Below are 144,179 nucleotides of genomic sequence, written 5' to 3'. Positions count from 1 at the left end.
TTGGATCCATGGTTTGAGAGGTACATTCATTTAAAGTGGGCACCATGACTTGATTTTCTAGGCAGATTTTGGGTCTGGCTGGCCCAATCAGATTTTCTAAGCATGTTGCAAAAACCAGTCACGTTTTTTTACCTCTTTTGGCCATGCATTGGACATCCATTCACTTAAGTTTGGCCTAAAATAACAACATTTTACACCTCACTTCACACTTTTATTCTTATGGATAAATCACTTATTAAAAAGCCCATGAGAACACCTAATCCACCCTATTTAAGAAGCTGAAACGCTAACCCTAAAGGAGCATTGGAATTTCATGGAAAGGAGGAAAAGCTTCATCACATATCAGATTCCATTCATCTTCCATTCCACTTCTATTTTCCATTAGGTAATCATCCCTTCCATGGCCATGTTTTGATATATCTACGCTTGCTTACCATGTTCATCACCATTAATCCTTCCATTTTCATATATCTTTTTCTTATTTAAAATATTTTCTTCGTCCATAAAATTATCCAAAAATATTTTTCACTTTTCTTAACGTTTTATTTAATTTTATATAATTTTATTTTCGTATTTTTTTAATATTAATATTTTATTTTAATTATTTATTCTAACTGGTCCATTTTAACACACATTTTTTATTGATTTTATTTGTATGACTTCAAATTATTGTTAGCATTTGATTTTTGGGATGAAGGTTGACCACTGTCTCATAGTAAACCTGACCTTTTCTTGGAATTTTATTTCACATTTTCAATTTATTTTGGATTTATTTTTGACCTAGTTTGGTTGGTTGACTTTTAATTTGACTTCTGTTTTATTTTAATTAATTCAGGTACCAATTTTCATTATTTTTAAAATATTTTTAGGGAAGGATGACGTCCTGACCCCACCTTATTTATTTTAATTTGTCATAATTTTCTTGATTAATTTACTATTTATTCTTGATTTATTTCAAACCTAGTCTTATTAATTGACTTTTGGTTTGACCTATGTTTTGTTTTAATTAACTCACGTGCCAATTTTCATTATTTTTAAAATATTTTTGGGATATGATGATGTCCTGACCCCACCTTATTTAGTTTAATTTTTCATAATTTTCTTGATTAATTTTCTATTTATTTGTTATTTTTTAAGTTGACTTGAATTTTCAGTTGACTTCTTTATGATCGATGTTTGACTTAGGGATTGCTTATGGAAATTGAAGAGATCTTTTGATCCTCCCTTTTCATCTCATATGCCATGTATTAGAGGCCTTTTACCTTGATTTTATTTGGACCTTACCTCATTTCCTGATTAAATTATTCAGTGGACCCTTGTGTGTTTATTTTCATCTGTTTGATTCATCTGTTATCTTTTATACTTGTTTCTCTCATTCATAGTTTCTATTGCTTGATTATTTAACATGTTCATACTCCCATGCATTGTTTAAATTCTCCATTATTTGAATCTTTGGTTTGATTATATATTGTTTATTTATCCGATTTGATTGATAATTGTTGCCTACTTGTATGATGTATGAGGCATATATTCTTATTTATTTCTTTATTTCTTTAGTCACATGTTAATACAAGAATTAAAACGAACATCTGATAACCATTTCAAAATAAGATCAAAAGCTCGATCCAACATCGAGTAATCATTTTCAAAACTTAACAGAACCAGTACACATTCATCCATCCTCTTGTAAGTCGATTGCCTCAGGCATCGCCATTTACCTGTAAGTCGATTACCTCCGACATCGCCATCTACCCTTATCCTTAACTCCTCTTTGCGCTCCATCCGTCGACTCTTGTTCTGTTTAGGTAACACCCATTAGGTAGAACCCTTTGTATGATAACATAGGTAGAATTCCCTTATTCTTTGCATGCTGACATTAGGTAGATGTTCCCCTTTGTAAATCCTAACACATAGGTCCATATTGCATGAGAATTCTAGAGCAGAGCTTCCCCACTTTAGACCTTCCGTGCATCTCCGATCTTGTGGCATGTCAGTCCATTCTATTGCAAAGAGTTAACGGCCTAAGACTCGATTCAGCGAGCTGCGACACCTACTGCTAGGACGTTGAACACACTGCCCACCCTCCTTTGACACAGCTGGTGTCCTTTTTTGTAAGTCCATGTTCAGATGGCAACCCTTAACCCCTAGTTAGCCGAACTACGACAACTTTGATTCTCATGTTCAGATGAGATACGTAGGCACGAGATGCGATGTCTTGCCGAGTTTGACTAACGACTAACAACGAATCCTTGCTTGTTTTCGCCCTTGTTGCGATTCTTTTCTCTCGCCCTCGTTGCGATCGAGACCTTCCCTTTCCCTTGCCTTAGTTGCAATCAAGACCCTTGTTCCCGTAGTTAGCCGAACTACGTTTTGCTCTGATTCTCATTCCAGATGAGATACGTAGGCATAAGACGCGATGTCTTACCGAGCACACTTCTCTTTAACCCATATGTAGCCGAGCTACGAAGACTCTGATTCTCATACTCAGATGAGATACGTAGGTAGTGGATGTGACATCCTTGCGAGTCATTTTGTTTTAACCTTCTTTTTAGTAAATAGTACTTTAGATATACCTACAACCTTTAGACTAGAACAACACTTATGAAAAAGGCTCCCTAGGAGTACCTAGGATGTTTTGGGGTGCTTAAAACCTTCCCATTGCATAGCCAACCCCCTTACCCAGATCTCTGACATTTTTACTAGTTTTTGACTCGATAAAACTTTTAGGTTTTTGCTCGCTTTCTAACCATTCCTTTGGATAAATAGAAGTGCGGTGGCGACTCGACTTGTATGGTTTATCATGGATTTAGTCAATATCTCTAATGGTAACGAATACCCCGCTACAAAATAGAAGTGTGGTGGCGACTCGAATTGTATGATTTACTTTTGATTTAGTCAATAAATCTAAAGGTAACGAATACCCCGCTACAAAAATATGCGAGAGAAAATTATTTAAATATTTTTGGTGAAAGACCCATATTTTTTGGATTAAAAAATAATTTAATATGAATTAATAAAAAAAATGGATTAAACAGAAAATCAGAAAATAAAATAAACTAGAAAAAACAAGGGCCATCAGATCTCCCTCATTAATTTAGGTGGCAGATATGATGGCCAACACGCTATATCCATCAAACTCCTCAATCAACGCACGTGTAGGGATGATAATCAGAAGCAACGAATGAGATTAAAACCAGGAGAGATGATCTGATGGGTATGACCTTGCCACCACACCACCGGAGCTAGGGATCTGATCATCTTCTCTAGTGGACCTCAACGGACTAGTCCACCATCAACTTCCATAAAATTAAAAGTGAGTACACTATTTAGAAGATAAAATTTCCAGGAATATAAATCTGAGCTCAAAATTCTCCAATTCCAAGTATATTAAAAGATACATGGAATTGAAAATTGAGGAGTATCAACTGAGTTTCTTCGATTTGACCTCAAAGCAACTCAATCTTAGTGTCTACATTGGTATGACTTCAGCCAACCAAAAACCAAGTGAAATGATGGAGAATGGAAGGATAATCGAAGAAGAGAAGTTTCACAAAATTCACCTTCTGTTTGCAGTTAGGAAGCTCGATTTTGATCTTAATTTGCTTAGGCTTGCTTCTACCAACTTCCACAAAGTGATATTGATGATCAAAAGGCTTGAATTCTTGGAGTTTCAATTCTAAAACAGAATGAAAATTGAAACTCGACTTCAAGAAGAAATCCTCAAGATCATCCTTTAATGGAGGTTAGGAAAGAAGCAGGTCAAAGCTTGGGCAAGAAGGATCCATTTCTGAGCTCAAGGGACATGTATTTATAGCATTAGGATTGCTTTCCACACCTTTTGAATTTTTTACAAAAATAGCAATGGGAAGTTTCATTCTTGCATGGGCGTGTGCTAGGCCCAATGAATGATTGGAATTGGTCCAAAATTATGCACATGTGATGGTGAAAGCAATTCAAGAAGCAATGTAATATGGAATGCAAATTGGTCATGCAAATCTTCCAAATGGGTCCACACATTGCACCCATGCGCAAGTCACTCAAAAATTACCCAAATGCCATGATCTTGGACTCTACGGAAAGGTAACATGAAGGGGACCAACTTTTCTATTGAAACATTTTCCATTTGGAGTTTGGATCATGATGAATTTTGAGGTGAAAGTTGGAGAAATCAAACATAGTTAAAACATTTCTAACTATAAAGTCAAATGATCACTTTTTCCACTTTGAATAGTTTTTTCTATGAGCTTCAAATGAAAATGGTTCCTTCTTTAAAGTTGTAGCTCTTTAATTCCTATGCAATTTGGTAAACAACGTGACACCATTTGAATCCTGCATGAGGGAGTTATGTATTTTAGAAATTGTGGAAAGTTGCTTGTTCAATGGTAATGACCCAAAATGACCTATAATGTTTCCTCTTGGCACATGACCATGAAAGTAGATTTTTACATTTCTCAAAGAAGAAACGTTATAAAAGACATCTTGAAATTGATCATGAAACTTGTATGGTATCTATATCAAAACAAATGAGAAAGTTATGATCCTTAGAAGTTGACCTTCTATCTAGGGCACACAAAAAATGACCTATAATCGTTCACCATAAAAAATGACTTTCCAAGAACAATTAGCTCTTTATGACAACATGAAAGTTGTTTGGAATCTACTAAAGAGTAACGTTTCTATTGGAATCATTTTCATATATCCAGTTGACTTTTCTTGTCAACCTCCTTGAACCAACTCGCAAACTTGAAGTTCTTTTGATATTTGGGGCTCATCAAGAATTATATATGCCTGAGATTATGTATAATGGACTATCCCTTGATATATTTTACTAATTGATGAAGAAACATGCAGAGGAAGTCACACAAGATATCCAGATGAATTAGGGCTTCAAAGGCAAGAAAGCTTCAAACTCTTGATGAATTCTTGTACAAAATGAAAATTGAAGAACATGGGGATCCATATATGATACTTAGAACCATTGTGAACCTTTTCTTTATTGATCTCTTCCGTTGAGGGTCTCAAATTGTTTGTTCCCTAGCTAGTGATATATTTTTCCTTCTGCCAATCAAAACTTAACCGTAGGTTCCATATAAAACATTTTTAGGATGACCTAATGAATGTCCACCTCTGTATCAAGAGTTCTTTGGATTATTTCTAGACAATTAATTCTCTTTGTTTCCATTAATTCCAATACAATGATACCATGCCTCGGGGCCCTCACTTGTTGGTTTGTCTCTTTACTCTTTGGTTCAAAGCCAATTTGCCTTTGTGGATTTCCAATGTTACCATTCTGTTGGTACAAGTTACATTGTTCATCACATCATTCATACCTTTTTAGTTGTGTTCATCACGTCATTCCGCTCTAGCCTAATACATCCTTACTTTCCTCTGATTCTCACAAAAACGTCTAAACTGAGGCAAAAGGATTATGAACCCTAAATCTAAATTCTACAGTTAAATGAATATGAATAAAAATTTGGAGCCCAAACCATAGGGTCTTGGATCCCTAAACCAACAACTACATTGCAGTGAGAAGATTTATGCTGAGAAACGAATTTTAACCAACCTTCGAGGATGAGGAATTCCTCAATTAGAGTTAAATTTGGAGAAGATGAATATGAAGGCGAAAAATGCTTCTCATAAGCTTCAACTCCGTTATTCCCTCCCTTTAGATCCTCTACTCTTCTTCTTCTACACCTTGATCTCTTCTTCTTTGATTGTGCTCTAATGTTGTGATTGTTGTTGTTGATGATTCAATGTGTATGAGTGAAATTGATTGTAGTCGAGAGTGATAGAACTTGAGAGTGAAAAAATGATTGTGAGGATTGAGAGTATGATGAAGATTTTGATCTAATGATCGTGTGAGTTGAATTGAGCTTAACTCAAATTGTGTTGAGAGAGGGTATTTTTCAGGAGGGCTCAAATGATTGGATATTGATGGTTTTATAGAGGGATTTGGGATAAGGTAGATTAGGAAATTGGATTTGAGTTTGTTATATTCTAACATGATTTAGCCAGCTGGAAATTATTTTGATTTAATTGAATACAATGCAGATTTTATGAGTTTTAATCAATCATCTCAAAGTCACGTGAAAACAAGTTGATAACTGGGATATTTATTTAGTGGTTATGGCATTGTATTTTCTGCTATAGTTCAATTTTTTGGGTCAATTTCAAATTGGTTTGGATATGTTATTGGTTCGGTTTACACTCCTACTAATTTTGGACTTGTTATGAACTACTTTACTGCTACCTGAACTAATTAAATAAAGTGGTTATGATGATGCTATAGTATGTCCATTGGATGAGTACCAAAGGAACCTTAATGGAGTTCAGTCATCAACTGGTGTGCCTCATGTCTATCCACGCATCTGAGCAAAACCATAACGAAATTTCTCTTATAAAGCACATCACCATTCAGGTAGAAGTTGCAAGCCAATCTTCTTAAAGTCTTCTTATCTTTCAAAGATTCCCCAAATGGGTAAATCTGACTTTGGAGGAAACATTTGATATCAGAATACCATGGCTTATCATCCTTGATCTCTTCAAGAACAAACACATGAGTTGGCCTATCAAGACGCATCACAAGCAGGTTGGGAACTTCATTCCAAAATTTCACCATGATCATGGAAGCCTACGTTGCGGGAGCATCTTCCATCCGGTTTTCATCTCGAGGAATTTGATGAAACTTAACATTTGTAAAGAAAGTTGAGATCATTCTTGCATAATCTCTATAAGGTATCAAACTGGGTTGATTCGTCTCCCATTCACCTTTGATCTAATTCACAACCAAAGTTGAATATCCATAGACGTCAAGATTTTTAATTCTATGATCAATGGCTTCTTCGAGCCCCGTAATGCAATCTTCATACTCATGCATATTATTTGAATATTTCAAGGTTAATCTAGTTGAAAATAGAAAATAAATGCCTTGAGGAGTAATAATCACTACCCCAATGCCATTACCGTATAAATTAACAGCTCCATCAAATACCATGCCCCAACGTGAACCAGGTTTTGGCCCTTCTTCAAGCAATGGTTCATCACAATATTTCATCTTTAAATATAGAATCTCGTCAACAGGAAAATCAAATTGCACTGAATGATAATCTTCAATAGGTTGGTTAGCCAAATGGTCAACCAAGATACTACCTTTAATAACTTTTTGAGCTCGGTATTCAATATCATACTCAGATAACAACTTCTATCAACGGGCAATCCTCCCCGTTAAAGCAGGCTTCTCAAAAATGTACTTGATTGGATTCATTTTGGATATCAACCAAGTAATGTGATTTAACATTATTGTCGCAAACGCTTAGCAACCCAAGCCAAAGCACAACATGTCTTCTCAAGCATAGAATACTGAGACTCACAATCGGTGAACTTCTTATTGAGGTAGTAAATTGCATATTCTTTCTTCCCAGATTCATCTTGTTGACCAAGAACACAACCCCTACTCTCTTCAAACACATGATCAAAGGTTTTCCTTCAACAGGCGGAGATAGAATCGAGGCTCAAGCAAATATTCTTTGATACTGTCAAAAAAATTCTGGAAATCTTTGGCCCAATCACAAGACTGATCTTTCCGAATGAGCTTAAATATAGGTGCATATGTGGCAGTCCTATGCGATATAAATCTTGAGATATAGTTCAAGTAGACGAGAAAAACTCTGACTTACTTCTTAGTTTTGGGCATATGCATATCTTGTATTGCTTTGACCTTGGCAGGATCAACTTTAATACCCTTCTCGTTGACAATAAAGCGCAACAACTTAACAAAGCGTACACCAAAATTACACTTATTGGGATTCAAGCGGAGTTTATACTTCCTCAAATGCTGGAATAGCTTCAACAAATGCTCAACTTGTTCTTCTTCGATCCTTGATTTAGCAATTATATCATAAACATAAACCTCAATTTATTTGAGCATCGTATCATGGAAAAGAGTTATCATATCTCTCTGATATGTTGCATCAGCATTCTTTAAACCAAAGGGCATCACTCGATAACAAAATGTTCCCTAAGGTGTAACGAATGTGGTCTTTTCCATATCTTTGGGTGCCATCTTAATCTGATTATAACCGGAAAATTCGTCCATAAACGAAAAGACTTTGAATTTAGATGTATTGTCTACCAACATATCACTGTGCGGCAGAGGAAAATCATATTTCTGATTGGCTTTGTTCAAATCTCTATAATCAACCCACATGCAGACATTTCCGTCTTTCTTTGGAATAGGATGTAGCGGTAAATTCAGAGTCGCCACCGCGCTTTTATTATTTCCAAAAGAAAAGGGAAAAAGTACGAACAAAACCCAAAGATAATAAGTTTTCAAATCAAAACTAATAAAATGCCAGAGATTACAGGTAAGTGGGTTGGTTACATAGAGGGAAGGTATTAACACCCAAAGTGTCCTAGGTACTCCTAGGGAGCCCCTTTTTGTGTGCAAGTGTTTGGGTCAAAATGTTGTTCGATAAAAATATAAAATGAGGGGATGACAAAAGAGTTCATTATTTATATTTGTGTTTGACAAGACCTTTGAACTTATGCCTACGTACCGACATAAAAATGAGGGATCAAAACCTCATAGTTCATGGTAAAAATTTCAAAGAAGTTGGTGAATTGGTTTTAACAAAAGTTTAATAGGAAAAGGCACCAAAAGGCCAAAGACTTGAATGAAGTTGTTAGTTCTTTTTGTATTTTGAAATTAAAGCCAATATGGTTAAGTTTATTTACAATTTTGAGTATGAAAAATAGTTAAAAATTCGTTGGCATAAGACCAAAGTTTCTACTCATTTAAAACATGTCTGAGTTTGAAATCACAAATAAAGAAGGTTTTGAAAAAGAGGGAGAGATTTGAAATTAAATAAGTAAGAGGACATGAAGAGACTATCCTAGACAAAAATTAAAAGTTAAGAGTTGAAAAGATCTGACCAATGGGATGCAATCCACAAACAAGAATTTTAGACAGAAACCCATTTTCCTTTGAATTTTGAGAAAGCAATAAGCATCAGAAAACATCCAAGAAAATCACATGAAGACCAAGGCATCAAATAAAGATAGCCATAATATCCAAGCAAGCACTCCAATAGCTAGCAGTTTTCAATGTCTTCCTATGTATAAGATGAAAATATTCCTTGGAGAATTCTCAGAAACAATCATCAGACATAAACAATAATAAGAATATAACAATCAACCATAGAGACAAGGTGACAAATGAACCAGGAGAACTCAAGGTTTGCATCAAATGAAAGGCACAGTCAAGGATAGCTCAGTCTCAAATAGTGGTATTGGTCAAGTCCTCAAAGCATAGGAACATTGCCTATCATAAGTCCAAAAGTTTAGATCAAATCCAGCAGTCCATCAAGATATTTTTTAAGGTTGTTTATTGTTATTAGGTATTTTAAGGTCTTAAGTCCACAAAAAGGACAAAATCACAAACACATAATATATACAATCACAAGATATGGCTCAAGTGAGCAAAGTGAAAAGGACTGAAACATAAGCATCTTGCATGAAATGTATATGCGAATGAATAATAAAGGTACTGAAATTTAAATTGCATTAAGTAAATGACTTAAAAATAAAGCAATATTTATAAGGAGGTAGTCAAATGTTAGTGAAAAGTTCAATTTATTTAAGTCATTCCTTGGAGAACACTCAACCATCAATTCACAAATATTTATACATGAACTAATACACCATCCATGAGAAGGGCTCCAACTTGGATAAATCAACAAGTATGCCACTAACTCTCATGAATGGAAAAAAGGTCATGTTTTCACATAATGCCATGAGGAATGGGAGACTTACGATCTCACTTACAAGAATGTTATGCCTTTTGGGATAAATTTATATCTATGTTAAGAAATCGTAATTAGACATATGTTGAAGTCACGACTATCTAAGGTCGGGCAATGAAGATATTGGTGTTAATGCAAGTTAGAGACTTGGTACAAAGAACCAAGCTCCTAAAACATACCACATACAAAAATAAAGTGGGAAGGACCTATCTCAGTCAGGCTCATGTTGATTTATCTGACATCAAGTCATTTATGGATAAACTAGCATTTGACTTGAAGAGAATTCATTGGTCAATGGTGGATTGGGAAGAATAGGGACGAATATTAAGAGGGGAGGGGAAATAGAAACCCAAATTGATCATAGGAGGAATTTCATCTGATCAATACTATCCATTCATTTTGAGGGATGAAATGTACATTTCCCCAAACCCCTAAATCCAATAGTATTGATCAAATGGAAGTTTAAATCAACCATGATCAAGGCCAAACAGAAAGTCAAACATCACCAAGTCAATAAAATGACTCAACAGTATTTTTTAAACAACCAATCAATTAAAAATCAAATAAAAAATGAATCAAAATGCATTTTTGAATGGACAAAACCTCAAATCCCTTCAAATCACCAAATAAAAGGCCAAAGGATTTATCCTAGGTCAAACAAGATCAAATGACCGTAGACAAAAAAAGTCATAATTTTTGGAAAGTCATAAGTAGTTTAAAATATTTAAAAACAAGTCCCAAATTAATTAATTCACAAAAAATATCAAAACTAATCCAAAAAATGATTTTAACTCAAAATATGAAAGAGGAAAATAAAAAAAATTAATCAAAATAAATAGATTAAACATTAAACCAGAAAATAGAATAAAATAAGAAAAAATAAGGACCATCAGATTTGCCTCATTAATTGAGGTGGCAGATTTGATGGCCCATGCACTCTATCCACCACACGCCCTAGTCAACGCACGTGTATGGATGATAATCAGAAGCAACAAATGAGATTAGAACTTGGAGAGATGATCTGATGGATAGGACATTGCCACCATACAACCGGAGCTAGGGCTCCGGTCATCTTCTCTAGAAGACCTCACCGGACTGGTCCACCATCAACTTCCATAAAAATTAAAAATGAGTAGCCTATTTTGAAGATAAAATTTCCAGGAATCGTAATCTGACGTCAAAATTCTCCAATTCCAAGTATATTGAATGATACATGGAATTGAAATTTGAGGAGTATGAACTGAGTTGCTTCGATTTGACCTCAAAGCAACTCAATCTTGTTGCCTACATTGGTATGACTTCAGCCAACCAAAAACAAAGAGAAATGATGGAGAATTGAAGCAGAATAGAAGAAGAGAAGTCTCACAAAATTCACCTTATGTTTGCAATGAGGAAGCTCGATTTTGATCTCAATTTGCTTGGGCTTGCTTCTACCAACTTACACGAAGTGATATTGCTGATTAAAAGGCTTGGTTTCTTGGAGTTTCAATTCCAAAACAGAATGAAATTGAAACTCGATATCAAGAAGAAATCCTCAAGATCATCCTTTAATGGAGGTTAGGGAAGAAGTAGGTCAAAGCTTCGGCAAGAAGGATCCATTTTTGAGCGCAAGGGATATGTATTTATAGCATGAGGATTGCTTTCCACACCTTTTGAATTTTTGCCATAAATAGCAATGGGAAGTTGCATTCTTGCATGGGAGTATGCTAGGCCCAAAGAATGATTGGAATTGGTCCAAAAGTGTGCATATGTGATGCTGAAAGCAATTCATCAAGCCATGAAATATGGAATGCAAACGGGTCATGAAATTATTTCAAATGGGGCCATGCATTGTACCCATGCGCAAGTCACTCAAAAATGATCCAAATGCCATGATTCTGGACTATTTGGAAAGGAAACATGAAGGGAAGCAACTTTGTTGTTGAAACATTCTCCATTTGGAGTTTGGATCATGATGAATTTTGAAGTGGAAGTTGGATAATACATAGTTGAAAAATTTCTAAGTATAAAGTCAAATGATCACCTTTTCCACTTTGAATAATTTATCCTATGAGCTTCAAATAAAAATGGTTCCTTCTTGAAAGTTGTAGCTATTTAATTCCTATCCAATTTGGTCACAAAATGACCTATAATCTTTCACCATAAAAAATTACTTTCCAATAACAATTAGATCTTTATGACAACATTAAAGTTGTTTGGAATGCCATAAAGAGTAAAGTTTATCTTGGAATCATTTTCATATGACAAATATTATAGGAGATAGGGTCTAGAGAACCCCATATTTGACTAGTTGACTTTACTAGTCAACCTCCTTGAACCAACTTGCAAACTTGAAGTTCTTTTGATATCTGCGGCTCATGGAGAATTATATATGCTTGAGTTATGTATAATGGAGTATCCCTTGATATATTTTAGCAATTGATGAAGAAACTTGTTGAGGAATTCACACAAGATATCCAGATGAATTAGGCCTTCCAAGGCAAGCAAGCTTCAAACTCTTGATAAATTCTTGTACAAAATGACAATTAATGAACATGGGGATCCATATATGATATTTAGAACCATTGTGAATCTTTTCTTGATTGACCTCTTGCCTTGAGGGTGTCAAACCCTAGATATGAGCTTGGTAGGGCATAGATGAACACACACATACCTACAAAAGAAACAAAGCTACATATAGACATATTACTGGTTAGTAAACAAATAAAAAACAAAGTATGATACAATCAAATATGCTTAGTGATCTCTCTGAATTCAAACCCAAATGAATAAGGGGGGAGCATGATACCAAGGTGTCATCCCAACGCCAATGCAAATGATGAGAAAGCATGAGCGATCTTAGGGTCAAAATTGGGGTCTTACAGCTGCCCCTATTTAAGGATATTTTAGCTGAGGATATGAAGGTTAACATCTTCATATCAACTCAGCAGAATGGACTTAAATAACAAGATCTAGAAAAAAATTTGGTCATTAAGAGACCCCACGATGCATATGATATGAATGCAAAAATAATATTTACGGGGAATATGTTTACACAAAGGAAAATAATCCGGAGAGACTGAAAGTCCACAAGAGCATAATCCATTCCATACGGAAAACCCACTAGGGAGACAGAGAATCTGGGATAAAAATTATATGTAGGCCAGGCTACGACTTGAAAACTACTAGAGACATGAGGGGATTTCCATGAAAATAAATCAATTGAAAACTCGGACTAGAGGGAAAAGGAATCTACTAGGGACAAGAGTAGATAAAAACAAAGCCAAAATACTCAAGCCAAAAGCAAATTCGATATCACATAGAAATACGAACCCAAACCTAACCGGGGAAGAAAAACTTCAACACATGAGTAAAAGAGATATATTATCTACCAAATGTTACTAGGTAAGAAGATAATATACTCAGACATAGGGACATCTGTTACCGATTAGGGTAAACATATCAAGGATGAATCGCTGAGGAAAATGAGGAATATTCGCTACCGGTTACTGGGTAAGAATAACCTATAGGGAAAAAGAAACCAAATAGGATTTACAACCACCTTTTACTAGGTAGAATACCAAAGAGAGAGTATTTGTCACCGGTTAAAGTCAACATGTCAAGGACAAAGTCAAAGGAAGAATATCCGTCATCAGTTAAGATGAACATATCAAGGATAAACTTCAGGGGAAAAATAGGAACTACAACTACCGGTTACTGGGTAGATTACCAGGGAGAGAATATTCATCACCGGTTAAGATGAACATATCAGGATAAACTCAAATAGACGAATAGGATTTATATCTACCATTTAATGGGCATAATACCGCAAATAGGAATTACAACTATTGGTTACTGGGTAGAATACCACAAAAAAGAGAAAATCTGGCACCGGTTAAAGTGAACATATCAAGGATAAACTCTCTAGGGGAAGAAGGAATTACAACTACCATTTTACTGGGTAGAATACAAAACAGGAAGAATATCCTTTATTAATTAAGATGAACATATCAAGGATAAACTTGCTAGGGAAACGAAAAAATGAATCCATTGGAGAAAATCAAAGAAGTAAATTACCTTTTACCATTTACTGGGTAAATTATCATAGGTAAGGTACTCAATCATCAAGAAGGATATTACCGGTTATTTGTAATAAACTCTTGGGGACCAAAAGATCTATTTAGGTAAGAACTCGAAAGAGACAGTCAAACAAGACTTAACCCAATGAGGATATAGCTCAAGGGGACTGGTTCCATCTAGATAATGAAATGGGGAGGAGACTAAAATAACAATCATCTACGAGGGTATAACTCAGTGGGGAAGAAGAAAGGATAAACTATTTCTCCTTAAGGGGATGACACTCTACACTAAAGGAGGACAGACACACCAAATTTGCATGGGGAAATAACATCACCAAAGTAAGGGATCAGAAAAGGGTCAATGTAATAGCAATGTATAATGTAATGAAGATTTGAATCATCACAACTAGATAATCGACTAATCTCAACAAGATGGGAACACCAACTGGAGAACCTACTAGGGATGTGAATAAATCATCGAGGATATAAATCCTACCTCAAAATAAATTCAATTCCTGGGGGTGGAACATAGCCATATCCCAAGGGAGGCATGAGGATATATCAATCCAAATCAAAGTTCAACTCCGACTGCGGAGAGGCATGGAGAACATGCATCCAAACCAAAATGCTGAGGATAAAGAGGGATCTCCTAAGGACCCACATTAGAGTAACAAGTCATCACTTTGGGGAATTTTAAGTCAACACCATATCAAAATGGGAGACAACCGTAGAGGGGACATTATCAATACTGCTCAGAACCAAATACTGCCTGAAGGAAGAAATCTTCTATCATAAAAGGGAATTCCGCTGGGGGGTTTTGAGTCACAACAAGAGGTAAAAAACTATGAGTGGGGGAGAATCAAACGACGTACTGGAGATCCCATCCATAAACATCTCTATGGGGTTTTACTGGGGATTCAACAATCTGTCAGGACAAATCAAAGGCCACACGAGGATACAAAGATCAACAACAACTTCCTTAAGAGGAAAATAATAGTCATCACACTCTTCTTGGAGATAGAGAAATAAACCAATTCCAAGGTACAAAATATATCAACCGAATCTACAAACTCACACAGGGGAGAAACTGTCACGACTATGCAACAACCAAATAAAGGTATTGGGGATCTGAAAACCAAATAAAGGTTTCACGGAGATCCATAGCTCATGCAAAGGCACAAAATTCAGACTGAGACTGAAAATCATAAAGTCTCAGCTGGGGACATATGATGAACTACAAAGAGAACAACACATCAGCATTACTAGAGAGATCAAAATGATCTTTTTGGGGATTAACCTATCAACTCTATTGGGGATGATATATTACTTGGGGAGCCATTTATCAACCATGTTGGGGATGAATGACGAACTGTTCTTTAGATTGTTTTTGACATTCCTTTTTGAAATTGATTGTTCTTAAAGTAAATGCCTTACTATTTAAGAAAAATTATTGTTCATTGATTTATTTATTTCAAAAATTATCATCTTAAATATTCAATTTTAAAGCAAAAACAATAAGAATAAGAAACAATTGGATAAAAGCTCAATTTTATTTAATAGAATGGTAGTCCGCAAATGGAGGGACTCCATGGATTTTTACAAGGTTTGAAAAATGGTAATTTACATGGAAAAGGGCTACATTGAATACAATGACCACTACTCTACCTATCAACTTTGAAATCTAGTGTGTGCTTGTCTTTAGGTTAGAATGATCAATCAAAGCCAAATGACAGTTCAAAACTGCTTCAAGGGTCAGGATTGGCCGAATGCAGTTGCCATAATCCATAATTTTTGCCTAGATTGCCCCGAGGTGGGGTACTTAATCTACCAAGATAATTTTTTCTATTTTATGTTTCTAACGTTTTCCTAGGTCGCCCTTTCGGATTTTCAATTCACCGAGACACTCATTTTTGCCTAAGCCACCCTTTCGGGTTTTCAACTTACCGAGTTGTTCTTTTCTTTATCTAGGTGAAGTGTTTCTTGACTTCATCGACATTTACAGGATGAGAGAACTCTTCACCATCCATAGTCATAAGAACCAATGCACCGCCTGAAAAGGCTCTCTTAACAACATATGGGCCTTCATAATTAGGAGTCCATTTGCCCCTAGAATCAGGTTTGAAAGACAAAATTTTCTTGAGCACGAAGTCACCCTCTCGGAACACATGAGGCTTGACCTTCATATCAAAAGCTTTCTTCATTCTCTATTAATACAATTGACCAAGACACATGGAAGTCAATCTCTTCTCTTCAATAAAATATAACTGATCAAGCTTGGTCTGACACCATTCAGCTTCTATCAACTTGGCTTCCATTAGCACATGCAATGATGGGATCTCAACCTTTAAAGGGAGTACAACTTCCATGTCATAGACAAGAGAGAAAGGGGTAGCCCCTATTAAAGTGTGGACGAATGTACGGTGCCCATGCAAAGAAAATGGGAGCACCTTTTGCCAATCTATGTATGTCACAACCATCTTCTAGATAATCTTCTTGATATTCTTGTTCGCAGCATAACGACATATAATATGATTCTTGATAAACCTTACAACAACTTGCTTGGTCACATTTGCATACGATGTTCCTGCAACCTATTTTGTGAAGCAATCAATAGCCACCAAAATGAAACGATGTTCATTCGAAGCTTTGGACTCAATCATACCAATCATATCAGTTCCCCACACGGAGAAAGGCCATAGAGAGGAAATGACATTCAATAGTGTCGAAGGTACATGAATCTTATCTGCATAAATTTGACACTTATGGCATTTCTTCACGAACTTGCAACAATCAGATTCCTTTGTCTGCAAATAGTAACCTGCTCTCAACATTTTCTTCACAATAACATGTCCATTGGAATGAGTACCAAAGGAACCTTCATGGACTTCAGTCATTAATAGGTCTACTTCGTGTCTATCCAAGTATCTGAGGAAAACCATATCGAAATTTCTCTTATAAAGCACATCACCATTCAAGTAGAAGTTGCAAGCTAATCTCCTCAAAGTCTTCTTATCTTTCAAAGATGGCCCAGATGGGTAAATATGACTTTGAAGGAAACACTTGATATCATAATACCATGGATTTTCATCTTTGACTTCTTCAACAGCAAATACATGAGTTGGCCTATCAAGACGCATCATAGTTAAATTGGGAACTTCATTCCAAATTTTCACCATAATCATGGAAGCCAACATTGCAAGAGCATCTGCCATCGGCTTTTCATCTCCAGGGATATGATGAAACTCAACCATTATAAAGAAAGTTGAAATTCACCTCTCATAATATCTACATGGTATCAAACCGGGTTGATTCGTCTCCCATTCACCTTTGATTTGATTCACAACCAAAGTTGAATCTCCATAGACGTCAAGATATTTAATTCTGAGATCAATGGCCTCTTTAAGCCCCATAATGCAAGCTTCATACTCAGCCATATTGTTCTTACATTCGATGGTTAATCTAGTTGTAAATGCTTAGCATCCCAAGCCACTGTGTATCATGTCTTCTCAAGCATAGAATACTGAGTCTCACAATTGGTGAACTTCTTACTGAGGTAGTAAATTTCATATTCTTTCTTCCCAGATTTATCTTGCTGACCAAGAACACAACCCATATTCTCTTCAAGCACAATCATATATAATGATCAAAGGTCTTCCTTCAACAGGCGGAGACAAAATTGGAGGCTCAAGAAGATATTCTTTGATACTGATGAAAGCTTTTTGGGAATCCTCAGTCCAATTAGAAGACTAATCTTTCCGAAGAAGCTTGAATATAAGCGCACATGTGGCAGTCATATGCGATATAAATCTTGGGATATAGTTCAAGCGGCCAAGAAAACATCTGACTTGCTTCTCAGTGTTGGGCGCAAGCATCTCTTGTAATGCTTTGACCTTGGAAGGATCAACTTTAATACCCTTCTCACTGATAATAAAGACTAACAACTTACCAAAGCGAACACCAAAAGTGCACTTATTGGGATTTAAGCGGAGTTTATACTTATCATGGCCTTCTTTAGTCTTTGATTTGGCAATCATATCATCAACATAGACTTCAATCTCGTTATGTGTCATATCATGGAAAAGAGTGGACATATATCTATGGTACGTTGCACCAATATTATTTAAACCGAAAGTCATCACTCTATAACAGAATGTTCCTCAGGGTGTAATTAATATGGTCTTCTCCATATCTTCGGGTGCCATCTTAATATGATTATAACTGGAAAATCCATCCATAAATGAAAAGACTTTGAATTTAGCTGTATTGTCTACCAACATATCAATGTGTGGTAGAGGGAAATCATCTTTCAGACTGGCCTTATAATCGGGATGAGTTCTTCTCAACTTCTACTTGACCGGCGGGCATTCAGGCTTCAAAGGCAATCTATGATCCACAATCTCAAAATCCCAACCAGGCATTCTTGATAGGACCAAGCAAACACATCAGAATATTCTCGAAGAAGTTCAACCAACCCCTTATTAGCTTCTGGGCAAAGTTGAGACCCAATCCTGACTTCCTTCAAATCATCATCAGAACCGAAGTTGACTAATTTAATATGCTTTTCAAACAGTTGAATGGATTTTTCCTCCTTCTCAAGCAAACATGATAACTCATCATACACTTCTTCATCATCATTCTCTTCCTCAGCTTCAAACACAGGGAAATCAAAGTTTGGAGAGGGAGTAGGATCATTATGTTCAATTGGTTTAGGTATCAACCTGCATAATGATTTGATATTTTAATTTTAGAGAAGTCGAGAGCAAACAAACATTATGCAGATAGAAAGATTATTATTTATTTATGTTTTTTTTTATTACCATTTTCATAAAAAGCAAAAAGTAAAAACAAACATCGAAGATATGTTGTATTTTTATTGATGATAATATTGAAAATTCCCAACAATGTTTCATTTCTCCCTTAGGCATAGGAGAAGGATTTTTCTTAAACAATAAAACAAATTACTTTGAACGGTGCATAAGAACAAGAACGTCTACAACAATCCAATTGTTAGAAGTCTAGCCACGTGTCACAAAGTTGACACAAGCTTCGTCTTCATCATTAACTTCAATAATTGCAGTTGAGTGTTGATCATCCATGTGAATGAACCCCCCATTACATAAAACTTCTTTCATAGCTTTGACGTTTCCGTTGAACGGCCCTTGCTGAAATCCCAGCCCTGCTCTATTCTTGTTCTCAATAACTTCTATAATGCAACCCCATTTGTCGGTGCTACCATCCTGAATAACGTTTTTGGCCTCCATCAGAGAAGACAAGGGTGCCCTAGTCTTCTACAACTCATCAGCAACAGTCAAGGCTTGGAATGGAATTCCAATTTCTTCTTCGGGTTGCACATAGGTGAAGGATGACAAATGGCTCACTAGAAATGCTTTCTCTCCAACAACAATGACAAGCTTACCGTTCTTAAAAAAATTCAATTTCTGATGCCGAGTAGATGCCACAGCGCCAGCTTCATGGATCCATGGCCTTCCCAACAAACAGGTGTAGGCCGGGTGAATATCCATTACTTGAAAAGTAATTTTAAAATCACTCAAACCTATCTTAACCAGAAGGCCCACCTCTCGAATGACAGTTTTTCGGGAACCGTCAAATGCTTTAACAACCATGCCACTGTACCTCATCGGAGCGCCTTGACGTGGGCAATACATCCAATGATGAACCAATATCAACCAATATGTTATACAAAGCATCCTCTTTGTATTTAATTGAAATATGGAGCGCCTAGTTATGATTTCTACCTTCCTCAGGAAGTTCCTCATCACAAAAGCTAAAATTATTAAATGAAGTGATGTTGGCAACAATATGGTCAAACTGATCCAGAGTAACTTCATGTTCCTCGTAGGCTTGCTCCAACACTTTCTGCAAAGCTTCTCTATCTGCTTCAGAGTTCATCAATAATGACAATACAAAAATCTTGGACGATGTCTGAAGCAACTGCCCACAACATTGAACTCTCTTCCCTTGATCAAATGAAGTACCTCATCATGATCATCATCATTAGCCTTACACCTGCTAGATTAACCAGACAGACAAGTTGGAGCACTAACCGAATCAATTGTAGGAACTTCTGCTTTCTTACCCACAGAAACATCATCCACAACCGAATCAAACACTCGACCACTATGGTCACCTTTACGACATCTGCAATGCTCACAATTGAATTTGCAGTGGGAAGATGAACCACTTGCCCATTCTCAATCATGGTGGCATTTGTACTTATAAGGCACTACTTTATCATATGAATAGGGGATGGGGCCCGCTAACCGTATAACCAATGACGATACCAATCTGTTGACATTTCTGATGCTGCTATCAAATTGAATAACTACCCGCTTGAGGGTCTTGAACACTAGCATAATGACAAATAAATCATTCCTCATATACCTGGATTGTTGAATTTGAATAACATTTTCATCCATCAGTTTTTGAATATCCATCTTAACAATTACACATCCTCGAGGGTTGACGCTACAAATAACACAACCACCATGGTCATGTTCACAAATTCTTCCATGTTTGGAAACAGTACGATCCCAAAGATAAGTAGAGCTAGAATGGCGTTGAAAGTCGTCCAACTCTCACCTTTGGTGAACGTAGTAGCTTTATTAACAAGAAACTTTAAGGTAAACCCATGACATCCACCCTTAGGTTTTAGGTTCAACTCAACTTCCTTCTTCCTTATGTGGAGGGCTTCAACAAGGACTTGGTATTTGGGGAGTTCCTTAGTGCAGACATAAGGCACTCGGTTCTTGATCCCAATACCTGGAATATGTGAATACTCTTCCAATATGGGTGCCAAATGATAATCTCGGAACGTAAAGCATCTCAACGGAGGGTCATAGAATTGCACTAGAGTGTGCACAACAACGGTATTGATTTCAGTGTTCAACATTCATAGGAGATTTCCATAAGCCTTCTTGAATTCATCTCTGCTTCCAAGAACGAGACGTGCCCCTAATCCTCTCAAAACAATCAACTGAGGCTCTACAAACTTGTAAATGTGAGTGCTCTTTCTCTCAGAAGTCATGATTCGTCTTAGATGCTTAGTCAACAAACTAGGCTCTTGGATTCTTGGAAAGAAATGTATATGCAAAAAGATTTGTCATGATGACTGATAATGCATGATGGAATGATATAGATAATGCATATTCAAAACTCTAATACATTTAGAATAATCTGTATATGCCATTTGCTGTAAGTTCAAAAGTTCGACGTAATATGAGTATCAAGGTAGGTGGAGTTTATGGTTTCCTGCAAGAAAAACTCATATCCCCCTCACAGGTATGGACTATGCTTCAAGGTGGTCCCTAGAAGGTCTCCCAGAGTCATCGACTCGAAATAAAAATACCTTGCCGTAGTCAATGCTCATAGGAGAAAAATACTTCCAAGTGAATCTAGTATGGGTGTGGTTCTCGTGACAACCCAATGCGTGAAACGTAGGTGTACATGATTATCCATGAGTCTATCCTATGTGTATACTAAGCTCAGGTATAGAGCTTCACTCATATAGTATCAACCCCATCCCAACAATAACATATACAAATATCCAATGTAACAGGAAATGCAAAAACGTAAAGCAGTAAATGATGAATAATATAAAGAGAGTAAGGTATAAAGAGAAACACCTAAAACTAGAGAGGAAACATCCTAAACTAGGTTCGACTCCTTTTAGCGACTAGAAAGTACTCCAAGCAATGAAGCATCCCAAACTGAAGCTAGTCGAAATATACCCGAACATATTGTACGCTCGAACATACAACATTGTCACCATCGATAAAACCTGAGGGAAAGAGATATGCTGGGTAAGGAAGTCGGTTATGCAAGGCAAATGTATTAGCACCCCAAACATCCATGGTACTCCATAGGCTCCATTTTGATTATTCTCTCTCGAAAAGGTGTGATCTAAAGGATACTCACAAAATAATGAGGGAAAAAGAAAAGAAATAGATAAAATGCTCGGTGAGGATTAGGGCTCTCATGCCTACTTATCCTCATAGTGCAACGAGGAATTCAGAGCCCCGTACTTCAAACAACTAGTTGTAGGAAATGAAAAGAAGTTGTGATCAAAGTATGGTCTAAACCAAAGGATAGTGTTTTGAACTCCAACAAGGGTGAAAACATGAACCCAAGAGTAAGGTGGCTCTTACCAGTATGTGGGATAGCATGGCTGCCGCTATAGGGTAATGCCGAAAATATGAAGAAATAAGTGTTTGGGGGTATGACCCAAACATCTCTTGGGTCACAAGATGACGCAAGATGGAGCACAGAGAGGTAGTGTATTTGGCTCAAATAATACTGGTATATCACACGGAGTGAATGAAGGCAGAGTATGAATACATCATGGAGATGAATGGAATGAAGTGACCAAAGTCACAGAATCGAAGGATTTGGTAATAAGTGACTGAAGAAGTATAGTTTGAAATTGAAAGTGAAATTCTATTGGAATCCATACGAGAAATGGGATTTGTACCATAAAGGGAAACGACGTTAAATGATACGTGGAACAACACGGTTGCCACTATCTGATATTTGGCCAAAAAAGAAGGAATTAAATGTCTGAGTATTAGCCAAAAAACTCTAGGGACAAATACGGACTGCCACTATTGAAGGAGAATTGCCATCCAAGGCGCAGCGGAATTTAAAAATTTCTCCATTTAGTGATCCTTACGAATGGGCATGATCAGTGATAGAATCGTTACCTCTTGTGGAGATCACGAACGTCGAACGATGACAACGTCTCTACTCAGTCCACACGAACGGATTCCTTCAAACGCAGTGCTAACTGTTTTGAATGAAGGCTTTGAGTGAGAGAGAGAGGGAAACGAAATTCCATTTAGAGTTCACTTGAGTTGAGTGACAATGCTTCTACCCAAGGGGTTCTATTTATAAAACCACTTGTGTGGGCTTCAAGCTAAAAAGCCCACTTAAGTGTATTTTGGCCCATATCTCATAATATGCCAAAATCACTTAAGTATTTGGTACCTTACCATATTTCGTATTCTACTTAAGTATACCGTACCTTACGGTGTTCCTTAGTTACTCTATCTCTCATCAATCCGTCTTTTGTGTGTGACCCTAAAGGTTTTCGCGGCGTTGGCAATTATATTAAATCACGCATTTAACATAATAAACAGTGAGCGGTATCTAGCAACACATCACTACTACCCAAGTCATGAAAATGTCATGCGATCTGACAAGTCCTTCTGTGATAATAATTATGTGTATAATTACCCCTTTGCCCTTATGTCTATATGGAACACAAGGTATAGACCGTGTCATCCTTGTCCAGTTCAATATTGGGCCCATAGACATTTATCCTGTTACGCAGGATGGGCAAATTCCATCTAGGTCACTCATGTCCCTCAGCATGCTTCGTGGATTACCCATCAACTGTCTTCATGGTTATCCAGTTACGGACAATGTTGGATCAGCAACAAAGCACTCGACTCTACATCTAGGGTCCATAGTGGTTTCAGGTCGAAGAGTGGTATACACCATTATCACCATGAGAATAACTTATGACACTTTGCATAACTTTCTATATAGTATTTTCGTAGTGGGTCAATCCGGTATAAATATTACTCTTAATATTCATACCTATGTTTAAGACTTGATAACTCTTTATCCATGATCCATGAGATGTGATCATCAGTCTACAAACATAATAGTCTTAATGCTTTAATGTTATCCCACTTCACAATAAAGCTCGACTATGGATACTTTAAGAATAGTGTCCTTATTTTTAATGTCATCTCATGATTAAGTCATACTTGATACATTAAACGGACTAGCTATTCTAGGGACTTTATTAATCAAATATAATAAAGAAAATGCCTTTTATTATTAATAAATAATTCGATACAAGTACCAAAAGTATTGGCCTCTAGGGCTTACACTAACAATCTCCCACTAGCACTAGAGCCAATCAGGCATACCCCTAATGCACATTGATCTAGTATGGCCATCATGCTTCTGCTGTGCAAGAGGCTTTGTTAGTGGGTCAACAATATTGTCAAGTGTTGGTACTCTACATATTTTCACATCTCCTCTATCTCGAATGAGGTGATAACGCCTAAGTTTGTAATTGGATCGTTGATGAGATCTAGGCTCCTTAGCTTATTCGATAGCACCATTGTTATCACAATAGAGACCAATGGGATCCACAATGCTAGGGACTATGCCAAGTTCACTAATGAACCTTTTTGATCCAAACAGCTTCCTTTGCTGCACTTGAGGCAGCAATATACTCAGCCTCGGTTGTAGAATCAACAACTATATCTTGCTTTGAACTTTTCTAGCTCACAGCGCCACCATTTAAGCAAAACACATAACCATTGGAACCATTCATATTAAAGCGTTTCGACACTTTGTCTATGTACTCTGACTTAGGCCAAGCATTTTGTGATCTATCTCTATAGATTCTGATTCCTAATTTATAGGCTGCTTCACCTAGGTCCTTCATAGAAAAGCATTTCCCCAACCAAGGTGATCAAAGTATAGGATATCGTTTCCAATGAGTAATATGTCATCTACATATAATACCAGGAACACGATCATGCTCCCATTAACCTTCTTGTAGACACAAGGCTCATCTTCGTTTTTGATGAATCCATGAGTAATACATCACCTTGATCAGATATCGATATATCTCAGGTAGGTGACGTATCCTGCCTGACCTACGCTGGTCTTGTTCTACTTGAGCAGGTTGCTCTTACACAACTATTTGTGTTTCCTGCTCTTATTCATCCATAGGTGTATCAATGCCTTTTGATTCTTGAATTTCTTCAAGCTCTACTTTCCTCCCACTGATTCCTTTGGAAATAAAATCCTTTTCTAGGAAAACTCCAATTCGAGCGACAAACACTTTGCCCTCAGAAGGATTGTAGAAGTGATACCCTCTTGTTTCTTTAGGATACCTCACAAATAAGCATTTGTCAGATTTTGGCTCAAGCTTAGTTGAAATTTGTCGTTTCACATAAACTTCGCAACCCCAAATCTTCATGTAAGACATATGTGGTTCCTTACCACTCCATATCTCATATGGTGTCTTTTCAACCCTTTTGGATGGAACATGGTTAAGTGTGTAAGCTGATGTCAATAGTGCATGTCCTCAAAAGGAGTTTGGAAGATCGGCGTGACTCATCATGGATCGGACCATGTCCAACAGGGTTCGATTTCTTCTCTCAGATACACCATTCCATTGGGGTGTTCCAGGAGGAGTAAGTTAGGATAGGATCCCACACTCTTTCAGATGGTCATTAAACTCTAGGCTTAAATACTCACCACCTCGATCTGATCGAAGAGTTTTAATATTCTTACCTAGTTGGTTTTGTACTTCATTCTTGAATTCCTTGAACTCTTCAAAGGACTATGATTTGTGTTTCATTAAATACACATAACCATATCTACTGAAATCATCAGTAAATGTGATGAAGTACTGAAAACCTCCTCTGGCTGGCATGTTCAGTGGTCCACATACATCAGTATGTATGAGGGCCAAAAGATCATTATCTCTTTCACCTTTTCCTGTGAATGGAGACTTTGTCATCTTTCCAATTAAACAAGATATGCATGTCTCATATGATTCATAATCAAAAGAGTCCAACAATCCATCTTTATGGAGTTTGGAAATGCGTTTCTCATTTATGTGGCCTAATCGACAATGCCAAAGGTGAGTTGGATTTAACTCATTAGGTTTCATCCTTTTAGTATTAATGTAAAACCAATTAAACAATTGTTCTTTATTATAAATGAAAAACCAAACTTGTCCAAACAAGAAATGGAAATAATATTCCTGCTAATTGCAGGTACATAATAACAGTTCTCTAACTGAATTATTAAACCATTAGGTAAAGTCAATACATAAGTTCCTACGGCTAAAGCAGTAACCTTTGCTCCATAGCCAACTCGTAGGTCGACTTCACCTTTTTCCAAATCTCTACTCCTTTTTAGTCCCTGCACATTGGTACAAATGTGAGAACCGCATCCAGTATCTAATACCCATGATGCAGAAGTAGATAAATTAATTTCAATAACAAAAATACCTGAAGTTGAAGTCTCTACTCCATTCTTCTTATCTTCCAGGTACTTTGGGAAGTTTCTCTTCCAGTGTCCGGTCTTAACGCAATGGAAGCAAGTGCCTTCTTTTTCTATGGCTCCACTAGGCTTTAATGCAGCAACAGTGGGTTTGGGTTTGGAAACTTCCTTGCCTTTCCCTTTATCACCCTGCTTAGTGGGCCTTTTGTTCTGTCTCTTTCCATTTCCGATCATCAGAATTGACTTCCCTTTTGACTTCAGATTCTGCTCGGCAGTTCTTAACATGGCGAGCAGTTCAGGAAGCGATTTGTCCATATCATTCATATTGAAATTTAGGACAAATTGACTGAACCCATCTGGCAATGATTGCAAGATCAAATCAGTCGCAAGTTCCTTTCCGATGGGAAAACCCAATCTCTCAAGGTTTTCCACATACCCAATCATCTTGAGTACATAGGGACCTACAGGGGCTCCCTCAGCTAACTTGCCTTGAAAAAGGGCTTTTGAAAATTCAAACCTCTCATGCCTTGCTTGCTCTTGATAGAGCATCTTCTGGTGTTCGATCATATCGAACGCTGCCATGTTCTCATGTTGCTTTTGCAATTCTGAGTTCATGGTAGCTAGCATGAGACAAGCAGTTTCATTGGCATCATCGACATGCTTCTTATAAGCATCTCTTTCTGCCTTAGGTGCAGAACTAGGAGGTTCCTCTTCAGCAACAGGTTTCTCCAAGACATACAGCTTTTTATCATGTTTGAGGACAATCCTCAGGTTTCAGTGCCAATCCAGAAAATTTGTCCCAGACAATTTTTCTTTGTCAAGGATTGATCCCAAGATGTTGTTAGAGGTGTTTGCTTTCATGATAATCTACATAAGGATTAATGAAAATATAAATATCATTGACATATTTAATTAGGCCTTTAATCAAATATGCTCCCACTATTTTACTCAAAACAAATGACCCTCATCATTTGATTCAGAAAATATCGTTGGAAGATTTTCTAGTGGGTCGAGATCGATATTTCACTTCGTTCTAAGTCCGCGTAGGTGGATTACACAAAACTAGGTTATTTAGGTAGGAACTCTTTCTAGTTGTATCTCATACAACTCTTGAAAATTCCAGTTGGGTGAATAACTCCTTATTCCAATCCATCATATGGATCATTCCTAACTCTTGCTTCCAGACATATATAATATTATTATAATTAAGTTTGACCCATCGTTTTAGCAGTTGGATATTACAATTATCCCATCTCACCTTACTAATATAGAACATGCACCTCGCGTAGGCGAAACCTACATTATCCGATACTAGTCTTGATGAGTGTTAAAACTTGGAAAGCATAAACTTAATATTTAATTTGAGAGAATTGCAATTTTTCTGATCTCACCGGCTTATTTATCATATAAATCGCCTCTCACATGCATCAACATACATTCACAAGCATCAACATACATACATACATAATGAAACAGTTATGGCCCCTAGCGCAATTGTTCTCCCAAGCCAATGAGAGAACCTAAGCTAACCTAAGAACGATCTAAGCTTCTCCAAGAAATATCTTCAAGGTTGTCCTCCTTTGGCACTGACTTCTTTGCTTTCTTCATAACATTACATCACATAAAAGAAACTCGTTTTACATACGAGGGAGTGAGATGAGAAAAGAAGTTACATTGAGAGATTAAAAGAGAGGCACGACACGCAGGTCGTATTTTAAAAAACCAAAACAAAATAAAGGAAAACTAAGGCCATAACCGATCACCACAAGACAATAATAAACACATTATTATTATTATCAATTTTAATTCTTTTAATTAATTAAAACCAAATTAAATTTCGACAACCGATCACACTACGCAGAGTTAGCCAAGGGTCCGCTGGCCGGTCAGCGGACGGGGGTCAAGGGGGCAGCGCCCCTGGCCGAAATTTTTATTGAACAATTCATTTAAAATCGACGTCACTTTTCGCATCAACACTTGATACTTTAAAGCACTGAGTTAGCCGAACGGGTGAATTTTGCCTTGCGTTAACCGGTTAACCATATGCGTTAACCGGTTAACACTGTTTGAAATCTGTTCAAAAATTGTTTTCTGCCTTGCGTTAACCGGTTAACCAAATGCGTTAACCGGTTAACACTGTTTGAAAATCTCTTGGAAAACTGTTTTTCGTCTTGCGTTAACCGGTTAACCAAATGCGTTAACCGGTTAACCATATGCATTAATCGGTTAACACTGTTCCAAAAAGTGTTTAGAAAGCACAACTCTTGTGCAGTCACAACCCCAATCGCATAACTCTCTGACAACACAACCCTTGTGCCGTCACTAACCCTGATGCACCAATTTCAGACCGTCAAACACATCTCGATTATTTATTCAGTATGATTGATCAATATGTCATTGCTTCACCATACTAACATCGGATCAAAAAGTAAACGACCATTGATCGCTCAAAGGAAAACAACCATTGAGTGTTTGAATGAACGAAACGAGAACATTATATCATATATAATGTATTTTCCATCAGGATTATATATATCACATATATAACTTAATTGATCTCAATTTAATCTTTGATTCACTCTGTCTTTAATCGTATTAATACAGAAAATAAATAGTTATCAGATTCATGGTTTCGTAAGTGGCTCTGATACCATTGAAGGAGAATTGCCATCCAAGGCGCAGCAGAATTTAATAATTTCTCCATTTAGTGATCCTTACGAATGGGCATGATCAGTGATTGAATCGTTACCTCTTGTGGCGATCACAAACGTTGAACGATGACAACGTCTCTACTCAGTCCATACGAACGGATTCCTTCAATCACAGTGCTAGCTGTTATGAATGAAGCCTTTGAGTGAGAGAGAGAGGGAAACAAAATTCCAATTAGAGTTCACTTGAGTTGAGTGACAACGCTTCTACCCAAGGGATTCTATTTATAGAACCACTTGTGTGGGCTTCAAGCTAAAAAGCCCACTTAAGTGTATTTTGGCCCATATCTCATAATATGCCAAAATCACTTAAGTATTTGGTACCTTACCATATTTCGTATTCTACATAAGTACACCATACCTTACGGTGTTCCTTAGTTACTCTATCTCTCATCAATCCGTCCTTTGTGTGTGACCCTATAGGTTTTCGCGGCGTTGGCAATTATATTAAATCACGCATTTAACATAATAAACAGTGAGTGGTATCTAGCAACACATCACTGCTACCCAAGTCACGAAAATGTCATGTGATATGACAAGTCCTTCTGTGATAATAATTATGTGTATAATTACCCCTTTGCCCTTATGTCTATATTGAACACAAGGTATAGACCGTGTCATCCTTGTCCAGTTCAATATTGGGCCCATAGACATTTATCCTGTTACGCAGGATGGGCAAATTCCATCTAGGTCACTCATGTCCCTCAGCATGCTTCGTGGATTACCCATCAACTGTCTTCATGGTTATCCAGTTACGGACAATGTTGGATCAGCAACAAAGCACTCGACTCTACATCTAGGGTCCATAGTGGTTTCAGGTCGAAGAGTGGTATACACCATTATCACCATGAGCGTAACTTATGACACTTTGCATAACTTTCTATATAGTATTCTCATAGCGGGTCAATCCGGTATTAATATTACTCTTAATATTCATACCTATGTTTAAGACTTGATAACTCTTTATCCATGATCCATGAGATATGATCATCAGTCTACAAACATAATAGTCTTAATGCTTTAATGTTATCCCACTTCACAATAAAGCTCGACTATGGATACTTTAAGAATAATGTCATTATGTTTAATGTGATCTCATGATTAAGTCATACCTCATACATTAAACGGACTAGCTATTCTAGGGACATTATTAATCAAACATAATAAAGAAAATGCCTTTTATTATTAATAAATAATTCGATACAAGTACCAAAAGTATTGGCCTCTAGGGCTTACACCAACGGGTGTATATGGAATTCCAAAGAAAACTGTATTTCGATGTCAAAGGAATAGTATGTCACTAGGGTGAGCGATTTGTGATCGAGGGTAGATAATTGATAGTGAAAGTTATGAATGGTTCCCTAAGTTGATAGAAGGAATAATTAAGGGTATGCTTGATAACACGAAAAAGTATCGTATTTTTGGCTCCATATGCATTGCTTTTTACTTGATTAACACTTATTATTACACAATATTTTTATGTTTATTGCAGGTATTTATCGATTATAAGGTTTATAGAAAACAAAATGAAAAATAGCAAAAAGGAAAGAAAAAGCGAAGAAAATGGAGTTTTATAAGAGAGAATGGGCCACCAAAGCAAATGGGCATGTGGCGCCCATTATTTAGGGTGTGTGGCGCCCGCCACATTGACCTAAGGAGGAGGTGGCGCCAACCAAGCCTTAAGAGGTGGCGCCCAATCCTAAAAGGGTGCCGCTCGTTTCTCATTCAAAGGCTAGGGTTGTGGCAACTGCCACAATCTAGTCTTCCACCTTTTTCTCCACTTTTGTAGCCACGAATCCACCCACCTTAACTACAAATTAGGGATTGTGTAAAATATATAAACGATCTCTCAGACACGCTCAGGACACGCTCTTCTTCGAGTTTTCAAGCAACGATTAATTCTAGTCAGAATTTATTTAGGCAGTTTTCTTACTTTGTAAAAGTGATAGTTTCTCCACATCGGGGACTATTCCGCTTTATTATTTACGGTTTTGGGATTCAATTGTAATGGTTATTCATTGCCAAAGCGTACCGACATTATTTTAATTGAATAATCAAGATTCAGTTCCAGTTCTTAATTCGCAATCCAGGTCTTATTTTGATTTGTGTTTTATTTATTTATGTTTAATCGCATGTTTGATTCCCTAATTACCATGTATGTTACCGTATCCATGTCAAGCTAAACCCTTAGGTATCAGTATGTAAAGATCGTCGAAATGACGTGATTCATAAATAATTGGTGTTAGTTTTTATAAAACTTATTTTTTCGGTTTTAGTTTCTTAATTTAATCAAACTTTTTTCGTACGAGAGTACAAAACAAACTAAGGTTACGGTCAACAAGAACGAGAGTTGGGATTTTAACAAGATGGCTGAAACTAGGCATTAATCCTAAACATAACGAGAATGCTTTAGGATTAATTAGACTTTATTTATATTCAAAAATTACATTTAAATTCATAGTGAGACCGCGAGAGCCAAGCATTCTGGTTTAGGAGTATGGTCAAACTCAATAAAAACGAATGGTTTCAAACCAAAAGCTATAAGACTCTGTCTTTTCCCATTTTTATTAATAGATAGAGCTAGAGCTTGGCTCTAGTCTCTACCATCCAAATTTGTCACTACGTGGAACGAGTTGAAGAAAGTCTTCTTAGCCCGATATTTCCCACCTAATAAGACAGCTATGCTAAGAGCCCAAATAAACGTGTTTAAACAAAAGGATAATGAATCACTTTTTGAAGCTTGGGAGAGATACAAAGACATGATGAGGATTTGTCCATATCACAGTCTAGAAGAATGGTTGATCATTCACACCTTTTATAACGGTCTCTTATACAATACAAGATTGACAATAGACGCCGCCGCAGGTAGCGCACTGATAGATAAACCATACAATGAGGTCTATCAACTGGTCGAATGTATGGCCCATAATCATTACCAATGGGGAAGTGAAAGAACCTCTGTAGAGAATCCTCACCCGAAGGGCGGCATGTACGAATTAAGCAGACTTGACCATGTCAACACCAAGGTAGATGCTCTGACTTAGGAGATAGATAGCTTGACCATAACACCAGCAGCCACCGTGGTTGCCGTTGCACCAAACTGTGAGATATGCGGAGTTCAAGGGTATACATCCTCAGAATGTCAACTCTTGACAAGAACCTCCACAGCCCAGGTGAACTATGCTCAAGGAAACCCTTACTCAAACACTTATAACCCAGGTTGGAAGAACCATCCTAACTTTTCATACAAAAACAATAATGCATCGTATGCACCTAACTAAACACCAACTGTACCACCAGGATATCACAAAGCTGCCTCAAATACTCAAAATGCTCTTAGGAAATCAAACATAGAAATAATGATGGAAAACTTAATATCTACCCAAGCCCAAACAAATAAGGATTTCCTAAATCATAACATACACACTAGTGAGCAAATCAAGCAGTTAGCAAACAAGGTAGACGCAGTAGCCACCCACAACAAAATGTTGGAAACACAAATCTCGCAAGTGGCTCAACAACAAACACCTACTGCTTCTCCTGCAGGCACATTTCTTGGACAGCCGCAACCAAATCCTAAAGGCCATTCAAATGCTATTATACTACAAAGTGGGACAGAACTAGACGAACCGACCAACCCTAGAACTCAAAACCCATCCATGCATCAAGACCCAGGTAAGGTAACTGAGAAGGAAGAAAGAAGAACCTTATGTTCCTCCACCACCATATAAACCCCCTATCCCTTATCCTCAAAGACTTGTTAAATCTAAAAGTGTAGGACAATTTAAACATATCGTAGAGCTTCTAAAACAATTGAATATTACAATACCCTTTACATAAGCCATAACTCAAATGTCCTAATATGCTAAGTTCCTCAAAGAAATCTTATCTAACAAGAAGAAGATATAGTATAACGAAACCGTCACACTTACTGCTGAGTGTAGCGCCATAATACAAAACAATATGCCTCCTAAGCTGAAAGACCCAAGTAGTTTCTCCATACCCTGTGTAATCGGAAAGTTTGTCATCGACAAAGCACTATGCGACTTAGGAGCCAGTATTAGTTTAATGCCCTTGTCCATATGCGAAAGGCTAAAAATGGGAGAACTAACACCTACGAGAATGTTCGTACAACTTGCATATCATTTTGTTAAATTTCCCGTAGGTATGCTAGAAAACGTTCTGGTGTGCATAGGACAATTCTATATTCCTACTGATTTTATAATCATGGATATAAAAGGGGATTCTAACATCCCTATCATATTAGGAAGACCACTCATAGCTACAACCGGAGCTATCATAGATGTTAAGAAAGGCAAGCTAACCTTCGAAGTTGGTGAGGAAAAAGTCGAATTCATTTTGACGCATTTCCTAAAGGCACCAGCTATACACCATATCTATTGTATACTAGATGTCATCAACGAATACATAAGAGAGATGGAGAATGAAATAAGTGTTTGGGGGTATGACCCAAACATCTCTTCGTTCACAAGATGACGCAAGACGGAGCACAAAGAGGTAGTGTGTTTGGCTCAAATAATACTGATTTATCACATGGAGTGAATGAAGGCAGAGTATGAATACATCATGGAGATGAATGGAATGAAGTGACCAAAGTCACAGAATCGAAGGATTTGGTAATAAGTGACTGAAGAAGTATAGTTTGAAATCGAAAGTAAAATTCTATTGGAATCCATACGAGAAATGGGATTTGTACCATAAAGGGAAACGACGTTAAATGATACGTGGAACAACATGGTTGCCACTATTTTATATTTGGCCAAAAAAGAAGGAATTGAATGTCTGGGTATTAGCCAAACAACTCTAGGGACAAATACGGACTGCCACTATATCGTCCTTAAAGGGTGTATATGGAATTCCAAAGAAAACTGTATTTCGATGTCAAAGGAATACTATGTCACTAGGGTGAGCAACTTGTGATTGAGGGTAGATAATTGATAGTGAAACTTATGAATGGTTCCCTGAGGTGATAGAAGGAATAATTAAGGGTATACTTGATAACGCGAAAAAGTATCGTATTTTTGGCTCCATATGCCTTGCTTTTTACTTGATTAACACTTATTATTACGCAGTATTTTATGTTTATTGCAGGTATTTATCGATTAAAAGGTTTATAGAAAACTAAATGGAAAATAGCAAAAAGGAAAGAAAAAGCGAAGAAAATGGAGTTTTATAAGAGATAATGGGCCACCAAAGCAAATGGGCTTGTGGCGCCCATTATCTAAGGTGTGTGGCGCCCTCCACATTGACCCAAGGAGGAGGTGGCACCCACCACCAAGCCTTAAGAGGTGGCGCCCAATTCTAAAAAGGTGGCGCTCGTTTATCATTCAAAGGCTAGGGTTGTGGCAACCGCCACAACCTAGTCTTCCACCTTTTTCTCCACTTTTGTAGCCACGAATCAACCCACCTTTGCTACAAATTAGGGATTGTGTAAAATATATAAACGATCTCTCAGACACGCTTAGGACACGCTCTTCTTCCAGTTTTCAAGCGACGATTAATTTTAGTCAGAATTTATTTAGGCAGTTTTCTTACTTTGTAAAAGTGATAGTTTCTCCACATCCGGGACTATTCCGCTTTATTATTTACGCTTTTGGGATTCAATTGTAATGGTTATTCATTGCCAAAGCGTACCGACATTATTTTAATTGAATAATCAAGATTCAATGCCAGTTCTTAATTCGCAATCCAGGTCTTATTTTGATTTGTGTTTTATTTATTTATGTCTAATCACATGTTTGATTCCCCAATTACCATGTATGTTAGCGTATCCATGTCAAGCTAATCCCTTAGGTATCTGTATGTAAGGATCATCGAAATGACGTGATTCATAAATAATTGGTGTTAGTTTTTATAAAACTTATTTTTCCGGGTTTAGTTTCTTAATTTAATCAAACTTTTTTCGCACGAGAGTACAAAACAAACTAAGGTTACGGTCAACAAGAACGAGAGTTGGGATTTTAACAAGATGGCTGAAACTAGCATTAATCCTAAACATAATGAGAATGCTTTAGGATTAGTTAGACTTTATTTATATTCAAAAATTACATTTAAATTCATAGTGACACCGCGAGAGCCAAGCATTCTGGTTTAGGAGTATGGTCAAAGTCAATAAAAACGAGAGTGTGAGACTAGGTCCTTTCTATAAATAATTTCTACTGAAGAATATTTTGACAAATAAGATTATGCCAACTATCTATCGAATCCCCAAAGTTTGATGTGTTACATACCAATATCCCCTATATCTCATATCTTTATCAATATTCTATTTACGTTATAGTTATTTCTCTTCATCCCTCCAATCATAGAACGATCATCAACCTTAGATTTACATAGCAACATTAGACCCTGATACGTTCGGTTATTAGTCCTTGTGGGTTCGATAATCTTTAAAACTACGCGATACGACTGTGCACTTGCAGTCACGATTCACATAGACTTAACAAGTCGCGATCATGTTTTTGGCGCCGTTGTCGGGAATGATTTAGTCGATATCGTAACTCCACTGTTTCCTAGTATAGACTAAGGCAAACAATTATTTTTCCCTTTCTGTATTTGTCGAGTGTATGCCACGTACTCGCTCTCAAGGCGAGAAATTAAAGTTACAATTCGACGAACCCCAGCGTTATCTTATATTAGAACCCCAGATACGAAACTTGATACAGGAACATCGTATCAAGCTAAATCTTCCTGACCTTAACATCCCTACTTCTGAATTAGTTATTCAACCAGAGATGGCCGAAGAAGTGCAAAACTGTCCTCTTAAGTATTATGCAATACCTTCGCAGGATGAACCACATAACAGCATCGCTGCCCCTGCCATCGAGGCCAATAATTTTGAGCTAAAACCCTCATTGTTGTCAGCCGTACAACAAAACTAGTTTTCAGGTAGTCCCGCGGAGGACCCGAACCTACACTTGTCAGTATTTTTCCAATACGCAGACACAGTGAAAGCGAATGGTTTCAACCCAAAAGCTATAAGACTCCGTCTTTTCCCATTTTTATTAAGAGATAGAGCTAGAGCTTGGCTCTAGTCTCTACCATCCATCTTTGTGACTACGTGGAACGAGTTGAAGAAAGTCTTCTTAGCCTGATATTTCCCACCTAATAAGACAGTTATGCTAAGATCCCAAATAAACGGGTTTAAACAAAAGGATAATGAATCACTTTTTGAAGCTTGGGAGAGACACAAAGACATGATGAAGATTTGTCCATATCACGGTCTAGAAGAATGGTTGATCATTCACACCTTTTATAACGGTCTCTTATACAATACAAGATTGACAATAGACACCGCCGCAGGTGGCGCACTGATAGATAAACCATACAATGAGGTCTATCAACTCGTCGAATGTATGGCCCATAATCATTACCAATGGGGAAGTGAAAGAACCTCTGTAGAGAAACCTCAACCGAAGAGCGGCATGTACGAATTAAGCAGACTTGACCATGTCAACACCAAGGTAGATGCTCTGACTCAGGAGATAGATAGCTTGACCATAACACCAGCAGCCACCGTGGCTGCAGTAGCACCAAACTGTGAGATATGCGGAGTTCAAGGGCATACATCCCCAGAATGTCAACTCTTGACAAGAACCTCTATAGACCAGGTGAACTATGCTCAAGGAAACCCTTACTCAAACACTTATAACCCAGGTTGGAAGAACCATCCTAACTTTTCATACAAAAAAAATAATGCATCTTATGCACCTAACCAAGCACCAGCTGTACCACCAGGATATCACAAAGCTGCCTCAAATACTCAAAATGCTCTTAGGAAATCAAACTTAGAAATGATGATGGAAAACTTAATAGCTACCCAAGCCCAAACATATAAGGATTTCCTAAATCAGAACATACACACTAGTGAGCAAATCAAGTAGTTAGCAAACAAGGTAGACGCACTAGCCACCCACAACAAAATGTTGGAAACACAAATCTCACAAGTGGCTCAACAACAAACACCTATTGCTGCTCCTGCAGGCACATTTCCTGGAAAGCCGCAACCAAACCCTAAAGGCTATGCAAATGCTATTATACTATGAAGTGGGACAGAACTAGATGGACTGATCAACCCTAGAACTCAAAACCCATCCATGCATCAAGACCCGGGTAAGGTAACTCAGAAGGAAGAAAGAAGAACCTTATGTGCCTCCACCACCATATAAACCCCTTATCCCTTATCCTCAAAAACTTGTTAAATCTAAAAGTGTAGGACAATTTAAAAAATTCGTAGAGCTTCTAAAACAATTGAATATTACAAATAAGAAGATATAGGATAATGATACCGTGACACTTACTGCTGAGTGTAGCGCCATAATACAAAACAATATGCCTCCAATGTTGAAAGACCCAAGTAGTTTCTCCATACCCTGTGTAATCGGAAAGTTTGTCATTGACAAAGCACTATGCGACTTAGGAGCTAGTATTAGTTTAATGCCCTTGTACATATGCGAAAGGCTAAAAATGGGAGAACTAAGACCTACGAGAATGTTCGTACAACTTGCATATCATTCTGTTAAATTTCCCGTAGGTATGCTAGAAATGTTCTAGTGTGCATAGGACAATTCTATATTCCTACTAATTTTATAATCATGGATATAAAAGGGGATTCTAACATCCCTATCATATTAGGAAGACCATTCCTAGCTACAAACGGAGCTATCATAGATGTTAAGAAAGGAAAGCTAACCTTCGAAGTTGGTGAGGAAAAAGTCGAATTCATTTTGACGCAATTCCTAAAGGCACCAGCTATAGACGATACCTGTTGTATACTAGATGTCATCGACGAATGCATAAGAGAGATGGAGAATGAACAAACATCATACTCCGAAATACTGAAAATTCCAAGGCCTCCTACTTTTGAAGACAAAAATTTAAGTAAGGAATACCAAGATGATAGCCTCAGCGAATGACTAGCAATAATGCCCGATCATATGCCTTTCCCAAAGAAACCAACCGTAGAACTTAAGACGTTACCCAAAAATCTAAGGTACGAATTCCTAGACACTGAACTTGAGCGACCTGTAATAGTAAATACAGACTTAGGTCAGATAGAGACCGAAAAGCTTCTACACGTTTTGAGAAAATACCCAACTACTTTAGGCTATAATATCTCAGATCTAAAAGGAATAAGCCCTTCCATATGCATGCATCGCATAATACTAGAGGAAGACTGTAAGACCTCTAGAGAACATCAAAGAAGGATAAATCCCATTCTGAGTGATGTAGTAAAGAAAGAAGTGTAAACTCTATTAGAAGCAGGTATTATCTACCCGATATCCGATAGTCAATGGGTCAGCCCAGTACATGTCGTACCAAAGAAGGGAGGCGTCACCGTTGTGAATAATGAAAAAGGAGAATCTATAGCATAGAGAATGGTTACTGGAATTAGAATGTGTATTGATTATAGAAAATTAAACAAAGCCACTCAGAAGGATCATTTTCCTTTACTGTTTATTGATCAAATGCTTGAACGATTGGCTAAGCATTCTCACTTCTGCTACCTAGACGGTTATTCCGGATTTTTCAAAATTCCTATTCATCCCGACGACCAAGAGAAAATGACCTTCACATTCCCCTATGGTACATTCGCCTACCGAAGAATGTCATTCGGACTATGTAACGCTCCCGCAACATTCCAAAGATGCATGATATCAATTTTCGCTGATTTCATAGATGATGTCATGGAAGTCTTCATGGAAGATTTCTCTGTATGCGAACAATGCTTTGAAGGTTGCTTATCGAATCTTGAAATGGTATTAAAAAGATGCGTAAAAGTGAACCTTGTGATAAATTGGGAAAAATGCCATTTCATGGTCCGATAAGGAATCGTGCATGCTCGGACACATAGTATCTGACAAGGGGATTGAAGTCGACAAGGAATAAATAGAAGTTATAAAAAACCTTCAGCCTCCGAAAAACGTAAGAGAAATACGAAGCTTCTTACGACATGCCAGTTTCTACGGGGGATTCATTAAAGATTTCTCAAAAATCACCAAACCACTGACTGGCTTATTGATGAAAGATGTCAAATTCATCTTTGACGGAAAATTCCTAGCGACATTTGAATAACTAAAAATAGCTCTTATTACGGCAGCTATCATGCAACTGCCCGATTGGAGATTACCTTTTGAAATCATGTGTGACGCTAGTTACTATGCTGTAGGCGCAGTCTTAGGACAAAGAAGGGATAAGAAACTTCATGCAATATACTATGCAAGTAGAACCCTAGACCCTGCATAGATGAACTATGCCACCACAGAAAAGGAACTTTTATCCGTAGTGTTCGCTTTGGATAAATTTCGTTCCTACCGAGTAGGGGAAAAAGATAATTATCTATACCGATCATGTTGCAATTAGGTACCTGTTAAACAAGAAAGACACCAAACCAAGATTCCTAAGGTGGATCTTACTATTACAAGAGTTTGACTTAGAAATCAAGGATAGAAGAGGGACTGAAAATGTCATGGTCGATCACTTGTCCTGAAGGTATTAAACCTAAACGAGTGCCTATAAACAATGATTTTCCGTACGAAAGACTCATAGCCCAACTAGAAAGAAATACAGCTAAAGATGCGTTAACCCATAAGGATACCAAAACAAACGAGGCATTGGAAGCAATTCACACTCAAACCACACTACCATGGTACGCTGACTTCGTCAACTACTTAGCAGCTAAGGTGCTTCCGCCATACTTGACCTACCAACAAAATAAAAAATTCTTCCACGATCTTAAACACTACTATTGGGATGAGCCTCTACTTTTCAAGAGAGGCGCCAAAGCCATTTTCTGTCGATGTTTCCCCGAGGATTAGGTTGAAAACGTATTCTCCCACTGTCATTATGCTCCTTATGGAGGACATGCAAGAACCTCGAAGACTTGAACTAAGATCTTGCAAGCCGACCTCTTTTGGCCCACTCTGTGGAAAGATGTCCACATCGCAATCACAAATTGCTACCGGTGTCAACGCACTTTGGAAGTAAAAATCTTTGATGTTTGGGGATTCAATTTTATGGGACCTTTCCCATCTTCTTTTGGTAACAAGTATATCCTTGTTGCGGTCGATTACGTATCAAAATTGATTGAGGCCATAGCCTCTCCAACGAATGACGCACGGGTGGTAATTAGACTCTTTAAGCGAATAATCTCCCCTGGATTCGGAATGCTGAGATTAGTCATCAGTGATGGTGGTGTCGCATCTCGAAAAATACGATTCCTCGCGATGGTCAAGGAAAAATTTATGTTCGAACAGAGTCGCCACCGAACTTTATTTATTCCAATGAAGGAATGGGAAAATATCGATAAAACCTTTGAAAAAACAGAATAATGGTCGTCGCAACCATATTCGGGTTCGGGAGTCGATTAACAAGGGGAAGGTATTAGCACCCCTCACGTCCGTTGTACTCAACGAGAACCTTTTAGTCTAATTTGCTATTTGAATGTTAGTTAAATGTTATTTGCTTTCTTCTAGTAATTAGAGTTGATAATAGAGATGGATGAAGACCTCAAAATGGGAAAAGGGAGGTTTTTTATTAGTGTGCTCGCCAAGATCTCGCAATCTCGTGCCTACGTATCCTTATGGTGCAATAAGGAAATCAGAGCATTCGTAGTTCGGGGTACTACGAATATTTGGTGTGTTTTGTTTGATGAACGACTGTGTGGGTCGGCGTTCTAACGGCTAAACGCTGGCTTGTCTACTCTCGGCGGAGGCTTAAGCATTGGTTTGTTGTGCGCATTAGAAAGGATTGACAGTGTTCTTTCTGAAAGGGTTTTGGTCACGCGGGGGTGACAAATTGGATTGATGTGTTTGGGTGTTTTATTGGTTTCGATCGCTCGGGGGCGAGAAATTAGTTTGATTTGTTTTGAGATGTTCTGAAGAGTCGATGATTTGAGCAATGTGGCGTACGCCAATTATTCAAATAATCAAGGAACGGTGAGGCGTACGCCTCCCATTCTCTAATTGAGTTTTAAGTTATATAGTTTATTTTGTAAAATTGGATTTGATATAAGAAGTGATTTGAGTTTATTCGATTACATTTTAATTTGATGACGAAGATTCGAGCAATGTGGCGTACGCCAATTATTCGAATAATCGAGAGATAATGGAGAGGATGCTCATTAATCTCCTTTTCATTTAAAGATTAATTATTTAAAATAGAGACTTTTAGAATAATTAAATTGGGGAAATGACTTTAATTTTAAAAGTTTTTTTAAGGTTTTTAATTAAATGACGAAAATTCGAGCAATATGGTGTACGCCAATTATTCGAATTATCGAGAGATAATAAAGCGGAAGCTTACTATTCTCCTTTTCATTCAAAATTAATTTAAATAATGCTTTTAGGATTTGTAATTAATTTGAGAAAATAATTTTAATTTTATAGAGTTTTTTAGGGTTTTATTTAAATGACGAAAATTCGAGCAATATGGCGTACGCCATTTATTCGAATAATCGAGAGATAATAAAGCGGAAGCTTACTATTCTCCTTTTCATTCAAAATTAATTTAAATAATGCTTTTAGGATTTGTAATTAATTTGAGAAAATAATTTTAATTTTATAGAGTTTTTTAGGGTTTTAATTAAATGACGAAAATTCTAGCAATATGGCGTACGCCAATTATTCGAATAATCGAGAGATAATAAAGCGGAAGCTTACAATTCTCCTTTACATTCAAAATTAATTTAAATAATGCTTTTAGAATTAATAAATAATTTGGAGGAGTGATTTTAATTTAATAGAGTTTTTAGGGTTTTAATTAAATGACAAAAATTCGAGCAATATGGCGTACGCCAATTATTCGAATAATCGAGAGATAATGGAGCGGATGCTCATTAATCTCATTTTCATTTAAAGATTAATTATTTAAAATAGAGACTTTTAGAATAATTAAATTGGGAAAATGATTTTAATTTTATGGAGTTTTAAGATGTTAATTATTAAAATAGATTTTTTTTTAGAAGTGTATTAATAACAAAAGATTTGAATTCGAACTTATTGGATTTGATTTAGTTTTAAATGGATTACTTGGTATTGGACCAATGGTTCAACCTAATTTGGACAAAATAAGTGTTTATTCATCTATTAATATTTAACTATTTAATTAACATATATTCTAACAAGAATTAAAATTTATAATTAACAATAATAAAAAAATAAGTTAAAACAATTGTCTATTTTACTACTAATATGTTTTTAATTTATTAACAAAAACAGATCATAGAAGATAAATAATGAAATAAATTTAAAACAGAAAGGGTTGTATGAGGGAAATAAACGGTGTGTACAGTCCCTCCAAAAACGAACTACAAAAAGGCCCGAAAGGGGTTTGAGCCATCATTAACTCGGGTTGGGCCCTAAGGCCCATACCTCTTATTAATAAATCTGAATTGGAATGGTCAGCAAGAAAGGAAAGGAAAAGAGAAAAGAAATCCATGAGAACCATTTATCTATTTTCTATGGGCCACGCGCCAAACAGTGAATGATAGTGTGGCATTGAAAAAGTCAGAAGAATACTTAGGGAAGATAAACATGCAGTATCACAAGTAATTGTCATTAATGGCATTAAGTTATCTTTTAATACTGTTAAAAAGAAATAGATTACCAAAGAAATAAAACCCAAAAATCTCATTACCTCAAGTGTCTCCTTCTTTCTCAGGTTTCGACCGTCTCTCTCTTCTCTTCTTCTCAATTAACAAAATAACCACACACAAAAATAAAGACTCTCAAAATTCTAAAATGCAATCAATTTTGACTGACCGGAAACAGACGGCGGCCGGAGGAGGCGCCTCTATCTCCCAATCTGAACCTCCGTGTGGAATCCCCAACGTTTCAACATAAAATGCTCACCGAAGTTCATTCTAGATTTAACCCCTAAATTGGGAACATTATGAAGACATTTGCATGCGACGATGGGATCGACCTCGAGGTATGCTATCTTCTTCTCCTCTCCTTCTTCGAGTGCTCCTCGTCTTCTTCGCTTCTTCTCTCAGTTCTTCTTCTTATTTGGGTATATCTTGATTTTGTAGTGGCTTAGCTCGGATTACTCAAAGTTCTAAGGATAAACTTTGAGCACCCATTTGGTACCTTTGAGCTTTGGTGTGCAGGTTAGGATGCGATTTCAGCAGAGTGACGGTGTCAATTTTTTCTCCTCCTTCCAATGATTGGATGTCTCTTATATAGAGTGAAAATGGGTGGTCCTTGAATCATGAGCTGGCAGAGGTGAAAGGAACCATTCCGTTAGAGTAAGATTTCCTTCTGGATTGTGTGTGGACCAGCGTGACCGCGACCTTTTGTCTGTAGTGTCCTTTGAAGCATATGCTTTTTAAGGTTATTTTTACTACTAAGGATTCTTTTACCATTCGGTTTTGCCATTGTAAGACCCCAATTTTGGCCCTAAGATCCCTCATGGCCCATATCATATCATATCATGGCCTCAAGGATCATTGCATGCCCTAACTTCCCTCCTAGTGGGTAGTTTGCCTTGTGGGTTGATTTCTTGATCACCAAGCATACCTTGCATTTGTATATCTTTGCTTTTCATATGTTTATCAATCAAAAAGTACAAAAATATTGTCAGTTTAACCTTGTTGCTTGCAGTTGAAGCAATCATCAGCAATTAGGTCAAAATCAGTCACAGTCAGTCAAAGCAGTGGATGGTGGCCATTCTTGCAGAATTTGGGCACCATGATCCATAATCAAGAGTTCATACAACTTGGGACATCATTTGAAGTCAAGTTCTCAAGGATTTAGGGTTTGGAATTCATCAGAAGTGGTTCAATCATGCAAAACCCTAGAAAAGTCAACAGAAAGTCAAACTTGGTCAACTGTGGATTTAATCAGTGATTTTGATGGATGGAATTGATTTGAAGGAGTTCATTCATGCCTATATAAGCCTCATCTATCATGTCAAACCTCATCATGGAAGAAAATCAAGACAAACAGAAAATTTCCCAAAATAGAAAGTGGACCTGTAATTTCAACTGCCAAAAATGGAAACTTCTTGATCCTCAATTTACATCATGATACAAGCTTCAAATGAATTTTTGCCCAACATGAAAGTTGAAGATCTTGTTCTCCCATTTTCAAAAAGTCCAAGAACTCCCAAATCCCATGTATGGTTTGCAAGATATGATCAATTCAATTTCAAAAATTTGTGAACTTCAACAAGCCATATATCATGAACCATAAGGCCAAATTTGGTGGGGTTTTTTCCTACAAACCACATTTCATCCCCTCTTTCCAAAAATATAAATTTCATGTGCTAAAACCTTGCCAATCACAATGGCATTTTTAAGCTAGACTTTATTCATTTCAAGTATGACCAAAGTTTGACTTTTTGATTTAAGGCTTTTCAGCATATTTGGCCAATTGGGATTTGTTTCATATGGTATTTGCAACTTGCCAAGGCCCAAAACTCGGCCAGACCTTGCACCCTCCATGTTCATTTGGTTCAAACTTAGCAAATTGCAAATTGGTTTCATTTAGCATAAGCAAGTTTAGCATTTGTTAAGCTAATGTTAAACAGAAATATAAAAGCTCATTCTCAGCAAAAACCAACCCTAGCCACAACCTCCAAAGATCAGAATACACTCTTTTCTCTCCTTCTTGCATTTTTGCTCGACTTGTATTTTCTGCTCAAATCTTCAAAATCCTCGAGTACCCTTGCTTCCTTCATCATTTGGACAACCTTGTGAAGCGTTTTGAACCCTCAAACCACAGCTGGACAGCCATTTTCGAGCTCTGTTTTTCAAAGGACCAATAATGGTGAAATCGAGATTTGGAAGTTTCAAGCAAGTTTGAGCTAAAGTTCTTCAAGGTTCCTTCATTCCAAAGCATTGTGGACCTCTGTTTGAGCTGGAAGCATACAAATAACCACTGTTGCTCGATTTTCTTCACAGCCAAGTAAGATTTCGACTATCCTTTTTCTCTAATCCATGCCATGTGTTAGATAGAGCTTGCTATGCTGATTGTTGTGCAACTTGAATCATGAAAAATGAGTGAGTATTGAGTGAAATATCTGGATTTGAAATTTTCTGTTCATGATGATTTTTGTTCGATGCATGCTGTTTAATGTGTTTCAATGCATTTGGCTTATGGATTTGTGTTGTTTGAAGTTTGTTTGCTCTATTGATATGGTCACTTTCGATTTCTGGGTGAATCGATCCTTTCATGTTTGAATGTTAAAAATGGTTACTGCTGTTTTAAAACCCTAGAAGAACCCAGAAATTTATATGAATTGTCTTGTTTGTTGTTGTTTAATGTGACCTGAATGTCTTTGTTTAGTTGCCATTTTGTTCATGAATCCCTGGTTGAGTTCAGTTTATGTTGATGAGATGGGCAAGATGAGGTTGCCCTGTTGTGTGCAAACCCTAGCTTGTTTCCAGTTTTTTCCCAGAATCGTGTCTGCTGTTGTTGCTTGTGATTGCATGAACATACTGTTACTGCCATGCTGTTTGCCATGCTGTTCGAATTGATGATGAGCCATGAAGAGGAATATGCCCTGCTGTTCAAAAAAAACCCTAAGCTGCCCAGAACTCATGAATTATGTTTGGATGTTGCCTTTGTTCTTATTTGCATGAGAAACTTATTGTTTCGTGGCCAGGCCCTTTGTGCATCTCTAGTTGGAATATGTTTGTCATAGTGCTTGCTTGCACTTCCAAAACCCTGCTGCATTTCCTGAAATCTGAGTTTCATGTTTTGGTTGGTTTGCTGTGTGATGTTGCATGAGGTTCTCTAATCCTGCCATGCTGCTTGTATGATAGTGTTTGAACTTTGTTTTTGATGTTGGTGATAACACGAGGTTGCCTTGCTATGCTGTTAAAACCCCAAGTTCCAAAACCCTAATGACATTTCCAAAACTCCCATGCGATTGGCTGCTGTTTGGTTTTTCTGCTTGTTGGTATTGTTCCATTGGTTTCAGCCAATGAGAACATTTCATTCCCCATGCCAAAACGCACCGTTTTGATTAATGATGGCCAGAATTACGACCATGCCACTCGGTCAACCATGGTTGACCTCCCTTTCATGTTATTTTGTTCTTTCATTCCAAATTATTCCTCAACTTGCAAAAATCATTTCTAATCCATTTCAATTCCAAATTTCATGTCAATTTTTGCATAATGATCAGATGAATGTCTATTATTTAATCATGATTTTTGCTGAATTTTTGATTGGCTGGATTTTGAATGGCTCTAGGGTTCTTAACATGTATGCTTATTTGGTACCTTTTGCCAATCTTTTTGTGAAATGATCATGATGCATCCAATGGTTCTGAAATTTTTTGTGGTGAAACTAGACTCATTCATCTTTGTTTTGATGTAGAGTTTGTGCATTTATCATCTGTGGTTTGCTAGATATGAATTTTTGAACTAGGGTGTGACAATTTGTGTCACACCAATGATATGCAAATTCATGATTTTTGTTCACATGCTTCCTGGCTTCCAAATAATGTAAAAGTTTGCATGAGCCATCTCTTATATGTCTAGTTGATGTGTGAATTTTCCTGGAATTAATTGTGCAATTTCCAATTTGTTTGAGAATTTTCTTCCCTGCCTAGTCAATTGTTGACTTTATGTGATACATGTTGCCAAATCCTTTGTGAAATTCTCATATCTTCTTATATGATCATGAAATTTCATATGTGCATACTAGACATCTTGAGCTTTGCATTGGTGTTAATCCCATCCATTTCTCATCTGTTTTCCTTTTGTTATGATTTTTTTTGAAGATGACACTAGTTTTGTTGACTTCTTTGTGCACACTTGATATTGTCTTGACTTCTTGATTTTATTTGACTATCTTCCCATGATCCAATTGAGCTGAAATTTTATATGCATGCTATGTTATGGATTGTGATTGAGTATGAATTATTTCATAATTTTTGGAATTGTTTTTGATTGCTTTTGAGCTTGGTCTTGCTGTTGACCTTTTGTGTGGTCCCTCTTGCCATGTTTTGACTTCTTTGGTCTATAAAATGACAATGATGCATGATTTGATTGTGAATCCAATTGAGGTAGCTTCTTAAATGTTTGAACATGAATTGGGTTGACTTTTCTTTGCTGTTTTGACCTTTTCTTTCATCTTTGACCCTAGGCTAGTCCTAGTGGTCTTTTGAGCTTACAATTGAGTTAATGTTTCAGGTTAAGCACCAATGCCTCAAAGATCATTCAAATTTGATTGAGTTGGATTATATATATCATGTGCTAACCCTTGTTTTGTAGGTGTGACTCATATAGTTGAGTCTTGTGCTTTGCACATTGGTCCCTCTGTGGTTGACTGTTGTTTATCCATTCCTTTTGTTTTAAACTGTTGAACTGTTTACTAATTGGTTTGACTTTTTCAGGTACTTTAGTTGCTTAAGTTCTTTGAACTTGCTTTGCTTTGCTATTTAGCAATTTGCTTTGAGGTATAATTACTTCTTCTTCATGTAGTCTGGAGACCCGGTCTGTTATTTGACCGGGCAAACTGTCTGAAGTCCTCCTTAAGAGGCAATGCTTGTGGGTGTTTATATTTGTCCCAAGCAGGAAAAGTCCTTCAAGTAAGGCAATTGGTAGATCAAAGGGATAAGTAGCCTATCCCCTACTATTCAGTGTGTCCTCTCCTTGCTATCATTACATGGTTGTAGCATTGAGATCAAAACCCAAGATCTATCGAGTCAATAATGTGGAAAGAGCTCCATCTTTCTGAGCTCCCACACTTTCTAATGCTCTCCCTGATTAGGGATAAGAGCAATGAGGCACACCCCTCATCTCCTTTCATCTGCTTCACCTTAGCCTCTCAATGGCAAGGTTAAGAGCGACATTTACCTATTACAGTGGACTTTCATAGTCAAACCCTCTTGTGTGAGCCCCCTTGTTTGGCTATAGAGTGTGCTGTTTGATATTCATTGATTGATTGATTGCTTCATATGCACTTGTTTGCTTGTATGTTATGCATTTATCATTATCAATTGCCATTAATGCATGATCATCTCATTTGTCTTTATGATGCTATCATTGTTGTTTACCCATTGAGGACAAGTGTAAGTCCATTGCTTTGGCATTGGCTCCTATGATATGGAAGGATAGAGTGTAAGACCTCATTGGTCACTCATATCTTCTGTTTTATCTGTTTGTATGTGAGGATACAGTTATAAGTCCCTGTAAGTTGGCATCTGTTGTCCTGTGATCATAATTTGATCTGTTTGATTTGTATGTGAGGATACAGTTATAAGTCCCTGTAAGTTGGCATCTGCTTTCCAGTGATCATAATTGGTTTTATTTGTTTGTATGAGAGGTTGCAATTATAAGTCCCTGTAAGTTGGCATTTGCATTCCTGTGACCATATTGTTGCTTTTGTTCTTGTATGTGAGGATCCATTGTAAGTCCCTGTAATGTGGCATTGGATTTCCTATGAGCATCTGTGGAGTTAACCTAAGTCCAGATAGATTGGCAGTTGACTTTCCATATTTTCATTCTTTGATTTCTTTTGTGGAGATTAGTATAAGTCCATTGAGTGGCCTCTGATATCCATTTCTGTTTTAGGAGACTGGTGTAAATCCATTTATTGGTATCCGGTATCCGCCTTTTATTTCTTTGTTTGAGGAGATTAGTGTAAGACCATTGAGTGGCATCTGATATCCAGTTTTATTTTAGGAGATTGGTATAAGCCCAGTGATTGGCATCCGATATCCGCTTTCTTTCTTGTTTGTTTGTTATTATCCATTGCTATTCCAAAGGACGCACTTGAATCATCTCCTATATGATCTCAAGAAGTGAACCTTCTAAGAAGTTTTACAATCCATCTCCATCCATTCATCATTCATTATGTCCTAAACCTTTTCACACTCTACTTTTCAAATTTGACATAGTTGTTGTGCAAACATCTTCATGTTTTCTAACTAAAACCCTGGACTCAAGTCCTTGACCTTTTTTCAAACTCATTTTCATAACACTTCTTTCAAATCAATCTTAATCATACTTTGACTTCATTTTCATAATCACAATCAATTAACTTCACTCATTCAATTGTTTTGGCTTTGTCCATTGTTAATCTTTTCATACATGAGCTAGAGGTTTGATTTATCTTAGTGGTTGATGTTAATCTCACCTTCTGTCTTTAGTGATTGAATTGTAAGTCTTCCTTGCCTATTATAGGGTTAACCCCTCCCTGGCAAGTTGAAGCTGTTCTCACATGGTGGACGTGGTTGTTTGTATAAGGTTGAGTTTTCTCCCGTGGATAACGTAAGACCTAGGGTTTGTGTTTAAAATTGAACCCAACCAACTTTTGGAAATCTTTTAGCCGAACTACGGCGTTTTGATACTTACCTTTGATGGAAGGTACGTAGGCAGCGGGTTCATCCGTTCAAACCCAATAAAAATTGTATATTCTTTTCTCATCATCCCAATCATGTTTGCACAATACTTATGTCATAAAAAATAACAATCTTATACAACAAGTGTGAAAAGGGCTCCCTAGGAGTACCTAGGACGTGATGGGTGCCTAACACCTTCCCATTGCGTAATTTACCCCTTACCCAGACTCTCTGATCTTTTTATTAGTTTTCTACGTGTAAAACTTCTTAGGCTTTTGTTCGCTTTTTAGCCAATCCTTTGGATAAATAAAAGTGCGGTGGCGACTCGAAATTTCAATGTATCTCTTGCTTATGGTTTAATCGATAAATCATATAGCGACGAATACACCGCTACAGAAAAGTGGCGACTCTGCTGGGGAGATCACACCAGAATCCCTGGTGGTATTGCCTACTTTTCACCCTTGTTGTGCTATATTATTATTTGTTATATGACATATTTTTGTACAATTTGGGATAACTGTATTGATTGTAATGTGTGAATTGCTTGATATACAATTGCTGTTTGCTTTGGTGATCTGTGAGATGAGTTCTGTACCCGAACTCGAGTGCTCTCTAGGATAGGAGAATGGCATAGTCTTGTTGACTGGTGTGGAGTAGTCCTTAGCCAGTTGACTTGCGAGTCCATTCACTTGGTGGAGGTCATGTTGGATTAATAATGTCACACAAGTTATTTGTGGATAGGCATTATTCTTTCAATCATGTTCCGCAGAAGCCAAGGACCGTAGTTTACCAAACCCATCTTGGCCTATTTTTAGGACCGTAGTGCGGAGGTCGTTCAGATGTCAGTTCTGATACGATTGTCACGCGATACTACACTCATAAGAGTTTCTCTTGAGAATATTCTTGGAATACGAGTATTCGTTCCTCCGATAATATTCGAGAGATGGAACGATGATTATGGGAACCTCTGATAGAACATGTCTGGCAGGTTTAAACCCTAGTACACTCCCTTTGGGTGGTTCTTAACCGAGACTCCATGCTCGTGACTCTCAACAAACCCGTGATTCGTGGTTGAGTCGTTCAAACATTGTTAATATCAATGGATCCCGGATCAGGTGTAAAACCTAGAATCCACCAAAGCGGCTGGTTGATATTAAGAATGTCTGAACCGGTTCATGTACCGTTAATATCAATGGAACTTGGGTGTCGATAAGGTGAAAGCCTAAATCCACCAAAATGGATGATTGATATTAGGGATACATTGAGCTTTCCCACGACCTTTGTTTGGTGTGCTTTGCTTGATCCTTGAGTGTGTTTGTTGCATTCATGCATTCAAGCATTCATCCGCATTCATGTCATCAACAGAGAAAATTTTCAAGGAACTTAAAGGGTTATTTGCAAAATTTTCAGACATGGAAAGACCGAAAAGGCATACAAAGAAGTACAGCTTCAAGCAGCCCGATGTAAAAGAGTTAAGGAATCTGACATCGTATGTATTAGATCCCTTGGGTTTCAAAGCTCGCTATGGGAAGCTTCTGCCTCTGCTCACCACTCAGGTTGATGAGGGATTGATGAGTACTCTGGCTCAGTTCTACGATCCAATGCATCATTGCTTCTTATTTCCGGATTTCCAGTTGTTGCCGACTTTGGAAGAATACTCTCACCTTATTGGGATTCCGATTCTGGATCAAGTGCCGTTCAGTGGCCTAGAGAGTATTCCATCTGCTCGAGAGATTGCTAGCTTGTTGCATATAGATGAAGATCTGATTGGAGCTAATCTGACTACCAAAGGCGGAATTCAGGGTTTTCCTTCCGAGTTCCTCATTGCCCAAGCTACCTTTTATGGGAAGGCCATGAGTGAGGATGCCTTTGAGGCTCTATTTGTGCTGCTCATCTACGGATTGGTGTTGTTTCCCAACTTTGACAAGTTCGTGGACATGAATGCTATTAGGATCTTTTCAGTCCTTAATCCAGTTCCGACCTTGTTGGGTGATGCATATGTCTCCTTGCATCTGAGGAATATGAAGAATGGAGGAGTCATTGTCTGCTGTTTACCCCTGCTGTACAAGTGGTTTATTTCGCACTTGCCGCAGACAGTTGCTTTCAAGGAGAACAAGGGATGTCTACGGTGGTCTCAGAGACTCATGTCTCTCACCAATGATGATATCACCTGGTATGATCGCGTGTATGATACCGTTCAGATCATCGATTATTGTGGTGAATTCCCTAATGTGCCTCTTCTTGGTACATGTGGTGGGATTACCTACAATCCTATTCTTGCACGTCGTCAGCTTGGGTTCCCCCTAAAGGATAAACCTAATAACATTCTGTTAGAGGGTGTGTTCTTCCAGGAGGGTAAAGATCCCCAAGGCCTGAAAGCCAGATTTGTCCGTGCTTGGTGCAGTATTCACAAGAAGAGTAGGAACGAATTGGGTCCAAAGAACTGCATTGCTTTGGAGCCATACACCTCTTGGGTCAGACAGAGAGCTGCCACCTACTTGATGCCATATGATTATCCAAGACCTACGCTGTTGGATGTGGCTGGGCCTTCAACCCTCCCTACCCAACGTGTAGAGGAGTTGAGAGAAGAAGACCTTTCGCGTGCCTGGATCCGCGAAAGAGAGGAATTGCTGCAGCAGCTCAAGGAGAAGGATGCTATGATTGAATTTCTCGAGCACCGAGTGATCGACGATCCGAACGACACTTGGACTTCTCTGCTTCCTCAGTCTTCCAAATTCTGGAAGAGGAGGTATGATCGACTTGCGAAAGAGAAAGCTGATATGGAGGCTGCCTATGAGAGAGAGATCAAGAAGTTGTGCACTTCTCGTCTTCCAGCATCCCGAGCTAATAGGGATCCATAGGATGTCATTTACCTTTTCTCTTTGTAATGAATCAAAAATGCTGTATTTCTTTGTTTTGATACATTAAAAGAAATATTTTCCATGAGCAATTAAATGTTTAAATATTCAAAATATTGCAAACAATACCCTAAAGGTTCCTTGAAAACAAAGCATTTGCACAAGCATTTCATGCATCATTCTTGCATAAACAGGTACCCTTTGTCTCTGGTCTGCTGGTTCTAACCTTTGCTCTTCATTTATTTTGAAGACAAGCTGACTCACCGGTATTATACAAGAGTCAACTCTGCCAGAATCATGGAACAGTTGGAGCAAGAGAACCGAGATCTAAGAGAAGAGGTCGCCAGACTTGGCGCTTTGATGGAGCAACTTCTTGCTGCCCAGAACCAGCCTGCTCCACAGCCAGCAACTCCCGTTCAGCGGACGGTTATTTCAGAAGTCGCTACTTCAACGGTGCCTGTCAGTGCCCATCAGCCCAATGCCATGCCTCCCGGTTTTCCTTGGGGGATGCCTCCAGGCTTCATGCCTGATCTGCCAGCTCCAACGTTTGCTCAAATGCCGGCATCTAGCCCGGTCCCTGTTCCCGCTCCTCCTGTCGTGCATACCATGCCTAGGGTAGACGACACCATCTATCACTCTGAAGCTTCTGAGGGCTCAGATGTTCATGAGAAGATGGACGCAATGAACGATCAATTCCTTGAGCTGAGAAAGGAATTGAGGACTCTTAGAGGCAAAGATCTCTTCGGCAAGTCTGCAGCCGAACTTTGCTTAGTTCCCGGTGTGAAGATCCCAGTCAAGTTTAAGGTCCCGGACATTGAAAAATACAAGGGGAACACCTGTCCATTAGCTCACCTGGTCATGTACGCCAGGAAGATGTCAACACAAACTGATAATGATCAACTCTTGATCCATTATTTTCAAGACAGTTTGTCTGGTGCCGCGCTCAGATGGTACATGAGCCTGGACAGTATCAACATTCGATCTTTCAATGACCTTGGCGAAGCTTTCGTCAAACAATACAAATACAATGTCGATATGGCGCCTGACCGAGATCAACTCAGGTCCATGTCACAGAAAGATAAAGAGTCGTTCAAGGAGTACGCCCAGAGATGGCGTGAGCTGGCAGCTCAAATCACCCCACCGTTGGAAGAGAAAGAGATGACCAAGATTTTTCTGAAAACTCTTGGTTCATTTTATTATGAACGAATGGTGGCGAGCGCTCCCTCTGATTTCACCGAGATGGTGAACATGGGGATGCGTCTCGAAGAAGGTGTCCGCGAAGGACGGTTGGCTAAAGATGAATGTTCTTCCTCTAAACGATATGGGGCATTTAAGAGGAAAGAAGGGGAAGCACATGCCGTGCAGTCTCAGCCGAAACAAAGAAGACCCTCTGTTTAGAGGAAGCCTGCACGACGTGCCGGACATCAGCATCAGGTGGCTCATGTAGCGCCTGTATTCAAAGATAATGCTCAACAATATCAGCATCAACAGCAATATCAACAACCGCAGTATCAGCAACAGCAACGTCCACAGCAACAGGCTTACCAGCCTCGTGGAAGTACAACCAATCAAGCTAACATGAATTATGATAGGAAGAGGGTCAGCTTCGATCCAATTCCTATGACATATGCAGAGCTTTATCCCTCCTTGTTGGAGAGGAAATTGGTTTCTCCGAGAGATCCTCCTGCTATTCCTGCAAACCCGCAATGGTGGTACAAACCAGACCAGCATTGTATCTACCATTCCGGTGCTCCGGGCCATAATGTAGAGAACTGTTTCCCGCTGAAGAATAAGGTTCAAGACCTTATGAGAAGTGGAATTCTGAGTTTTGAAGACTCTAACCCGAACGTCACCAGGAACCCATTGCCTTCGCATGGGAAATCTGTGAATATGATTCAGGAGGACCTTGGGAAGTACAAGGTTAAGTATGTCAGCCACATCAGGCAGTCGTTGGTTGATTTACATAAGATGCTGTGTCAGTACAGCTATTTGGAGCATAACCACGACAAGTGCCGTGTTTGCTCGGTTAACCGCTTGGGTTGCGACCAGGTCCGCCGTGAACTTCAGAAGATGTTGAATGAGGGTACCATTGAGATTCTCCAGAATCGCAATGTTGATGTAGTTGAACCTGAAGTGAATGTCATCTCGCCAGTGTTCAAGCTGCCTGAGCCAGTTGTTATTCGCTACAATAGCAACAAGCCGAAGGCTTCACCTTCTCTGATTATCAAACCTGCTGGCCCTATGCCCTATACATCTGATCGAGCTGTGCCATTCCGGTATAATCCTGTTGCTGTTCAAGATGGGGTCGAAGTGCCTTTGCCTTCAACTTCTGTGACCACTGTTGCTGATGTCAGTGGATTGACCCGAAGCGGTCGTGTGTTTTCTGCGCCTCCAAAGGCTACTGTTTCTGATACTGTTGAGCGTCCGGTTGGGGCTGCTGTGAATGTTCAGAATCCGGCACTTGATGTTGCCAAACCCTCCTCGTCCGTACAAAAGACTCCTGTTTCTTCAGGTGGCCCGAGTGGCATTGTTGATGAAGAATCTGATGAGATGCTGAGGCTCATCAGAAAAAGTGAGTATAACATTGTAGACCAGCTTCTACACACGCCTTCCAAGATTTCTATTCTTTCTCTATTGCTGAATTCAGAACCTCATAGGGAGTCTCTGCAGAAAGTCTTGGATCTGGCGTATGTTGATCACGACGTCACCCTGGAACAATTTGATAGTATTGTTGCAAACATCACCGCTTGCAACACCTTGAGCTTTTGTGACGCTGATCTCCCTGAGGAGGGAAGAGACCACAACATGGCTTTACACATATCAATGAATTGCAAATCTGATGCAATGTCCAATGTGTTGGTGGACACTGGATCTTCTCTTAATGTATTGCCAAAATCCACACTCTCTCGTCTGTCATATCAAGGTCCTCCTATGAGGCAGGGTGGGGTTGTTGTAAAAGCATTTGATGGGTCGCGCCAGACCGTGATTGGGGAAGTCGATCTCCCAATCAAGATAGGACCAAGTGATTTCCAGGTTACTTTTCAAGTAATGGATATCCACCCATCATACAGCTGTCTCTTAGGCAGACCATGGATTCACGAGGCTGGCGCCGTGACATCCACCCTACACCAGAAGCTGAAATTTGTCAAAAACAAGAAATTGGTTGTAGTAGGGGGAGAAAAGGCTCTCCTGGTTAGCCATCTGTCTTCTTTCTCGTACATTGACGCAGAGGATGAAGTTGGAACTCAGTTTCAAGCTTTGTCTATTGATAAACCAATCGAGAAGAAGTCTCCTTCATTCACTTCCTACCGAGATGCGAAGCTGGCCATTGAATGTGGTGCAGTTGCTGGATTAGGGAAAGTGCTTGAACTTGAAGATAACCGATCTCGGGCTGGCATTGGCTATGGTTCTGGGGCATTCAACGAGCAAGGTTTGTTCACGAGTGGAAGATTCATCCATGCTGATCAACCAGAAGAGGAGGCTGCTGCTATCATTGAAGAAGAAGATGCAGAAGACTTGAACAATTTTGTTATTCCTGGTGGTGTCTGCCACAATTGGGTCGCTGTAGATGTTCCTACAGTCATCCATAGATCAGAGTAAATTGTTCACTTTGTTTAAAACCCTTCTCCCATGCCAAAAGGAGAAGTGATGACATTGTTGGCAAAGCATATATACAATGATATTTTCATTCAATTTTTGCATTGTTAAACATTTGTTTTTCCTTTGTTTTCACTTTTTGCTTTTCTTTATGAAATCAGTGATCACAAAAAACCATAAAGACAAAAGCAATAAAAGCAAACATTTTTCATCTGCATAATGATTTGCTTGTCTAAAATTCTGAAGTTTTTCTTAACCAAAATCATTATGCAGGTTGATTCTAAAACCCATTGAACATAATGATCCAACGCCATCTCCCAATTTTGAATTCCCTGTATTTGAGGCAGAGGAAGATGATGTTGAAGAGATTCCTGATGAGATCACCCGTCTCCTTGAGCACGAAGAGAAGATCATTCAGCCGCATCTCGAAGACTTGGAAACAGTCAACTTGGGGTCTGAGGATTGTGTCCGCCTGGTGAAGATTGGGGCACTTCTTGAAGAGTTTGTTAAGGAAGATTTGATCAGCTTGCTACGAGAATTTTCGGATATCTTTGCTTGGTCCTATGAAGACATGTCGGGTTTAGATACAGATATTGTGCAACATTTCCTGCCTTTGAAGCCTGAGTGCGTGCCTGTGAAGCAGAAGCTCAGAAGAACTCATCCAGATATGGCAGTGAAGATCAAAGAGGAAGTTCAGAAGCAAATTGATGCGGGGTTTCTGGTGACTTCGACATATCCTCAATGGGTGGCCAATATTGTGCCTGTTCCTAAGAAGGACGGAAAAGTCCGTATGTGCGTTGATTACAGAGATTTGAATAAGGCTAGCCCTAAAGATGATTTTCCTCTACCACACATTGACATGTTGGTAGACAATACAGCCAAATTCAAAGTCTTTTCCTTTATGGACGGATTTTCCGGATATAATCAAATCAAGATGGCGCCAGAGGATATGGAGAAGACAACATTCATCACACCTTGGGGAACATTCTGTTATCGAGTGATGCCCTTCGGTTTGAAGAACGCCGGAGCCACGTATCAACGAGCTATGACTACCTTGTTTCATGACATGATGCACAAGGAGATAGAAATCTATGTTGATGATATGATTGCTAAGTCCCGAACGGAAGTGGAGCATATTGAGCATTTGTTGAAGCTTTTTCAGCGTCTGAGAAAGTTCAAACTTCGCCTGAATCCGAACAAATGTACCTTTGGAGTCCGTTCCGGCAAGTTGTTGGGTTTTGTGGTAAGTGAAAGAGGTATTGAGGTTGATCCTGCAAAGGTCAAAGCAATACAAGAGATGCCCGCACCCAAAACTGAGAAGCAAGTCCGAGGTTTTCTTGGCCGCTTGAACTACATTTCCAGATTTATATCCCACATGACTGCCACATGTGTGCCGATATTCAAGCTCCTTCGGAAAGATCAGTCTCATGATTGGACCGAGGATTGCCAGAAAGCTTTCGACAGTATCAAAGATTATCTGTCAGAACCTCCGATTTTGTCTCCGCCTGTGGAAGGAAGACCTCTGATTATGTACTTAACAGTTCTTGAAGGCTCGATGGGTTGTGTACTCGGTCAACAAGATGAATCAGGGAAGAAGGAGTTTGCTATCTATTACCTCAGTAAGAAGTTTACTGATTGTGAGTCTCGGTACTCTACACTTGAGAAGACGTGCTGTGCTTTGGCTTGGGCTGCTAAGCGTTTGCGCCAGTACATGATTAATCATACAACTTGGTTGATATCCAGAATGGATCCAATTAAGTATATCTTCGAGAAGCCTGCTTTAACTGGGAGGATTGCCCGTTGGCAGATGCTGTTGTCTGAGTATGATATTGAGTATCGAGCTCAGAAAGCTATCAAAGGTAGTATCTTGGCTGACCATCTAGCGCACCAGCCAATTGAAGATCATCAGTCTGTTCAGTATGACTTCCCTGACGAGGAAATTCTGTATTTGAAGATGAAAGATTGCGATGAGCCTACACTTGATGAAGGTCCAGAACCTGGTTCCAGATGGACGATGGTGTTTGATGGCGCTGTTAATCAATATGGGAATGGAATTGGGGCAGTGATCATTACTCCTCAAGGTTCACACATTCCGTTTACAGCAAGGCTAACTTTCAAATGCACGAATAACATGGCGGAGTATGAAGCCTGTATTATGGGACTTGAAGAATGCATTGATTTGAGAATCAAATATCTTGATGTATATGGTGATTCAGCTTTGGTTGTCAATCAGATCAAGGGTGAATGGGAGACAAATCAACCAAGTCTCATTCCATACAGAGATTATGCAAGGAGAATTTCAACTTTCTTCACAGAAGTTGAATTTTATCACATTCCTCGAGAGGATAATCGGATGGCAGATGCCCTTGCTACGCTTGCTTCCATGATAGTAGTCAGATGGTGGAATGATGTCCCCAACATTACTGTGATGCGCTTGGACAGACCCGCTCACATATTTGCAATCGAAGACGTGAAAGATGACAAGCCTTGGTATTTTGATATCAAGAATTTCCTCCAGAACCAGGTCTACCCGCCTGGGGCATCTGTGAAAGATAGGAAAACTTTGAGAAAGTTGTCAGGCAGTTTCTACCTCAGTGGTGAAGTGCTGTACAAGAGAAATTTTGATATGGTTTTGCTCAGATGCGTGGATAGACACGAAGCAAACCTGTTAATGACTGAGGTCCATGAGGGTTCATTTGGTACTCATTCCAATGGACATGCCATGGCTAAGAAGATGCTGAGAGCAGGCTACTATTGGCTGACAATGGAGTCTGACTGTTGCAAATATGTGAAGAAGTGTCACAAGTGTCAAATTTATGCGGATAAGATTCATATTCCTCCGACACTCCTGAATGTGATTTCATCACCATGGCCTTTCTCTATGTGGGGAATCGACATGATCGGTATGATTGAGCCGAAAGCGTCCAATGGACATCGGTTTATTCTCGTAGCAATTGATTACTTCACCAAATGGGTTGAAGCCGTTTCATACGCGAATGTAACCAGACAGGTGGTTGTGAAGTTTATCAAGAACCAGTTGATTTGCCGTTATGGTGTGCCAGAGAGGATCATTACTAATAATGGATCCAATCTGAATAACAAGATGATGGATGAGTTGTGCGCTGAATTCACGATTGCACACCATAATTCCTCTCCCTACAGGCCTAAGATGAATGGGGCTGTTGAAGCTGCTAACAAGAATATCAAGAGGATCATCCAGAAGATGACTGTCACGTACAAAGATTGGCATGAGATGCTGCCATTTGCTTTGCATGGATATCGTACGTCTGTACGCACTTCAACAGGGGCAACCCCTTTCTCTCTTGTTTATGGCATGGAAGCCGTTCTCCCAGTAGAGGTGGAGATCCCATCAATGCGAGTCTTGATGGAAGCCAAGTTGACTGATGCTGAATGGATTCAGAGTCGTTACGACCAGTTGAATTTGATTGAAGAGAAGCGATTAACTGCCATGTGTCATGGTCAGTTATATCAGCAAAGAATGAAGAAAGCATTCGATAAGAAGGTCAAGCCTCGCGTGTTCCGAGAAGGTGACCTTGTGCTCAAGAAAGTTTTGTCTTTCGCGCCCGATTCCAGGGGCAAGTGGACTCCAAACTACGAGGGTCCATATGTTGTTAAGAGAGCCTTTTCAGGCGGTGCTTTGATGCTTACAACAATGGATGGGGAGGATTTCACTCGTCCTGTGAATTCAGATGCAGTCAAGAGATACTTTGCCTAAAAAAAAGTATATGCAAATGAAAAAAAACAGAATAGCTCGCTAAGTTGAAAACCCGAAAGGGCGGCTTAGGCAAAAATGAGCGTCTCGGTGGAGAACCCGCAAGGGTAATCCAGGCAAAAATTAGAGACTTGAAAAAAAGATATATTTGCATCCCGCTAGATTGAGTACCTCACCCTAGGGAAATCTAGGCAAAAATTAGGGATTTTGGCAAGTAACTACATCCTGACAAGACTTTCTGTTCGCCAGTCGTCATTTCGTCAGAAGATTCTCGATTCGTCGTCAACCGAAGCTTCGGATACATCGAGATTCAAATTGGTAGAGAAAGAATCATTATGTTCAATGTAGCCCTCTTCCAATATATATCACTGATTCCAAATTTGTACAGATCTATGGAGTCTTGCCATTTGCAGGCTACCATTCCATCAAATCAATTTGAGCTTTTTATCCAATCATTTGCACTCTTATTTGTTTCAATTCAACAAATGTTTTGCATGTTTTAAATTGATAAAATGTCATTGTTTTAAACAAATCAAATTTTTCAAATCTTTGTTTTAAACAAAGTGAACATTCACAAGATTGAAAGGATACTCAAGAATATCTCAGTGCTCTCCCGAGGGTGGCATGGTTTCCAACAGGTAAGACATTCGTTCATATTCCTGATTTGGTTGTATCTTCTTTCTTCAGATCTTTGTTGGGGCTGTCCCTCAAACAGAGTTGTTGTTGGGGTTGTTCCCCAGTACAGTCGCAAGCAGAGTGTTGTGGAAGATTTCGTTTTCTCCAGCAGCAATTTTCCCCCAACATGGGTGTTTTCTTGAGAAGTTTCGGCGGTTGATGGTTTGTCATCTTGGTGCCCCGTCACTTTCTCCAGTGGGTCGTATCCCCAGACTTTATTTGTCTCCTCGGCGCGGTCATGAGTATAACTGTTGATTGATATTCCCCTCTGAGTCGCAAGTAGAGCGGTTATTGATATCCCCATCGGATTTGCGAGCAGAGTCGTTGTCACTTTTCCCAGTGCAGTTGCCAGCGGAATTGTCTGTTTACTCAGCACGATCGCTTTCTTTTTGAAGACTCGGTAAGTCAGTGGTTTGATACCCAGCACTTTACCTTTTCCCCGGCGAAGTCGTCTGCGGAATTATTGCTATCTCTCCATCAGAGTTATTCTCTTCAGCAGAGCAGGATTTATTTTCCTACTCAGTGGTTGATTGGTTTGATATCCCAGTGTATTTCAACCATCTTTTCCTCAGCGTAGTCTGCAGAGTGTTCGTTGTGGCAGTTTCGCCCGTTGAATACTCCTTCAATCCCCGATATGGTCGGATGATGGCTCTACCATCCAGTGAACGGATTAATTTCCTGACTGTTTGTGATCCCCAGTAGAGTGGCTTATATTGCAGGATCTACTTGTTGTGATCAGTTTGCTGTGTATTCTCCCCAAGTGGAGTGGTTCGTTGCAGAATCTACTTGTTTTATCTGTCCTCCCTCAGTGGCTTGTTCCCAAGAGAGTAGCCGACAGTTTTCCCCAGTAGAGTTGCTTATGCAGTTCGACTCTATTTGGATGATATCATTCTCCCTCAGTGGGTTATTCCCCAGCGGAGTTATATGGATTTGCTTCTACAGCAGTCCGTGCTTATGCGCACTTTTGTTTCTCAGTTGACACTGGGATCCCTTGCAGATATCTTTGGGTTTTCTCTTGTTCCCCTACAGATTTGTCTTGGTGGTTGTTTTGCCCGTTGTGACTTTCTGTACCCTGATTGGGTTGTTTCCTGATATCTCTGTTCCTCTGCTTCTTCAGCAGTATTCGCAGATCTTCGCTTTACAGCATGCAGATCTCCGCAAATTGGCTCTCCAGTTGGTTTTTCCCCTGGAAGTATAATACCGGACGTCCGGTTCCTGAACCTGTTTGTGTTAGAATTGTCTGTTTTGTCAGCATTCATCAAACATAAATCACGCATATTCATGCATATTCATAAACATTCAGATATTCATGTTGCATTTCTCGCCATATATCTTTTGTTTGTTATGTCTCCTGCTATGGTGATATAGATCTTTTTACAGATCTCCCCAAGCAGATGTCGGGTGTTTAAAATCTCTCCATATAGAGTCAACCCCATAAGCAGAAAATGTTGTCTTTCCTTCTGCAGTTCCCCACTGAGATATATCCTCGTGGATGACGGTTTCTCCCGTTTCCTCCCAACATATATATTGGGATGGATTTTCCTATTTGAGTTACATCCTCATTAGGACGTGTCTTGATTCAGTCCGTCTTTTCGGATTATTCCCGAATTGGCTATTTGTCAAATATCTTGTGCTTCCCAGTGGGTTGTTCCCCAGCGGAATGATTTTGGGCCTCTACCCTCATACCGGTAGTTGTAAGTCCTATCTTTCTTGGCTTTCTTGGCAGAATTTGTGGTTATACACCTCTTATTTCCCAGCCAGAGTTTTGGTTTTCTACCTACTACCCGGTAGTCGTAAATCCTATTTTCCTGCTCTTCAGCAGTTTGTGGTTTATTATCAACCCTATCTTGTTTCCCGTGCGGATTTGTGATTTGTTCTATCCCCACGCGGAGTTTTTGGTCTTCTACCCCGTATTCGGTAGATGTAAACCCTAATTTTGTGGTTATCTTCATTTAGTCTTTGATGTCGATTTTCCTTTGCTTGTATAAGTTGCTCAGATCAACACTTATATCCTCAGCAAATCTTTTGTGGATAATTGCCGTATGCTAGCAATTTTATCCCCAGTGGGTCCTTTCACCATTTGCTAGTGATTTGTTCCCCAGATCATTGGTTGTATACCAATGCATCCCCAGCTAGTCCCTGTGGATAATTGCCGGATGCTTGCAAATTATCCTCAGCAGATCACCTTTCATTTACCCTTTTGTCGGTAATGTCTGTTGCTCCCTTTTGATTGGTCATCATTATATACCTAGTTTGGTATCCTGATGCCTTTCTTTTCGGTTGATTTATCCTTCATTAACCCAGTAACCGGTTGTGGATAATCTTCCATGCGAGTATATTATTCACGGTCTGCCGGTAATGAATAATATATCTCATGCACTCCTCAGTCGAAGCCTTTTGCGTTTCCCTGTTCGAGTAAGATTCGTTATTTCCCTTTGCGGAGTCGAATATTTCTTTGTTGTCGGATAATTGTCGGATGCTTGCAATTTATCCCTTTGAGTTGTCTTTCGTTTACCCGGATGCTTGGTATCGATTGTCTCTCTATTATGGTTAGTCACCTATTATATACCCAGTAACCGGTATCTCTGGTGTCTTTTCCTTTCGAGTATATTATTCACGGTCTGCCGGTAATGAATAATATATCTCATGCGCTCTTTAGTTGGAATCCTTTGTTGATTTTCCCCAACTGAGCAAGATTCATATTCTTTGTAGAATCGAATAGCCATCCTTTAACCAGTTTGTGTTTTGGATGATGAGTGTTTTGGAAGTGAAATCCAATTCACGTTTTCGGTAGATCACCTATTATATACCCAGTAACCGGTATCTCTGGTGTTTCTTACCATGCGAGTTTATTATCTACGCTCTGACGGTAATAGATAATATATCTCATGCGAGTATCTTATCCACGGTCTGCCGGTAATGGATATTATATCTCATGCACTCTTTGGGTTTGTGTCCCCAGTTGAGTAAGATTCGTTTTCCCGTTGTGGATTCGAATGCCCATCCTGTAAGTCGATTTGCTTTTTCAAGCCCTCCTTTCGGATGATGAGTGTTTTGGAAGTGAAATTCAATTCACGTTTTCGGTAGATCACCTATTATATACCCAGTAACCGGTATCTCTGGTGTTTCTTACCATGCGAGTTTATTATCTACGTTCTGACGGTAATAGATAATATATCTCATGCGAGTATTCTTATCCACGGTCTGCCGGTAATGGATATTGTATCTCATGCACTCTTTGGGTTTGTGTCCCCAGTTGAGTAAGATTCGTTTTCCCGTTGTGGATTCGAATGCCCATCCTGTAAGTCGATTTGCTTTTTCAAGCCCTCCTTTCGGATGATGAGTGTTTTGGAAGTGAAATCCAATTCACGTTTTCGGTAGATCACCTATTATATGCCCAGTAACCGGTATCCCTGGTGTTTCTTGCCATGCGAGTGTATTATTCACGGTCTGCCGGTAATGAATAATATGTCTCATGCGCTCTTTGGTCGGAATCCTTTGTTGATCTTTCCCAGTTGAGTAAGATTCGTTTTCCCGTTGTGGATTCGAATGTCCATCCTTTAACCAGTTTGTGTTTTGGATGATGAGTGTTTTGGAAGTGAAAACCAATTCACGTCTTCGGATTTTATCCTATAAACAACCCAGTAACCGGTTCAGGATAATTTTCCTTTCGAATATATTATTCACGGTCTGCCGGTAATGAATAATATGTTTCGTTCACTCTTGGGTTAATCTTTTGATTGTTTTCCCCTCAGAGTAAGATTCATATTCCTTGTGGAATTGAATGTCCATCCTTTTAACAAGTTTGCTTTTCTAGCTCTCTTCAGGATGATGAGTGTATTGGAAGTGAAATCCAATTCACGCTTTGGTCGGTCACCTATTATATACCCAGTAACCGGTATCCTTGGTGTTCCCTCCTTTCTGCTCCCTAATATGACCTCGGTCCCCCTGTGGAGTCAGATTTTCCTGTTTTTTTGTTACCCTTATGCCTGGTAACATCTCATTTCTTTGGTGCTTCCTCAGTGAAATTTTCTTGTTGCTTCTCCCCCAGGAGTCAGCTTGTGTCTCTCCAATGGATTTATTTTCCTTCGGAATTTTTCTTTTCCCCAGTGTGAGTCCTTCACTCCCCAGTGAGTTCTCCAGTCTGTTTTCTGTTATTTCCCAATCAGAGTCGTGTCTTGTTCACGCTGTGTCAATTTTGTTTATCCCCAGCTAGAGTCTTGTAGAGTCTCTGTTCCTGGTGAGTATACTACTCCGATGGATCGTTTTTTCTTCTGTGTGAATCATATTCCCCACAGAGTTTGTGTCTTTTGCATGCATACATTTGCATCATGAGGTCTCTTAGGGACCAAAATTTGTCTCATTACTGTTATTTAAGCCCATTCTACCGCGTCGAGATGAAGATTTCTAAACTTCACTCCTCCGGCTAGAATGACCTTAAATAGGGGCATCTGTAAGACCCCAATTTTGGCCCTAAGATCCCTCATGGCCCATATCATATCATATCATGGCCTCAAGGATCATTGCATGCCCTAGCTTCCCTCCTAGTGGGTAGTTTGCCTTGTGGGTTGATTTCTTGATCACCAAGCATACCTTGCATTTGTATATCTTTGCTTTTCATATGTTTATCAATCAAAAAGTACAAAAATATTGTCAGTTTAACCTTGTTGCTTGCAGTTGAAGCAATCATCAGCAATTAGGTCAAAATCAGTCACAGTCAGTCAAAGCAGTGGATGGTGGCCATTCTTGCAGAATTTGGGCACCATGATCCATAATCAAGAGTTCATACAACTTGGGACATCATTTGAAGTCAAGTTCTCAAGGATTTAGGGTTTGGAATTCATCGGAAGTGGTTCAATCATGCAAAACCCTAGAAAAGTCAACAGAAAGTCAAACTTGGTCAACTGTGGATTTAATCAGTGATTTTGATGGATGGAATTGATTTGAAGGAGTTCATTCATGCCTATATAAGCCTCATCTATCATGTCAAACCTCATCATGGAAGAAAATCAAGACAAACAGAAAATTTCCCAAAATAGAAAGTGGACCTGTAATTTCAACTGCCAAAAATGGAAACTTCTTGATCCTCAACTTACATCATGATACAAGCTTCAAATGAATTTTTTCCCAACATGAAAGTTGAAGATCTTGTTCTCCCATTTTCAAAAAGTCCAAGAACTCCCAAATCCCATGTATGGTTTGCAAGATATGATCAATTCAATTTCAAAAATTTGTGAACTTCAACAAGCCATATCTCATGAACCATAAGGCCAAATTTGGTGGGGTTTTTTCCTACAAACCACATTTCATCCCCTCTTTCCAAAAATATAAATTTCATGTGCTAAAACCTTGCCAATCAAAATGGCATTTTTAAGCTAGACTTTATTCATTTCAAGTATGACCAAAGTTTGACTTTTTGATTTAAGGCTTTTCAGCATATTTGGCCAATTGGGATTTGTTTCATATGGTATTTGCAACTTGCCAAGGCCCAAAACTCGGCCAGACCTTGCACCCTCCATGTTCATTTGGTTCAAACTTAGCAAATTGCAAATTGGTTTCATTTAGCATAAGCAAGTTTAGCATTTGTTAAGCTAATGTTAAACAGAAATATAAAAGCTCATTCTCAGCAAAAACCAACCCTAGCCACAGCCTCCAAAGATCAGAATACACTCTTTTCTCTCCTTCTTGCATTTTTGCTCGACTTGTATTTTCTGCTCAAATCTTCAAAATCCTCGAGTACCCTTGCTTCCTTCATCATTTGGACAACCTTGTGAAGCGTTTTGAACCCTCAAACCACAGCTGGACAGCCATTTTCGAGCTCTGTTTTTCAAAGGACCAATAATGGTGAAATCGAGATTTGGAAGTTTCAAGCAAGTTTGAGCTAAAGTTCTTCAAGGTTCCTTCATTCCAAAGCATTGTGGACCTCTGTTTGAGCTGGAAGCATACAAATAACCACTGTTGCTCGATTTTCTTCACAGCCAAGTAAGATTTCGACTATCCTTTTTCTCTAATCCATGCCATGTGTTAGATAGAGCTTGCTATGCTGATTGTTGTGCAACTTGAATCATGAAAAATGAGTGAGTATTGAGTGAAATATCTGGATTTGAAATTTTCTGTTCATGATGATTTTTGTTCGATGCATGCTGTTTAATGTGTTTCAATGCATTTGGCTTATGGATTTGTGTTGTTTGAAGTTTGTTTGCTCTATTGATATGGTCACTTTCGATTTCTGGGTGAATCGATCCTTTCATGTTTGAATGTTAAAAATGGTTACTGCTGTTTTAAAACCCTAGAAGAACCCAGAAATTTATATGAATTGTCTTGTTTGTTGTTGTTTAATGTGACCTGAATGTCTTTGTTTAGTTGCCATTTTGTTCATGAATCCCTGGTTGAGTTCAGTTTATGTTGATGAGATGGGCAAGATGAGGTTGCCCTGTTGTGTGCAAACCCTAGCTTGTTTCCAGTTTTTTCCCAGAATCGTGTCTGCTGTTGTTGCTTGTGATTGCATGAACATACTGTTACTGCCATGCTGTTTGCCATGCTGTTCGAATTGATGATGAGCCATGAAGAGGAATATGCCCTGCTGTTCAAAAAAAACCCTAAGCTGCCCAGAACTCATGAATTATGTTTGGCTGTTGCCTTTGTTCTTATTTGCATGAGAAACTTACTGTTTCGTGGCCAGGCCCTTTGTGCATCTCTAGTTGGAATATGTTTGTCATAGTGCTTGCTTGCACTTCCAAAACCCTGCTGCATTTCCTGAAATCTGAGTTTCATGTTTTGGTTGGTTTGCTGTGTGATGTTGCATGAGGTTCTCTAATCCTGCCATGCTGCTTGTATGATAGTGTTTGAACTTTGTTTTTGATGTTGGTGATAACACGAGGTTGCCTTGCTATGCTGTTAAAACCCCAAGTTCCAAAACCCTAATGACATTTCCAAAACTCCCATGCGATTGGCTGCTGTTTGGTTTTTCTGCTTGTTGGTACTGTTCCATTGGTTTCAGCCAATGAGAACATTTCATTCCCCATGCCAAAACGCACCGTTTTGATTAATGATGGCCAAAATTACGACCATGCCACTCGGTCAACCATGGTTGACCTCCCTTTCATGTTATTTTGTTCTTTCATTCCAAATTATTCCTCAACTTGCAAAAATCATTTCTAATCCATTTCAATTCCAAATTTCATGCCAATTTTTGCATAATGATCAGATGAATGTCTATTATTTAATAATGATTTTTGCTGAATTTTTGATTGGCTGGATTTTAAATGGCTCTAGGGTTCTTAACATGTATGCTTATTTGGTACCTTTTGCCAATCTTTTTGTGAAATGATCATGATGCATCCAATGGTTCTGAAATTTTTTGTGGTGAAACTAGACTCATTCATCTTTGTTTTGATGTAGAGTTTGTGCATTTATCATCTGTGGTTTGCTAGATATGAATTTTTGAACGAGGGTGTGACAATTTGTGTCACACCAATGATATGCAAATTCATGATTTTTGTTCACATGCTTCCTGGCTTCCAAATAATGTGAAATTTTGCATGAGCCATCTCTTATATGTCTAGTTGATGTGTGAATTTTCTTGGAATTAATTGTGCAATTTCCAATTTGTTTGAGAATTTTCTTCCCTGCCTAGTCAATTGTTGACTTTATGTGATACATGTTGCCAAATCCTTTGTGAAATTCTCATATCTTCTTATATTATCATGAAATTTCATATGTGCATACTAGACATCTTGAGCTTTGCATTGGTGTTAATCCCATCCATTTCTCATCTGTTTTCCTTTTGTTATGATTTTTTTTGAAGATGACACTAGTTTCGTTGACTTCTTTGTGCACACTTGATATTGTGTTGACTTCTTGATTTTATTTGACTATCTTCCCATGATCCAATTGAGCTGAAATTGTATATGCATGCTATGTTATGGATTGTGATTGAGTATGAATTATTTCATAATTTTTGGAATTGTTTTTGATTGCTTTTGAGCTTGGTCTTGCTGTTGACCTTTTGTGTGGTCCCTCTTGCCATGTTTTGACTTCTTTGGTCTATAAAATGACAATGATGCATGATTTGATTGTGAATCCAATTGAGGTAGCTTCTTAAATGTTTGAACATGAATTGGGTTGACTTTTCTTTGCTGTTTTGACCTTTTCTTTCATCTTTGACCCTAGGCTAGTCCTAGTGGTCTTTTGAGCTTACAATTGAGTTAATGTTTCAGGTTAAGCACCAATGCCTCAAAGATCATTCAAATTTGATTGAGTTGGATTATATATATCATGTGCTAACCCTTGTTTTGTAGGTGTGACTCATATAGTTGAGTCTTGTGCTTTGCACATTGGTCCCTCTGTGGTTGACTGTTGTTTATCCATTCCTTTTGTTTTAAACTGTTGAACTGTTTACTAATTGGTTTGACTTTTTCAGGTACTTTAGTTGCTTAAGTTCTTTGAACTTGCTTTGCTTTGCTATTTAGCAATTTGCTTTGAGGTATAATTACTTCTTCTTCATGTAGTCTGGAGACCCGGTCTGTTATTTGACCGGGCAAACTGTCTGAAGTCCTCCTTAAGAGGCAATGCTTGTGGGTGTTTATATTTGTCCCAAGCAGGAAAAGTCCTTCAAGTAAGGCAATTGGTAGATCAAAGGGATAAGTAGCCTATCCCCTACTATTCAGTGTGTCCTCTCCTTGCTCCCATTACATGGTTGTAGCATTGAGATCAAAACCCAAGATCTATCGAGTCAATAATGTGGAAAGAGCTCCATCTTTCTGAGCTCCCACACTTTCTAATGCTCTCCCTGATTAGGGATAAGAGCAATGAGGCACACCCCTCATCTCCTTTCATCTGCTTCACCTTAGCCTCTCAATGGCAAGGTTAAGAGCGACATTTACCTATTACAGTGGACTTTCATAGTCAAACCCTCTTGTGTGAGCCCCCTTGTTTGGCTATAGAGTGTGCTGTTTGATATTCATTGATTGATTGATTGCTTCATATGCACTTGTTTGCTTGTATGTTATGCATTTATCATTATCAATTGCCATTAATGCATGATCATCTCATTTGTCTTTATGATGCTATCATTGTTGTTTACCCATTGAGGACAAGTGTAAGTCCATTGCTTTGGCATTTGCTCCTATGATATGGAATGATAGAGTGTAAGACCTCATTGGTCACTCATATCTTCTGTTTTATCTGTTTGTATGTGAGGATACAGTTATAAGTCCCTGTAAGTTGGCATCTGTTGTCCTGTGATCATAATTTGATCTGTTTGATTTGTATGTGAGGATACAGTTATAAGTCCCTGTAAGTTGGCATCTGCTTTCCAGTGATCATAATTGGTTTTATTTGTTTGTATGAGAGGTTGCAATTATAAGTCCCTGTAAGTTGGCATTTGCATTCCTGTGACCATATTGTTGCTTTTGTTCTTGTATGTGAGGATCCATTGTAAGTCCCTGTAATGTGGCATTGGATTTCCTATGAGCATCTGTGGAGTTAACCTAAGTCCAGATAGATTGGCAGTTGACTTTCCATATTTTCATTCTTTGATTTCTTTTGTGGAGATTAGTATAAGTCCATTGAGTGGCCTCTGATATCCATTTCTGTTTTAGGAGACTGGTGTAAATCCATTTATTGGTATCCGGTATCCGCCTTTTATTTCTTTGTTTGAGGAGATTAGTGTAAGACCATTGAGTGGCATCTGATATCCAGTTTTATTTTAGGAGATTGGTATAAGCCCAGTGATTGGCATCCGATATCCGCTTTCTTTCTTGTTTGTTTGTTATTATCCATTGCTATTCCAAAGGACGCACTTGAATCATCTCCTATATGATCTCAAGAAGTGAACCTTCTAAGAAGTTTTACAATCCATCTCCATCCATTCATCATTCATTATGTCCTAAACCTTTTCACACTCTACTTTTCAAATTTGACATAGTTGTTGTGCAAACATCTTCATGTTTTCTAACTAAAACCCTGGACTCAAGTCCTTGACCTTTTTTCAAACTCATTTTCATAACACTTCTTTCAAATCAATCTTAATCATACTTTGACTTCATTTTCATAATCACAATCAATTAACTTCACTCATTCAATTGTTTTGGCTTTGTCCATTGTTAATCTTTTCATACATGAGCTAGAGGTTTGATTTATCTTAGTGGTTGATGTTAATCTCACCTTCTGTCTTTAGTGATTGAATTGTAAGTCTTCCTTGCCTATTATAGGGTTAACCCCTCCCTGGCAAGTTGAAGCTGTTCTCACATGGTGGACGTGGTTGTTTGTATAAGGTTGAGTTTTCTCCCGTGGATAACGTAAGACCTAGGGTTTGTGTTTAAAATTGAACCCAACCAACTTTTGGAAATCTTTTAGCCGAACTACGGCGTTTTGATACTTACCTTTGATGGAAGGTACGTAGGCAGCGGGTTCATCCGTTCAAACCCAATAAAAATTGTATATTCTTTTCTCATCATCCCAATCATGTTTGCACAATACTTATGTCATAACAAATAACAATCTTATACAACAAGTGTGAAAAGGGCTCCCTAGGAGTACCTAGGACGTGATGGGTGCCTAACACCTTCCCATTGCGTAATTTACCCCTTACCCAGACTCTCTGATCTTTTTATTAGTTTTCTACGTGTAAAACTTCTTAGGCTTTTGTTCGCTTTTTAGCCAATCCTTTGGATAAATAAAAGTGCGGTGGCGACTCGAAATTTCAATGTATCTCTTGCTTATGGTTTAATCGATAAATCATATAGCGACGAATACACCGCTACAGCCATCCCTTGCAGTTATTTATTTGAGTCCACTTATTATAACTTGCATTGACTAAGAATTTTCTGTTATCATAGTGAACCAACCTTGGATGCTCATGAAAGACATGGATTCTTAACAGTGTCAATCTATGCTTTACCTCTCACGCAAATCCAAGCACCCTTGCTGTGAGGTCGTGATTTAGACTTTTCTTCTCTTTTTGATGCCATGGAACATATGCCAATATGTGCCTCTGTGTGATTCTGCTAGGTTGTATGACAGATGCTTTTGTTTTGGTGTAAGCGAGAAGATGATTTGAAAGAGAGTTGCACACTTGGGAATAGCTCCAATGCAAGATTGATGTCGTTACTATGTATCGCTGAATTGTGGTTAACGACAATGTTGCATTTGGCGTGGAACTTATTGCAGCTTTTCTATTGTGATATCCCCTTGTTTATGCTGGTTTTATTTGTTTTGGAATTGTTGTGACATGTGTGTGTCCGTTTTAAGCTTCGACTCTTTCAATTGTGGATTCAACTCTTGCATATTTAGTGTTTCTGCACGTCACTTAACTGATGTGATGATGTGCAGAAACAGAATAACAGAATAACAGATGCCCCAGGGGGTACATGGACAAGATACGCTTAAGTGTCCTCAACATTCAAAATGATTTTCAAATGTTTTAATCTTTTGCACGTCATTGTTTAGCCTTCATGTTTTTATATGCAATGTTTATCAAAAATTCGGACGTTTTTGTAAACAAAACAGTAAAAGTAAAAACAAGAGAGCAATTTATCTGAATAACGACTTTTTATTGATTGCAAGTGTGCCTGAAAAGGCAAATACATGGGGAAGCAATTCCTAGAAAGAGGTAATTGCGCACAAAAGGAAAAATAAACTATCCTAATGGCAATGTGAACGCGGCATTCACTGTTTCCCAACTCTGTTATAACTCGTAGATCATCAGTTTCCTCCCAACTCCTTGCTTTCTGAGAAGAATGACTGGACCGATCGCATCTTTTGAGATGGCAGCTGACGAAGCATAATGAAGTACCGATAATTCAGACTGTAGTCTTCGCTTTAATCCCTCTTTTGGCTGGATCGCCCTTTCGGGTTTTCAATCCACCGGGATACCCATTTTTGCCTAAGCCGCCCTTGCGGGTTTTCGACTTACCGGGTGTACAATTTTTTTTCATTTTTATCCCTAACTTTTGCCCGAACCTTTTCTTTCTGTTTTTGGTTCGCCGGGATGCCCATTTTTGCCTGGACTCTTTTATTCTTTTTGTCCAGCGGGTCAATTTATGCGAAGTATTTTTTGACTACATCTGAGTTAACAGGGGAAGGAAAATCTTCACCATCCATAGTTGTAAGCATCAAGGCTCCACCGGAGAAGACCTTCTTCACAACATATGGACCTTCGTAATTAGGAGTCCACTTGCCCCTGTTATCTGTACCGGGAGGAAGGATCCTCTTCAAAACCAGATCGCCAGTTTGAAATGTCCGAGGACGCACTTTCTGATCAAAGGCTCGCTTCATCCTTCTCTGATATAACTGCCCGTGGCACACAGCTGCTAACCGTCTTTCTTCGATAAGGCTTAACTCATTAAACCTTGTTCGAATCCACTCGGCTTCGTCCAGCTTGACATCTAAGAGTACCCTCAGAGAAGGGATCTCCACTTCAACAGGTAGGACTGCTTCCATACCATACACAAGGGAGTAGGGGGTTGCCCCGGTCGACGTACGTACTGAGGTACGGTACCCATGCAAAGCGAAAGGCAACATCTCATGCCAATCCTTGTACGTAACGACCATCTTCTGCACAATCTTCTTGATATTCTTGTTAGCTGCCTCTACAACCCCATTCATCTTTGGTCTGTAAGGAGAAGAATTGTGATGTTCAATCTTGAAATCCTTGCATAAGTCTTTCATCATCTTGTTGTTGAGATTTGAACCATTGTCAGTGATGATTCTCTCAGGAACTCCATAACGACAGATGATTTCTTTCTTGATGAACCGGGCAACCACTTGTTTGGTGACGTTGGCATAAGAAGCTGCTTCTACCCATTTGGTGAAGTAATCGATCGCAACCAAGATGAAGCGATGTCCATTAGAAGCAGTAGGCTCGATCTTCCCAATCATGTCAATGCCCCACATGGCAAACGGCCAAGGCGAGTTCATGACATTCAACGGGCTTGGTGGTACATGCACCTTATCAGCATAGATTTGACACTTATGGCATTTCCGAGCGTACTTGAAACAATCGGATTCCATAGTCATCCAGTAATATCCGGCTCTCAGCAATTTCTTCGACATTGCATGACCACCAGCGTGGGTACCAAACGAACCCTCGTGCACTTCTTGCATTAACATGTCTGCTTCGTGTCTATCCACGCATCTGAGCAAGACCATGTCAAAGTTCCGCTTATACAACACATCATCCTGATTCAAGTAAAAGCTTCCAGCTAGCCTTCTCAGGGTCTTCTTGTCATTCTTCGACGCACCCTCAGGATACTCTTGAGTCTTGAGGAAGTTCTTGATGTCATAATACCACGGTTTATCATCAATCGCAACAACTAACTCGGCTGCAAACACATACGCAGGCCTCTCGAGTCGATTCACAGCAATATGTGGCACATGATTCCACCAATGAACCTTTATCATGGAAGATAAAGTAGCCAACGCATCAGCCATCTGGTTCTCATCCCGGGGGACATGACACAGCTTCACCTTCTTGAAGAACGTCAGTATTCTTCTGGTGTAACCTCTATATGGAATCAGATGCGGCTGGTTCGTATTCCAATCTCCATTGACCTGATTGATCACTAGAGCTGAATCTCCAAATATATCAAGAGTTTTGATCCTCAGATCAATGGCTTCTTCTATCCCTATGATACAAGCCTCATACTCAGCTTCATTGTTGGTGACATCGAAAGTCAACCTGGCAGAGAAAGGTATATGAGCACCTTTGGGATTGATCAATACTGCACCAACACCGTTACCATTCATATTCACAGCCCCATCGAACATCAGTGTCCACTTGTCATCAGGATCCGGTCCTTCCTCGACAGGTGGCTCTTCACAATCTTTCGCTTTCAGGTACATGATGTCTTCATCAGGGAATTCAAACATCATAGGCTGATAATCATCGATCGGTTGTTCGGCAAGATAGTCTGACAATACACTACCTTTGATGGCCTTTTGAGACGTGTACTGAATGTCGTACTCTGTTAAGATCATCTGCCAACGAGCGACACGTCCGGTGAGAGCCGGCTTCTCAAAGATGTACTTGACTGGATCCATCTTAGAAATCAACAGAGTAGTATGGTTCAACATATACTGCCTTAGTCGGCGAGCAGCCCAGGCCAAAGCACAGCAAGTTTTCTCGAGCAGTGAATATCTTGTTTCACAGTCGGTAAACTTTTTGCTTAGGTAGTATATGGCATGCTCTTTTCGACCAGACTCGTCATGCTGACCCAATACACACCCCATCGAAGTCTCGGTGACTGATAGGTACATTATCAGTGGTCTCCCTGGAACTGGAGGAATCAGGATTGGAGGTTTCTGTAGATATTCTTTGATTTTGTCAAAAGCTTTCTGACAATCATCATTCCATTTGATCGCCTGATTTTTTCTGAGCAGTTTGAAAATTGGTTCACATGTGGCAGTTAGATGAGATATGAACCTTGCAATGTAGTTCAACCTCCCTAAAAACCCATGGACTTGCTTTTCCGTTTTCGGTTCAGGCATCTCTTGAATAGCTTTAACTTTTGCTGGATCTACCTCAATCCCTTTCTCACTGACAATGAAGCCTAGCAGCTTCCCGGATCTCACCCCAAACGTACACTTGTTCGGGTTCAGCCTCAGTTTGAACTTGACCAGTCTGTCAAACAACTTCTGCAAGTTTACCAAGTGCTCCTCTTCTGTCTGCGACTTTGCAATCATATCATCCACGTACACTTCGATTTCGTTGTGCATCATGTCATGAAAGAGAGTCGTCATTGCCCTCTGATAGGTAGCACTGGCATTCTTCAGTGCGAATGGCATGACTTTGTAGCAGAATGTGCCCCAAGGCGTAATGAATGTCGTCTTTTCCATGTCCTCTGGCGCCATCTTGATCTGGTTATAGCCTGAGAAACCGTCCATGAAAGAGAGTACCGAGGATTGAGTCGTATTATCAACCAATACATCGATGTGAGGTAATGGGAAATCATCTTTCGGACTCGCCCTATTCAGATCCCGGAAATCGACACACATCCTGACTTTGCCGTCCTTCTTTGGTACGGGAACAATGTTGGCAACCCACGGTGGGTAACTAGTAACAGCCAGAAAACCTGCGTCCCACTGTTTCTGAACCTCTTCCTTGATCTTGACAGCCATATCAGGGCTAGTTCTGCGAAGCTTCTGCTTGACCGACGGACACTCTTCTCTGAGAGGTAACCGATGCACCACAATGTCTGTATCCAACCCAGGCATATCTTGGTATGACCAGGCGAATATTTCCACATATTCTTTCAGCATCTCAATTAGCCTCCTCTTGACAGAGTCTTCTAAAGCAGCCCCAATCTTGACCTCTCTTCTGGCGTCCTCAGTACCCAGATTAACGATTTCCAATTCCTCCTGATGAGGTTGGATGACCCTCTCCTCTTGCTTCAGTAGTCTGACCAATTCAGCAGGGAGTTCACAGTCTTCCTCACTCTCCTCTTCAGCTTGGTAGATGGGATTGTCGAAATCATAATGAGCCATAACAGAGTCGCTCACAGTGGATGCCAAAATATCACTTCTGCATGTTTAATGTTTTGTTTTTAGAAAAAGATTCCAATAAAGTCACGAAAAACAAAAACATTGCCATTTTTATTATTTTGAAAAAAGTGAAGAACCAAAAAAAGAAAGACAAAGATCTCAAAATTTGATTGCAAAACGTCCTTTATTTATAAACATTGTAAACATGATGTGGCCCTACAATGTACCACTACGCCTTGGGCAGAACGTAGGGTTTTCATGCAAAAATGAAAAAACAAAAGAAAATTACTCTGTCAGTAGAGTAACTTGGACCACTTCTTCAGCCGTCCAGTTGTTGATAGACTCGCCTGGTGCACAAGGGCGGACCCAGACGTCCAAATCACAATCACTGTCTTCACCATCAGTAGTAAAGACATCTCCATGGTTCATCAGCCCAGCGCTGGTAAAGGTGCTCGGACCTTCTTGTACGCTTTGCTCTGCTTGGAGAGGCTCGTACCCAATGCCGAATTTGTCCTCTTTGATTGGCAAGTCAACCATCTTGCCCCAACCCTCAGCTTTGCCGGAGTCCACAACTTCCTTGGCTTGCTTGTACGATGTAATCGAAGCACCTGGCTTCCTCTGCTCAGCACAAGCTACCCCTTCAAGCGCCACAGTCTCAAATGCCTGGCACAGGGTTTCATGGATCTCGCCATCGACCTCAACATACTTGAATGAGGAGAGATGACTCACCAGAATTTCTTCTTCGCCACATACGGTCACAATCTGACCGTTCCAGACATACTTGAGTTTTTGGTGGAGAGTCGACGAGACTGCTCCAGCGGCGTGAATCCATGGCCGCCCCAACAAACAGCTATAAGCAGGCTGAATGTCCATCACGTAGAACACGATGTCGAACACCTCCGGACCTATCTTTACCGGCAAAGTGACTTCACCAAACACAGACCGTTTGGATCCGTCGAAAGCACGCACAATCAGGTCACTGGGAGTGAGCACCACTCCCTCGACATCGATCTTCTTCAATATCTGCTTGGGTAGGACATTCAGGGATGACCCGGTGTCCACCAGCACGTGAGATAAAACAGCACCTTTGCACTCCATAGTGATGTGCAAGGCTTTGTTATGATTACGTCCCTCAGGCGTTAGGTCTAGGTCAGTGAAACCTACACCGTGCCTGGTACTCACATTGGCTAGTACACCCTCCAACTGGTTGACGAATATCTCTTGCGGGACGTACGCCATGTTCAGCATTTTCAACAATGCGTCCCGGTGTGCCTCAGAGCACATCAGCAAAGAGAGTATTGAAATTTTTGACGGAGTCTGATTGAGCTGATCTACGATCTTGTAGTCACTCTTCTTAATGATCTTCATAAACTCCTCAACGTCTTTTTCAAAAGAACCCTCAGCCTCCTTCTGAGTCAGTTCCTCGTCAACCACAGCTTGTTTGCCCTTAGCCCTTGCAGATGCCTCAGCAGTAGCATCCCTCAAAGGCTGAGGAGCAAACAGTCGCCCGCTTTTAGTGAAACCTCCTGGCCCTCCTACATTGTCCACCACAGGACTTGCGACCACAGGAGTCCTCACAGGAGCACTGATTGTTACTGGTGTTTGTACCACTGGCCTAGTCTGATTACCAGCCCTTCTATCATTGCGATAGGCATTGTCGTACCTCCATGGAACAGCCCTACTATTTTCCACTTGCCTTCTGCCAGGCGCAACAATAGTAGTTGGTGCATTGATGGTTACCGGAGGTGGAATGGTAACCGGAGTATTGTTTGTTGCTGAGGTACTAACAGTCCCTCGACCTCGTCCTTCAGACGGCTTGAAATAAATGGTGACAGTAGACACTGACCCATTACCTTTAATAGCCCGGCTGAACTGGAGACAGCCCTCATCAATTAATCTCTGAATACCAGCCTTCAACTGGTCGCAACCATTGGTAGTTTCAGAACAACCCAAACAAACTTCATTACAACCTGGGTCAACACCCCCCTTCAGCAAACGGCCCTTTACTATCAACAGAGAAGTCTGAATGTCTTCAACATCAACAACCAAATCTTCAACCTCTCCTCCTTCAACATTGTTAACCCTATGCCCACCATGCTGCGGCATAGGATTGTTCACTACATTTGGCACCGGAGCAAAATTGATCGCCTTAGCATTGATCAGATCTTGAACCTTATGTTGCAAAGCCCGACATCTTTCAGTATGGTGGCCTGGTGCCCCAGAGTGAAAATCACAACGGACATTTGCATCATAACCAAGCGGCAATACTGTTGGGGTAGCCATTGTACGCAACTCTACGAAACCCAATCTGAGCAACTCAGGCAAAAGCTCAGCATACGTCATGGGTAACGGGTCAAATCTTCTATTAGACTGCAGACCCTGTCTCGGCTGATAGGGACGTTGTTGTTGTTGTTGTGGTGGTTGTTGTGGTTGTTGAGCCCTTTGTTGTTGTTGACGAGGCTGAGGTGCAGGAATAGTCACTGCAGCCACCGGACGATTTTGGTCTCTGTTTGCACTTGCTCTGTACACACCCCCTCTATGTTGTACAGCATTGGTCTCTCCTTCTCTACGGCGAGGTGCCCCAGAGAAGGGTTTCTTCGAGGATGACGAAGAACCCGCATCATGAATCCTCCCAGCTTTGATTAAACTTTCAGTTCTTTCGCCACAGATGACGACGTCAGAAAAACTTCCGAATGGGCAACTTCCCATCCGGTCCATATACACACCTTGCAGAGTGCTGATAAACATGTCAGTCAACTCCCTTTCCAACATAGGGGGTTGAACTCTCGCAGCCAACTCGCGCCATCTCTGGGCGTACTCTTTAAAGCTTTCATTGTTCTTCTGACAAAGACTCTGCAGCTGAGTCCTGGTCGGAGCCATGTCCATGTTGTGCTTATACTGTCTGAGGAACGCCTCACCCAGATCTCTCCAGCATCGAATTGAATCCCGCTTCAATTCCATATACCAGTCCAAAGACGCCACAGATAGGCTATCTTGGAAGAAATACATCCACATCTTCTCATCATCAGTGTATGCGGATATCTTTCTGTAGTATGCCTGCATGTAGGTGCGAGGGCAGGAGGTACCGTTGTATTTATCAAATGACGGCGCCTTGAATTTGTGCGGGATTCTCAAGCCTTCAACCAATCCCATATTTGTAACATCAAAACCGAGAGAGTTTTGACATTCTATTGCCCTGATCTTCTCAGCAAGGGCCTCGACTTTGCGATCTCTCGCATCGTTTCTGCCCAAAATGTCGTCGTCTTCGCTGAGCATAGTGAACAAATCCTCTTGTCTGTCAACAATCGGAATTCTGTTACGGGCTGGAACATGAATGACTCTGGCACTAGCAGCATCTGGAGCAATCGGTTGACCGTCAACTCGGATACCCCTCAACTCTTCACCTACAGCATAGTTGTTGACGGGAATAGCAGCAGCAGGAATGTCAGGAACTGGATTTCCTTCTGGTAGAGCCTGGTTGGGCGGTGGAATTGCAGCTTCTTGTCTCTGAACTAGAGCTCGGAGTTCTTCTTGACCTTGTGCAACCCCTTGCATCATGTGCATGAACTGGGCCATGTTAGCCCTCATCTCTGCCAACTCAGCTTGTACTTGATCCATGTTGCGTTGATGGTTGAGCCTCGTTGAGTAGCGGTGTGGTCTTTGATCAGCTATCCTGCCTGGACACAGGAATCAAAGTGAGAAGACGGCACAAGAACACCTGTTATGCAAATGATATGAGTATGATGTTTCAATGATATGCATGATGCACATGATATGCTCATTTCTCAGGCATTCAAAGAGCCTGACCCATCCTCAAAAGATGGAAACCTGCAGCAACAAGAGAACAACAGGATACAAGGAAAATGTGAGAACAACAGGGAAATACTGACAACCTTATCTATACATAAGGGTAAAAAGGTCAATACAACCAAGTCAACAGAATATTCGAATAAACAGAGTACAAAGAAAAAGAATCCCATCCAACAAGCCTGGAGGTGATTCACAACAAAAAAGATCCAAAGACGGAGTACAAACAAATGAATCCCATCCAACAAGCCTGGAGGTGATTCTCAATAAATACAAACAAAGATACAATCTAAGACAGACGGTCTTCCGGAATGAGAGTCTTCAGGTAATGGCACTGGTCTATCAACAGTGTGCATTCTGAACATTCTGGTAGAGGGGTAATCTTCTCCTTCAGTTGTCTTCTAAGCTCCAAGACTTCTCCTCCAAGATAATCTTCTGACTTCTGTCTCAACTCCACCTCTTTCTTCAACTGAGTGTCTTTGTCTTTGAGTTGCTTCTCCAGGTCTCTGATCTTCTTCTGATAGTTGACTTCTGCTCTCTGTAGCCTCAGACATTCCCTATGCTCTGCGTCCAACATAGACTCTACCTCATCATATGATCTCTTCTTGCTCCTTGCTCTGCTAGTACCCTCTCCTTGCACTTCCCTGAGTTGATGGGCCAAGTGCAGCTTATTAGCCTTAACTTTGTACAGCTCCATCTGAGTGTCTTGCTCCTTCTCCCTCAGACGACGACTCTCCATCAGGGCTTGCTTATAGTGTTCAGCAGGCACACTATCAGCAAGAACCAAAGGTGGTTGTTCTCTCAACGGATCCATCCTATCGTAGGGTAGCAGCAAAGTTTCCACTCTCTTCTTTACCCAATCAGTGTAATCGGGCATTGCAATGGCAAACTTTTTCCCTAAGACAGATCCATCCCTGACCCCAAGAGATCTCCAGGCTTTCCCTATCTGCTCCAACCTAACAGGGTCATCCTTCTTCTCAAAACACACACTCTCAGCTATCTCAGCTTCAAGTGGCCTTCTACTCATGACAAACCCTAGCTGGCGAAGAGAAAGAACTGGGTTGTAGTTGATACAGCCTTTGGTCCCCACGAGCGGCACGTTCCGGAATTCACCACAACTCATGATAACATCCTTTACGTCCATTCGGTATGACTGCCATCTGATGTCGTAGGAGGTGAGCGACATGACCCTCTGAGTTCACTTAAGAGTGCTCTGGGTATCCATAAAGGGTCCACTGACAGGCAGAAGTGACATAAACCATCTGAACAGGAGAGGTAGGCAGCACCTGATGGCTCCACCCTTACCATGCCTACTGTGGATGGCATAGTAAGTGTCAGCTAGAAGGGTTGGGACTGGATTCCCTCTGATAAAAATGCTGATGGCAGCATGATCAACAAAATTTGGCATACTAGGAAAGAGAATGATTCCATATATCAAGGCGGCAAGCTGCGCGTGAAAAACTTCCCAATTCCCCCTCTCTGCTTCATCTCTGGCTACTCTCAACAGAAACTTCAATGGCAAACCCACAGCTTCCCCACAGGGCTTCCAATTCTCACCAACCTCCTTAACACTCAACCGGAGAGCTCTGGCAATCAATCTGAAGTCAACCTCCTTTGGGACGTCCAAGAAGGGAGTCTGATGCTGAACTGGGACATTCATCAGAATAGAGTACTCCTCAAGAGTAGGTGCTAGCTGATAATCTTGAAATGTGAAGCATCTGAGCCATGGGTCATAGAATTGTAGTAGTGTCTGCAGAGGCACCGGATCCACTACTGTCTTCAGCACTGTCAGAATATCTCCATACTGTCCAACAAAACTCTTCAGACGATCATCTGTCACAAAGCTACCCAACTCAATCAGTGAAGTCAACGGCTCACGATGAAAGCTGTAGGAACAGGTCTTCCGCTTCGGCCCGGGGACTGTTGCCATCTCTATCGGTAGACGAGCTCTGGAATGTACCTGAGAAATGATATGCATGCAGAGATTAGTTTCTTTTTTTCTTTTTTTCTTTTTTCTGATTTTTTTCAAATTTTTTCATTGCGTTTCTTTTGAAAAATAAATATGCTATGATGCAAATGATGCAGACAGGACTGGACTGGCTGGTTGTGTAATTCTGATCACTAGGTCGAAGCTTCAGTCAAAATTCGGAACCCAAATCCAACTTAAGGTCAACTGAATATATCGTCTGAACTGAGAGTCACCAACAGAACCAAAAGTCACCAACAGGTACCTGTAATGATGATCAACCCTTCCCCACTCACGGGTGTAGTCTAGGCCAGGGTAAAGCTGAGAGAAACGCAGCATAAATAACCTTTCGCAGAATACCATCATATACACACCCGAAGTATGTAACGACAGCATCCCACCAGGGTCTGAACTGCTCGTGATATCAATGTTCCGCTAAGTGGCGCAATACCACCCGCTTCCCATGAATCACTCTATTCCTAATCATCCTAGATTTCACTCATGGTCTGGGTATTGGACCTTTTACCTCAACTGACTCCCCCCCCCCCACACAGAAAAAACAGACAACCAGCCTGTCAGAATGAATAATGAATATGAATGCAAACATTAATGCACAAAAATAAATGCAAACAATAGACAATGAATGCAAACAGTAAATAATGAATGCAATAAATAAACACAACACAAAGCAACCAAAACCCTAACCTAGAGAGCGCTAGGAGAGACTCGCTCAGGGAAGATGGACCAGCATAGGTCAACTTCTCTATATCCCCAGCAGAGTCGCCAGCTGTCGCATCACGCGAAAAACCGGCGGGAAAACAAAGAAACAACAGAGCCGCCACCGTGCGTTATTTATCCCAAAAGAGGGAAAGAAACGCTCGAAGTAAACCTGGGAAAGAACATGGTCTCGCGACCAAAGAGAATGGGTTCGGGAGTCGGTTATGCGAAGGGAAGGTATTAGCACCCCTACGCATCCGTCGTACTCGATGGGATCCACGCACAATAGAAAGGAAATTGGTTGCTAAAACACTGCTCAAACTCACACACACTGGCTGAAAGAGACACAAGAAACTGACTGAAACTGACTCGGCAGGATATCGTATCCTGGGCCTACTTAGTCTATCAGGCATAGACATCAGAGTCGAAGTAGTTCGGACTGGGGAAACGACACATGCTCGCTAGGATATCGCATCCTATGCATACGTATCTCCTTGGACGAAGGAGAATCAGAGCATTCGTAGCTCGGCTGACACGCACGCAAACAAACACAGGCAAAGGCAAACGTGGAGCCTGAATGCCAATCACTGGGCTTACATCAGCATCCGAACCAAAACACACCCACACTGGAACCCGAATGCCACTCGATGGTCTTACATCAGCTTCCAAGCACACAACAACACAACAAGTTAATAGGGAGTCGGGGACTCGAGCCTATAACTGTCAAGCACACACACAAACAAACGGACAACAGATTGCTAAGGAGTAAGACACTCGAGCCTAGCAACTGTCAGACAACACACACAAAAAAAGAAAAAGGCGCCCGGAGAGATCAGCTCAATCTCCTGCCTACATACTTCATCTGGTGTGAAGATCAGGGCTATGTAGTTCCCCTACGCAGGGACAAGGATCTAGCCTAACCAGATAACAGAGGGAGACACAACACTAGGGAGACTACGACTCGAGCCTAGATGTTGTCATGCAAAATCAACCCTAAGTTAAGGTTTCTAGCTAACTGGCACAAGGGCCAACCTATCCTAGACATGACTTACACAGGAGGCAAGCCACACACACCTAACTTGCACAGGAAGCAAGGGTCTCGATTGCAACCAGGGCAAGAGAAAGGGAAAGTCTCGATCGCAACGAGGGCGAGAGAAAGGATCGCAACGAGGGCGAAAGAAAGGATCGCAACGAGGGCGAAAGAAAGGATCGCAACGAGGGCGAAAGCAAACAAGGATTAGTCTAAACTAAACCTAACTTGCACAGGAAGCAAGTCAAACAAACATACAAGCACAGGTAGCACACACTATATACACACAAGGGGCTCACACAAGGGTTAGGTTTTAGTCGAGGGGTCATATCAACCTCAACAAACAAACCTCTGGAAATGGGTGATGGTGCTCTTAACCTTGCCATTGAGAGCCAAGGTGAAGCAGATGAAAGGAGATGAGGGGTGTGCCTCATTGCTCTTATCCCTGGCCAGGGAGAGCATCTGACAAGAATGTGTGGGTTCAGAAAGTGGGAACCCTTCTACAGATTTGATACTGACTCAACTATGGATTTGCACAAGATCTTGGGTTTTTTATCTGTAATGCATCAACACAGTGGTGTGAGCAAAACAGAAGACACACTGAATAGCAGGGGATAGGTTGCTTATCCCTTGGTTCTGCCAATTGCCTCTTCACTTAGGAGGTCTTTGACTCTTGTACAAGGACAAATTAAACATACACAAACATTGCCTCTTAAGGAGGACTTCAGACAGTTGCCTGGCCAAGTAACAGGCCAGGTCTTCCAGACTACATGAAGAAAAAGGAATTATACCTCAAGCAAGTTGCTAAATAGCAAAGCAAAGCAAGTTCAAAGAACTTAAGCAACTAATGGTACCTGAAATAGTCAAACTAATCAGTACACATTTCAACAGCTAAAGCAAAAGGAATTGAGAAACAACAGACAAATCAGGTAATCAGATGTGCAATGCACAAGACTCAAATCACATGAGTCAAGCCACCTATAAAACAAAGGTTAGCTCATGATAAACAGTCAAGCTTGATCAAAAGAAATTGATCTCATTAGTCACTTGGTGTTCAACCTGAAAACATAAGCTCAATAGTGAGTAACTGGACCACTAGGACAAGCCTAGGGTCAAAAAGGAATGAGAAAGTCAAAACAGCAAATGAAAGTCAAACAAAATCAAGTTCAAACATTTAAGAAGCAATCTCAATTGGTCTCAAGTTTATATCATGCATCATCATCACTTCACAAACAAAAGAAGGCAAAGCATGGCAAATTGGTGCACATAGAAGTCAACAGAATGACTTGCATCAAAAGTCAACTCAAACATTTCCAAAAATCACCAGATAAATCATGATCAATCCTAACACCTAGCATGGTAAGCATGTCAAATTTCATCACATTTGGACAAGTGGAAGGCAGTCAATGAAAATCATAAAGTCAAAGCAAATTTGAACATGCTTAATGAAGTCAACAGCAAGACTTAGCTCAAAACCAAACATAGTCAATTCCAAAAATCATCAAATAATTCATGCTCAAACAAAATCCATAACATGACATGCATATGAAATTTCAGCTCAATTGGATCATGGGAAGATGGTCAGTTAAAATCAGAAAGTCAAAACCAATTCAAGCAAGCACAAAGAAGTCAAACAAACATGTATCAACTTCAAAAAATCATAATTAAATGAAAACAGATGGGAAATGAATGGGATTAACACCAGTGCAAAGCTTGAGATGTATAGTATGCACATGTGAAATTTCATGATCATCCAATAAAGTATGAGAATTTCCCAAATGGAATAGCAAGATATGTCACACAAAGTCAACATTTGACTAGACAGGGAAGAAAAATCTCAAACAATTAGGAAATGGCATAATTAATTCCAGGAAAATTCACACATCAACTAGACACATAAGAGATGGCTCATGCAAAATTTCACATTAATTGGAAGCCAGGAAGCATGTTAACAAAAATCATAAAATTGCATAACATTGGTGTGACACAAATTGTCACACCCTACTTCAAAAATTTGTATCTCACAAACCACATATGATAAAATCATGATATTTACACCAAAATAAACATGAATGAGTGTAGAATAACCACAAAAATTTTCAGAATCATTGGATACATCCTCATCATTTCATAAAAGAATTGGCAAAAGGTGTAAAAATTGGTCACATTCTACAAACCCTAATGCCATTTAACATCCAGCCATCCAAAAAATCATTAAAAATCATGATAAAATACTAGACATTCACATGAGTATGATGCAAAAATTTTCACGAATTTTGGAGTTGAAATGAGTGAATTGTGATTTTTGTAAGTTGAGTGATCAAAGTGAAATAATATGTGAAATTAAAATGAATTAAGTTGAATAATTAATGGACCGAGTGGCATTTGTGTAATTTGGGAACTCACTTAACTAAACGGTGGCGTTTTGGGGCGACCAAGGAAATGTTCCTATTGGTGCATGCCTATACAGTGCCATGCAGTGTGTGAAATCAGAAAATCTGGGCATGGATGAAGAAACCCTAGGGTTTTCTGGGTACAAGATGAAGATCATCGTCCCCAAATCGTGCTACCAATTTTTTTTCCAGAATTACAAATTAAATACACAGACATGTTCATACAAGCATGGCAAGTAAGAATCCAACATCAATTTTCATCAAATCACAACAATGAACATGAATCGAGCAAGAATCATAAATGACATCAAACTTGGCTCAAGAACAAAAACTCCAGAAATGAATAATGAGCACACATACATGTTCATCCAAGCATGGCAAAGCAAAATCCAACATCAATTTTCATGGAAACAAGCTATTGAGAGAGAATCGAACCAAACTTCATATGAACACCAAACTTTCATTTTCAGATTTCTTGCAAAATACTTAACTAAATTCTACCATTCAACGCTCATAATGATCAGGGTACTAAGACCTACACTAAGCATGGCAAAGTTTTGGAAATAGAGAGAATCGAATACTAACCAATTTGGAAAAGCAGATGAAGATTCAGGTGTTTTCTGGCCAGGATAAGCTTAAACAGATGCAGATTATGCTTCCCCAAGTTGAATGATGAAGTAATCGTGGTTCAGCAACTCTTGTAGAAGCTTGAATCAAGTTCTGCCATGGAAATTGCTTGAAGATGAACAGCCACGAAGAGCTTCTTACAGCCAAAGGATGATGGTGGAAATGTGCATGAAATGATGCTTGGATGGTGGAAAAACCCTAGCTAGGTCGTGCTCTTTGAAGGATTTTGAAGGATTTTGGAAAATGGCCAAAAGTGAATTTGAGAGAGAGTGAGTAATTCTGTTGTTTTTGCAGCTGCTAGGGTTTCTAATTCTGCAGAAAATAGGTTATATATGATCTGTTTAAGCTTTGCTAAGTGGATGGTAATCATGCTTTGCTCATTTTAACCAATTTGCTAATCTTGCAATTTTGACCAAATGGTGGTATGTGGTAGCATGCTGCTCGAATTTTGGGCCTTGGCAAGTCAGAAATCATGTTTTGAAACAATTCCAAATGGCTAATGTGGTAGAAAATGCTTAAATCAAAACTTCAAAAATACACCTCACTTGAAAATTAAGCATGCTAGGTCCAAAAGTGCCATTTTGATTGGCAATGTTTTGGCTCATGAAATTTATATTTTTGGAAAGAGGAGAGGAAATGTGGTTTGTAGGAAAAAACCCCACCAAAATTGGCCAAATGGTTTGAGAGATATGGCCTTTTGAAGTTCAAGATTTTGTGAAAATGACTTGATCATATCTTGACAACCATGCATGGGAATTGAGAGTTCTTGGACTTTTTGGAAATGGGAGAACAAAATATTCAACTTTCATGTTGGGCAAAAATTCATTTGAAGCTTGTATCATGATGTAAGTTTGGGATCAAGAAGTTTCCATTTTTGGCAGTTAAAATTACAGGTCCAGTTTCTATTTTGGGAAATTTTCTGATTGGCTTCAATTTCTTCAATGATATTGTTTGCCATGATATATGAGGCCTATTGGGACATGAATAAACTCTCTCAAACCAAATCCATCCATCAAACCCATAAAATCAACCACAGTTGACCAACTTTGACTTTCTAGGGTTTTTGACTGATTGTGCATGAACTGATGCCTTCTGAACATCCAACCCTTGACTTAAACATTTCAAATGGACCTCCAAGTCATGTGAACATGTTGGACCAACCCTAGGGCCTTGGCTCCTTGAGAAACACCCTTGCTTGCTTGGTTGACTGACCTCCTGATCAGTTTGACCTAATTTCTTGATTTGCTTGCACTTGAGGCAATTGGGGGCAATGCAATGCTATGCAATAGACCATGATATGCTATGACCTAATATGAAAATGTATGTACAATGATAGGTGCAAATTTGAGGTGCTACATTGCCCCAGATGGACTGAATATTTTTAAATTATTTGCCTCCTTGATCAACTGATGCTTGGAGTTTTTTTTTACTGACCAAGTCATAGTCATTGGATGCCATGCCCCTGATCCATAGGGTTAGGAAGTAGTCTTGATTCGGGTCAGCACCGACGAATGATCAAATTCTTCTCCGATTGCTTCTTTGAAGCTCCTTGATGTCAAGTAATTACTTGCAGTTAAAATTGTTTATTCAATAAATGGTAATTTTAATGCGATATTCATGCAGGTTTGAAAAATCATGTATTGAAGTGATAATGATAGTGTCCGACGAATGAACCATTAGTTCAAACACATTGCTGATTTAGTTAGTGTGTGAAAGATACAGCGAGAATATGATACCAATACAGGTGAATTAGCAAATATTTAGGAGTCAGTTTACGCAACCTTGCTGTAGTACGCTTTCAGAATAACCCCTACCTCAATTAGGTCTTTTAGGGGTTGTAACGTGGCTTGGTTCATGGTTATTGAAATAAAGGATATGAGGCTCAAAATTATTATTGTACCGACCATTCTTCTTGATAAACTCCAATCCTACGCTCAGTTAATTAAACGTACACATTCATCTTTTTTGAAGGTGTAAGGATAAAGATGGTGATTCAAGGTCTCTTGAAATGGCAACCACCTTATTTCGTTTTTTTTAATGTCGGTGACCCTTTGATTTTGGTATGGTGGTCACTGAATCTTGTTTTCTTTTGTTGAGGGTTTTCGTGACCTCTTTTGATTTTTTTCCTTTTTCTTGATCCCTAACTTTTTGCCTGAACTGCTTTTGAAGCTTTGAGTCCATCGGGATTGCCCTAATTTTTGCCTAAGTCGCCTCTTGGGTGTTCAACTTAGCGGGCTTTTCTTTGATTCCATTTTTTAGAATGTGACTGCCAAGTCATTAGTCATTGAAGAACAACCGTCATAACTTTTGGATTTTTCTGGGTTCCTTCGACACTTTAGGATGTATGCGAAGAATATCATGTGGTTGATCCTTAGACGGGATGCTTCGTCTTTTAATTTGAATGCATAGTCAGATTAACTGAACACTACCCTGCCCCAGGTTAAATGTAAGGGTTTGTAGATCCGAAAGAAACTCCTACTTCTAGGCTCGAAGTGGTTGACTAGGGATTAACTCCTTATCTTTCCAGTGTTTAGGGATTTGAAACAATGCCTGTACATCATCAGCAAGGTTTTATCTGAAAGCATACAATCAACAATTATGGGTATTTCGTTTTCGTCATTCTCCCTTCAATCTTTTGCTAAAATAACAGTTTGATAAGTGAATGGGAGAAATATTTTTTTTTTATATCAATGGAAAAAATGAGTGAATACGAAAGGATTCGTTCAAAACATGCATAATCATTTCATTAATATTACCATTACGGGAAATCAACAATACTTGAAAGCAAATAAGTACTTAACATGCAAAGAAAAATACATATGAAATGCAAGGAGTAGCCAAATGGTTGCCAGTGCAGAGGAATCTCTCTCGTGCCTGGTTCACTGCTGGGCTAGCCTTCTTCAGAGTAGTGGTATTTCTCCTCATCGAGACCAGTTTGATAATCATCTTCAGACCTATTCTCGGAAATCTCCTCCACCGTTTGGACTGATGGACTCGCACAGCTAGGCGAAGCAGTATTATTGATTTGCAAGCTTCGGGGCGCAAATGAGAACATCTTGGAATGAAACAGGGTTTGTACTTTACTCTTAAGCACTTTGCAACCTTCAGTTGAATGCCCCTGTGCCCCAGCATGGACGTCACACCGAGCGTTGGCGTCATAGCCTGGTGGATATGGAGGACTTACTAGTTTTAGCTCCTTTGGCACTATCAATCCCCTCTTAATCAAATATGGAAGTGCTTGACTGTATGGCATTGGGAGAGGATCAATATGTCTCTCTGGCTTTCTTGACCTTTGTTGAGCATGTTGGCGCTGCTGATGTGGAGTGTTATATCGTTTGTATGGCTGTTGAGGTGGAATCCATCGTTGATATTGAGGAGGTCCTTGAGTTGTAGGATATTGACCATGTGGAGAGAATGGTGTCTGGTGTGAAGCTTGTGGAGCTTCCCAGACTGCATTAATTTCAACCTCTTCTTCCTTTTGGGAACTAGGAATAAATTCACTCTCCATACTCTGGCTATTTGAGGCGCATTGGATTTTTCCACTTTTGAGGCCATTCTCGATGCGTTCTCCAATTGACACCAAGTGAGCGAAGTCTGATGCTGCACTGCTAATCATTCTTTCGAAGTAAGGACTTTGCAAGGTATCCCTGAATAATTCCATCACTTCTTTGTCTAAGAGTGGTGGTTCAACACGAGCTGCTAACTCTTTCCATCTTTATGCATATTCTCTGAAGGATTCGTTACTTTCCTGAGATAAGGCTCTCAACTGCATGCGATCGGGAGCCATGTTCAAATTGTATTTGTACTGCTTCAAAAAGGCATTAGCCAGGTTTATCCATGACTGAACATGATTCCTTTCTAACTTCATATACCAACTCAATGATGCCCCAGTCAAACTGTCCTGAAAACAGTGAATCATTAACTTATCATTGTGGGCATGAGAGGTCATTTTTCCAAAAAACATTACCAAATTTTGCTTTGGACAACTATCCCCTTTGTACTTCTCAAATTCTGGTATTTTGAATTTTGGGGGTATAACTAGGCCAGGTACCAAACACATGTATAAAGCACTTTGTTCAACAGTATCTTGTCCTTCTATGGCCTTGAGTCTTTTCTCTAGCCCGCAACATCTTTTAGCAATCTCATCATCTTGTGGTTGCTCAATATTAACCAATAGGCTTGTTCCATGTGAATTTGGCACGGAGAATGCAAAGCTGTGATATTCAACATCATCATGGTAAGAGGAATCTCGAATGATATGACGTTCCTGTACAACAAAGTTATCAACTGGGGTTTGCGCAAGCTGAGGTTGGGTAGGATCATTTACTGGAGCTAACACCGCATTCTTAACCACTGCAGTCTGCTGAATGGTGTCCTCCCTCTTTGCTAAAGCTATCATAGACTCCACAAGTTGGTCTACCTGGTTTTTCATTGAGTCCACATCTCCTCTCAATGCAATGTGGTTTTGCTCCAACGAATCCATAATCTTTTCAGAGCTACTTCAAGTCTGATACGAATGTCAGGAATTCAACTGCGAGTTATGGACACAGGATGTGATGAGTTTTTTTTGTTTATGAAAATGATATGCAATTCATGCTGATGGGATGAGAATGCATGAAATTTTGTATTTAGGTATGCAAAGAAAATGTAATTTAGGTATAGTTAGGATCCAGGATAACACGAGTATCATATGGTACACCCTATAAGGAGGTTCTATGTTCTCTACCCCACACACAAAGGATGGCTCCTAAGGTTGTTCGTTTTCAGGATAAGAACTTAGAGTCATGGACCAAGTTCAGTCTTCCATCGCAATAATGGGCTAGCCATATCGTGATGAAAGTTCTGAATCAATCTTTTCTAAGTGAGATCTTCGTATTGTTCGAACGGGGTGTCGACCCCTCGGCTCAATACTACACAATCACCAGTCATGAAGACGGACTTCAGTTTAAGACGAGGTTCCCAAAGTCATGGACCATGTTCAACGTTTCCTCGCAATAATGGGCTAGCCATACTATGATGGAAATTCTGAACAGATCTACTCTAGGTGGAGTTCTCGTATTGTCCCAATGAGGTGTACACCCCTCGGTTCAATACTACACAACTCCGGGTTCTAAGTTCTTCTCAAAGCTCGGGTACGGAGCTTATCTCACAAAATGTGTCAAAAACCATAGGTCACCCAGCATAATAACAGAATAAATCACATAGCATAAATAATACATCAGGAGATACAGAAGCAAATAATGAAGAAAAACAGTAATGTAACATTCGTAGAAATTTGAACTAAATTAGGTTTGACTCTCTCTAGCTTGGAGCTATGTCCCCAGCAGAGTCGCCATCTGTCGCATCTCGAAAAACACGATTCCCCGCGATGGTCACGGAAACATTTATGTTCGAACAGAGTCGCCACCGAACTTTATTTATTCCAATGAAGGAATGGGAAAATATCGATAAAACCTTTGAAAAAACAGAATAATGGTCGTCGCAACCATATTCGGGTTCGGGAGTCGATTACGCAAGGGGAAGGTATTAGCACCCCTCACGTCCGTTGTACTCAACGGGAACCTTTTAGTCTAATTTGCTATTTGAATGTTAGTTAAATGTTATTTGCTTTCTTCTAGTAATTAGAGTTGATAATAGAGATGGATGAAGACCTCAAAATGGGAAAAGGGAGGTTTTTTATTAGTGTGCTCGCCAAGACCTCGCAATCTCGTGCCTACGTATCCTTATGGTTCAATAAGGAAATCAAAGCATTCGTAGTTCGGGGTACTACGAATATTTGGTGTGTTTTGTTTGATGAACGACTGTGTGGGTCGGCGTTCTAACGGCTAAACGCTGGCTTGTCTACTCTCGGCGGAGGCTTAAGCATTGGTTTGTTGTGCGCATTAGAAATGATTGACAGTGTTCTTTCTGAAAGGGTTTTGGTCACACGGGGGTGACAAATTGGATTGATGTGTTTAGGTTTTTGATTGGTTTCGATCGCTCGGGGGCGAGAAATTAGTTTGATATGTCTTGAGATGTTTTGAAGAGTCGATGATTTGAGCAATGTGGCGTACGCCAATTATTCAAATAATCAAGGAACGGTGAGGCGTACGCCTCCCATTCTCTAATTGAGTTTTAAGTTATATAGTTTATTTTGTAAAATTGGATTTGATATAAGAAGTGATTTGAGTTTATTCGATTACATTTTAATTTGATGACGAAGATTCGAGCAATGTGGCGTACGCCAATTATTCGAATAATCGAGAGATAATGGAGCGGATGCTCATTAATCTCCTTTTCATTTAAAGATTAATTATTTAAAATAGAGACTTTTAGAATAATTAAATTGGGGAAATGACTTTAATTTTAAAAGTTTTTTAAGGTTTTTAATTAAATGACGAAAATTCGAGCAATATGGTGTACGCCAATTATTCGAATAATCGAGAGATAATAAAGCGGAAGCTTACTATTCTCCTTTTCATTCAAAATTAATTTAAATAATGCTTTTAGGATTTGTAATTAATTTCAGAAAATACTTTTAATTTTATAGAGTTTTTTAGGGTTTTAATTAAATGACGAAAATTTGAGCAATATGGTGTACGCCAATTATTCGAATAATCGAGAGATAATAAAGCGGAAACTTACTATTCTCCTTTTCATTCAAAATTAATTTAAACAATGCTTTTATAATTAATAAATAATTTGGAGGAGTGATTTTAATTTAATAGAGTTTTTAGGGTTTTAATTAAATGACAAAAATTCGAGCAATATGGCGTACGCCAATTATTCGAATAATCGAGAGATAATGGAGCGGATGCTCATTAATCTCATTTTCATTTAAAGATTAATTATTTAAAATAGAGACTTTTAGAATAATTAAATTGGGAAAATGATTTTAATTTTATGGAGTTTTAAGATGTTAATTATTAAAATATTTTTTTTTTAGAAGTGTATTAATAACAAAAGATTTGAATTCGAACTTATTGGATTTGATTTAGTTTTAAATGGATTACTTGGTATTGGACCAATGGTTCAACCTAATTTGGACAAAATAAGTGTTTATTCATCTATTAATATTTAACTATTTAATTAACATATATTCTAACAAGAATTAAAATTTATAATTAACAATAATAAAAAAATAAGTTAAAACAATTGTCTATTTTACTACTAATATGTTTTTAATGTATTAACAAAAACAGATCATAGAAGATAAATAATGAAATAAATTTATAACAGAAAGGGGTGTATGAGGGAAATAAACGGTGTGTACAGTCCCTCCAAAAACGAACTACAAAAAGGCCCGAAAGGGGTTTGAGCCATCATTAACTCGGGTTGGGCCCTAAGGCCCATACCTCTTATTAATCAATTTGAATTGGAATGGTCAGCAAGAAAGGAAAGGAAAAGAGAAAAGAAATCCATGAGAACCATTTATCTATTCTCTATGGGCCACGCGCCAAACAGTGAATGATAGTGTGGCATTAAAAAAGTTAGAAGAATACTTAGGGAAGATAAACATGCAGTATCACAAGTAATTGTCATTAATGGCATTAAGTTATCTTTTAATACTGTTAAAAAGAAATAGATCTCCAAAGAAATAAAACCCAAAAATCTCATTACCTCAAGTGTCTCCCTTTTTCTCAGATTTCGACCGTCTCTCTCTTCTCTTCTTCTCAATCAATTTTGACTGACCGGAAACGGACGGCGGCCGGAGGAGGCGCCTCTATCTCCCAATCTGAACCTCCGCGTGGAATCCCCAACGTTTCAACATTAAATGCTCACCGAAGTTCATTCTAGATTTAACCCCTAAATTGGGAACATTATGAAGACATTTGCATGCGACGATGGGATCGACCTCGAGGTATGCTATCTTCTTCTCCTCTCCTTCTTCGAGTGCTCCTCGTCTTCTTCGCTTCTTCTCTCAGTTCTTCATCTTATTTGGGTATATCTTGATTTTGTAGTGGCTTAGCTCGGATTACTCAAAGTTCTAAGGATAAACTTTGAGCACCCATTTGGTACCTTTGAGCTTTGGTGTGCAGGTTAGGATGCGATTTCAGTAGAGTGACGGTGTCAATTTTTTCTCCTCCTTCCAATGATTGGATGTCTCTTATATAGAGTGAAAATGGGTGGTCCTTGAATCATGAGCTGGAAGAGGTGAAAGGAATCATTCCGTTAGAGTAAGATTTCCTTCTGGATTGTGTCTGGACCAGCGTGACCGCGACCTTTTGTCTGTAGTGTCCTTTGAAGCATATGCTTTTTAAGGTTATTTTTACTACTAAGGATTCTTTTACCATTCGGTTTTGCCATCCCTTGCAGTTATTTATTTGAGTCCACTTATTATAACTTGCATTGACTAAGAATTTTCTGTTATCATAGTGAACCAACCTTGGATGCTCATGAAAGACATGGATTCTTAACAGTGCCAATCTATGCTTTACCTCTCACACAAATCCAAGCACCCTTGCTGTGAGGTCGTGATTTAGACTTTTCTTCTCTTTTTGATGCCATGGAACATATGCCAATATGTGCCTCTGTGTGATTCTGCTAGGTTGTATGACAAATGCTTTTGTTTTGGTGTAAGCGAGAAGATGATTTGAAAGAGAGTTGCAAACTTGGGAATAGCTCCAATGCAAGATTGAGGTCGTTACTATGTATCGCTGAATTGTGGTTAACGACAACGTTGCATTTGGCGTGGAACTTATTGCAGCTTTTCTATTGTGATATCCCCTTGTTTATGCTGGTTTTATTTGTTTTGGAATTGTTGTGACATGTGTGTGTCCGTTTTAAGCTTCGACTCTTTCAATTGTGGATTCAACTCTTGCATATTTAGTGTTTCTGCACGTCACTTAACTGATGTGATGATGATATTTGACTCCACGGCTGTTTCAACTGTTATGAATTTGATTCAACCTCACTGGCTTTGCTTTGTCTAATGGACTTGATCATGATAGCTTTCCACTGATGTACTTTGAAATCTTGTGAATACTGGTGCAGGTACATGGAACTTTGATACAGGATTTCCGAGTCTTGGCTTTCGTTTCAATGAGGTGATATGTATTGTCTTGTCATCGGTTCACATAACGGTAAGCATAGCAACTTACCCTTTTTAATCCTTTCTTAGGCTGCATCCTGAAATGGTTTAGAGTTCTGTCCTGTATAGAATCTAAGTTTCATTGTGCTATACAATTTCTTGTAGCCAGAACTATCCTAATGTTATCATCTCTGTTTAATACCAGGAGATCCAAATCAGAGGATTGACCGTGGAAAGATCCAGTTCCAGTCTTGGCCAAAAATGTATCCTTTGGAGTTTCTAAAGAATGTGTGTCCTACTAGTTTACATCAGCGGTTACCACCTGTTTCGACCTGTCTCCATTGCAAGGCACTCTCAGCCTAATCAATAATGTTTCTAAAAGTTATCCATAACAGTATCCTCTGGCAAGGCATGTTCATAGCTTTTACATGAATCTAGGAGTTTCTCATTCCCTTCTCTGTAACTGATAGCTGAAACGTATGACAAGATATATGCTCCCACTGTCTCACATCTGCCACACCAATGTACTTGTTACATCTTTTTCCCGCCAGCGCTTCCATTTTTCGGTCCTTTTTGATGGAAGAAAAATAGAAATTGCATGAAGTTGCAGCGAGATTTATTGCTCAGGTTCTGTTTGGATATTTAGCTAATGTGTGAGCTGATTTGTGAGTTGTTATACCTATCGTGGCAGTAGTGGTTTGTGTAGTTTATGGATTTGTTTGATCAAAGTTGGATGGTTTGTGACTGACTTGGCCTAGGTGGTGATACTGTTAATGGACTGTGGATTTTGGTGGTTTTCAGGTCCATCACATTACAGGTCATGGCGTTGCTATACCTCTTCGAATGTTCCGTCTTGTGCCACTCTATCGTGGTCCTAAGCTCGGAACACTACCTGGTATTGCTTCCCTTCTTGCAACAGTATTAAACCTCATGATAAAATTGCATTTTGGCTTTGGCTAACTTTTCTCACAATAGCTTGTATGTTACGTGATAGGCTTTTGGATTGTGCAGGTTGCAGTATGCTTATCAGGACATGTCTCGCAAATTCTTGGAATTACTTGAAGAAGAGAGTGTAATGAGTTGTATTGCTTAGCTGCCATTCTATTCCAATGCTTGAATAACTTCTCTTGTAATGCCAACATGTCCTTAGATCATAGGCTAGGACTTTTGTAAACCATGAAGTTTAACAATACAAATTGTAAATCTATGCCTGTATTAATAAAACTTAGGAACATCATGCCCATCAAAGCATGGTCTTGTAAATCCAAGTTAATGGTCTTTATGCAAATGATATTGTCATGAAGTCCCTATAGAATGTTGATTTCCTCTCTTATAGACATTGAAAAAAACTTTAAATTCAAGTCCTTATGAGACTTCTGAAATCTGGACCTACCCGTGCCAGTCCTAGGTCAATCACCACCATTTCTTAGACATTTGCCAATTGGAGCGGGAAAAATGCACATTCAGCAAAAAACTCTTGTAATGAGATGTACTTGAACACAAGAATGTACCAAACTTACAAATCAACCAAAAGACTTGTTGATAAGATGCGATTTGCACTCATGAGCCATTAAGATGCTTTTTATGATAATGAATCAATGAGATGTGAGCCTTCGAGGCAACTTATGCATGGAGTAAATGATGATATGGACTATAATAATCTGCACATCCTAATCTAGTGATCCACTTAATCCGTAAGCACAAGTAGAATGAACTTCTTAAAAGATCTTGATGCATTATGAACTTCTAAAGGTAATATGGTCTTAAATCCATAAAGCAACGAAATTGGGGTAAAGATTAAAAGAAACCTAATTCCCTTCTCTAGTGAAACTCTCTAGTCTTGATTTTGTGCATCGTGCTTTATGGTTGTGAACGCTTGACAAAAAAAACTTTAAATATGCCCGGACAAAATTGGGGTATGACAGGTGGATCCTATTTTATTTCAAGGATTTTTGAAAAGCTATTACTGAAATATGGAGTCTGGCACAGTGTAGCAACACCCTATAACCCACATACGAGTGGCAAGTAGAAGTCTCAAACCGAGAACTTAAACAAATTATAGAAAAGACAGTTGCCACCTTTAGGAAAGAATGGTCCTCAAAGTTACCAGAATCCCTGTGGGCATATAGGACAGCTTATAAGACCCCAATAGGAACCACACCTTTCTAGCTAGTTTATGGAAAATCATGTCATTTGTCGGTAGAACTAGAATATAAATCATATTGGGCCATTAAGACATTTAATCTCAATTATGCTGCCGCAGGCGAAAAAAGAATATTAGATATCCACGAACTAGAGGAACATAGACTAGATGCGTATGAGAATGCCTGAATCTACAAAGAAAGAACAAAAAAATGGCATGACAATCGCATATTAAGGAAAGAGTTTAAGGAAGGTGACAAAGTACTCCTGTTTAACTCCCGCCTCAGACTCTTTCCCAAAAAATATCGTTCTAGATGGTCCTGTCCCTTCGAAATTACCGATATCTTTTCGATTGGAGCAATAGCGATAAAAGGAAAAACAAGTGAACCATTCATAGTAAACGGACAATGTTTGAAACAATGATTTCATTGCAAATCTAAAGCTTGCAGAGCTTCATGCTCATTCAAAAGAATAGTGCCTATCCCATTTCTGTCGAGCTTACGACAATAAACAAAGCGCTTGGTGGGAGAGAACCCACACTCTGTCTTTAACTATTAAAATTTCCTTACCCAAATTTATAATTATTACTACTGCTTAATTTTCATTTTTTCTTTTCTTTCTTATTTCTCATAAAGTTAATCGGTACCTTTCTGTATTATTGACCATTACTAACTCAATGCTATTATCTACTTGATTTTATCTAGCTACTGACTATCATAATGCAACAAGTAGATTACATTGATATAGTCTTTAGAGGCAGAGCTCAAAGGAGACGTTTTGAGGCTCTAGCTTAGAGAGAAATGACACTAACCTTGTACCTAGATGGACACACCATGACCAAATTAGGTATAAGAGACAATGTTACATTCCTAATTAACCCACTAGGCTGGGACACCTTTGCTATCAAAAGAAAATTTAGTTCCTACAGTAGGTTGACTTTAGAATTTCTAAGCTCCCTAGTGTACCTACCAAACCGTGGTATTGGACTTAACAAAGGCCTAATCCTCTTTAGGTTGTTTGATAATAATTACCGCTACACCCATAGAGAAACGGCTGAACTCCTAGGATGCCCGAATGGCCCTGATACCTTTACCATTACCCAGGAAGACAGGATAGTAGACCATGAGTTAGACCTCTTTTGGGGTAGCATCACAGGAAACGACCATCCCGAGCCAGACCTTATGCATTCAGAGAATATCCATAACCCTACCATCCGTTACTTTCATAAGATCCTAGCTCACACCTTATTTGGAAAGGAACAAAATTGAACCTTTGTGTCCAAAGACGAACCCTTCATAATGTATTGCGCGTCACTGGCCTGACCTGTTAACGCTGCTACATTCATGATAGCTAATCTGTACCGTATGGCACAGGAGGACTATGGACCAATCTTAGTTGGAGTCTTAGTGACCATGAAAGAAAATGCCATTGGACTGAGACAACCACTTATTAAACTCATCCTTTTAGGTGGAATATGACCAATGAATATTGACTTTTTCTTTAACACCAGGATCATTAGGAACCCATGCCCAAATGTGTTTGAATTTCTAATCAACCACCAAGTAGTACACCTATTTACCCTACCAGACCCTAGGACAAGTGCACATGATAGGAACAACTGGCTCAATGATTTGGATGGACCACCAGATGCACCACCCTCTCCTCCAGAGACACCCAAAATCTAGGATCACTATGACAATTATCTCTCTGACGCTGAATCACATGCCCTAGTTATACGTGCTACACATCTCACCGATCATGTTGCTGCCATCGAAGTTGTTCAGACAGATGTCGCCAATCTGAGAGGCGAGCTAAACACCCTACGCGTGGAATTCCATGGCTTTATGGATGTAGTGACAGAGAACCTGGACAACATTTACCAACATTTCTACTCATTTGCTCCTTCTACCAAGAGTCTCCATAATGGCTAATTTATTTGAATTACCGATTTACTGACTTTTATTTATATTTGCTTTTACACATTGGGATTTATTTAATTACTTCATTTCTTTTTATGCCAGTAAAAATATTATGTCATCTCTTCTTATTTACTCCATTCTTTTATTCGTCAATTTTGTGATTAAATTCCATTTCACTATATATTGTTTATTATTCCTATACACTATATATTATTGGTAAACTAAATTCCATTGAAATTTTGTGGTCAAAGCATATAAAGGCACACACATGTGGAAGACCATAGTGCATGTGGTGCTTGCCACACACAGTTGCGGAGCCCACGTGAGGGTTGTGGCGCCCACCACAGAGCCCATAGTGGCGCCCGCCACCAACACCAAAAGTGGCGCAAGCCGCTACACAAGCCTGCACGCGCAGGCTGTGTATTTTGACCATTCAAACCACTTTATGATGTTGTCCCTTGCATGCAAGATAATGCCTTAATGACATTTAACCACTTTCAAAAATTCTTTGACCAAGACATTAAAAACCTAAATGCAATTTATTTACCAATCAATTTTCTAACCACCATCACCTCTATATAAACCACCAACATAACCTCAACATACCACACCTCTCATTTACATATTTCTCTCCTTTCTTTATCTATTCTCACTAAAGTACACAAAGAGTCTGAAATTCATTATGGCACAGATGAGGGAATAAGAAATAGTGTTCAGAAATGGCGAGCCAAGCGAATTACAAGAGGAGACGTACACGTCTCTCACCGCAAGAAAGATCGAATTAACAAAGTTCGCCGATGAACCCTGTTTATTTTCTTTAGGAATTCTATATAGTGTTAACTATATGCTAGACACTTTAAATTTAAATTATTTTGTATCTCCCAAGGACACTGTCTACGCTCAGTTAACACTAGAATTCCTAAGCTCATTAATTTTTAGTCCCACACCCAACAATTCCAGTGGGATTATCCATTTTCCTTGATTTAAATTCGAATATTCCCTTACATTTTCCCAACTAGCGGACCCTACTACATCTCCCCCATGGGGATCGCGTAGTAAGTGAGGTCCCAAATACTGAGGGTTGGCAATGCGCCTTCCAACCATTTTGGAGGGCAATAACCAGTATAGTAACCCATAGTTTTAAGGGAAACAAAGTCACTTTCATTCACAACCCGGCTATTCGATATTTCTGCCAAATATTGGCATCCACCATTTTTGGCTGAGCAAATTCTAACAAGGTGAACAAAAAAGGACTCTTTCATTTGTTCGCCACATTTTTGCCACAAAAGGTGAATATCATCCCTTTTATGCTATCTCACATGCAGGCCATTGTCAATGGGAAGCGAGGGCCGATTATTTTTGGAGGTTTAATAACGTCCTTAGCCAGAGTCCTAGGACTCGAAGAAAAATTCTCCAGGCTAACCCCTCTCCCGCATCATGCCATTGACATTGACATGACAAGAAGCATGAAACTAGTAAAACGAATGACTGACGGTAAATTTAATTTAATAATTGCAAATAATATGTTACAAGATTTTATCCTCCCAAAGCCAAATCGCACAGATGTGCATAACCCGGATAATTATTATTATACTAATGATCTGGTGCCTAACCAAGTCCCCGTGCACATTCCTGAGAATGTAGCTGCTGGTGGGGACACCATTGAGGACGACATTCCGGAGCAATCTTCTCCAGCTACTGACCCACACACCAAACACCTATCCATTGAAAATGTTGCAGGTACATCTTCTAGTCAAAGACCCAGAAGAAGAAATGTGGCACCAGCCACTCTTGATGAGATCTATGATGGACTGCTGCGGCGTAGCGAATAAGACGCTCAGCGCGACCCACAAATCTAAAACATGGAAGCTCAGCAAACTGAAATGATGCAAATCCTTCGCCAAATGCAGCATGATCAGCACGACTACTCCTTCAGAACCGAACATAACATGTCTGGCTTGATCGATGAAATGGCAACATTAACAATGCGTGTGGAAGATGTCCAGAACTACACGCCACCTCACCTGCCAGAAAATGGTGGACGTGCATGTACACATGGCAGAAGGCGCCAGTAGCAGGATACCCAGGTTCTACCTTTCTTTCCTATCTTATGTCGTTGCATTGGGGAAAATGCAAGGTTTAAGTATGGGGGAGGAAGCTTTACCGCTTTTATTTATCGCTTTCTAGGTAGATATAAATTATTGCTATTGTTATTTCCTTTTGTTATTTTTTGTTAAAGTGTCAGTCGAGTTAAATATCAATGTGTTGTAGAGTCTTTATGCATGGTTTCCGTTATTTACTAATTCTCCTATTTGCTCAAGCCATACAAAAAATTTCGCAAAAGTCTAGACTTAGAGATACAATACACCTTTTGAAAATTCTTAACTATAAATAAAACTGAGGTTTAATTATAGAGATTTGGAAAAACTTTATAAGATCGACATCGTTTTAACACCTTAAATCTCCCAAATATAAGATCGATTTGAGTACTAGTCATGCTATAGCCTTAAATTCTATTCTTTAATATTTCCTTAAGTAGTTAATCTAGCAATCAACACCATCCTAAACATACACTATGCAAGAAGTCGATGCAAATAAGTGTATGATCTCAGACTTAAAAGTAGAAAAGATTACGAAATGTATGGAAAATGTTGTTCCCTCTAAGTTAGGTGATCCTCACCCGGTCATTTATCCCAAGGGTATAACCATCTTCAACTGTTATTTGAGCCAAAGTGCGAAAAAGAAAGAAAGAAATAATGGTGAGATCATAGTCACTAACAGACTATCTTGCTATGAATATGAAAGGATAACGGGCTTAATGTGATTGCACCAGAATGAAAAAGGATAAAAAGAAGGTTTAATAAGGTACACTTAGGAATGACAACATAATTCAGATTGGTTTCTATAGGGGGAGACTTATGGTTGCAACGATACCCTTAGTGTGGAAGTGAGTACCTATTTATACAATTTATAACCAAAGTAAAGTTTATAGATTAGAATGAGTATCCGAATGCAACTGTGTCTTCTACGAGGCTTGATAATGTATGCTGCAAATATTTTACAACACTTTTTATTCATGTAAGCGGTATTTTCTTAGGGAGAAGCAAAGGTTTAAGTATGAGGGAGTTTGATAACGCAAAAATGTATCGTATTTTTGGCTCCATATTCATTGCTTTTTACTTGATTAACACTTATTATTACGCAGTATTTTATGTTTATTGCAGGTATTTATCGATTAAAAGGTTTATAGCAAGAAAAATGGAAAATAGCAAAAAGTAAAGAAAAAGGAAAGAAAAAGAGAAGAAAATGGAGTTTTATAAGAGAAAATGGGCCACCAAAGCAAATGGGCTTGTGGCACCCATTATCTAGGGTGTGTGGCGCCCGTCATATTAACCCAAGGAGGAGGTGGCGCCCGCCACCAAGCCTTAAGAGGTGGCGCCCAATCCTAAAAAGGTAACGCTCGCCTCTCATTCAAAGGCTAGGGTTGTGGCAACCTCCACAACCTAGTCTTCCACCTTTTTCACCACATTTGGAGCCACGAATCCACCCACCTTTGCTACAATTTAGGGATTGTGGAAAATATATAAACGATCTCTCAGACTCGCTCGGGACACACTCTTCGTCCAATTTTCAAGCGACGATTAATTTTAGTCAGAATTTATTTTTCTTTTAGTTTCTAGACAATTTTCTTACTTTGTAAAAGTGATAGTTTCTCCATATCGGGACTATTGCACTTTATTATTTACGCTTTTGGGATTCAATTGTAACGGTTATTCATTGCCAAAGCCTGCAGACATTATTTTAATCAAAGAATCAATATTCAGTTCCAGTTCTTAATTCACAATCCAGGTTTTATTTTGATTACTGTTTTATTTTTTTATGTCTTATCACATGTTTGATTCCCTAATTACCATGTCTGTTACCTGATCCATGTCCGGCTTAACCCTTAGGTATCGGTATGTAAAGACCGTCGAAACGAAGGGATTCATAAATAATTGGTGTTAGTTTTTATTAAACTTTTTTTTCCGGTTTTAGTTTCTTATTTTAATCAAATTGTTTTTTGTACGACAGTACAAAAAAAACTAAGGTTACGGTCAACAAGAACGAGAGTTTGAGATTTTAACTTGATAGCTGAAACTAGGCATTAATCCTTAACACAGCGAGAGCCAAGTATCCTGGTTTAGGAGTATGGTCAGATTCAATAAAAACAAGAGTGTGAGACTAGGTCCTTTATATAAATAATTTCTACTGAAGAATATTTTTACAAATAAGATTACGCCAACTATCTATCGAATCCACGAAACTTGATGCGTTACATACCGATATCCCCTATATCTCATATCTTTACGAATATTCTATTTACGTTATAGTTATTTCTCTTCATCCCTCCAATCTTAGAATGATCATCGACCTTAGATTTTCATAGCAACATTAAAGGGCGACTTATGCAAAAGATGAGCGCCTCGATGGATTGAAAACCCGAAACGGCGGTCCAGGCAAAAATTAGAGATATAAAACAGAAATTTATCTTGACAGATTGAGTACACGACCTTAGGGAAATTTAAGCAAAAAATAGGGATTATGGCAAGTAACTACACTCGGTTGATCTCCAGTCTTGGAAAATTCCCGAGCAAGTCAGCCGACTCAGATTCATCATTTTCAACCAAAGCCAATAGCATAGTGGATATTGAAGTTGGTAGAAGGATTAGTGATCATTGTATTCAATGTAGCCCTTTTCCATGTAAATTACCATTTTTCAACTTTTGTAAAGATCTATGGAGTCATGTCATTTACAGGCTACCATTCTATTAAATAAAGTTGAACTTTTTAACCAATTATTTCTACTCTTATTTATCTTTCAGCTAAATAGAATTGAATTTTTATGACGATAATTTCAAAGTTTGAATTTAATAATCAAAAACATTTTTCTTAAAATAATAAAAGAAAATTACTTTTAAAAGCAATCGATTTCAGTAAGGAATATCAACAGCAATCTGAGAACAGATAAGTCTTAGAAGTGCAAAGCATTGTTGGTTTTTCCCCAAGCAGTTTGTTGAGTCACTTTTTCCTTCCCAAGAGAAATCCAGTTTCTCTAACTGAGTTTTATGATTGCCTCCCCAGTTGAGTTGTAGGCACGTATTCTCAACGGTTTGGATAAATTCAGCACAAATATTTAATTCCTCTCAAATCTCCAGCAAAGTTCAATCCTGAGCCCCACCAGCACTGATTCTTGAGCAGTATTTCTGGTCCTCTGCAAGGTTGTCCCCCATTTCATGTGGTGTTGGCCTAAAATTCCCCGCAGAGTTGATGATGCAGATCCTCAACAGATCTTTTCTCTTACCCCAGTCAGGGTCGAGCTATTTTGAGGTGGATGATTCATTTTTATCCCTATCTTTTTCTCCAGTTGATGCCTTCATCCTGTAGAGATTAGCCGAGTGTTGTAGCGATGATTCAAATAAGTGATATTTGTATCCTTCGTGATTGTTTTGTCAGCATAATCATCAATAATATACATATACATATATACATTCATACATCAGATATTTCATTATATGCATTATTATTGCATTTGATTCCTTATTTTCTGATTATGGTGATATACTTTCCGCATTCAGATTTTGTGTGTCTGTCATCCCTCAATTGTAGAGTGTCAGCCCCTTAAGTAGAAAGAATTTAACCTTTCTCATTCCCCACTGAGTTATTTCCTCGTTGATGATTATTATTTCAGCTTCCTCCCTAGTTTATTATCTGGACGTAACCACTCCCCATGAGTTATATCCTCACCGGGTCGAGTCTTTGATTGACTGTTTCTTTCTAGCTCTTACCTAGATAGATGCTTTGGTCCCTTGAGAGTCTATTATCCAGTAACAAGTAATATTCTCCTCAATTTGCGAGTACCTTACTCTTACCCAATACCCGGTAATAGTAACCTACTTCCTATATTTTCCCCAGCGGATTCGTCTTACATTTCCCCAGGTATTTTATCCTTGATATGTTCATCCTAACCGATGACGGATCTGCATCATCAACTCTGCGGGGAATTTTAGGTCAACACCATATGAAATGGGGGACAACCTTGCAGAGGACCATAAATACTGCTCAAGAATCAGTGCCGGTCTGGCTCAGGATTGAACTTTGCTGGAGACTTGAGAGGAATAAAATATATGTGATGAATTTATGCAAACCGTTGAGAATACGTGCCTACAACTCAACTAGGGAGGCGATCACAAAACTCAGTTAGAGAAACTAGATTTCTCTTGGGAATGAAAAAGTGACTCAACAAACTGCTTGGGGAAAGACCAACAATGCTTTACACTTCTAAGACTTAGTTGTTCTCAGATTGCTGTTGATATTCCTTATTGAAATCGATTGCTTTTAAAAGTAATTTTCTTTTATTATTTTAAGAAAAATGTTTTTGATTATTAAATTCAAACTTTGAAATTATCGTCATAAAAATTCAATTCTATCTAGCTGAAAGATAAATAAGAGTAGAAACAATTGGATAAAAAGCTAAACTTTATTTAATAGAATGGTAGCCTGTAAATGACATGACTCCATAGGTCTTTACAAAAGTTGGAAAATGGTAATTTACATGGAAAAGGGCTACATTGAATACAATGATCACTAATCCTTCTACCAACTTCAATATCCACTGTGCTCTTTGCTTTGGTTGAAAATGATGAATCTGAGTCGGCAGACTTGCTCGAGAATGTTCCAAGACTGGAGATCAACCGAGCGTAGTTAATTGCCAAAATCCCTATTTTTTGCTTAAATTTCCCCAAGGTCGTGTACTCAATCTGCCAGGATAAATTTCCGTTTTATATCTCTAATTTTTGCCTGGATCGCCGTTTCGGGTTTTCAATCCACCGAGGCGCTCATTTTTTGCCTAAGTCGCCCTTTCAGGTTTTCAACTAAGAGAGTTGTTCTTTTATTTTTTAGGAAAACTATTTCTTGACTGCATCAACATTCACAAGACGCGTGAACTCTTCACCATCCATAGTTGTGCGAATCAAAGCACTGCCTGAAAAGGCTCTATTAACAAAATATGGGCCTTCATAATTAGGAGTCCATTTTCCCCTAGAATCTTGTTTGAAAGATGAAATCTTCTTGAGCATAAGGTCACCTTCTTTGAATACACGAGGCCTGACCTTCTTATCAAATGCCTTATTCATTCTCTGCTGGTACAACTGAGTATGGCACATGGCAGTGAATCTCTTCTTTTCAATCAATTCAGTTGGTCATATCGAGTCTGACACCATTCAACTTCATTCAACTTGGCTTCCATCAAAACACATAATGATGGGATCTCAACCTCCACGGGGAGCACAACTTCCATACCATAAACAAGTTAGAAAGGGGTTGCCCATGTTGAAGTGCAGATGGATGTATGGTACCCATGCAAAGCAAATGGGAGCATGTCATGCCAATCTTTATATGTCACAACCATTTTTTGAATGATCTTCTTAATGTTATTTGCAGCTTCAATAACCCCATTAATCTTAGGTCTGTAAGGAGAAGAATTATGATATGCAATCTTTAAGTCTTTGCAAAGAGATTCCACCATATTGTTGTTCAAGTTCGATCTACTATTAGTAATGATCTTACTTGGCACACCATACTGGCATATCATTTGATTCTTGATAAACCTTACAACAACATGCTTGGTTACATTTGCACACGAATAGCCACCCGAATGGAACGATGTCCATTTGAAGCTTTAGGCTCAATCATACCAATCATATCAATTCCCCACATGGAGAAGGGCCATGGAGAGGAATTGACATTCAACAGTGTCGGAGGAAAATGAATCTTATCCGCATGAATTTGACATTTGTGGCATTTCTTCACAAACTTGCAACAGTCAGATTCAATTGTCAGCCAATAGTAACCTGCCCTCAAGATCTTCTTAGACATAGCATGCACATTGGAATGAGTACCACAGGAACCTTCATGGACTTTTGTCATCCATAACTTTGCTTCGTGTCTATCCACGCATCTGAGCAAAACCATATCAAAGTTTCTCTAATAAAGCACATCACCATTCAGGTAGGAGTTGCCAGCTAATCTTCTCAAAGTCTTCTTATCTTTCAAAGATGCCCCATGCGGGTAAATTTGACTTTGTAGAAAACACTTGATATCAAAATACCACGGCTTTTCATCTTTGATCTCGTCAACAGCAAACACATGAGTTGGCCTATAAAGATGCATCACAGTCAAATTAGGAACTTTATTCCAAAATTTCACCATAATCATTGAAGCCAACGTTGCAAGAGCATCTACCATCCGGTTTTCATCTCGAGGGATATAATGAAACTCAACCTTCGTAAAGAAAGTTGAAATCCTCCTCGCATAATCTCTATATGGTATCAAACCAGGTTGATTCGATTCCCATTCACCTTTGATTTGATTTACAACCAAAGCTGAATCTCCATAGACGGCAAGATATTTGTTTATGAGATTAATGGCATCTTCAAGCCCCATAATGCAAGCTTTATACTCAGCCATATTGTTTGTACACTTGAAAGTCAATCTAGCTGTAAATGGAAAATGAGTGCCTTGAGGAGTAATAATCACTGCCCCAATGTCGTTACCATATTGATCAACAACTCGAGTCAAATACCATGCCCCAACGGGAACAAGGTTCTGGCCCTTCTTTAAGCAATGGTTCATCATAATCTTTCATTTTCAAGTATAAAATAACTTCATGGGGAAAATCACATTGTATTGACTGGTAATCTTCAATCGGCTGGTGAGCCAAATGGTAACCCAAGACGCTACCTTTAACTGCTTTTTGAGATCGGTATTCAATATCATACTCAGATAACAACATCTTCCAACGAGCAATCCTCCCAGTTAAAGCATGCTTCTCAAAAATATACTTGATTGGATCCATTTTGGATATCAACCAAGTAGCATGATTCAACATATACTAACGCAAACGCTTAGCAACCCAAGCCAATGCACAACAAGTCTTTTCAAGCATAGAATACCGAGTCTTACAGTCGGTGAACTTCTTACTGAGGTAGTCAATATCATATTCTTTCTTTCCAGTTTCGTCTTGCTGACCAAGAACACGACCCATACTCTCAGCAAGCGTAGTCAAATACATGATCAACGGTCTTCCTTCAACAGGAGGAGACAGAATCAAAGGTTTGGGAGATATTCCTTGAATCTGTCAAAAGCTTTTTGGAAATCCTCGATCCAATCACAAGATTGATCTTTCCAAAGAAGCTTGAATATAGACGCACATGTGGCAGTCATATGTGATATAAATCTTGAGATATAGTTTAAGCGACCGAGAAAACCTCTGACTTGATTCTCAGTTTTAGGTGCAAGCATTTCTTGTATTGCTTTGACCTTGTCAGGATCAACCTCAATACCCTTCTTGCTGACAATAAAGCCCAACAACTTACCAGAACAAACACCAAAAGTACACTTATTAGGATTCAAGCGGAGTTTGTACTTCCTCAAATGCTGGAATAACTTCAATAAAAGCTCAACATGTTCTTCCTCATCATTTGATTTAGCAATCATATCATCAACATAGACTTCGATCTCTTTATGCATCATATCATTAAAGGGAGTGGTCATTACTGTCTGGCATGGTGCACCAGCATTCTTTAAACCGAAAGGCATCACTCTATAACAGTATGTTCCCTAGGGTGTAATGAATGTGGTCTTCTCCGTAACTTCGGGTGCCATCTTGATCTGATTATAACAGGAAAATGCATCTATAAATAAAAAGACATTGAATTTAGTTGTGTTGTCTACCAACATATCAATGTGTGGTAGAGGGAAATCATTGTTCGGAGTAGCTTTGTTCAAATCTCTGTAATCGACGCACATACGGACTTTTCCATCCTTCTTCGAAATAGGCACAATATTGGCCACCCACTGCGGATACTCGTTGGTAACAAGAAAATCGGCATCAATCTACTTTTGCACTTCTTCTTTGATTTTAACTTCCATATCAGGATGCGTCCTTCTCAACTTCTGCTTGACTGGAGGGCATTTTGGTTTCAACAGCAATTTATGCTCCACAATCTCAAAATCCAAACCAGGAAGTCTTGATAGGACCAAGAAAACACATTTGAATATTCTCGAAGAAGATCAATCAACCCCTTCTTAACCTCTGGACACAATCGAGACCCAATCTTGACTTCCTTCACATCATCTTCGGAACCCAAGTTGACTAACCCAATCTGCTCTTCGAACGGATGAATGGTTTTTTTCTTCGTGCTCAAGTAGATGAGATAATTCATCATATACTTCTTCATCAATCTCTTCCTCAGCCTCATACACAGGGAAGTCAAAATTTGGAGAGGGAGTAGGATCATTGTATTCAATGGGTTTAGGAACCAACCTGCATAATGATTTGATATTTTGATTTTAGAGAAGTGAATTGTGACCAAATATTATGTAGATGGACAATTATTATTTATTTATCCATGTTTTTTGTGATTACCATTTTCAGAAAAAAAGAAAGTAAAAACAAAACATCATAGATGTGGATGAATAGAGTTGCATTTTATCGATGGTATTTAAAAATGCACAACAATGTTCAATTCTCCCTTAGGCATGGGAGAAGGATTTTTCTTAAAATAATTAAAAAAAAATTACTTAGAGCGATGGATAATGACATGAATATCAACAGCAACCCAATTGTTGCAAGCCTTGCCATGCGTCCCAAAGTTGGCGCAGTCTTCATCTTCATCACCCTCGATCACAACAGCTGAGTGTTGTTCATTACCATGGTTGAACCCTCTGCTACGGAAACTTGGTCACACTTCTTTAGCTTTGACATTAAATGGCCTTTGTTGAAATCCCAATTCGTCCCTAATCTTGTTCTCGCAGACTTCTACCATGCGGCCTCACTGATCTGTACTACATGCCTCAATAACTTTCTAAGCATCTTTGAAAGAAGACATGGGTACCCCAGTTTTCTTTACTTCAACAATAGATAAGGCTTGGAACGGAGTTCCAATGTCCTCCTCAGCTTCCACATATGTAAAAGATGACAGAAGGCTTAGCAAAAGTGCTTTCTCTCCACCAACGATGACAAGCTTGCTATTCTTCACAAATTCCAATTTCTGGTGCAGAATGGACGTTATAGCTCTAGCCTCATGAATCCATCGCCTTCCTAATAAACAACTATAGGCCGGGTGGATATCCATTACTTGAAAAGTAATTTGAAATTCACTCAGACCTATCTTCACTGGAAGGTTCACTTCTCCAATGACGGTTTTGCGAGAACCATCAAATGCTTTGACAATCACGCCACTATACCTCATTAGGGCGCCTTGATAGGATAATCTAGACAAATTTGATTTCAGGAGTACATTCAGAGAAGAACCGGTATCAACTAGGACATTTGTTAGTGCATCCTCCTTGTAGTTCATTGAAATATGAAGTGCTAGATTGTGATTTCTACCTTCCTCCGGAAGTTCTTCGTCACAAAAACTATGATTGTTGCAAGAAGTAATGTTAGCCAAAATGTGGTCAAATTGATCCACAGTAACATCGTGCTCAACACAGGGTTGCTCCAACACTCTTTGCAATGCTTCCCTGTGCGCTTTAGAATTCATTAGCAGAGACAACATTGAAATCTTCGAAGGTGTCTAGAGCAGTTGCTCCACCATATTAAACTCGCCCTTTTTAATTAATCGTAGCACTTTGTCATCATCGTTAGGCTTCACTTTGCTGGATTCACCAGACTGACACGCCGGAGCACTAACTGGGTTTATTGCAGGCACATCAACCTTCTTACTAACTGCAGCTTCTTCTACATCCTTTGTAGTTCATTGAAATATGAAGTGCTAGAATGTGATTTCTACCTTCCTCCGGAAGTTCTTCATCATAAAAACTATGATTGTTGCAAGGAGTAATGTTAGCCACAATGTGGTCAAAATTATCAACAGTAACGTCGTGCTCAATATAGGCTTACTCCAACACTCTTTGCAATGCTTCCCTGACCGCTTTAGAATTCATTAGTAGAGACAACATTTAAGTCTTCGAAGGTGTCTGGAACAGCTACACCACCACATTCAACACTCTCTTTTTAATTAATCGTAGCACTTTGTCATCATCGTTAGGCTTCACTTTGCTGGATTCACCAGACTGACACGCTAGAGCACTAACTGGGTTTATTGCAGGCACATCAACCTTCTTACTGACTGTAGCTTCTTCTACATCCTTAGAAAAAACGGTATAAAAAACATGACCGCTACGAGTCTCCTTCATAATATAAGCTATATTCACAACTGAATTTGTCATAGGCAACTAAACCTCTTGACCGTTCTCCACCATTGTAGCATTATACTGATACGGCACAGCTCTATCGGATGCATACGGGACGGGGCCCGCTAAGCGTATCACTAACGGCGATATCGATCTGTTGACGATGTTGTTATGGCTACTATCGAAATGAATTACTACCCGCCCCAGAGTCTTAAGCACTGGCACAATCACATTGACATCATCACCCAAGTGACAGGACTAAAAAACATGAATCATACCCTCATCCATTAACCTCTGAATATCCCTCTTGACCATGACACATCCTCGAGCATTCACACTGCAAATTTCATAACCATCATGGTCATGCTCTCACTCACTAACCAGACCAATGTCCTTAGGCATTGTTACCAAGGACCTTCTGATAAAGCGGAAGTCATAAAGCTTGAACTCCCCATGACCATAATCTACCATGTTGATAGAGGAACTACCATGAATGGGCAACGAATTGGCTTTCACATTCCACGCACGGTCCGTAAAGGACATCATCCCACAATTTACAAGCTTATGGACCTCATACTTCAATGGGTAACAGTTCTCAATATCATGGTCAGGAGCTCCTTGATGAAAGGCACAATGAAGTTCAGGCTTATACCACCATGGAAGTGGTTCTGGAATTTGAGGTGGATTTCTGGGTTGTAGTAGATTTTTGAGAACCAAAGATAGATAGAGTTTGGTGTATGACATAGGAATAGGGTCAAAAGAAGCCTTCTTACCCTCGAAGTCTTGTTGTTTATTATTGTTGCTATTATTGTAGTTGTTGGTTCTTTGTTGCAGTTGTTGTTGAACTAGTACTGACTAATTATTAGAATTGTTTGAAAACACTGGAATAACTAATGAAACTTGATGTTGACGCAGTTGCGAGTTTCATCTGACATGAGGCCTCCTCTTCCTCCCTACGGATACTACATTGGTTTCCCCTTCCTTCTTTCTGGCGAAACCGCTCTTATACTTCTTACTAGACGACACCTCTTCCTTAGACAGACTTCCCTCATGGACTCCTTCGTCTTACCTCATCCCCATGTTTACCATTTTGGTAAAGTCATTGGGGGCACTGGAAATCATTCGTTCGTAATAAAAGAAACTCAGGTTCTTTAGGAAAATCTTCGTCATCTCTTTTTCTTCCAACGGATGACTAATCTGAACGGCAAGCTCTCTCCACCTTTGGGCATACTCTTTAAACGTGTCTTTCTCCTTCTGAGACATATACCTTAGCTGGTCTCTATCAGGCGCCATGTTCATATTATACTTGTAGTGTTTCACAAAAGATTCACCCAAATCATTGAAGGTGCGAACACTTGCACTGTTTATCCCCATGTACCATCTCAGAACAACACCGGTCAAATTGACTTGAAAGTAGTGAATTAATGTAAGACCCCAATTTTGACCCTAAGATCCCTCATGCACTTTCATCATAAGCATTAACAATGCGATCATGCCTTGGCATCCTCCTTACCCCTTTTCATTGAGTTTGTTTTTGGAGAGATCACCAAGCACTATATGATTGTATCATACTTATATTTTATCATTTTCACTTACCAAAATACCAAAAATATGTCTTTGTAACTTTAGTAGGTAGGGCATGATCCCATTGATCTATCAAATTCACATCTAAGGTTTGAGACTCTCATGAACAAAGAACACAACCATTGATTGATACCAGTGATCTCTACATGCTATATTGATCAAGTTTTCTTCAAGAGTTTGAGGGTGATTTGCCTTGGAAACCCTAGTTTGACTGGGTATCTTAAGTAACTTATCCAACAAGCTACCTCACCAATATATCGAATTTCTCAAGGGACACTTGAAAATTCATCATCTTATGCATATATGATCTACCATGAGCCTAGAAAGTCAAGAGATTTGAAGATTAGCAAGTTGGTTGAGGGTGGTTGGCTAGATGAATTCATCTGATCAAAACTAGGTCTCCCTAGACCCTATCTCCTACAATTTTCACCATATTGTAAGACCCCAATTTTGTCCCTAAGATCCCTCATGGCATCATAGCATTGCATTGCATAGGCTCAAGGATTATTAAGCATCTTGGCTCCCTTTCCTTTTGGGTAGGGATCTCTTATGAGTGGTTGAGATCACCAGGCATGCTTGGATTGTATATCATTGCTTTTCTTGTTTTATTCACTAACCAAAAGCACAAAAATATGTCATTAACATTTTTGTTTGTAGCTCAAGCAATCACTAGGTCAAGAGCTTCAAGGAGGTCCTTTGTGCAAGAGATGAGGTATTTTCTTGAGATGAGGACCACATGATCATTACAAGGAACTTACATGAGCTAGGGTTCCATTTTGGAGCAATTTCCCCAAGTGGTAAAGGCTCATGTTCATCAAGGCATTTCAAGGTCATCTGAGGACCAAAAAGTCAACTGCACAGTCAACTGAGGACTATGAGGTGGGGAAATGAGTTGAAACACCTCAATCATGTTCAATGGAGGCCTATTCATCATTTTAAGCATCCATCTTGAAGATTCAAAGGTCATGGCAAAAGTTACTAAAAATGGAAAATGACCTGTAATTGAAAGTTTCCAAATTTGGCAAGTTTTTGGTCCACATTCAACTTGACTTGTCAATGTCAAAGAAGTTTCAAATGGATTTTTTGTGAACATGAAAGTTGTAGATATTTTTCCCCCCTTTCCAAAAAGTCCTAATTCGTGTCTATATGATGAATGGTTGAGAAGTTATGGTCATTTGATCACAAGGTGTGCATGGAAATTCAAAATGGCCTAACTTTTGATACAAAGCTCCAACTTGGTCCATTCTTTTTGCAAAATGTTTCTCTTGATCAAGACATCTCAAAATAGCATTTGCCATGCATGGGAAAAGTGTGTATGCTCATCATTTCTCATGTGATCATTTTTTAGGGAATTTCCACAATTCAAATTTGGCTTATGATACAAGCAAAATACCAATTCCATCATGACCATTGGATGTCCATGAGTGAATTCAAGCCTTGCATGGGATGTCTCACGTGTAGCATGGCCATAATGAACTCATTTTTCATTTTTCCATTTTTGATTCACATCTCACTAATCATGATTAAACAAAGGATAATGTGATTTTTAGTGTGATTAGCAGGGCATATAAATACCCAAACCCTAATCCTAACAACCATAACAGAAAAATTTCAGATCAAAAATTGAAGAATTCTCTCAACTTTCTCTCACTTCGAATTTCATTTTTCTTCACACAAACACCAAAGATTCTTGCAGATTATTGATCCTGGTGCTTCATTGAGCAAGATTCACCATCTGTTTGTTGCAATTGAGCAAGAATTCAAGTTGTTCGTGTGCACTCTCATGGCGATGGAAGTTTGAAATTGAGGTAGATCTAAGTGGTTTCATCCGTTTATTTATGCACAAAGCTTCAAGGCAAGTTCAGTGGAAGAGATCTGGAGCTGTAGAGCACTTGAGAACACGAATTCAGAAGCTTCAAGTTCAAGGTGAGTTGGAATTCGATCTCTCTTTTTGCCAAATTCATGTCATAGATGTGTAGATCTTGCTTTGTGGAGTATGTAGATATGTTTAGAATTGAAAATGATCAAGTATGGAGGTTGTATGATGAAATGAAAGTTTTGTTTTCATATATGTTTCTCTTTGATCCGTGCAATCTAGGAAGAATTAGTTGAAATTGATATGATATTTGGATTGTACGTTGAAAGAGGATTCAAATGATATAGATTTTATGCATTTCTGGAATCTTGCACGGCGGAGCCACCGTGCTTGTGGTCGGAGAAGACGACCGGAGACTGTAGCACCGGCGTCTGGTTATTCCTAGGGTTTTTGCTTATATGGCTTCCACATTTGCCTTGCGTGTCCATTTGATTGGTTGTGTTTTCTTTGACTATGCCATGCGTACAGTTGAATGTTGAGTGTGTTGATGATGTATTTTAATGAAACGCATCATTTCATTTTGCTTGCGTGTGCTGATGTGTACTCTTGCGTGTGTGAATGATTGGATACGATGCTTTGACCATGCCATACGTGTGTTTTGACTATTGATGTGTGCGTGCCAACTCATTTAATGAAGCGCTGCGTTTTGAGGATTTAAACCTAAGTCGTTGATCATCATTTCCCGCCTGATCGTGTGGTCCTGATATTTTTTGGATTTGTTTCAAATATTTGAATTTCCCTTCATTTTCCTTTGGTTATTCAATTATTTTCTTCATCTTTGAAAAATTCATAAAAAATAGAAAAATGATCCAAATTAACTCCAATTTCTTTTCCTAGTTTTGTATGAATGTCTAGTTTCTTATGGTATTAATTTCATGAATTGTTGATGTCTGGTTTGTGATGTGTGATTTTTTGAATGAACATTGTGCTAAATTGATATGTTGTGTTCAATGCATTGTGGAATTTTCATCTTTGAGCCAATTGATCCCATGTTTAGCATGCTTGATGATCATACATGATGTGAATTTTTTAGCACTGGTTTGGATTTTTTCTCATATGCTATCATTGTTTTTGACACATGAAGATAAGTGTGACAATTTGTGTCACATTTTTGGCATTCAATTTGTGCATTTTTGTTCATCTATAATTTGAACCTTTCTGGATTTGATCTTTTGTATATTGCTTGTTCATGACATGAGAAACTTGCATAAAAAGTTTCAAGGTCATTGCATGCGTTTCTGTTTTGATTTGAATTTTCTAAATTGGAAGTTCACTTTGTGCACATTTTGTGATCATTTCATAGCATAGGCCATTTGAGATATTTTCTTATTGAATTGATGTTGGTCCTTTTGAGGACATTTTGTGACATGTTTGAATATGAATTGTGTAAAAGATTGAGTTCTGTTTTGATCATTTGGCTTGGTTTTGAACTTAGTCTTTGTACTAGTGTTTTGTGCATAAACTAATTGTGCTTTGTGTTTCAGGTTTGGACATTTAGCATTGATGGTTGATTTGTTCTCACGTTGTGAGATGCAAATCATTTTAATTCTAACATATGTTTGTTTTGTAGGTTCTAATTGATGTGCTTGAGCTCATGAGTTCATTTGAGTGCTTGAGCATTGTTCATTGAGTTGTGTAACTGTGAATGGTTTCACCGTTTGTCTGTTGGTTTTCTGACTAAAATATTAACTGTTTAGTTTTTGTAAAGGTACCTTAGTTGCTTGCTTTTAGCTCTTGCTTGAGCTTTTGATTATGGTTGATACACCACTTAGGTAGTTATCTTCTTACTTCATGTAGTCTGGAAGTCCTGTCACCTTTTTGGCAGGCATTTTGCTGGCAAGTCCTCCTTCAGAGGCTCTGTTTGTGTTTGTTTACAATTGTGCCAAAGACCTCCAAGATGAGGCATGTGCTATCTGATAAGACCTCCAAGAGTTGAGGCAATTGACGGATAGAAAGGATTAGTAGCCAATCCCCCGTTATTCAGTGAGTCGTTCATTATGTTCGCACTACGTGCTGATGCTTCTGAACATGTACCCAAGATCTTTGTCCAGTGTCTGTCAAGTGGAATAGGATCCCACTTTCTGGATCCCCACGCTTTCTTTGTCATGAGCTCACCCCGGCCAAGGTTAAGAGCATGAGGTCTCATCCTCATTCCCATTTTGATCAGCTTCACCCTAACTTTCAATGTTAGTGGTTAAGAGCTCCAGATTACCCTTGTACAATTTGGCTTGTTTGTCGAGGTTGACATGACCCCTCTTGACTAAAGCCCACCCATTGTTTGAGCCTCTTGTATGTATATAGATTGTGATGTTTGCTTTTGAGGTGTTTGCTTTTGATGTTTGTTTGTTATGGTTGGGAGTCGGATATAAGTCCATGTATTGGCATTCTGTTTCCTTTTTGTGGTTGGGAGTCGGATATAAGTCCATGTATTGGCATTTTGTTTCCTTTTTGTTGTTAGGAGTCGGGTGTAAGTCCATGTATTGGCATTCTGTTTCCTTTTATTGAGGATCTCTTATGAGTCTTGTGTGATTGCTTATGCCTTGTGATTACTTATTCCAAAGGATGGGAGCCACTTGGATCATCTATATGATCTCAAGAGAGGAACCCCTAGTTTGGTTTCATTCCGTATCCCTCACCTTTTTGTTCTCTTTAGAACTTAACCCTTCTTCTTCATTTCTCCACCCTAACCCAAACCAAAATCTTTTTGTGCAAACATTTGACTTGTTTTCAACATTAGAAACCTAAGCCTTATGCTTTTGATTTTCAAACTTTCTTTTCATAATACTCATTTTGAATTGAATCTTTAAGTCAAGTTGGACCATTTTTGTATATACTTCTAATTGGTAAATATAACCCATTCAAATTTTGTGGTTCCATGTCCACTTTCTTAATCAAAATTTTCATAACTTTGAGCTATTAGGTTCGAGTTATCTTTGTGGTAGATGTAATACTCACCTTTGTCCTTAGTGATGGACAATGAGCCTTCCATGCTTATTATAGGGTTAACCCCTCACTAGCATGTTGAAGCTATCCTCACATGGTGGACTTGTGGTTTTTCAGGTTGAGTTTTCTCCCTTTGATAACAAAAGACCTTAAGGCTTTTGGACCAATCAATCCCCTCATTTGTTTTGAAATTTTTTACCCGAACTACGAGGTTTTGATCCTAATCTTTTCATAAGAGGGTACGTAGGAAATCAGTTTATCCATCCAAACACAAAATGTAAATAAACTTGTATATTCTTTTCTCATATCTTCAATCATGTTTGCACAAATAAAATTTCCACAAACAATAACCTTCGCAACAAGTGTGAAAAGGGCTCCCTAGGAGTACCTAGGATGTTTTGGGTGCCTAACACCTTCCCATTGTATAACCAACCCCCTTACCCAGATCTTTGTTTCTTTTACTAGTTTTGTTTGTAAAACTTTTAGGTTTTTGTTCGCTTTCTAACCTTTCCTTTGGATAAATAGAAGTGCGGTGGCGACTCGACTTTGTATGTTTTACCTTGGATTTAGTCAATATCTCCAATGGTAACGAATACACCGGTACACATATGAAAATGATTCCAATAGAAAACATACTCTTAATGACATTCCAAACAACTTTCATGTTGAGACCTAGAGATATTTTTTCTTGGCAAGTCATTTTCTATGTTGAAACATTATAGGTCATTTTGTTTAAACCCTAATTTGAATGTCAACTTCCCAAGGCCATAACATGCTCAATTTTTATGATATGAAAGATTTCCAAGTTGCACAATCTAATTAAAGATGTCTACTTAAACTTTCATGTTTGGAGTGATAGCTAATTCAACTTTTATGAGCATGTGATATGAGGCTACATTATAGGTCACTTTTGACCTATACCATTAAACAAGTGATTTTTCCAAACTTCAAAAATGCTTAACTCTATCATTTAAAATCCAAATGACATGAAATTGGTTACTATTTTGAAGGTCTTTGAAAGAGATATAACTCTGATGAAGACACCTTTTTCATTTGAAGCTCACATAAAAAGTTAAGCAAGGTGGAATATTGAGATATATGGCTTGACACTTAGAAAAAGTTTCAACATCTCGAAATTTCCAAACTTCCACCTCAAAATTCATCATGATACAAGCTTAAAATGGAAAAGTGTTGAACATGAAAGTTGTTCCTCTTGATCTCACCTTTCTAAAAAGTCCAAAGTCATCCATTTTGGACAAGAATTGATTAGCCTGCGCATGGCTTGAACATTGCATCATCATTTGGCAAAGATCAAACTTCAAGTTTCTATGTACACATGCCTTGCAATCCAAGTTGATTTCAGACTCTCTCACACTCAATTGTGGACCTAAAGCAATGATCTCATTGGCCTGTACACGCCCATGCACCCATGCATCATCCATTGCCAATTTTCGAAAGTCATTTGGAAGGTGCAAATATCACATGATCCAACTATAAATAGAGATTCATATGCTCAGAATTGAAAACACATTCGCGCTAGCTTTGATCCTAGACCCCTTACCCTTCCATTCGAGAGGATACTCCTGAGAATTTTATCTTGCAATTGAGTTTGAATCTCACTATTTTGAGATTCAAAACTCCAGGGATCCAAGACCTTTTGTGCATTTCATTCTACTCCTGCAAGCATTCTGAGTGATATCAAGCACGAGCCATGGCAAGAACAGTTGAATCCAGACGTGCATTGAAGGTATTTTCCAGAAAATTTCATCTCTTCGATTCACTCTCAATCTTGCTCAATTCTCTTGATTCTTTGGTTGTTTGAAGTCCTACCAATGTAGGCAAGAAGATTGAGTTGCTTAGGTGTCAAATCGAAGCAACTCAGTTGACACACCTCAAAATTCAACTCCTCATATCTTTCTATATGTGAGGAGTTAGTTAAAATTGAGGTCATATTCGTTCTCTCCGCCATTCTTTCTTTCATATCATGTCCTCCTTTTTCATTTTTTTGATGGTGATGTGTGAACCAGTCCGGCCAAGGTCACTGGAGAAGATGACCGGCCTTTGGACGCCGGTGATGTGTTGGCACGGTTAAGAGCCATTGGTCCCTTTTAAATTGTTTTAATCTCGTGCGTTGTTTTCAATTATCATGCTTGTGCCGCGTTGACTCAAGTCTACCATGGAACACGCGTTGGTGGCCACCTGATCTGCCACCTCAATTAATGAGGGAGATCAAGTGGTCCATATTTTTTTCTGATTATTTGAATTTCATTTTAATTGCTTTATTTTCATTAATTCATATTAATTTTAATATTGATCCAAAAAATATGAGAGTTTCACCAAAAAATTTCAAATAATTTCCTCTTTCATATTCTGAATTAAACTTATTTTTTGGCTCATTATTTATATTTTTCATGATTTAATTGATTTTTCATTTGTTTTTAATTGTTTAAAAACACTTTTAAGTCTTTAAAAATTCTGAAAAAATTTTCTCCAAGGTCCTTTGACCTTGTTTGACCTATGATAAATCTCATGGTAATTTACTTGGTGTTTTGATGAGGTTTTAGGATTTTGACAAACCATATTTAATTTAAATGTACTATTTTAGTATTTTTAATTTGAATAAATGCTAAATAATTTTGTTGACCAATTGTGATGACTTGTTTGTGTTTGACTCTTGTTGTTGGGCCTTGATCAAGCTTGATTTGACTTTGTCAAGTTAATATCATTGGATTTAGGGGATTGATGGAATGTACATTCCATCTCCCAAAATGAATGGATGATATTAATTTGGTGAAAGTCCTCCTTTGATCAATTTGAGTTTTCATCTATTCCCCTCCCACTTCATCTCATTTCCTTTATTTATGCATTCATCTCATTTGGTCTATGATATCTCAAAGTCCTAAAGCTAGTTGATTGAAAAAATTAACATGAGTATGGATGAGATTAGGCCACACCTTCTGCATAATCTTTTTGTGTGTGGTATGTTTCATGAGCATAGTCCATAATACTATGTCTCTAACATGCATTAACACCAAAATTCTATTGCCCGAACTCAAATAGTTGTGACTTCTACATAAGTCCAATTACGATTGCTTAACATAGCGTTGAACAATGAAAAGCAAAAGCAAAGCAATACTAACTTCTAACTCATTAACAACTAACTTTTAATTTCAAGCCATTTACTTTAATGTCATTTAATTCTTGCCTTTTTTCATTCGCCATTGTTCATATCATTCTAATTGTTTATGTTAATGCAATTTTCACTTGGTCCACTTGGACCATATTGTGTGATATATTTTGTTTGTGTATACTTTGCTTGTTTGTGTGGTCTTTGACCATTAATGTACATATTAGCAACAAAAACCCTAAAAAACTTTTGTGTCGACTGTTGGCTTGATCCTGGACGAATGGACTTAGAATTTAGGCAATATTCATGTGCTAAAGGACTTGGCCAATGCCAACTTTCTGAGAAAACCAAGTGCTTAAAATTTGAAACTTCATCTAATACATCATTCAAGACCCCTTTGAGTTCATCTACAACATGATCATTGTGAAGCTGTTATTTTGAACCTGTGACTTGTGGAATTCGTCTGTTACATTGGCTATTTTGAAGAAGATCATGGAATGGATAAGCTTGGATGTGGCTATCTTTATTTGATGCCTTTGCTATTCAAGATAATATAATTGTGCATTTGTGTGTTGCTTGATTCTAAAATGTCCAAGGGAATTCTGGGTTTCTATTGACATTCTTGTCTATTGGATTGCTACCCATTTGATCAGATCTTTTCAACTCTTAACTTTTAATTTTATGCATAGGATTAGTCTCTTCATCTTCTCCCCATTTATTTAATTTCAAAATCTCTCCCTCATTTTTTTTTAAAAATCTTCTTTGTTTAAACTTACTTTATTCTAAATTTTGACCACTTTCCAAAAAGATAGAAACTTTGGTCTTATGCCATTGCATTTTCAAACTTAATTTCTTAAATCAAACTTGTAAATAAACTTAACTATACCTGACTTAAACTTTGAAAAAGCCAAAAAAAAAACTAACTCATTCGATCCATTTTTAGGGCTTTGTGCGTTTCAAAATTAATTTTTATTAAAAGTAATGCATCCATTTTGAAATTTGTATCACGAACTACGAGGTTTTAATCCCTCATTTTTATGTTGGTATGTATGCACAAGACCGAAGGTCTTGCCAAACACAAAAAATATAATTAATGAATTCTTTTCTCATCCCCCCATTCCATTTGTCTGTAAACATCATTTTTGTACCAAATACATATGCACACAAAAAGGGCTCCCTAGGAGTACCTAGGACACTTTGGATGCTAATACCTTCCCTCTGTGTAACCAACCCCCTTACCTGTAATCTCTAACATTTTATTAGTTTTGATTTAGAAACTTCTTACTTTTTGGGTTTTGTTCGTACTTTTTCCCTTTTCCATTGGAAACAGTAAAAGCGCGGTGGCGACTCTTGTTATTTGATCTCTAGCTTACCCATAGCTTGATGATCATGAATTTACCGCTACAAAAATTAAGTGGTGACTCTGCTGGGGAGTAGCCTCCAGTGGGTTTAGCCTACTTTTTGTGTGTATATATTTGTATGTATGTGATGTTTGTATATATATATATGTATGATATAATCTGCTTGTTGTGCTTGTTGATCTCTGAGTGGTGAGATAAGTTCTAACCCGAACTTGAGTGCAATTAAGATATGAGGATGGTATAGTCATGTTCGACTTGTGTGGAGTAGTCCTTAACAAGTTGGCTTGATATCCATCTGCTCAGTGGAGACTCTTTTGGATTTGGAAATTTCACACAAGTATTTGTGGTTAGGCATTACTATCTCTAATTTGGGTTTGAGAAGCTGAGGATCGTAGAACATTTACCCCCCTCTTGGCCTATTTAGGACTTAGTGCGGAAACTGTTTAAGTGTAGACTTGATAACAGTTGTGACGCGATACTACACTCAGACGAGCTTCTCTTGAGAATATTGTGGATCGATGAGTCAGTCATCTTAACTTGTAATATCCGATAGATGGAACTAAGACTCTGGGAACTTTTTAGAACATGATCTACAGGTTTTTATCCTTAGTTCACTCCTTTGGGATGGTTCTTACCCAGACTCCATGCTCGTGACTTGCAACAAACCCTTGATTCTTAGTTGATCCAATCAAATCTTGTCAATATCAATGGAACTTGGGTGTTGATAAGATGTAAACCATAATCCACCAAAATGGATGATTGATCTTGAAAATGACTTGATTCATCCCTTGACCTTTGTTTGCCTTTTGTCTGATCCCTTTTTTGTGAGTGTTACATTCATGCATTCATGCGCATCATAACATTCATCACAGGAAAATTTCAAGGAACTGAGGTATTATTTGCAAATATTTTCAGACCATGGATTGTGGACGAAGGAACACTAAGAAGTATAGTTTCAGATGTCCCGACATGAAAGAGTTAAGGAAGCTAGCATCTTTTGTATTAGATCCCTTGGACTTCAAACAACGCCATGGGAAGCTTCTGTCTATCTTGTCCACTGATGTGGTTGAGGGACTCTTGAGTGTGCTAGTGCAATTCTATGATCCTCTCTACCGTTGTTTCACTTTCCTAAATTTTCAGCTTATGCCTACCTTGGAGGAGTATTCTCATATTTTGGGGATACATGTTTCTAGTAGAGTGCCTTTGAGTGGATTGGAGGAGATTTCCCGATATAGTATTATTGTTGAAGCTCTTCACTTGAAGAAGTCTGAGATAGAGGCTCATTGGGTGAAGAAAGGAGGGTTATTTGGGTTGTCATCTGATTTCCTCATCAAGGAAGCTACTGCTTTTGCTCAAGCTGGTAGTGTGGATGCTTTTGAAGCTATCTTTGTGTTGCTCATTTATGGATTAGCTTTGTTCCCTAACATTGACGGTTTTGTTGATGTTAACGCCATTAGACTTTTCTTCATTGGGAACCATGTGACGACTTTGTTGGGTGATATGTATTTCTTTTTACATCTAAGGAATTCTAAGGGTGGTTGAGCGATTGTCTGTTGCATTCCTCTTCTGTACAAGTGGTTTATTTCGCACTTGCCTCAGACACCTTCTTTTATGGAGAATAAACAATGTCTAAGGTGGTCTCAGAGACTTATGTCTCTCACTAATGATGATATTGTTTGGTATGATCCGTCTTTAAGCAGTTTGGAGATTATTGATAGTTGTGGTGAATTCTCTAATTTGCCTCTCATTGGTACACAAGGAGAAATTAACTACAACCCTACTTTGGCTCGCCGTCAACTTGGGTTCCCCTTGAGAGACAAACCTAATAACACTTTGTTAGAAGGTCTTTTCTATCAAGAGGGTAAAGATCCCCAACATTTGAAGAAGATGATTATGCATGCTTGGCATAATGTGCATAGGAAAGGAAGATTCGAGCTTGGTCTGCGCAATTGTGTAGCTTTGGAAGCTTACCCTCTTTGGGTGAAGAAGAGAGCTTTGGAATTGATTATGCCTTATCCTTGTGAAAGACCTACGTCTACGGTTGTGGTTGAGCCATTAACTCTCCCTAACCAAGATGTAGAGGAGTTGGAAGACGCGCTCATCAAGATGAAGCAAGAGAAGGACATGTGGGAAGAGCGTTTCCGTGCTTTGAGCAAGAAGCATGAAGAATTGCAGTTTGAGTCTAAGGAAAAGGATATGCTTATTGAGGTACTTGAAGACCGAGTGACGAAGAGACAGAGAGATCCAGAGGTTTCATCTTCTAGCATGCCTTAGCCTTCCATTGCTTCGAAGAAGATTATTGATCAGCTTGTCCTCGAGAAGACTCAGATGAAGGCTTCTTTTGAGAACGAGGTTCGTCGCATTCGAAGGAAGTACGCGCCTACAGCCAGATCTGCTGACATTGTTGTTAGGGGTCCTTAGGATGACTAGTCTCCTTTTCTCGTATTTTTATTTTGGTTTCTGAAATTGTACTCAGTGTAATCCTTCCAATCATATAAATGAAAAGAGAATTTTGGTCATATAAAAATTATTTCAATTATTGATATATATATTTGCAAATGATATAGTAAGTTCCTTGAAAACAAAAATAAATAATCAAGCATTGCATTTCATGCATCATTTGCATAAGCAGGTTTCTCATTTGGAAGATGTCTCATTGGTGTTTCTTCTGTGCTTTAGCCAAGCTGACTCACCAATACAATACCCGAGCCAATCATCTGAAAATCATGGAGCATCTAGAGCAAGAGAATGGAGAATTGAAGGACGAGATCGCCCGCATGACTTCCATGATGGAGTCAGTTCTTGCTGCTCAGAGTCAATCTTCTCCAACACCTACAACTCCTCCTACAAGGGCTGTTATTTCATAGGTGGCTTCCTCTACCATGCCTGTTGCTGCCGCCCATTTCGCGCAGACTATGCCTGCCGGATTCCCGTGGGGAATGCAGTCCAACTTCGTGCCCGAAGGATTTGCGCCTACCTTTGCTTCCATGCTGGAATCTAGACCGGTCATGTCCGTGCCATCTCCCGTTGTGCACACCTTGCCTCACGTATAGGACACCATTTATCACTCCGAGCCGCCTAAGGGTCTGGATGTCTACGAGAAAATGGATGAAATGAAGGATCAGTTTCTTGAGTTGCGCAAGGAATTGAAGACGCTGAGAGGTAAAGATTTGTTTGGGAAGAGTGTTGTTGAATTGTGTTTAGTGCCTAACTACAAGATCCCGATGAAGTTCAAAGTTCCTGACTTTGAAAAGTATATGGGGAACTCTTATCTACTCAGTCATCTTGTGATGTATGCTCGTAAGATGTCTACTCAGACCGACAATGATCAGTTGCTTTTTCAGCACTTCCAAGATAGTCTGACCAGCGTTCCACTCCGTTGGTACATGGGATTGGACAGTGCTAGTATTCACACTTTCAATGACTTGGGGGAGGCATTTGTCAAGCAGTATAAGTACAATGTGGACATGGTGCCTAATAGAGACTAGCTGAGTTCTATGTTTCAGAAGGACAAGGAGACATTTAAAGAGTATGTGCAGCGATGCAGGGAATTGGTTGCCGAGTTCATTTTACTAAAAGGCATGACAAAGATCTTCTTGAAAACTCTGAGTTCATTTTACTATGAACGAATGATTGCTAGTGCCCCAGTGACTTTACCGAAATGGTAAACATGGGATGAGGCTTGAGGAAGGGGTCTAAGAAGGACGTTTGTCAAGAGATGAAGCATCATCGAGCAAGAGGTATCGTAGTAATTTCGGTAAGAAGAAAGAAAGTGAAGAAAATGCAATAAGCAATGGGAGACAGAGGAGGCCTCAGATAAGAAGGAATCCATCATCCTGCCATCATCATCATCAAGTATCTTCTGTTATCCCAGTATTTTATAATCAACAAACAACACCAGTTCAACAACAACAACGTCAACAACAACAACCGCAACAACGAGCGAACACCTACAACAACAATAATACCAACAACAATCATCATCAACAAAACATTGAAAATTGGTGGTATAAACCTGAACTCCGTTGTGCTTTTCACCAAGGAGCACCCGAACATGATATTGAAAATTGTTATCCGCTCAAGTATGAGGTTCAAAAATTGATGAAGAGTGGTATGGTGTCCTTTGAGGGTCGTGCGCCGAATGAGAAAGCGAACCCTTTGCTCGCTCATGGGAACTCTTCTGTGAATATGGTGGATGGTTGCCCTGGGGAGTTTAAAGTTTTTGATGTGCGTTTTATCAGAAGTTCCTTGGTGCAGATGCATAAGGATGTTTGTATGGTAAGTGAATGTGAGCAATACCATGATGGTTGTGTTGTTTGTAGTGTTAACCCGAGGGGTTGTGAAGTTATGAAAAGGGACATCCAACGACTGATGGATGAAGGCATGATTCAAATTGTTCTATCCCGTCATGTAGATGACGATGTTAATGTCATATTGCCTATTTTGAAGCAGCCTAAGAGGTTGGTAATCCAGTATGACTCTAGTAACAGCAACAATCAAAGATCAGTATCGACGTTGGTAATACGGTTAGCGGGCCTAGTCTCGTATTCATTTGATAAAGTTGTGTCATATCAGTATAATGCTACAATGATGAAGGATGGTCAAGAGGTCTCGTTACCTACGACTAGTTCAGTAGTGAGCATTGCTAATGTTACTAAGGTGACCCGCAGTGGTCGAGTGTTTGGGCGGGTGTTCCCAAAGGCTAAAGAAGAATCAGTTGTGAGTAAGAAGGTGGAGGTACCTAGTGTAGATTCGGTTGGTGTTTCAAAAGGTCAGGTTGGTAAATCCAGCAATTTGAAACCCAATGATGACGATGAGGTACTTCGGTTAATCAAAAGAAGCGAGTTTAATATGGTGGAGCAGTTGCTCCAAACCCCCTCGAAGATCTCAGTGTTGTCTTTGCTCATGAATTCCGAAGCGCACAAAGCAGCACTGCAGAGAGTTCTAGAGGAAAAGTTTGTAGAACATGATGTTACAGTGGATCAATTCGATCATATTATGGCTAACATCACTTCTTGCAATAATCTTAGCTTTTGTTATGAAGAGCTCCCTGAGGAGGGCAGGAATCATAATTTGGCTTCGCACATTTTCTATGAATTGCAAAGAGGATACTTTGTCAAATTTGCTTGTTGACACCGGTTCGTCTCTAAATGTGCTTCCAATGTCAATTTTGTCAAAGTTATCTTACCAAGGAGCATCTATGAGGTATAACAGTGTAATCGTCAAAGCTTTTGATGGTTCGCGCAAAACGGTTATTGGTGAAGTGGACCTATCAGTCAAGATAGGTCCGAGTGATTTTCAAATTACTTTCCATGTAATGGATATCCACCCGGCCTATAGTTTCTTGTTCGGAAGGACATAGATCCATGAGGCAGGAGCTGTTACTTCAACTTTGCACCAGAAGCTCAAATTTGTGAAGAATGGAAAGCTGGTGATTGTTGGTGGATAGAAGGCGTTATGGGTTAGCCACTTGTCATCTTTCTCTTACGTTTGATGTGGTGTTTCGCAAGTATATGAACGCGTCAGAGTAATATAAAAGATTGTCGAATCCACAGAGACCAAGTGTCAATCTATCGTTATCTATTGTTATGGTGTTTAACAAAGGCAATCGAAATAGGTGTTTTTGGAGTGTGCAATGAAAAGTAAAGTGTTGAATAAAGATTAATTAATAAAGACAGGGTCGAATGTAATTCACGTAATCAACTAATAATCCATGTACTTGCTAATAGAGCTACTTATGGGCAGTGTTTCCTACTTTGAAAGGAACTAATTTAACAGGAACTGTCGCTTTCGTGTATTCAGAACCGAGTTATACTCCCTAATCAAACCCTCTTATTGTCACTTATAAAAAGGCGTGCATTGAGTTAGAGTAGTAAACCTATTTTTAAGAAATATAGTATCTTGACTAAGTTGAAAAGTATTATAACCTGGATTTCTTAACCAAAAGAGGTTCTCACGAACCAGACACTAAACTTATAAACGGGTTCGAAAATAGTTTTAAAATCTCTTTTCTTCTTAAGTTAAAAACTCCTAATGAACTAAACAAAGCGCTTTCACTGTTTTTGAAATAGTTAAAAACAATTAAGTTTAAAAAGACGTTGGACGACTTTCGATCTTACCCAACGGAAATTAAGTGCGTGAAAACTTAAGTTGAAAGTTAAAATAGCCCTTAAGTGTTTCTACGAACAATTGTACGGATTACCGGTTCAATTACGATCCTTACATTTTAACCTTATAAATTTAGTTAGACATGGTAAAGTAAAAGTGCATTAATTTAAATAAAAGTAATGCGAGTGCGGGAAATAAATAAAGTAGTGTGAGTGCGAGGAAATAAATAATTTAAAGCGAGTGCGAGGAAATAAACAAAGTAAAGCGAGTGCGAGGAAATAAACGAAAGTAAAGAGAGTGCGAGGAAATAAATAATTTAAAGCGAGTGCGAGAAATAAACAATTTAAAGCGAGTGCGAGAAAATAAATAATTTAAAGCGAGTGCGAGAAAATAAATAAGATAAAGACAAGTAATAAAAACCTGCTCCAATCGGAGGGTTGAATAAATTGCAAAGCGGAAATGAAAATGGCGGCAGGATTAACTTCCTTCCAAAGTGCTCCAAACTCAATTACAGACTCTATCACAGACTTGATTACACAATTGTGGTAACACTCCAATGCGAAGCGATTACCACTTTAACATACTGAATATATGCCTAAGTGAAACAAAGTTGCTCTGAGTTTGCCTCTATTCTAAGTTTGGATCCTTGTAAAAGTGATTTCGAGTTTTTATTTATAAGCAAGTAAAAAGATGGAAATGACAAGGATGCCCTTCAGCTTGAAAATGGGAGGGAAAACTTTTCCTCTTGTGGCGGCCGCCACAAGACCATGGCGCCCGCCACAAGGCCAATTTGAGGCGCCTTAGTGGAAGTAGTGGAGGGAAGTTGAGCTTGGACACGTCATGGCAGGGTCTATGGCGCCAGCCATAGGGTATGCCACAAGTACAAAATGCTGAATTTTAGGGTTTTTAGCTCTTTTTCACTCCTTTTCTCGATCGGGGCTCCGATTAAAGTAAAAACCTGAAAACAAAGGAAAACATAGCAATAACACAATAAAATAACAATAAAAGAACTAGAATGCATGTGAAATCGGAGGCGAAAATACGGTAAATTTTAGTGTTATCAAACTCTCCCACACTTAAACCTTTGCTTGTCCTCAAGCAAAACATTAATAAGCTCATAAAAGAAAATTTTGGGTAAACGAGTGCTTCAGGTAAAAATTCTAAGTTCAAGTCGGGATGCAGTGATAGGTACTAACTGAGTGAATTAAGGGTATCATGATGACACTAATCCGTAAATACAGACATAAACTTCATTCCTATATTAACCAACCCATATTATCCCACAATACCTAGGCTTGCCTCTTCATCTCTTTTTGTGTCCTTTTCATTCAGGCGCAATCACATTAAGCTCGTTATCCGTACATGCTTCATAGTAGAGTGGCCTGTTAGTGATTATAATCTGAGCATGGGGTTTCTGGCACATAAATATGTGTAAACCCTTTTATTGGACCCAATTGTAGTTATGGGGGATCAAATCGTAATCCGCCCTACCGAGTTCAGTGCCAGATACCTCTGAACCAACTAACAGTGGATATGTTTTTCTTTTTCTTTTTCTTTTTCTTTTTTCTTTTGTTTGTGGCAAATTTTTACAATTCTTTGGTTTAAATGACTTTGTGAGGGTCACCTATCCCGGCCTTTTTGCTTTCTTTTATTTTTATTTTTATTTTTTTGCTGGATCATTCACTTATTTGCATCGGTCCCCTACGTAGAGGATGCGTAGGCTGGAGCTGACTACTGAGACAAACTACTGAGGACTTATACAGAAACGATGATTAAGGCCATGGTATATGGGGTTTCGGGAGTGGTTCCTATATTCACGAAGTCTATGGTGCTAAAATAATACTGATGTTTCGCAAAGTTCTCCCAAGTCACCGCATCCTTACTCAAAACATGTCTTTAAAACCTGAAAACTTTCGGAATAACACTATTTTCTTTTGCAAAAAAAATTTTCGGTAGGGCTAAAGGTATGGGGAGGTAGGATTTTACTAAAGATCTACTATATTTGGTGACTTCTTCAGACTCATGCATTATACTAAAAAGCAAAATAAACAACTAAAAGGAAATAAACTATCTAAAAACAGCAAATAAAAAGCGATAAAGGAAAAAACGAGAAAGGTAATAAGGAAAAGACGATAGAGTCTCCTCCCACACTTAAATCGAACATTGTCCCTAATGTTTCGAAATAAGATAAGGGAAGAGTTACCTGACAACCTATTGCTAACCACTAGTGCCCTCGCCATCCTGAGGTGGACGAAGAGATCGGGTACGACGACGGTCTCTCTGATCCATCCTCGCCTGCAGGGCATCCTGAGCGGTCCTCACCTCTCGAAGGTTACACATAATGGAACCCTGAGTGGCTTCAATGAGTGCCATGTGTCTCTGGTGGTAGTGTTGCTGACGGGCTTGTGTGTCTGTGATCGTTTACAGGGACTGTAAAACAGTGTCGTAGGACCTGTCTGTCCTCCGCTGCGATTCTTGCATGAAGCTCATGTTATTCGCCAGCTGTTGTTTGATGGTAGAGAGTAGGTCGTCACGCCTTTGTTCTCTAGCCATGTGGTCACGCCACATCTCCTCCGTAATATAAAAGCCAGGAGTGGTACCTGCAGAAGAAGAAGATGGTGCGGTGTGTGGTGGTGAAGGATCATGGGGGGACACATGGGGTACGGGAGATCTCTCTCTTCGATCATATTCATCACCATTGTCATGTCCCGCCTCATCAGGAATGTTAGGAGGAAGAGGACCCAAAACAGGTGGAGCATCTAAAGCGTAGGTCAAATTCCTTTCATCTCGTACATCTGTACGTTTGGTGCATGGTAAAACAACAGATGGGATGGCTACACCATGAACCATAAGCATATAGCCTCCTTCTCTCCTCAAACGGCACAATTTCATGTCTCTCATAAATTTTAGGTTAATTGTGCGAGGAGGTAAGGGGTCTATGGTAGCCATCTCATTGTTCAGGTTAAGCGCCCGAGCAATAGATGTAATCAATCCACCAAAGGAAATCGGTCCCGCTTTATTCAAAGTTAAAGCCATATGAGCAAGCATGAACGGGACCGAATTAATTCGTCTATTTGTGAGGCTTCCTTGTAAAAATAGAAGCTCTCTAGCATTAACCTTATTTGGATTCTCCCGGCCAAAAATAGAGCATGACAACAGATATCTAAAAACTCTGATGGTCGGGTTATGGATAACATGAGACAGCTGCGTAGATGGATCCTGGCTTCTTCCACCTGAGATATCACTCCAAAACTTCTCAACCTCCTTACCCAGAAAATATCCCATATGTGTCTCCGGGATAGCATCAAGAGTGGTGTGGAAACCCAGTAGGTCGCCGAACTCTTTCTGGCCGAAAGAGTACTCAACTCCAAAGAGCCTGAAAGCAGCATACCCATCTGGTCCAGAGTATGGGTCATAGTCGAATGAACTCAGGAACTCCAATGTCAGGTTCCTGTAGGTGTTACTCAAGTCATCAGCAAACTCGTCCCAGTGAATCTGGTGGCTAAGGAATCGGATACTCGGCTCGATACCCAGTGCCTCCATACAGTGCTGATCAGGATAACGTGTGGGTGCCATAGGACGCTGATACAGAGCGATGTAGCGCTCTCTCTGAGCATTATCTCTATAGGCCACGTGCATGTCATCGAAATCCTGCATCCTGTAAAAGTTAAGAAAGTGATCCTGAAAGTGCAAACCATTCAAATTTTAGTCTCAATGCAAAATATGATAAAACAAAATAAAAATAAAATTAAATAAATGCGAAAAAGTAAAATGAAAGAAAAACCATGGGTTGCCTCTCACGCAGCGCTTGGTTAACGTCATTAGCTTGACGATTAGAATTTATACACCTGTAGTAGTAGAAATTGGTGGATCAATCAGGGTGTGGCTTGAGTAGTATGCTGGAATGTCTCCTCCTTCGTAGAGCTTCAGTCTTTGTCCATTTACAATGAATGGACTACAGGTTTCTTTCTTGATTTCTACGGCTCCGGATCTCAGAATCTTGGATACTTCGAAAGGACCAGTCCATCTTGAACGTAGCTTTCCAAGAAAGAGTCGTAACCTAGAGTTGAAAACGAGAACAGGATCGCCTAAATTGAAGATTTTCTTTACTATTCTTTTGTCATGATAGGCTTTTGTCCTCTCTTTATATATTTTTGCATTCTCGTAGGCAGATTGCCTAAGTTCTTCTAGTTTATGAATGTCTAGGGTACGCTTTTCTCCAGCGGCTAGGTAGTCTAAATTCAAAGTTTTAATGGCCCAATAGGCCTTATTCCCTAATTCGAACGGTAAGTGACAGGATTTTCCATAAAGTAGTCGATAAGGAGTAGTTCCTATAGGGGTTTTGAAAGCGGTTATGTAGGCCCATAATGCTTCTTGAAGCTTCTGAGACCAGACTCTCCTAGAAATAGAAACAGTTTTCTCTAGGATTTGTTTTATCTCCCTATTAGATACTTCTACTTGGCCACTAGTCTGTGGGTGGTATGGTGTTGCTACTCTATGCCTAACTCCATATTTTCTTAAAAGTTTGTCAAATATTATTGATATGAAGTGTGATCCTCCATCGCTTATGATAAAACATGGTGTTCCAAATCTAGGGAATATATAGTTTTTAAATAGTTTGATTACTACCCTAGTGTCGTTTGTGGGTGCAGCTATAGCTTCAATCCACTTAGACACATAGTCTACAGCTACTAAGATGTACCTATTTCCTAACAATGGTGGGAAAGGTCCCATGAAATCTATACCCCATACGTCAAAGAGTTCTCCTTCCTGAATGTTTCTTAGAGGCATTTCATCAAACCTTGAAATGTTTCCTGTGCGTTGGCATCTATCACATTTGACAATGCGAGCATAGACATCACGCCACATGTAACACATCGAATATTGTTAGATTAATTTAAATATTATTTTAATATGATTATTTGAAGGTGAAATGAATTATTAAATAATATTGGGAATTATTATTATTATTATAGATGTTATTTATTTTAATAATAATTAAATAAATAAAATAAATGGAATATGAAGAGTGGAAGGGTAAAAAGGGGAATTTGATAAGAGAGGCCAAAGGGAGAACTCAGGGTGTTTTGTTTCACGTATTTTGCCTCAGAGTCGGAGAAAGGGAGAAACGCTGAAGAGAAAGAGAAGGAAGAGGAAAAGGCCAAAGATTGCTCAGAACTTCCTTCAATCCAAAGAGGTAAGGGGTCTGAACCTTATTAAACAATAATATGCTAAAAATGGTGAAATATTGGATGAACGAAATTGGGATTTTAATCGAAGGACTTCGTAGAAATTATATGCAATGACGTTAGGATTTGTGAAATCGAATAGGGGACTATTTGTATTAGATGATATGAGTGATTTTGCGTGAAATTTGGACTGTAGAAGGTTGGAATTAGAGAGATCTCGTAGCAGAGGAAACCCATAGCAGATCTGGAAATTTGATTCTGGTCATACGCGTATGGCACTAGGCAATACGCGTATGGAATGGCTTGAAAATGGGAGTTTTGGCGCTGGTACGCGCCATACGCATGTGATACGCGTATCCCTGGGTTGGTACGCGTATGGTGTATACCATACGCGTATGAGTGAAAAAGATGATGTTTTGAACGTGAAATTGTCTCTGTTGGTACGCGTATGAGGATGTGGTACGCGTAGCATACGCGTATGAGAGTGGGCATTACGCGTATGGACTTGGTCAGGTTTGGGCAATACGCGTATGGGCGTAGGCAATACGCGTATGGGCAGACTTGTGGTCTTTCCTGGGCTGTTGTTGTGCAGTTTTGGTTGTTTAGGCTGAGCGAGGTAACTTAGCTGATGCATGGTATACGAGGGATCATTCCCGTTGCTTTGAGTGGTATAGATATTAGTAGAGTGTGCTAATACTGTGTTTGATTATGTGGCATGATGTGATATGCTTTTGTGATAGAATGTGTTAATGATGATGATAACATGACTACATGATGCTGTTGTTGCTATGTTAATTATGATGCATGCTTGGTGTGCATGCATTCATGAAAGGCCGATGCCTAGTGATGAACGGACTGAGTTCCAATGATGTTGTTGACTCCGGGCTTGTTGAGAGGCTTGGTTCCTTGCGGGGAACTCGGATTCTATGGTGATGAATCTGGGAGTGGTGATCCTGTAGTTGGTCACAGAATGGGTTTACCGAGTCGTGTTGAGTCATGCATGGGTGTGTGCATTGCATTTGATATGTTGTTTTGTTGATGTTCATGAGTATGTTGATTATGATGATTATGATGAGCTAAGTTGGCATATTTATGTTTATATTTCTGTCGTTATATTATTATTTAATAATGTAATTCTCACCCCTTCTGCATGTGTTTATGTTCATCTATGATGAGCAATGTGCAGATAAAGAGGAGTAGCTATCGTTGAGGTTTGAAGAATAAGTGTAGAGTTATTCTACAGAGTCGAGTCAAATGCTCTGATCATGTGACACCGGGGTTATGGGATTCGATAGATAATTGGTTATTATTTACGTAGTTTATGATGACTAATATGTTGAGATGCTTGTTGAGATACTGTTGAAACATTATTATGAATTGTTATATGATGAATGATAATAATTGTGTTGTTGTCCGCTGCGAAGTTTTAATAAATTAAATATATGTTTTATGTTGTGATGCGATAAGTGTTATGTTGTAAGAAATGTAAACTCTTCTACATGTTGTACTCTGATAATCTATTTAAATATGTCGTTTGGGTAGAAGGGTGTTACATTAGTGGTATCAGAGCATAGTCAGTCCAGTCGAGTCATAATGTGATGTTTTCCCTGTTGGTCGATTAGTGTAAATGACACTGTCGATATTTAACGGTGGTGGTTGTGTTGTGCAGAGTATGGCTGGAGAAAATGACCGTGCGATTGCTGAGGCTTTGGCTGCTATGGCGCAGGCTATGCAGGCGCAGCAGAATCCGCCGGTCGACGAGTTTAAGAATTTGGGAAGGTTTCTGAAGAATAACCCTCATACATTCAAGGGGCGCTATGATCCAGATGGTGCTCAGATTTGGCTGAAGGAAATTGAGAAGATTTTCCGGGTGATGACTTGTACTGGAGCACAGAAGGTGCAGTTTGGTACGCATATGTTATCTGAAGAGGCTGAAAACTGGTGGGATAACACTCGCCAGAGAATTGAAGTACCAGGTGCTGAGATGACTTGGGAAAGGTTCAAGACGGTCTTTCTGGAGAAATATTTTCCTGCTGATGTGCGATGTAAGAAGGAGATGGAATTTCTAGAACTGAAGCAGGGTAACATGTCTGTTGCTGATTACGCTTCGAAGTTTGAGGAGCTGGTGCAGTATTGCCCTCATTATAATGGTGCTGATGCTAAGGAATCCAAGTGTGTCAAGTTTGAGAACGGGTTGCGTCCCGAGATCAAACAAGGCATTGGTTACCATGAGATTCGTAGGTTTCCTACGCTGGTTAATAAGTGCAGGATATTTGATGAAGATAGCAAGGCTAGGACTGCTCATTACAAGAGTCTTAGTGAGAAGAAGAATAAGGATCGTGGTAGTCCTTATGCATCTCCGAATGGTAAAGGTAAGCAGAAAGTGGTAGATGAGAAGAAGCCAAGTGGAAGAGGATCTCCCATAGCTGGTAAATGTTTCAAGTGTGGCGAGCCAGGCCACCGTGCGGATAGCTGTACCAAGAAAGTGCTGAGATGTTTCCGATGCGGTCAGGCTGGACATAGAGTTACTGAATGTAAGGATGCTGGTCCGACATGTTTTAATTGTGGCGAGAAAGGACATATCAGTTCGCAGTGCTCGAAACCGAAGAAGGCGGCTACTGCAGCTCATACTACTGGTAGGGTGTTTGCTCTGAGTGGGGCTGAAGCTCCTAAAGAAGATAATCTGATTAAAGGTACTTGCTTGATTAATAATGTTGAATTGCCTGCTATTGTTGACACTGGTGCTACTCATTCGTTCATTTCGTATGAGTGTGCGACCAGGATTGGTGTGATTATGTCGTCCCTAGGCGGAAGTATGGTGATAGATACTCCTGCTAATGGTTCTGTGAAGACTTCTGTGGTCTGTCGAGGTTGTCAGTTGACAATCTTTGAGAGAGAGTTCGTGGTTGATTTGGTGTGCTTACCCTTGCACCAAATTGATATTATTCTGGGAATGAATTGGCTGGAATTCTATGGCGTGTTTATCAACTGCTATAGGAAGACGGTGCGGTTTTCTGAAGTTGGTGAGAATGATGAGGCAAGATTTCTATCTGCTAGGCAGGTGGGGGATTTTGTGAAAGATGAAGCTCAGATATTCGCTTTATTTGCATCTCTGCAATCGGATAAGAAAGTGGTGAGTGTAGATTTGCCTGTTGTCTGTGAATTTCAGGATGTGTTTCCGGAGGATGTAAGTGATTTACCTCCAGAACGTGAAGTCGAATTTGCCATTGACTTAGTACCAGGTACGAGTCCAGTGTCGATGTCTCCTTATAGAATGTCGGCAACTGAATTAGTTGAATTGAAGAAGCAACTTGAAGAATTGCTTGAGAAGAAGTTTGTGCGTCCAAGTGTTTCTCCTTGGGGTGCACCAGTATTGTTAGTGAAGAAGAAAGAAGGTACGATGAGGTTGTGTGTCGATTATCGGCAGTTGAATAAGGTGACTATCAAGAATCGGTATCCATTGCCGAGGATTGATGATTTGATGGACCAGTTGGTTGGAGCTCATGTTTTCAGTAAGATTGATTTGCGGTCGGGTTATCATCAGATCCGAGTGAAGTCAGATGATATTGCGAAGACTGCTTTCCGTACGAGGTATGGTCATTATGAATACACTATGATGCCGTTCGGTGTGTCTAATGCTCCAGGTGTGTTTATGGAATATATGAATCGTATATTTCATCCGTACCTTGATAATTTTGTTGTGGTGTTCATAGATGATATATTGATATATTCTAAGACGGAAGAAGAGCATGCAGGACATCTGAGAATTGCTTTGCAGGTGTTAAGAGAAAAGAAATTATATGCAAAGTTATCTAAATGTGAGTTCTGGTTGAAGGAAGTGAGTTTCCTTGGCCATGTGATTTCGAGTGGTGGGATTTCTGTTGATCCTGCTAAAGTTGATGCCGTATTACAGTGGGAGACTCCGAAGTCTGCTACTGAGATACGCAGTTTTCTGGGGTTAGCTGGTTATTATCGCAGATTTATTGAAGGCTTCTCTAAGTTGGCATTGCCGTTGACGCAGTTGACTAAGAAGGGTCGAGTATATGTGTGGGATGCAGCTTGTGAAGCGAGTTTTGTGGAGTTGAAGAGGCGGTTGACCAGTGCTCCAGTGTTGATCTTGCCTAATCCTGGTGAGTCCTTCGTTGTTTATTGTGATGCTTCTTTGATGGGTCTTGGTGGTGTTTTGATGCAGAATGGTAAAGTTGTAGCTTATGCTTCTAGACAGTTGAAAGTTCATGAGAGGAATTATCCTACGCATGATCTAGAACTTGCAGCTGTTGTATTTGTGTTGAAAATGTGGAGGCATTATCTGTATGGTTCCAGATTCGAAGTGTTCAGTGATCACAAGAGTCTGAAGTATCTGTTTGATCAGAAAGAGTTAAATATGAGGCAGAGAAGGTGGTTAGAATTACTGAAGGATTTTGACTTTGAATTGAGTTATCATCCCAGTAAGGCTAATGTAGTTGCAGATGCGCTGAGTAGAAAGTCTCTACATATGTCTATGATGATGGTTCGGGAGCTTGAGTTAATTGAACAGTTCCGTGATATGAGTTTGGGTTGTGAAGTTTCCGCTGATAGTGTAAAGTTGGGTATGCTGAAGTTGACTAGTGGAATTCTGGAAGATATTCGGAATGGTCAGCAAGTTGATGTCGCTCTAGTTGATCATATTACTATGGTTAACCAGGGTAATGGTGGTAATTTTGAGATTGATGAGAATGGCATCCTGCGATTTAAAGGTAGAGTTTGTGTTCCTGAGGTGTCTGAATTGAAAAAGAGTATTCTTGAAGAGGGCCATAGGAGTGGATTGAGTATCCATCCAGGTGCAACTAAAATGTATCAAGATTTGAAGAAGTTGTTTTGGTGGGCTGGTATGAAAAGAGATGTTGCTAAGTTCGTGTATGCCTGTTTGACTTGTCAGAAGTCAAAGATTGAACATCAGAAACCGGCAGGTATGATGCAACCTTTGAAGATTCCTGAATGGAAGTGGGATAGCATTTCCATGGATTTTGTGACGGGATTGCCGAGGACGACGAAAGGTAATGATTCTATTTGGGTGATTGTGGATCGATTGACTAAGTCGGCGCATTTCTTGCCGATGAAGATTAATCACTCTTTAGAGAAGTTGGCAGAGTTGTATATTGAGGAGATAGTGAGGCTGCATGGTATTCCATCCAGTATTGTGTCTGATAGAGATCCCAGATTTACTTCTAGATTTTGGGAAAGTTTGCAGAAAGCGTTGGGAACTAAGTTGAGGTTGAGTTCAGCTTATCATCCTCTGACTGATGGTCAGACCGAAAGAACTATCCAATCCTTGGAGGATTTGTTGAGAGCTTGTGTGTTGGAGCAGAGTGGTTCTTGGGATAGTTATTTGCCGTTGGTGGAGTTTACTTATAATAATAGTTTTCATGCTAGTAACGGTATGGCTCCATATGAAGCATTGTATGGTAGGAGGTGTAGAACTCCATTGTGTTGGTATGAATCAGGTGAGAGTGTTGTACTCGGACCTGAGATTGTGCAGCAGACGACTGAAAGGGTTAAGATGATTCAGGAGAAAATGAAGATTTCTCAGAGTCGTCAGAAGAGTTATCATGATAAGAGGAGAAAGGCACTGGAGTTCCAAGAGGGAGATCATGTGTTCTTGAGAGTTACTCCGACGACAGGTGTGGGTAGAGCTTTAAAGTCTAAAAAGCTTACTCCGAGGTTTGTGGGTCCGTATCAGATTTTGAAGAGGGTTGGAGAAGTGGCGTATCGGATAGCTTTACCGCCGTCGCTTTCTAATCTGCATGATGTGTTTCATGTATCTCAGTTGAGAAAATATATTGCGGATCCTTCGCATGTTGTTCAGTTGGATGATATCCAGGTGAGGGATAATTTGACCGTTGAGGTGTTGCCAATTCGGATAGATGACCGAGAAGAGAAGACCCTGAGAGGTAAGAAGATTGCTCTAGTGAAAGTTGTTTGGGGAGGTCCAGCTGGTGAGAGCTTGACTTGGGAGCGTGAAGATCAGCTGAAGGAGTCGTATCCGGCTCTATTTGCTTGAGGTATGTTTTCGAGGACGAAAACTTCTAAAGTGGGGGAGAGTTGTAACACCCCGAATATTGTTAGATTAATTTAAATATTATTTTAATATGATTATTTGAAGGTGAAATGAATTATTAAATAATATTGGGAATTATTATTATTATTATAGATGTTATTTATTTTAATAATAATAAAATAAATAAAATAAATGGAATATGAAGAGTGGAAGGGTAAAAAGGGGAATTTGATAAGAGAGGCCAAAGGGAGAACTCAGGGTGTTTTGTTTCACGTATTTTTCCTCAGAGTCGGAGAAAGGGAGAAACGCTGAAGAGAAAGAGAAGGAAGAGGAAAAGGCCAAAGATTGCTCAGAACTTCCTTCAATCCAAAGAGGTAAGGGGTCTGAACCTTATTAAACAATAATATGCTGAAAATGGTGAAATATTGGATGAACGAAATTGGGATTTTAATCGAAGGACTTCGTACAAATTATATGCAATGACGTTAGGATTTGTGAAATCGAATAGGGGACTGTTTGTATTAGATGATATGAGTGATTTTGCGTGAAATTTGGACTGTAGAAGGTTGGAATTAGAGAGATCTCGTAGTAGAGGAAACCCATAGCAGATCTGGAAATTTGATTCTGGTCATACGCGTATGGCACTAGGCAATACGCGTATGGAATGGCTTGAAAATGGGAGTTTTGGCGCTGGTACGCGCCATACGCATGTGATACGCGTATCCCTGGGTTGGTACGCGTATGGTGTATACCATACGCGTATGAGTGAAAAAGATGATGTTTTGAACGTGAAATTGTCTCTGTTGGTACGCGTATGAGGATGTGGTACGCGTAGCATACGCGTATGAGAGTGGGCATTACGCGTATGGACTTGGTCAGGTTTGGGCAATACGCGTATGGGCGTAGGCAATACGCGTATGGGCAGACTTGTGGTCTTTCCTGGGCTGTTGTTGTGCGGTTTTGGTTGTTTAGGCTGAGCGAGGTAACTTAGCTGATGCATGGTATACGAGGGATCATTCTCGTTGCTTTGAGTGGTATAGATATTAGTAGAGTGTGCTAATACTGTGTTTGATTATGTGGCATGATGTGATATGCTTTTGTGATAGAATGTGTTAATGATGATGATAACATGACTACATGATGCTGTTGTTGCTATGTTGATTATGATGCATGCTTGGTGTGCATGCATTCATGAAAGGCCGATGCCTAGTGATGAACGGACTGAGTTCCAATGATGTTGTTGACTCCGGGCTTGTTGAGAGGCTTGGTTCCTTGCGGGGAACTCGGATTCTATGGTGATGAATCTGGGAGTGGTGATCCTGTAGTTGGTCACAGAATGGGTATACCGAGTCGTGTTGAGTCATGCATGGGTGTGTGCATTGCATTTGATATGTTGTTTTGTTGATGTTCATGAGTATGTTGATTATGATGATTATGATGAGCTAAGTTGGCATATTTATGTTTATATTTCTGTCGTTATATTATTATTTAATAATGTAATTCTCACCCCTTCTGCATGTGTTTATGTTCATCTATGATGAGCAATGTGCAGATAAAGAGGAGTAGCTATCGTTGAGGTTTGAAGAATAAGTGTAGAGTTATTCTACAGAGTCGAGTCAAATGCTCTGGTCATGTGACACCGGGGTTATGGGATTCGATAGATAATTGGTTATTATTTACGTAGTTTATGATGACTAATATGTTGAGATGCTTGTTGAGATACTGTTGAAACATTATTATGAATTGTTATATGATGAATGATAATAATTGTGTTGTTGTCCGCTGCGAAGTTTTAATAAATTAAATATATGTTTTATGTTGTGATGCGATAAGTGTTATGTTGTAAGAAATGTAAACTCTTCTACATGTTGTACTCTGATAATCTATTTAAATATGTCGTTTGGGTAGAAGGGTGTTACACCACATGGTAGGCCAGAATAGGCCAACTTGAAGAATCTTGGCGTATGTCTTAGAGGTGCTCGCATGTCCACCATAAGGTGCAGAATGACAATGCTCGATAATACTATTTACCTCTTCTTCTGGAACGCAACGGCGAAAAATGCCACCTTTACCCCTTTTGAAAAGGAGCGGTTCATCACAATAGAAGTTTCTCACATCGTGGAAGAATTTCTTCTTGCGGTGGTAGTCAAGATCAGGGGGTACTATATTAGCAGCTAGGTAATTAACGAAGTCTGCATACCAGGGTACGTTACTTATTGCTAAGGAATTTTGGGGATGCTCATGAGGGCTTAGGTTATTATCTTCAATGGTTTCTACTCTAGCTATCAGTCTATCATAGGAGAAATCATCATTTATGGGTACTAGTTCTGGTTTTAGATGTTCTAGCCTACAAAGGTGATCAGCTACTACATTTTCAGTGCCTTTTTTATCTCTTATATCTAAATCAAACTCTTGTAGTAATAGAATCCATCGTAGTAACCTGGGCTTGGCATCTTTTTCACTTAATAGGTAACAAATGGAAGCATGATCAATGTAAACTATAATTTTTGCTCCTACTAGATAAGATCTAAATTTGTCTATAGCGAAAACTACAACGAGTAATTCGTTTTCACTTGTTGCGTAGTTAAGTTGGGCAGCATCTAGGGTTCCACTGGCATAATAAATGGCATGTAATTTTTTTATCTTTCCTTTGTCCTAGAACGGCTCCAACTGCATAATCACTAGCATCGCACATTATCTCAAAAGGTTATGACCAATCAGGTGGTTTCGTAATGGGTGCTGAGATAAATGCTTGCTTTAAAAGATTAAATGCGTCATTACATTTTTCATCGAAAATTCATTAAAAGTCCTGTTAAAGGTTTGGTAATTTTGGAGAAGTCCTTAATAAAATGCCTGTAGAATCCAGCGTGTCCAAAAAAGCTTCGGACTTCTCTGATGGTTTTTGGTGGTTTTAGGTTTTCTATAACTTCTATTTTAACTTTATCTACCTCTATACCTTTTTCGGAAGCTATATGTCCTAAAACTATTCCTTCGGTCACCATGAAATGACACTTTTCCCAGTTTAGCACGAGGTTCACCTCCACGCATCTCTCCAGGATTTTCTCAAGGTTAGCAAGACAATTATGGAAATTAAATCCACAAACCGAGAAATCATACATAAACACTTCCATGATACCATCTAGGTAATCTGCAAAGATTGACATCATGCAGCGTTGGAAAGTAGTTAGGGCATTACAGAGGCCGAATGGCATTCGTCTGTAGGCAAAAGTTCCAAAAGGGCATGTAAAGGTAGTTTTTTCTTGATCTTCGGGGTGGATAGGTATTTGGAAGAACCCAGAGTATCCATCTAGATAGCAGAAGTAAGAGTGTCTGGCTAGACGCTCCAACATTTGGTCTATAAATGGTAAAGGGAAATGATCCTTCCTAGTTGCTTTATTTAATTTTCTATAATCTATACACATCCGTCATCCTCCTTCTAAACGTTTTGCTAAATGTTCGCCTTTATCGTTTTACACGACTGTGATGCCTCCCTTTTTAGGTACTACATGCACAGGGCTCCCCCACTTACTATCCGAGATCTGGTAGATGATACCTGCCTCAAGTAACTTAAGAACTTCCTGTTTAACGATATCACTCATTATAGGGTATATTCTTCTCTGATGTTCTCTGGAGAGTTTTGAATCTTCTTCGAGCGAAATCCGATGCATGCATACGGATGGTCTTATACCTTTCAGGTCAGAGATATTATATCCTAAGGCTGAGGGATATCTTCGTAAATCGTCTAAAAGTTGGTGTGTTTCCTCTTGGCTCAAGGTAGCACTAACTATAACTGGAGGGTTCATCTCTTCATCGAGGAACTCATATCTCAGGTTCTTAGGCAGTTCCTTAAGTTCTAAGGTAGGTTTCTTAGTGTAGCACCTCAAATTTGCACCTATCATTGTACATACATTTTCATGTTAGGTCATAACATATCATGATCCATTGCATAGCATTGCATTGCCTCTTTTGCCTCAAGTGCAAGCCAATCAAGAAATTAGGTCAAACTGATCAGGAGATCAGTCAACCAAGCAAGCAAGCACAATTCTCAAGGAGCCAAGGCCCTAGGGTTTGTCCAACAAGTTCACATGACTTGGGGGTCCATTTGAAGTGTTCAAGTCAAGGGTTGAAGGCTCAGAGGTCATCAGTTAATGCACAGACAGTCAAAAACCCTAGAAAGTCAACAGTCAGTCAAAGCAGTGAATGGTGGCCATTCTTGTGGAATTTGGGCACCATGATCAATAATCTAGAGGTCATACAACTTGGGACATCATTTGAAGTCAAGTTCTCAAGGAATTAGGGTTTGGAATTCATCAGAAGAGGCTCAGTCAGGCAGAAACCCTAAAAGTCAACTTTTGGTCAACTGTCCATTTAATCAGTGATTTGATGATTGGAATTGGTTTGTGAGAGCTCATTCATGGCCAAATAGTCATCATATATCATGCCAAACACCATCATGGAAGAATTTGAAGCCAGATCAAAAATTTCCCAAAATGGAAACTGGACCTGTAACTAAAACTTACCAAAAATGGAAAGTCTTGATCCTCAAACTTACATCATGATAAAAGCTTCAAATGAATTTTTGCCCAACATGAAAGTTGAAGATCTTGTTCTCCCATTTCCAAAAAGTCCAAGAACTCTTAATTCCCATGTGTGGTTGGCAAGTTATGATCGAATCGATTTCAGAAATTCTTGAACTTCAAAAGGCCATATCTCTCAAACCGTTTGGCCAATTTTGGTGGGGTTTTTTCCTACAAGTCACTTTTGATCCCCTCTTTCCAAAAATATAAATTTCATGAGCCAAAACTTCACCAATCAAAATGG

The 144,179-nt window shown here is 39.1% G+C and overlaps 1 protein-coding gene, 2 long non-coding RNA genes and 2 other non-coding genes across 10 annotated transcripts; 2 read left to right on the top strand and 3 right to left on the bottom strand.

The window, feature by feature from the left end:
* Positions 1 to 31,304: 31,304 nt before the first annotated feature.
* LOC127134057 (small nucleolar RNA R71) lies at positions 31,305 to 31,411 on the bottom strand. Its single transcript, XR_007807837.1, has one exon. It is a non-coding gene; the product is annotated as a small nucleolar RNA R71 (small nucleolar RNA).
* A 4,351-nt stretch (positions 31,412 to 35,762) lies between these two features.
* LOC127134042 (small nucleolar RNA R71) lies at positions 35,763 to 35,869 on the bottom strand. Its single transcript, XR_007807822.1, has one exon. It is a non-coding gene; the product is annotated as a small nucleolar RNA R71 (small nucleolar RNA).
* Positions 35,870 to 42,225: 6,356 nt separating this feature from the next.
* Positions 42,226 to 71,114, top strand: LOC127128105 (uncharacterized). Its single transcript, XR_007805683.1, has 3 exons — positions 42,226 to 42,573; positions 42,674 to 42,974; positions 70,644 to 71,114. It is a non-coding gene; the product is annotated as an uncharacterized LOC127128105 (long non-coding RNA).
* Positions 71,115 to 79,204: 8,090 nt separating this feature from the next.
* LOC127128103 (uncharacterized) lies at positions 79,205 to 93,511 on the bottom strand. Its single transcript, XM_051057353.1, has 3 exons — positions 93,425 to 93,511; positions 83,597 to 83,659; positions 79,205 to 81,052 (listed from the first exon to the last, which is right to left on the bottom strand). The coding sequence occupies exon 3, from the start codon at positions 80,276 to 80,278 to the stop codon at positions 79,382 to 79,384; it is 897 nt and encodes a 298-aa protein (XP_050913310.1). The 5' UTR covers positions 80,279 to 81,052; positions 83,597 to 83,659; positions 93,425 to 93,511; the 3' UTR covers positions 79,205 to 79,381.
* A 7-nt stretch (positions 93,512 to 93,518) lies between these two features.
* On the top strand, positions 93,519 to 96,123 carry LOC127128104 (uncharacterized). 6 transcript variants are annotated; one of them, XR_007805680.1, is made up of 7 exons: positions 93,519 to 93,665; positions 93,766 to 94,066; positions 94,181 to 94,275; positions 94,353 to 94,444; positions 94,799 to 94,887; positions 95,041 to 95,730; positions 95,847 to 96,123. It is a non-coding gene; the product is annotated as an uncharacterized LOC127128104 (long non-coding RNA). The 6 variants fall into 6 exon arrangements; XR_007805682.1 differs by having other exon boundaries at positions 93,766 to 93,843; positions 93,920 to 94,066; positions 94,181 to 94,887; XR_007805681.1 differs by lacking the exon at positions 94,353 to 94,444.
* Positions 96,124 to 144,179: the final 48,056 nt, after the last annotated feature.

The sequence above is a fragment of the Lathyrus oleraceus genome, chromosome 3 (assembly GCF_024323335.1).
Source record: "Lathyrus oleraceus cultivar Zhongwan6 chromosome 3, CAAS_Psat_ZW6_1.0, whole genome shotgun sequence".
In the NCBI taxonomy this organism is placed as follows: domain Eukaryota; kingdom Viridiplantae; phylum Streptophyta; class Magnoliopsida; order Fabales; family Fabaceae; genus Lathyrus; species Lathyrus oleraceus.
The sequence above is the reverse complement of the archived record's forward strand: the minus strand, read 5'-3'. Positions and strand labels throughout refer to the sequence as shown.

Bases quoted from the DNA above. Each gene is read 5' to 3' on its own strand.
- LOC127128103 (XM_051057353.1), bottom strand. From the start codon at position 80,278: ATGTCGCTCACCTCCTACGACATCAGATGGCAGTCATACCGAATGGAC.